Source organism: Oncorhynchus clarkii, chromosome 12 (assembly GCF_045791955.1).
Source record: "Oncorhynchus clarkii lewisi isolate Uvic-CL-2024 chromosome 12, UVic_Ocla_1.0, whole genome shotgun sequence".
Taxonomy (NCBI): domain Eukaryota; kingdom Metazoa; phylum Chordata; class Actinopteri; order Salmoniformes; family Salmonidae; genus Oncorhynchus; species Oncorhynchus clarkii.
Window position 1 is genome coordinate 81698201 of NC_092158.1, and position 104846 is coordinate 81803046.

The 104846-nt window shown below is 45.5% G+C and overlaps 1 protein-coding gene across 1 annotated transcript; it reads left to right on the top strand.

Annotated features, from left to right (window-relative positions):
* The first annotated feature begins 15244 nt into the window (after nucleotides 1–15244).
* LOC139422307 (voltage-dependent calcium channel gamma-2 subunit) lies at nucleotides 15245–88142 on the top strand. Its single transcript, XM_071173502.1, has 4 exons — nucleotides 15245–15470; nucleotides 66179–66262; nucleotides 84701–84841; nucleotides 87417–88142. The coding sequence occupies exons 1-4, from the start codon at nucleotides 15245–15247 to the stop codon at nucleotides 87947–87949; spliced, it is 984 nt and encodes a 327-aa protein (XP_071029603.1). The 3' UTR covers nucleotides 87950–88142.
* The last annotated feature ends 16704 nt before the right edge of the window (nucleotides 88143–104846 follow it).

The window sequence follows — 104846 nt, forward strand, 5'->3', positions numbered from 1 at the left end:
GCTCTCTGCGCTTTTAACGGACCTCTGAGACTATCACAGTGCAGGTGCATTTATACGGAGACTTGATTACCCACAGGTGGATTGTATTTATCATCATTAGTCATTTAGGTCAACATTGGATCATTCAGAGATCCTCACTGAACTTCTGGAGAGAGTTTGCTGCACTGAAAGTAAAGGGGCTGAATAATTTTGCACGCCCAATTTTTCAGTTTTTGATTTGTTAAAAAAGTTAGAAATATCCAATAAATGTCGTTCCACTTCGTGATTGTGTCCCACTTGTTGTTGATTCTTCACAAAAAAATACAGTTTTATATCTTTATGTTTGAAGCCTGAAATGTGGCAAAAGGTCGCAAAGTTCAAGGGGGCCGAATACTTTCGCAAGGCACTGTATCCCTCTAGTGGTGTGGGGGCTGTGCTTTGACAAAGTGGGTGGGGTTATATCCTTCCTGTTTGGCCCTGTCCGGGGGTGTCCTCGGATGGGGCCACAGTGTCTCCTGACCCCTCCTGTCTCAGCCTCCAGTATTTATGCTGCAGTAGTTTATGTGTCGGGGGGCTAGGGTCAGTTTGTTATATCTGGAGTACTTCTCCTGTCCTATTCAGTGTCCTGTGTGAATTTAAGTGTGCTTTCTCTAATTCTCTCTTTCTCTCTTTCTTTCTCTCTCTCGGAGGACCTGAGCCCTAGGACCATGCCCCAGGACTACCTGCCATGATGCTGTCCCCAGTCCACCTGGCCGTGCTGCTGCTCCAGTTTCAACTGTTCTGCCTTATTATTATTCGACCATGCTGGTCATTTATGAACATTTGAACATCTTGGCCATGTTCTGTTATAATCTCCACCCGGCACAGCCAGAAGAGGATTGGCCACCCCACATAGCCTGGTTCCCCTCTAGGTTTCTTCCTAGGTTTTGGCCTTTCTAGGGAGTTTTTCCTAGCCACCATGCTTCTACACCTGCATTGCTTGCTGTTTGGGGTTTTAGGCTTGGTTTCTGTACAGCACTTTGAGATATCAGCTGATGTACGAAGGGCTATATAAATACATTTGATTTGATTTGATTTGATTACAAATAAAAATAGATACCTTATTTACATAAGTGTTCAGACCCTTTGCTATGAGACTCGAAATTGAGTTCAGGTGCGTCCTGTTTCTATTGATCATCCTTGAGATGTTTCTACAACTTGATTGGAGTCCACCTGTGGTAAATTCAATTGATTAGACATTTGGAATGGCACACACCTGTTTATATAAGGTCCCACAGTTGGCAGTGCATGTCAGAGCAAAAACCAAGAAATGAGGTTGAAGAAATTGTCCGTAGAGCTCTGAGACAGGATTGTGTCGAGGCACAGATCTGGGGAAGGGTACCAAAACAGTTCTGCAGCATTGAAGGTCCCCAAGAACACAGTGGCCTCCATCAGTCTTTAAAAACAAATTATTTAACCTTCATTTAACTAGGGAAGTCAGTTAAGAACAAATTCTTATTTACAATTGGCCTACACCGGCCAAACCCGGACAACGCTGGGCCAATTTTGCACCACCCTATGGGACTCACAATCACAAGCAATCGGGGGAGAAGGACCTTGGTCAGGGAGGTGACCAAGAAGCCGAAGGTCACTCTGACAGAGCTCCAGAGTTCCTCTGTGGAGATGGGAGAACCTTCCAGAAGGACAGCCATCTCACTCCACCAATCAGGCCTTTATGGTAGAGTGGCCAGACGGAAGCCACTTCTCAGTAAAAGGCACATGACAGACTGCTTGGAGTTTGCCAAAATGCACCTAAAGGACTGTCAGACCATGAGAAACAAGATTCTCTGGTCTGATGACACCAAGATTGAACTTTTTGGCCTGAATTCCAAGTCACGTCTGGAGGAAACCTGGCACCATCCCTACAGTGAAGCATATTGGTGGCAGCATCATACTGTGGGGATGTTTTTCAGCAGCAGGAACTGGGAGACTAATCGGGATCAAGGAAAAGATGAACAGAGCAAAGTACAGAGAGATCCTTGATGAAAACCTGCTCCAGAGCACTCAGGACCTCAGACTGCAGCGAAGGTTCACCTTCCAACAGGACAACGACTATAAGTACACAGCCAAGACAACACAGGAGTGGCTTCGGGACAAGTCTCTGAATGTCCTTGAATGGCCCAGCCAGAGCCCGGACTTGAACCCGATCGAACATCTCTGGAGAGACCTGAAAATAGCTGTGCAGCGATGCTCCCCATCCAACCTGACAGAGCTTGAGAGGATATGCAGAGAAGAATGAGAGAAACTCCCCAAATACAGGTGTTCCAAGCTTGTAGCCTCATACCCAAGAAGACTCAAGGCTGTAATCGCTGCCAAAGGTGCGAGAGAATGGCCAAGCATTGAAGTGGCACAGGAGGGAGGGAGGAAAACAGTGGATAGCGAGAGGTGTGTGTGTGTGTGTGTGTGTGTGTGTGTGTGTGTGTGTGTGTGTGTGTGTGTGTGTGTGTGTGTGTGTGTGTGCGTGCGTGTGCGTGTGCGTGTGCGTGTTGAGGGTACGATCAGGCCCTTGCTGTGCCTGTATGTCTGTTAGAAACGGAACACAAGCAGAAATGAAATGGGAAAAGACAGATGATAAGTTCGAAGTGAGTAGCTGTCAGTTTGAGTCGCACACGTACCTGTGTGTCTGCCCCTGGGCACTGCAATAACATCCTCACTCAGTACAGCACTGTCTCTCCATAGCACAGCAGTAACAATAAGTGCCTTCAACAGCACCATGCACTGAACACATACTGCTCCAATGCTGAGATATTGAGTGTCATGTAGACTGGTCACACCACTCTGCCAGACAGAGTGCCTTGCAGAAAGCATGCACAGCCCTCATGTTTTTAGTTGCACAATTACATTGATGCACCATGTAGGCTATGTTTCTGATAGCACTGACGTTGTACATTGGGAAATCACATAAGGTTATGCCAGATAAAGAAACATGAAAAAAGATACAATGCTCCAGTGGGCATTCACAATTTTGTGCAAAATCCCCATACCTTTTATGAAACATTGGGTGACCAAGACAATGACCCAGTATTGAACCCTGATTGGATGCCATCCAGGCGGCCAGTGTGGATCACAACCGCAGAACACCAGTCAGGTGAAGAAGCTGAGGCGCTGCAGCAGAGAGAGACAGCCATGTCAGAACGCTCACTCAGCTCAGAACAGGCACCCGGGGATCAGAGAGGAACCGCTGCTGACGGAGCAGTGTCCTCAACATGCAACACAGCCGCAGAACACTGGAGAACAAAGCTACACAAAGACGCAGAAGACTGGGGATCACAACAGTGGAGAAGAACACAGGCTAACACAGGTCAACACCACAGAACACAGTGGAACAGGACAGAGAGGAAGCAAGGAACCAAGGAATAGAAGAACAGAGGAATACAGGAACAGAGGAGTAGAGGAATACAGTAACAGAGGAATAAAGGAATACAGGAACAGAGGAATAGAGGAACAGAGGAATACAGGATCAGAGGAATAGAGGAATAGAGGAACAGAGGAATAGAGGAATACAGGAACAGATGAAAAGAGGAATTGAGGAACAGAGGAAGAGGAACAGAGGAATAGAAGAATAGAGGAACAGAGGAATACAGGAACAGAGGAGTAGAGGAATACAGTAACAGAGGAATAAAGGAATACAGGAACAGCGGAATAGAGGAATAGAGGAACAGATGAATAGAGGAATACAGGAACAGAGGAATTTAGGAATACAGGAACAGAGGAATAGAGGAATAGAGGAACAGAGGAACACATGAATACAGGAACAGAGGAATACAGGAATACAGGAACAGATGAAAAGAGGAAGTCCAGAGAACTGGAATGCAAACAATTTTGTGGCGTAGGGACATGTTTCCACTGGCAGCCTGGTTGATAGGCTACTCTCAGTCTGAGAATGGGACTGCTGTGGAGACTGTGGTCTGTCAGTTGGTAACGATGAGAAACAATAAGTAGGTCCATGCCCCCACATCCACCTGGTGAAGAGAAGACTAGCACCCCCTGGTGAATGAGTCTAGCCAGCTGCCAGTCATCAGCTTTATCTAAAATAACTGTCAATGGCCACAATGAACACATTATGCTATCCATTTAGAGGGGAGGAAATTGTTGTATTTTTACACTGTCCTGTGAAACAGACTGGAAAATGAAAGCAAGGGATGACATTTGAGTGGGGTCAACAATGGGATGAGCTTGGTGGATTCATGCAGTTCGTCCAACACAACCATATCCATTGTGTACCCTGTTAATATATCTCTCTCATATATATCTCTCATCATCATTCAATACCTAGGTTTACCTGCACTGTATTCACATCCTACCATAACTTTGTCTGTACATTATACCTTAAAGCTATTTTATCGCCCCCAGAAACCTCCTTTTACTCTCTTTTTTTACGTTCTAGATGCCTTCCTCACCGCCTTATACGTTCTAGACGACCAATTCTCATAGATTTTAGCCGTACCCTTATCCTACTCCTCCTCTGTTCCTCTGGTGATGTAGAGGTGAATCCAGGCCCTGCAGTGCCTAGCTCCACTCCTATTCCTTAGGCGCTCTCTTTTGATGACTTCTGTAACCGTAATATCCTTGGTTTCATGCATGTTAACATTAGAAGCATCCTCCCTAAGTTTGTTTTATTCACACTCTGCCAACCCGGATGTTCTAGCCATGTCTGAATCCTGGCTTAGGAAGACCACCAAAAATTCTGAAATCTCCATCCCCAACTACAACATTTTCAGACAAGATAGAACGGTCAAAGGGTGCGGTGTTGCAATCTACTGCAAAGATAGCCTACAGAGTTCTGTCCTACTATCCAGGTCTGTACCCAAACAATTTGAGGTGAAGACCAAAGGGCAGCATGGTAAGTGTTCATCATATATTTATTAAACCGAGAACACTAAACAATATAACAAAGGAGAAATGAAACGAAACAGTTCTGAAAGGTGACATACACAAAACAGAAAATAATCACCCACAACTCAAGGGTGAAAACAGGCTGCCTAAGAATGGTTCTCAATCAGGGACAACGATAGACAGCTGCCTATGATTGAGAACCATACCAGGCCAAACACAGAAATACCAAATCATAGAAAAACGAACATAGACAACCCACCCAACTCACGCCTTGACCATACTAAAACAAAGACATAACAAAAGAACTAAGGTCAGAACGTAAAAGTACCCCCCCCCCCCAAAGGCGCGGACTCCGGCCGCAAAACCTGAACCTATAGGGGAGGGTCTGGGTGGGTGTCTGTCCGCGGTGGCGGCTCTGGCGCGGGACGTGGACCCCACTCTACCATAGTCTTTATCCGTCTCTTAACCCGCCTCCGTTTCCTCTTTAGAGCGGCAACCCTCGCCGCCGACCTCGGACTGGGGACCCTAGCAACGGGTCCCGAATGGGAGATTCCGGCAGCACCGGACAAGCGGGAGACTCCGGCAGCGCCGGTGTGAAGGGCAACTCCGACAGCGCTGGAGTGACGGACGGCTCTGGCAGCTCCTGACTGACGGGCGCCTCTGGCAGCTCCTGACTGACGGGTGGCTCTGGCAGCTCCTGACTGACGGGCGGCTCTGGCAGCTCCTGACAGATGGGCGGCTCTGGCAGCTCAGGACAGACGGGCGGCTCTGGCAGCTCAGGACAGACGGGCGGCTCAGGCAGCTCAGGACAGACGGGCGGCTCAGGCAGCTCAGGACAGACGGGTGGCTCTGGCAGCGCTGAACAGGAGGGAGACTCTGGCAGCTCAGGACAGACGGGCGACCATGGCAGCGCTGCGCAGGCAGGAGCACCTGTAGGGAGGAGACGGAGAGACAGCCTGATGCGGGGGGCTGCCACCGGAGGCGTGGTGCGTGGAGGAGGCACCGGATAGACCGGACCGTGGAGGCGCACTGGAGGTCTCGAGCACCGAGCCTGTACAACCCTACCTGGCTGGATGCTCCCCATAGCCAGGCCAGTGCGGCGAGGTAGAATAGACCGCACTAGGCTGTGCTGGCGAACCGGGGACACCATGAGCAGGACTGGTGCCATGTACCCCGGCCCGAGGTGACGCACTAGAGACCAGATGCGCTGAGCCGGCTTCATGGCACCTGGCTCGATGCCTACTCTAGCCCGGCCGATACGAGGCACTGCTATGTAGAGCACCGGGCTATGCCTGCGCACCGCGGACACTGTACGCCTCACAGCATAACACGGTGCCTAACCCGGGCCACCTCTCTCCACAGTAAGCACAGGGAGTTGGCGCAGGTCTCCTACCTGACTTAGCCACACTCCCCGTGTGCCCCCTCCCCAATACATTTTTGGGACTGCCTCTCGTCCCAACCGCGCTGCCGTGCTGCCTTCTCATACCACCGCCGCTCAGCTTTAGCTGCCTCCAGCTCTGCCTTGGGGCGACGATATTCCCCAGCCTGTGCCCAGGGTCCCTTGCCGTCCAAAATCTCCTCCCATGTCCAGGAGTCTTGCGATTTCGGGCGCTGCAAGTTACCACGCTGCTTGGTCCTTGGTTGGTAGGTGATTCTGTGACGCTCGTCGTTGGAATGAGGTGAGGACCAAAGAGCAGCGTGGTAAGTGTTCATCATATATTTATTAAACCGAGAACACTAAACAAAATAACAAGGAGAAACGAAACGAAACAGTTCTGAAAGGTGACATACACATACATTGTAACAGAAAATAATCACCCACAACTCAAGGGTGAAAACAGGCTGCCTAAGTATGGTTCTCAATCAGGGACAACGATAGACAGCTGCATCTGATTGAGAACCATACCAGGCCAAACACAGAAATACCAAATCATAGAAAAACTCACCCAACTCACACCCTGACCATATTAAAACAAAGACATAACAAAATAACTAAGGTCAGAACGTGACACCTGGTTCGGGTATCCTGGAAGGATATTGATCTCATCCCGTCAGTAGAGGATGCCTGGTAATTTTCTTTAAATGTCTTCCTCACCATCTTAAATAAGCATGCCCCATTCAAGAAATTTAGAACCAGGAACTTGGTTCTCTCCAGACCCGACTGCCCTTAACCAACACAAAAACATCCTATGGCGTTCTGCATTAGCATCGAACAGCCCCTGTGATATGCCGCTTTTCAGGGAAGCTAGAAACCAATATACACAGGCAGTTAGAGAAGCCAAGCAAGCAGAAATTTGCTTCCTGCAACACAAACTCAAAAAAGTTCTGGGACACTGTAAAGTCCATGGAGAATAAGAACACCTCCTCCCAGCTGCCCACTGCACGGAGGATAGGAAACACTGTCACCACCAATAAATCCACTATAATTGAGAATTTCAATAAGCATTTTTCTACGGCTGGCCATGCTTTCCACCTGGCTACCCCTACCCCGGTCAACAGCACTGCACCCCCCACAGCAACTCGCCCAAGCCTTCCCCATTTCTCCTTCTCCCAAATCCAGTCAGCTGATGTTCTGAAAGAGCTGCAAAATCTGGACTCATACAAATCAGCCGGGCTAGACAATCTAGACCCTTTCTTTCTAAAATTATCTGCCGAAATCTTTGCAACCCCTATTATTAGCCTGTTCAACCTCTCTTTCGTGTCGTCTGAGATTCCCAAAGATTAGAAAGCAGCTGCGGTCATCCCCCTCTTCAAAGGGGGGGGGAACACTCTTGACCCAAACTGCTACAGACCTACATCTATCCTACCCTGCCTTTCTAAGGTCTTCGAAAGCCAAGTAAACAAACAGATTACCGACCATTTCGAATCCCACCATACCTTCTCCGCTATGCAATCTGGCTTCAGAGCTGGTCATGGGTGCACCTCAGCCACACTCAAGGTCCTAAACGATATGTTAATAAGAAACAATACTGTGCAGCCATATTCATTGACCTGGCCAAGGCTTTCGACTCTGTCAATCACCACATCCTCATCGGCAGACTCGATAGCCTTGGTTTCTCAAATGATTGCCTCGCCTGGTTCACCAACTACTTCTCTGACAGAGTTCAGTGTGTCAAATCGGAGGGCCTGTTGTCCAGGCCTCTGGCAGTCTCTATGGGGTTGCCACAGGGTTCAATTCTTGGACTGACTCTCTTCTCTGTATACATCAATGTTGTCGCTCTTGCTGCTGGTGAGTCTCTCATCCACCTCTACGCAGACGCCACCATTCTGTATACTTCTGGCCCTTCTTTGGACACTGTGTCAACAACCCTCCAGACGAGCTTCAATGCCATACAACTCTCCTTCCGTGGCCTCCAATTGCTCTTAAATACAAGTAAAACTAAATGCATGCTCTTCAACCGATCGCTGCCTGCACCTGCCCACCCGTCCAACATCACTACTCTGGATGGTTGTGACTTAGAATATGTGGACAACTACAAATACCTAGGTGTCTGGTTAGACTGGAAACTCTCCTTCCAGACTCACATCAAACATCTCCAATCCAAAGTTAAATCTAGAATTGGCTTCCTATTTCGCAACAAAGCATCCTTCACTCATGCTGCCAAACATACCCTTGTAAAACTGACCATCCTACCGATCCTCGACTTCGGCAATGTCATTTACAAAATAGCCTCCAATACCCTACTCAATAAATTGGATGCAGTCTATAACAGTGCCATCCGTTTTGTCACCAAAGCCCCATATACTACCCACCACTGCGACCTGTATGCTCTCATTGGCTGGCCCTAGCTTCATACTCGTCGCCAAACCCACTGGCTCCAGGTCATCTACAAGACCCTGCTAGGTAAAGTCCCCCCTTATCTCTGCTCGCTCGGTACCATAGCAGCACCCACCTGTAGCACGCGCTCCAGCAAGTATATCTCTCTGGTCACCCCCAAAACCAATTCTTACTTTGGCCGCCTCTCCTTCCAGTTCTCTGCTGTCAATGACTGGAACGAACTACAAAAATCTCTGAAACTGGAAACACTTATCTCCCTCACTAGCTTTAAGCACAAGCTGTCAGAGCAGTTCACAGATTACTGCACCTGTACATAGCCCATCTATAATTTAGCCCAAACAACTACCTCTCCCCCTACTGTATTTATTTATTTTGCTCCTTTGCACCCCATTATTTCTATCTCTACTTTGCACATTCCTCCACTGCACTCCACTCCAGTGTTTACTTGCTATATTGTATTTACTTGGCCACCATGGCCTTTTTTTTGCCTTTACCTCCCTTATCACACCTAATTTGTTCACATTGTATATAGACTTATTTTTCTACTGTATTATTGACTGTATGTTTGTTTTACTCCATTTGTAACTCTGTGTTGTTGTATGTTTCAAACTGCTTTGCTTTATCTTGGCCAGGTCGCAATTGTAAATGAGAACTTGTTCTCAACTTGCCTACCTGGTGAAATAAAGGTGAAATAAAGGTGAAATAAATAAAAATAAATAAATAAAAAATATAGACTACAGAAGCACATGATGCACTGTACTGTTAGCCCCTATGGCAGCAGTGCAGCCCTGTCTCTGGGATCCCTTCCTCCCTGCCTCAGAGCAGAGCTGTAGAGACTAGAGAGATTGGCCCCAGAGACCAAATGGCTCCAGGGGAGAACCTCGCCCAGAGACTCTCACTTAACGGGGATCCCCTTCATTTAACAGGGATTGAGACTAGCGTTTAAAGGGCTGCTGCCTCCTTCAAAGTGGGCCAACACTTTTCTTCCCTCTCCTCCCTCTCCTCCATCTTTTTTTACTCCAGAGCACAATTTACTTAAAGCATTCCTTAAGCCAATGCTCCAGGGGTGCTTTACCAAGGCCCTGATTAGGCCGGACCTACTGAGTCCATTTGGGAGTTGTGTGGGTGCGGAACTGGGCTCCCTCTGATTGGTGCAGGCTCGCCTGCCAGGGGTAATTGTTTAATAAACGCGAGGGTGTCCCAAATCCTGGCCGCGGCGGTGAATCAGAGAGGTCTTTAGTCAGAGCACAAGGCCCCCCTCCCAGCTGGGTAGTGGTAGTGTGAGTGAGTGAGGGATCCAGATTGGATTAAGAGAGGGGAAGGGCAAGCAAAAGAAGACACAGAAAGACAGATGAAAAATACACACAAATATGAGGGTGAAATGAAGGTGCTGTTTATTGACTTAGGAAAAATTGCATTTTCCACAGGACTAGGGATTACAGAGACTAAGCATTTTTCATCTTGACCCAGATGAGGGGAATGGAGGAAGAAATAAGTAAAGGAGAGAGAGGACACAGTGAGCTGAGAAAAAAGTATGTGAGGTTTCCATTCAGAGCAAGACTCCGATGAAAATGTTTAATCTCAGTCGCACATTAAAGACCTACAGTGTGAGGGAGTGTTTCTCTGTTCAGAACTGATAAATGCTGAAGTAAGAGAAACACACATCACCTTGTCCAAACATGTCACGGAGACATTGGCCACAGCTCATAATCTAATGCTTGGGAAGAAGATGATGATGACTTTTCTTTTATGATGAAACTCCCAGCTATTCAACCTGCACAGACCAGATGACAGAGCCAGTGGTATGTGTGTGCCAGGGCCAGGTTTCTGCTCACCTTATAGGCTCAAGTGTTTATTTGATATCCAATGGAAGGGCTGTGTAGATCAGAGGTGGGTCCCATGGGTCTAATACATCAGGCTTATTAATGAGTGGGGCGCTAGGGACTGCCAATACAGTCAGTAACCAGGTTCAAAATGGCCTGCATTATAAAAACACTCAAATTAGGACGGATGACTATGGCCAGCAGGTTTTCGTGATCATATGGCTTGCCCAGGAAAGTCTCTTGGCCCAGTTAGGTTGTACCTAAAACTAGGCCCAGAGTTTTTCCAGATCATGTCGATCTTGTGTTGACATCTCACTCCAACTCTATGCAACAGTCGCTGTGTACCCAATACCCAGTTCCCAGTCCCCAGCTCCCAGTCCCCAGCTCCCAGTCCCCAGCTCCCAGTCCCCAGCTCCCAGCTCCCAGTCCCCAGCTCCCAGCTCCCAGTCCCCAGCTCCCACCTCCCAGCTCCCAGCTCCCAGTCCCAATCCATTGTTCATGCATCAGTTTATTTGCTCCATCGGTTTGTTGAGATCACAGAGTCCCTGGCCAAAACTAGCAGTGCTATTTGTTTGCTAATTGCTCGGTAAAGCCACTGCGACACAGGCTAATGGGCCCCCAGATCTGTGTACATGGCTGGGTTGGGTAAACATTAGAGATGAGTGATGGAGGGAGAAGCCTGCCATAGTTGAAGAGTTGGACTGAAGAATCACCAGGAAGATCGAATGAATGGGCATTATTGCGAGGAGCAAGAGTCGACACGACTCCACCCTAATGGAATGTTAGAAATATATCCATACGCAAACTATAGCCATACATTGCATGAGTTAATTGCACAAATGTATGGTAGGCCTATGGTTGGTTCTCTAAGGCAGTCCAGAGAGCACATATTAATACAACAATTATTGCATTGTTATGTCGAGATCACAACTTATTTATCTTCTGATCACGACATAACCAAAGTTGTTTTGTCGAGATCACAAGATAAACTCTATAAATATGAGTGGATGTATTGATGATAGATTGACAGCAGTGTCATAGTGGACCAAAGGCAGTAAAACTCTACAAAGATCTAAGATCTTTGATTAGAGCACAACTGTTGTCAGTATCCTATAGGCCGGGGCCTTCTTATCAAAGTTCCAGCAATATAAGACAAACTGAGGAATTACAAACTGTGCATGTTACAGTATGGAAAGGGGATACCTAGTCAGTAGGACAACTGAATGCATTCAACCGAAAATGGGTCTTCCGAATTCAACCCAACCCCTCTGAATCAGAGAGAGATGCAGGGGGCTGCCTTGATCAATGTCATCTGCACAGTGGTTTTTGGGGGTAAACTGCTTTTCTCAAGCGCAGAACAGCAGTTTTTTCCTACCTTGCCAGCTCGGGATTCAAACAATGTGACCTTTCAGTTACTGGCCCAACGCTCTTAACTGGTAGGCTACCTGCAGCCCGAAATGTGTCAGTGAGATAATTTTTATAACAGGTCCTTCAGTAACACAACATTTTGCCCACCATTTAAGGCTGAAATGAGAATGTTTGAGTATTTAGAAACCTCAACATGTGATTCACTTCATCTGTTTTACTAGTTGTATTTTTCTGTACTAGTTTTTAATGGTTGTTTGTGACTGTGTTTGGCTGCTATTGACAGGACAACCTCCCTGTTAAAACTGTTCAAGAAATTCAAATAAACTTTCATTGGTAGTCTGCAACCACAAACCTCAATGTTAACGTTTCTTGCTGTAAACACTCAACATTCAATTTAAAACAGTAGTGCAACATCACTTTTACATCTTTAAAATGGGGTTGTACTGGAGCCAAAACTGGAAGCAATATATAACAGCCAGACAAAATGCTATTTCTGCCTGGGTTAATCCCTTATCAATATAAAAATGGATGCATTGATCCACCCTTGGCTCTGCCTTAGCCATATTGTCAAGCTATCATCAATACATCCACTCCTATGTATAGAGTTCATCTCGTTAACTCGACAGAACAACGTTTGTTATGTAATGATCACTAAAAAATGACCTTGTGAACTCGACAAAACAACGTCTGATATTTCATGATCACAAGAAAATATCTTCACAATAGGAGGGAATATTTTTTTTATTCATATGTCCTCTCTGTATTTCCGTAGTTCTTTCTTTTGCTGTTGGAATGAAAAGCTCAATTGCAGTTACGGCACATGATAGCTAGGGGGAGACACGCTCCTGAACACTGAACGACGATTACGGCGCGCGGAGAGAGCTGTCCTTTCAGCACTTTGAGAGTGGACCACACATTCAAGAGCAGTGGCGGACAACCCGCGCACGTTTCTCTGGCTTCCTACTGCATAGTTCCCCATTCAGAGTTATTGCAGTAAAGGTGCATGGAGTAATTACATGTATAGGACCGAGAAAATATTTTGCTGGCAGTGGCAGGAGCTAATAAATCTGATTGCTTTGCAATTATAAATGACACTGTGATTGTTTGGATCAAAATAGCCAAGTCTGAAAACAGCCCAAAAGCGAGTCCAAAAGCGTCAAAATATGGAAATGTTATTTGGTAATTAAACAAATTATAATAGATGGAGAGAAACCAAAATCTGAGAAATTGGCACCCAAAATCCAATCCAAGCGAGCATGAAAAATAGTAGAGTCACGCAATTCAGGCTCAATCCAATAAATCATTTTGGGGGATTCTTTTAGGAACATTATGGGCACCATGAATAGACTATCATAAAAACCTGGGGTGGCGATAACCCAAAGCACGTCGGGGTTTATAATACTAATGCATTAATATAAAATACAGTCCTCCATAATCCTTCAACCAGTTCCAACTAACCCCACCCCCTCTTTTCACACACTCACACACAAACACACACACACATACACAAAACCAGCCCGAAACCCCCGCACCCCCTACTCACCCCACCCTCCACTCCAGAAATGGAATTAAAATCTTTAATAGGCTATCTTTCCAGCATCGGTGGACGAGCACTGTAGCCTACTAAAGCCAGAGTATAGCATCAGTCAATGTGGGAAGAAAATATACTCATAATCTTCAGCACTACAATCAGCATTCAAACACTGACATTAACCATCGTTTTAGAGGAGAAAAACTCAATTAAATGCATAGCGCTGACACTGACATCCAGAATATACAGACTCCAATTTGCACCCCTCTCAACGGCTCTGTGGATCTGTGCTGTTGGGTCGGCGTGGCGTGCTGTCGGTCTCTTCCTCCGGTTGTGTAATATTTTTCTAGCCCAGCTACACACTCCTACACCCTCAGAAGAAAAACTCTGCTGTCATCTGAACGAACAACGGAAGGAACAAGGATTGGAACATATACTGTCGTTTTTTGCTTTGATTTGCAACTGAGTTTTCTATCAGATTATTTTCGATTTACATGGCGCAAGGGCTATGCAAGTGGGAAGGTTCTGGTTCCGGTTCTGTGTGTGATACAACCGTGCATTTGGATATCCAAGTAACTACAGTATTAACAGTGGTACTAAAACGGATCAGTTCCAGCGGCATCCCCAACTCCTCTTTCCCCTCTTCCCGGCTCTATGTCGAGTAATGGTCGGTTTGCCTTGCTGGATGCACCCCGCTCTCTCCGGATGGTCGACTGCACCCTTTCCAACCGCAAATCCCCATTTTCAGCGGAAACCTTCAAAGAGCTAAGGGCTACATATGGAAACTGGGGATCAGAATTTTAGGAAAAAGGAAATCTAGCGCTTGTTTAATTTGTTTTCGACCCGATTGATCGGTTTCTTTACTAATTAATGAATGAATTAATTGGGCATGATTTCTTCATTCCATTGATGGTTGATATATCAAATTGATGCAATCCCTATAGTATTTTACTTTCTTATATAATATAGACCCCAGGGTTATTTTCATTTGTTTCCACTGGACTTAAATCGTCCATTTATTTACAATTGCTTTTCTTATTTTCCCTGTCCTTCATTTCCCGTCCCTGTTTCTCTCCTTGCTTTTCCATCTTGACTATAATAGCACTGACATAGTGTTATTCAAACATAACTAAACATAAAATATATACAAATTCAGCATTATATGCCAACAATAATTGTCATTAATTTCGCATCTAAGAGACGATTTGACTTGCCAGGCAGGATTGTTGTAAGCCTACCATTACTCTAACACCACCCCCACCCTCTTTTCTTCATCCATTTCAGCTCATATTCATTCAGTGCTGTCCATAGAATAGTACTTATCTTCAAAACCTTGCATATCAAGAAACACATTGCCAGCGATCTACATGTGTTGAATGCTACATTGTAAAGCACGAGACAAAAGCTAGTCTCAAAGCGTAATAGCCTACTGAATTTTGATTGACGCTATCCCCTTTTCAATTTATATTACAGTCTCTCTCTACCTATCACTTACGGTGATTGTATAATATACATAATATTATCTTTACATTAGTAGGTTTATGCTGCAACTGCCAGTGTAGGCTAGTTGTAGTCATAGGGATAACAGTTGACGCTATAGTCCATTTTAGAGGCCATTACCTTGTCCATAATTCTTATATTTGGGGTAACATTTAGTAAGAACCCATCTGGGGAGAGAGACACTGCGTCCTCCTCCCCAAACTACCCTAAAAGGAAACCCAATTTCTCTTAGTCAGTCCTCAACCAAACGCAACCATAAGGTTCCTACCGCATCCACCTCCTTCCCCCTCCTTTCGTTCAAATATATCCCATTTTTTTAGTTTGGTTTGGTCCCGTAAATTTTCAAATATTTATTTCCTATATATCAAGAGGAAAGGGGGTCCCCCTTTCATGGAATGCGGAAATATGGGTCTGTTTGACCGCGGAGTTCAGATGCTATTGACCACGGTCGGCGCATTTGCCGCCTTCAGTCTCATGACCATCGCGGTTGGCACGGACTACTGGCTGTACTCGCGCGGCACGTGCAAGTCAAAGTCGGTCAGCGATAACGAGACCAGCAAGAAGAACGAAGAGGTGATGACCCATTCGGGATTGTGGAGGACGTGTTGCTTAGAAGGTAATTGAGCCACATGCGTTTTGCAGTCACTTTATTTTCTCCATGTCAGTATGCCATAGTGAACCTTTTAACCTTTAGCTACATGTAGTAAAACCTATCCCACTCGTTGACGTTATAACTTGTATCCCTTCCTTTGCTTTTCTACTGACATATGCCATGTGGATCAGGTTTATCTTAAGCCCCATACAGTGTATCAAATACAGAATTGGGCCAATGAACTACTGTAAGAACCCTCCATTTCACACCTCTTAGGCCTATACACAATCCCCAAGCAACACCTTCAAAACATGACTTTTCTACATTCTTTGCCACCAGTCGATTGTATTGTTCAAAACAGCACCAAGTGACCATGCCATTCTTCAAACATTTCTAATTGTGAAAACATATGATAATGACCAGTGCACAAGAGCAACAGAGAGTCAGCCATTCCTGTCAAAGGTCTATTTCCATCCAGACCCCACATTTGACCTCGGTTTGATGGGGTACCTTAACAGTGCTTGTCATTTACCCTTTGACCTGGCAGTGCTTAGTATTTTCTGAGTTGTCAAACACAGTCACCTCTGAAGCGCAGGTTCAAGACCACCTCCCACGTCTTGACTTGACACACAGCGGGGTCTTGTTTCCTGTCATGCTCTGGCGGAGACGTCAGATGCTGACTTTGAGCGTAACCTTGTGAGGTTACGCAGCGTTACATCTTCTTAGCAGAGAGATTCACACAGGCCTCCTGTCTCTCTGCACACTCCTCTGTCATTTGATAAGCAGTAAGCAGTCAGTCTCAGGTCAGATCTCTGCTCTAACAGCCTGAGGTGAAGTCAGCCCCAGGAAGTGGTTGATGAAAATAATGTCAGTGCCACTCAACTGTAAAGATCTGATGATTTGAACTCTTCAAAATGTGTATGTTTGCACAGAATAAAGTTGTGTTTTTTGGCATGTTAAATTCACATTGGCAAAAATGTATAAAAAATTGGAAATTACAGTGATGTATTTTTATTTAGAGAGTTTCCTGGGCAATAAAAGTACTGTTGTATGTTAATTTATTCATCGACATTACTGGGTGATTTTGACCAAGGTAGGATGGCTGACGTTGGCCATATCTGTCAGGGCGGCTTAAGCATCTATCTTAAGGTTTGTTCAAGGACTGTCTGACACCCTGCAGCTACCCTTTCCAGGAGCTCTCTGCATCTGTTCTCCTGTGCTAGCCAGGACATACAGTGGGAGAGCCATTTTAGGTCACAATTTGACCCATCACTGGTTAACTACAGCTGTGGAGAGGTTTTCAAAGACTAGAGGTTTTTAACCTTGGTTGAAAATTCACACTTATCTGTGAAGGTGGAGAAAATCAGATGCTGTGATATGACTGGCCTTTGCCTTAGTCAGGCTGTTATGTAATTAACAGACAGTTGTTCATAGTCCAGACCTGACCAAAATCTCCTATACTTGGCACAAGGTGAATTACAATTACAAAGCCCATATGCCGCAGCTTCTCTTTTGTGGCAAGATAACAGCCACCCTCCTCTGAATTGGTGATCCAAATCGCAGGAAATGAACACTGATTTGTAATTTGTGATTCATGAATGGTCTCAGGCCTTGATGAGGGGAGGAAGCGGAGAACGGCACCATCGCATTTACACATCGAGGTCAGATTCATTTGAATACCAATCCAAACGACTTCCTGCTGTGGAAATTGGGCTTAAAAAAACGCAATCGGGTAAATTTATTCGTGGGTAATTAGCACAATTTATACCGAAATCTGTGATATTGAAAAATAGGAAGTAAACTGCAGAGCCGGATCCAGCTGCAGTGGAGTATAAGCAGCAGCTCAGCCACAAGAAGCTCCTGCTACAGACCAGGTGTGGTGCTGCTCTGTCTGCCATCTCAGGTGGATACTGTAACTACAGCATGAAGAGGTTCATGCCAATGCTGAAATCAAGTGGGTACTTTGTATGGAGAATCATCATCCTACACCTTGTGTCTCATATATCGGTAGCTGCCTTGTTGCGATGGATGATGATGCATCCTGTCTGTATCACAACTGACAATGCATACAGTGATTTGCTGTAGCCCAGCTCTGGCCCAATCATACAGCTCATGTTGTGTGCCCAGGTGGGCGAGGGGTTGTGTTTGTTTAATCAGCTCCTGGAGAGGAGAGCCACTGATCACAGAGGGGAATGCCCACACAACCATATACCATTCTACTGCTCACTCCAGTCACTGTAATACCATACATAGCCTCACCCATGAGAAAGTAACCATACAGGCTGAGTGTGAGTGTGAGTGTGAGTGTGTGCGTGCGTGCGTGCGCGTTTGAAGGTAGAGACACTTCTCACTGATCTCTCCTCCGGTGAACATTCAGGTATTTTTCCCTCTCCAGCACTGGAAAGAGAGTGGAGCACTTCGATGGTTCCATAAAATATGGTTTATATAGATTTTGTAGATTTACACTTGTTTTCAGTAGTTGCCTGTGCTATCAGTCGTACAATAGCATATGCCATTGCCAAAGCATGCAATTCATTTGTGAAATCTCACATTGCCCTTGGAGCTGGTTCATATGAATGTTGAGTCCCTTGATCTGTTGCAGTATTTGATTCAATTGTCCTGACATCAGAGAAACCAAAAGATGTGTGCTATCAGCAAAAATCCCTCCACAAGATTTGGCAACAATGTGCCCCTGGCTTACTATTTGGGCAAACAACATCTAACAGGAGTAACACAGTCCATTACGAGGAATGTCAAAGATTAGAGTTCAGCATACATCACAGTTCTATGCTTGCTTCACTCATTCACATCAAATGAGACGCAGTCATTTTAATATGTTTTGTATTGTAATGTGCACTGTATTATACAGTATATTGTATTATGTAGGTGGGTGGCCTTGTGAGAGCTTGAGGTAGAGGCAGGAGGTTATGTAGTACTATGTAGTGTTAAGTATGTTATTCACATTTACATGTTAGTCAGTTAGCAGACGCTCTTATCCACAGTGACTTACAGTACATATATGTTCATACATTTTCGTACGGGTCCCCAAGGAAATCGAACCCACAAACCATGCTCTACCAACAGGGGGATTATGTATATTATATTATGAATTTTAGGTATTTTATTTGTTGTTTTGTTTCCTGTTTGGACCCGAGGAAGAGTAATTAGGGATCCCAATACAATACGAAATACTAAATTCCTCTTCTATAGTGAGAAATACATTTCCAAGACTACATTTTAAACAGAGTTAAATCCTTTGGAGGCTCTATTGTAATAGTCATCCTAATAATACACTAGCACCCAGTTATACTAGCAATTATACTTGCAGTTAAACTATCAGTTATACTAGAAGTTATACTAGCTGTTATACTGGCAGTTATACTAGCTGTCATACTGTCAGTTATACTAGCTGTTATACTGTCAGTTATACTAGCTGTTATACTGGCAGTTATACTAGCAGTTATACTAGCAGTTATACTGGCAGTTATACTAGCAGTTATACTGGCAGTTATACTGGCAGTTATACTAGCAGTTATACTGGCAGTTATACTAGCAGTTATACTAGCAGTTATACTAGCAGTTATACTGGCAGCTATACTATCAGTTATACTACCAGTTATACTATCAGTTATACTAACAGTTATACTAGCAGTTATACTAGCAGTTATACTAGCAGTTATACTGGCAGTTATACTAGCAGTTATACTGGCAGTTATACTGGCAGTTATACTAGCAGTTATACTGGCAGTTATACTGGCAGTTATACTAGCAGTTATACTAGCAGTTATACTAGCAGTTATACTGGCAGTTATACTATCAGTTATACTACCAGTTATACTATCAGTTATACTACCAGTTATACTAGCAGTTATACTAGCAGTTATACTGGCAGTTATACTAGCTGTTATACTGGCAGTTATACTAGCAGTTATACTAGCAGTTATACTAGCTGTTATACAGGCAGTTATACTAGCAGTTATACTAGCAGTTATACTAGCAGTTATACTAGCAGTTATACTACCAGTTATACTGGCAGTTATACTACCAGTTATACTAGCAGTTATACAAACAGTTATACTAGCAGTTATACTAGCAGTTATACAAGCAGTTATACTAGCAGTTATACTAACAGTTATACTACCAGTTATACTACCAGTTATACTAGCAGGTATACTGGCAGGTATACTACCAGTTATACTATCAGTTATACTAACAGTTATACTAGCAGTTATACTAGCAGTTATACTAGCAGTTATACTGGCAGTTATACTAGCAGTTATACTGGCAGTTATACTGGCAGTTATACTAGCAGTTATACTGGCAGTTATACTGGCAGTTATACTAGCAGTTATACTAGCAGTTATACTAGCAGTTATACTGGCAGTTATACTATCAGTTATACTACCAGTTATACTATCAGTTATACTACCAGTTATACTAGCAGTTATACTAGCAGTTATACTGGCAGTTATACTAGCTGTTATACTGGCAGTTATACTAGCAGTTATACTAGCAGTTATACTAGCTGTTATACAGGCAGTTATACTAGCAGTTATACTAGCAGTTATACTAGCAGTTATACTAGCAGTTATACTAGCAGTTATACTGGCAGTTATACTACCAGTTATACTAGCAGTTATACAAACAGTTATACTAGCAGTTATACTAGCAGTTATACAAGCAGTTATACTAGCAGTTATACTAACAGTTATACTACCAGTTATACTACCAGTTATACTACCAATTATACTGGCAGTTATACTACCAGTTATACTAGCAGTTATACTGGCAGTTATACTACCAGTTATGTTAGCAGTTATACTAGCAGTTATACTGGCAGTTATACTAGCAGTTATACTAGCAGTTATACTAGCAGTTATACTGGCAGTTATACTGGCAGTTATACTACCAGTTATACTAGCAGTTATACTGGCAGTTATACTACCAGTTATGTTAGCAGTTATACTAGCTGTTATACTGGCAGTTATACTAGCAGTTATACTGGCAGTTATACTACCAGTTATGTTAGCAGTTATACTAGCAGTTATACTGGCAGTTATACTAGCAGTTATACTAGCAGTTATACTAGCAGTTATACTGGCAGTTATACTATCAGTTATACTGGCAGTTATACTACCAGTTATATTAGCAGTTATACTAGCAGTTATACTAGCAGTTATACTAGCAGTTATACTGGCAGTGATACTACCAGTTATACTGGCAGTTATACTACCAGTTATACTAGCAGTTATACTGGCAGTTATACTAGCAGTTATGTTAGCAGTTATACTAGCAGTTATACTGGCAGTTATACTAGCAGTTATACTGGCAGTTATACTATCAGTTATACTGGCAGTTATACTAGCAGTTATACTACCAGTTATACTGGCAGTTATACAAGCAGTTATACTAGCAGTTATACTAGCAGTTATACAAGCAGTTATACTAGCAGTTATACTAGCAGTTATACTGGCAGTTATACTAGCTGTTATACTGGCTGTTATACTAGCAGTTATACTGGCAGTTATACTAGCTGTTATACAGGCAGTTATACTATCAGTTATACTGGCTGGCAGGTATACTGGCAGTTATACTAGCAGCAATACTGGAAGTTATAGTAGCTGTTATACTGGCAGGTATACTGGCAGTTATACTACCAGTTATACTGGCAGTTATGCTAGCAGCAATACTGGAAGTTATAGTAGCTGTTATACTGGCAGTTATACTATCAGGTATACTGGCAGTTATACTACCAGGTATACTGGCAGTTATACTACCAGTTATACTACCAGTTATACTAGCAGGTATACTGGCAGATATACTAGCAGTTATACTAGCAGTTATACTAGCAGTTATACTGGCAGTTATACTAGCAGTTATACTGGCAGTTATACTAGCAGTTATACTAGCATTTATACTAGCTGTTATACAGGCAGTTATACTAGCAGTTATACTAGCAGTTATACTGGCAGTTATACTGTCAGTTATACTAGCTGTTATACTGGCAGTTATACTAGCAGTTATACTAGCAGTTATACTGGCAGTTATACTAGCAGTTATACTGGCAGTTATACTGGCAGTTATACTAGCAGTTATACTGGCAGTCATACTGGCAGTTATACTAGCAGTTATACTAGCAGTTATACTGGCAGTTATACTATCAGTTATACTACCAGTTATACTATCAGTTATACTACCAGTTATACTAGCAGTTATACTAGCAGTTATTCTGGCAGTTATACTAGCAGTTATACTGGCAGTTATACTAGCAGTTATACTAGCAGTTATACTAGCTGTTATACAGGCAGTTATACTAGCAGTTATACTGGCAGTTATACTACCAGTTATTCTAGTAGTTATACTAGCAGTTATACTAACAGTTATACTACCAGTTATACTACCAGTTATACTAGCAGGTATACTGGCAGGTATACTACCAGTTATACTACCAGTTATACTGGCAGTTATACTACCAGTTATACTAGCAGTTATACTGGCAGTTATACTACCAGTTATGTTAGCAGTTATACTGGCAGTTATACTAGCAGTTATACTAGCAGTTATACAAGCAGTTATACTAGCAGTTATACTAGCAGTTATACTGGCAGTTATACTAGCTGTTATACTGGCAGTTATACTAGCAGTTATACTGGCAGTTATACTAGCTGTTATACAGGCAGTTATACTATCAGTTATACTGGCTGGCAGGTATACTGGCAGTTATACTAGCAGCAATACTGGAAGTTATAGTAGCTGTTATACTGGCAGGTATACTGGCAGTTATACTACCAGTTATACTGGCAGTTATGCTAGCAGCAATACTGGAAGTTATAGTAGCTGTTATACTGGCAGTTATACTAGCAGGTATACTGGCAGTTATACTACCAGGTATACTAGCAGGTATACTAGCAGGTATACTGGCAGGTATACTAGCAGTTATACTAGCAGTTATACTGGCAGTTATACTACCAGTTATACTACCAGTTATACTGGCAGTTATACTAGCAGTTATACTGGCAGTTATACTACCAGTTATGCTAGCAGTTATACTGGCAGTTATACTAGCAGTTATACTAGCAGTTATACTAGCAGTTATACTGGCAGTTATTCTAGCAGTTATACTACCAGTTATACTAGCAGGTATACTGGCAGGTATACTACCAGTTATACTAGCAGTTATACTAGCAGTTATACTGGCAGTTATACTACCAGTTATACTAGCAGTTATACTAGCAGTTATACTACCAGTTATACTAGCAGTTATACTGGCAGTTATACTAGCAGTTATGCTAGCAGTTATACTGACAGTTATACTAGCAGTTATACTAGCAGTTATATTACCAGTTATACTGGCAGTTATACTGGCAGTTATACTACCGGTTATACTACCAGTTATACTACCATTTTTACTAGCAGTTATACTAGCAGTTATACTACCAGTTATACTGGCAATTATACTACCAGTTATACTAGCAGTCATACAAGCAGTTATACTAGCAGTTATACTAGCAGTTATACAAGCAGTTATACTAGCAGTTATACTAGCAGTTATACTGGCAGTTATACTAGCTGTTATACTGGCAGTTATACTAGCAGTTATACTGGCAGTTATACTAGCTGTTATACAAGCAGTTATACTATCAGTTATACTGGCAGTTATACTAGCAGCAATACTGGAAGTTATAGTAGCTGTTATACTGGCAGGTATACTAGCAGTTATACTGGCAGTTATACTAGCAGTTATACTAGCAGGTATACTGACAGGTATACTACCAGCTATACTAGCAGTTATACTGGCAGTTATACTACCAGTTATACTACCAGTTATACTAGCAGTTATACTGGCAGTTATACTACCAGTTATGCTAGCAGTTATACTGGCAGTTATACTAGCAGTTATACTAGCAGTTATATTACCAGTTATACTGGCAGTTATACTAGCAGTTATACTGGCAGTTATACTACCAGTTATACTAGCAGTTATACAAACAGTTATACTAGCAGTTATACTAGCAGTTATACAAGCAGTTATACTAGCAGTTATACTAGCAGTTATACTGGCAGTTATACTAGCTGTTATACTGGCAGTTATACTACCGGTTATACTACCAGTTATACTAGCAGTTATACTAGCAGTTATACTAGCAGTTATACTACCAGTTATACTGGCAGTTATACTACCAGTTATACTAGCAGTTATACAAACAGTTATACTAGCAGTTATACTAGCAGTTATACAAGCAGTTATACTAGCAGTTATACTAGCAGTTATACTGGCAGTTATACTAGCTGTTATACTGGCAGTTATACTAGCAGTTATACTAGCAGTTATACTGGCAGTTATACTAGCTGTTATACATGCAGTTATACTATCAGTTATACTGGCTGGCAGGTATACTGGCAGTTATACTAGCAGCAATACTGGAAGTTATAGTAGCTGTTATACTGGCAGGTATACTGGCAGTTATACTACCAGTTATACTGGCAGTTATACTAGCAGCAATACTGGAAGTTATAGTAGCTGTTATACTGGCAGTTATACTAGCAGGTATACTGGCAGTTATACTACCAGTTATACTGACAGTTATACTAGCAGTTATACTAGCAGGCATACTGGCAGTTATACTGGCAGTTATACTACCAGTTATACTGGCAGTATACTCGCAGTTTTACTAGGAGTTATACTAGCTGTTATACTAGCAGTTATACTGCCAGTTATACTAGCAGTTATACAAGCAGTTATACTAGCAGTTATACTGGCAGTTATACCGGCTGGCAGGAATACTGGCAGTTATACAAGCAGTTATACTGGCAGTTATACTAGCAGTTATACTGGCAGTTATACGAGCAGTTTTACTAGCATTTATACTGGCAGCTATACTGGCAGTTATACTGGCCTGTGCTTTGGAAGTCTGTGCAAACTAGTCTGTGTATTATTGTCATACTAAGGCAGAGCCATACAAAGGGGATGAGGTAATGGGATTTGTCTGGGTCTATGTTCTGTGTGTGTTAAGCATTCAGTAAACATGTGTGGTGCTAATGGATTGAGCCCCAGAGGGAGGGGGGAACACTGCTCCATTCTGTCTGGGCTGGGCGACTTCCTACCGGAGCATCCTCGTCGGTCGGCACGGCCGCCTCTCCTCACATCCAGGTATAGCACACCGCCACGCCTCGCTCCAAGCTAATCTGCCCCATTCATCTTCATTACAGCGCCCCCCTCTGCCTCGGCTATAGGAGGAGAAACGGAGGAAGGGAGGAGGACGGGGGGTGCGGGCAGGAGGTGCAAAAGAAGATGGGAAAATCCTTTGACAAAAGAGGGCTACTTTGGTGGCTGTGTTTCCCCACCTTTCCCCGTATCACCTGTTGTATGAGTGGTTTTCTTCAGTAAGACCAATAATTCACCCCCTGCCTCGGGGTTCACTGGCAGAGCCGTTTCCCATGAAGGACTATCAGCAATAGAGGGAATACATGTGCTTTCTTTGCTACCTCGATGCCGCTTGGAAGAGTAGTCCAATACTTTGTGATGCCATATGAATGAAAATATATGGGGGCCAGCTCTACTCTCTGCATGAAAAAAACTTGAAATCCACCCACTTAGTACCCTTTCCTGGTTTTTCAGTTGTGGAAATGGATGTAGGATGGTTGAGGAAATTAATGACCAAACTCCAGGACTTGTTTGTGCGGCCTCCCTCGGTTCCTTCCTGTCAATCACCTTGAGACTATACCCGTGTGTGTGTACAGGCACTGTATCTTATGGTTTTCTACATGAGTAAGCGGGTGTAGCGTTTTGAACAGGTGGGAGTAATCTACGAGTGTTTTCTTCATGTGTATGTGTGTTTGAGCCTGAGCACTTGTTTGTGTGTGTGTACACGTTTGTGTGTGTGTCTGTGTGTGTGTGGGTGTGCGTGTGAATGTTTACACCCGCGTGTGCGTACATGCATGTGTATATATCCGGTGTATATGTGTGTGTGTGTGTGTGTGTGTGTGTGTGTGTGTGTGTGTGTGTGTGTGTGTTTGTGTGTGTGTGTGTGTAAAAGAGAGACACAGAATGAGAGATAGTGCAGAGATTGTTGGGCTGGGCAGTGCCAGTGCTCCAGAGCAGGATTAGTCTCATAGTCCAATCAGATAAGGATTACACCGGCTGGCACAGGCCCACCCAGGCTAATGACCTGACCCTAAAGTGGCATTAGGCTGTATTATGACACAGCTCCACTGTACACCCAGCTGCATGAACAGGATAACATGCCCGCATATCCGCCATCAAGGAACCCAAGCATAGCCACGCACACCAGTGTACTGGATGGCCATATCAAGTTGAATACAGAGTACTATATCCGTGGCAATTCAGAGTGGTCTGGTCTTCAACCACTTGTTGAGATAGGTGCAATAGGGGTTCATGGACAATCCCTTCCTTAGAGTTTCATTGGACTGGCTATCCACACTCGGAGGGTTGTGGAATGACATCTGCCCCAGTCACATCCCTCCTCTCAGCTGCTATCTAAGTGACTGGGCTCTATTGCACTGTCACCTCTCCCAGAGCCCATAGATAGATGTGATTCATTTAGCTCTGACCTGTCTGCCGCTGTGGCTACAGTAGCTCTGCTCTGCTGGGACTGCAGACAGACACTACTGGTCTGGACTGTTTTATTGGTCTGTACACTGGTCCGTTCTATTGGCCACTAAGGCCTGATTATTACAGTACAGTCATTACTAGATGGGGCTGTGTGAGACTCAATCACCTTCATTACAGTAGTACAGTGTCTGTGGTGTCAGTCTGTCTGTCATTGTCCCACTGTGGAGATGGCCATGTACTGTAGTTCTACTCCTTTATAATGTACTGTCCATTGCCTTGGGGTTTCCTCTTATTGGAGAGAGAGTGAATAGTGGGAGTGATTATGGTTCAGTACAGTCTTATGTGCTGTTGCAGTGTTTTGGTCATGTGTAGGTCAATCACTAAGCCCCTCCTTTCTGATGTTATAACATGCTTTAGTACAGTGAATGCTATATCACTTTCCTATCGGGTTTTCTCATTCTCATTCTATGCTCCAGTATAGTGGAGGTGTGTAGTATGTAGGAGTCTCCATGCTATTCTGAATCTCACCTCCCCCACACTTAGCTAACTGTACCTGCCAGAGAAGGCCTCTCCTGGCTTGGCAGTGGTGTGAAGCGGCATAATCCTCATCTTCTTCTCCTCTATGTGCCCGTGTTTTGTGATGGGCTATGGAGGGGGAGATGCCATAGGAATTTGATTAGGGTATGATTAATGGCATTGATGGCTTTGATCGATGGGAGATGTGCTGTAAACTTTGGTAGCCCTGTCCCATAAAAGCCGTTGTCGTGTCTTTGGCTATGCCGGATTAAGTGATATGACATGCTATTCCATAAAATAATTTGACCTGATTGAGCTAATCATGTAAATGTAATTAACTAGAGAGTCGGGCACCACAAAATAATATTTATAGAGCTGTTATCTTCCGAATAAACTCTTAAAGACCTAGTAATATTTTACATCAGTAGCAGTCAATATTTATCGTCCTCTTAATTCACTGTAGAGTTTATGTCATCTGATCATTGATGAGAATGTCTCAGATGACAACCGAACTGACATCATATTCATTAAGTACCATATGTTCAATTGGTCGCATTACCAGAATATAGTTCATTTCCCCCCACCTTCTGATAACCTCAGTAGGGTAGAGAGAGGAAAAAGGGGGGAAGAGGTATTTATGACTGTCATAAACCTACCCCCCAGGCCAAAGTCATGACAACGCCCTCCTGCACGCCCACCTGCCTGCCCGCCTGCCTGCCCACCTGCCTGCCTGCCCACCTGCCTGCCCGCCTGCCTGCCCACCCACCTGCCGGCCCACCTACCTGCCTGCCCACCTGCCTGCCCACCTGCCTGCGCACCTACCTGCCTGCCTGCCCACCTGCCTGCCCACCTGCCTGCCCACTTGCCCACTCAGCATGTAGGAGTCCCCCTGCTCCACTAAACGAGAGGGCCAGTCGTAAATTAGAAAAAAAGGACACGTGTCAAAGAGAGGACGGCGTCCGGGTCACCACATGATAATTACATCAGTCCTCTCCAGTCACTGAAACTTGTGTGTGTGTGTGTGTGCGTGTGTGTGTGTGCGTATGTGTGTGGCTCTCGCCTTCATTTACACATGTTATTTTTAGCTGCAGTCAGTTGTGTTGAGGGGGAGTCTATCTTTATCCTGCATGGCCAGGGAACAAATCAGTAGTGCATATGGGCTGGGCAGCTGGGCCAGACATACCCTGGGCCAGTCATACCCTGGGACAGTCATACTCTGGGCCAGTCATACCCTGGGACAGTCATTATACCCTGGGACAGTCATCATATCCTGGGATAGTCATACCCTGTGTCAGTCATACCCTGTGCCAGTCACACCCTAGGCCAGTCATACCCTGTGCCAGTCACACCCTGGGCCAGTCACACCCTGGGCTAGTCTCTGTAACACTATTGAGTGGACAGGGGGCACTAGACTCTGGCTGCCAATATAGATGTTATTGTACCGATTACAGTTGACTGTTATAGTACACAAACTTGATGAAAATACATGTGATGCGCTGGCACCAGAAACAGTGAGATGAGACTGAAATAAATGAATGTATCCTGGCAGGATATTGCATGGTTACAGGCACAAATAAATAGTTCACTGCTCCTAACAACACAGTAGTCTCTTACCTTGGTTCCACATCAGCGGCCATTTCCTTAAGCAGTGGAAATCTCCTAAAGAGACCCAATAGTAAATAATAATTAACCTCAGATACAATCCATTCATTTTAAGGAGGTGAGATCCACTCCTTTTTCCTGCGATAGTGAGGAGAAACTACAGCAATCTGCCTTTTGATTAATTGGTGGTGTCCACAGCGCAGTTCATTTGCCATCTATTACACCGTATTTGCTTTGTGTCAGCGCGGAGCCCAAACACACTGCATCATCCCGGAGAGTGGGAGTGGGTAGAGTTCTGTCTGCTCCCCAACACCCTGCCATACTGTATGGGGTGTGAGGTGAGCCTGCACCTGCACCTGGATCCAGTAAGACCAAGGCCCCGGTCCTTCACGGGGTTACGACTCCAGCCCTAGCACAACAGGCTCTCAGTGTTGCTGTGGAGAGGAGAATGAGATATTCCCACCTCTGTAGAACCCTCTTAGCACCTAGTGGGAAAGGTGCTGACAGCTCCACTCCCTGCCTGGTCCAGGTATATTTACTGTAGATAGCGTAACTCCAGTTTCATATACTCTGCAATCAATGTGTTTTAGGTATAACAATACAATGGAGCTAGACAGAGTTGTAATATGAGATGTACAGAGTTTTGAGGGTATTGGATTTCTGCACAGCTAAAGAGTTGAGTCCTGACTGCAGGGCAGATAGAGTCATGATTTTGTTGTACTCACCTGAGCCCCTCATTTCTTTTTTCATTGTCTATCGACCCGGGTCAGAGAGAGTAATGTCACATTTTGACAACATTATTGACAAGTAACATTTGAGGTTGCAAAGGCAAATGGAAATGTTTCTCACAGCACACTGACTGAAGGTATTCTGTGCCTTACCTCCTTTAAGGGGATGTCGGTGGCCATGTTTGTATGGGGGCCTGCAGAGGCGATACTTAGCTCTGACTGTGTGTCAATCTCCAAAGACGGGACTGGCCACTGCATGTGTAAGACTGTGTGTGTGTGTGTGTGTGTGTGTGTGTGTGTGTGTGTGTGTGTGTGTGTGTGTGTGTGTGTGTGTGTGTGTGTGTGTGTGTGTGTGTGTGTGTGTGTTAGTGCATGTGTGTGCATGTGGGGCTGTTCAGATGGTCCTGTTAACTACACCCCAGTGAGTTTTTACTGTAGCCGACAGAGCTGGCAGACCCCACTGTCACAGCAAATGGTGCTGTTGGGAAAACAAACACTTGTAATGAGACTCTATCTGTCAAATGAGACCATCAGAAACTGCTCCAAGCTAAGAAAAAAAATGGAAGGTGGTGATGTCACCGGCTGACTTGTGTGGGAGTAATGATGTTGACAAGGTCAAAGGGAGACTGCTGAACATTTGATTATTGGTCAAAAAAAGATATATATATATTTATAGTTATGCAATCCAAATATTTATTTTTAAACAGATAAACATTATTAAAGCCATCCCATTTTAACATACACAAACTTTGTGTAAGTTACACTCAATGTTATTTCAGAATGAATCTTACCTGTGAACTGTAACTTTAGCAGTGACGGAGTGAGTCGGGGGTTAATCTGAAGGCTGATGATGGAATATGTTCTCTACAGGAAATGATGTAAACCTGGTGTCCAGGTATGGCTGACACTCGATTATTCATGTCTATGGAGGGATAATGTATGTGTTCTGACTCTGAAGCTCAGCCACAGCCTTAGCCAATGCTGACAACGCATCTGATTTTCCTGAAGATGAAAGACAATGCTACGATAATCTCCAGATCAGGTCGAAAGTGTCAAAATTAAGGTGCTACATACCGATGTAGCTGGGGATAAGGCTCTGCTAAATCACAGAGGAAGATGATGCAACACTTCCTGTCCAGCCCATCACGTTTAGCCCCTTCTGTCCCACTCCTTTGTGTGTGTGTGTGTGTGTGTGTGTGTGTGTGTGTGTGTGTGTGTGTGTGTGTGTGTGTGTGTGTGTGTGTGTGTATGCTCATTGCCTGTGTGCAGTAAGGAACAGTATGAATTTTTAATGGCGAGCAGCGTGGCTTTTCTTTGCTCTCTCAGATCGTTTTCCAGGACAGGAGTCTCTCATGAGTTCACAACAGCATGCACATGGACTGCTCCTGTGCCATAACACACGCATTCACAACCAGGGTCAGGAAGGAATTATTCTCTATCACAGCTAGTGTGCACACCTACTCTTACTGACACGCATACCTGACAAACACATGCATACAGAGAGGGAGAAATACAGCAGCCTGTGCTTGAACCAGCCTAAAGGTAACCACCATACCCCAGACCTGCTGGTCTCATGTTGCTGTAACCACCATACCCCAGACCTGCTGGTCTCATGGTGCTGTAACCACCATACCCCAGACCTGCTGGTCTCATGTTGCTGTAACCACCATACCCCAGACCTGCTGGTCTCATGGTGCTGTAACCACCATACCCCAGACCTGCTGGTCTCATGGTGCTGTAACCACCATACCCCAGACCTGCTGGTCTCATGTTGCTGTAACCACCATACCCCAGACCTGCTGGTCTCATGTTGCTGTAACCACCATACCCCAGACCTGCTGGTCTCATGGTGCTGTAACCACCATACCCCAGACCTGCTGGTCTCATGTTGCTGTAACCACCATACCCCAGACCTGCTGGTCTCATGGTGCTGTAACCACCATACCCCAGACCTGCTGGTCTCATGGTGCTGTAACCACCATACCCCAGACCTGCTGGTCTCATGTTGCTGTAACCACCATACCCCAGACCCGCTGGTCTCATGGTGCTGTAACCACCATACCCCAGACCTGCTGGTCTCATGGTGATGTAACCACCATACCCCAGACCTGCTGGTCTCATGGTGCTGTAACCACCATACCCCAGACCTGCTGGTCTCATGGGGTTGCACAAGTCAAAACTGAACATATTGTATCAAAATGAAGCTAAGTTGCGATGATGGGCTGTAAGGAGCCTGGCTTTTATATTTTGTTTCCCCTCAGTACGCCTCATACCACCTGTTGGAGAGCTCCGCGGCAGATGGCAGACCAAGGCTCAGAACACAACACTGTATTACTGTCGGCCTCAGTGTCTGCTACTGACAATGTCAGTATCACTTATACAATTGACTGAATATTTCACTGGCTCACTATATCTGTGTAGGAATGACATCCTATGGCAACCCTGTAACCAAGTTAGCCATTGTCATATGTGTCTACAGTGGAAAGGTGAGACTCTCACAAACACATACATGTTGGTTGTTTTGCTCTAGGACGCCCACAGGCCTCACAAGGCCCCCGGTATCGGTTGGAAACATTAATGGAAGAACAGTATACTGTATATGGAGACTGTTTGCTGCCAAAAATAAGGGGTTAAATATATGTAAAAAAAAAAATACAAAAATGATGGTCATTATATTTCTTATATCTCTCAGATAAAACAGACACTTCAGAACAAACTGCATTTAGATTTTTTGGGGGGGATTATCTGTTGTTCCATGTAGTGAATCTGTTATTCAATGCATTTGTATGGGCTAATAGCAGTAAGGCCAAATGACATTTTTTATCAAATACATTATTATATACTGTATATTGATTTTTCTATACTTCAAGGGGTCTTAAAATCAAATAGCTAAATGATCCTTGGTATGACCTTCTTAAAACAATTCCATATACAGTGCATTCGGGAAGTGTTCAGATCCCTTGGCTTTTTTCACATTTTGTTACGTTACAGCCTTTTTCTAAAATCTTGAAATTCCTCATCAATCTACACACAATACCCCATAATGACAAAGTGAGAACAGTTTTTTTTTTTTGGGGGGGGGCTATTTAGGCTATTTATAAAACAATTAAAACAGAAATACCTGATTTAAATAAGTATTCGGACCCTTTTCTATAAGACTCGAAATTGAGCTCAGGTGCATCCTGTTTCCATTGATCATCCTTGAGATGTTCCTACAACTTGATTGGAGTCCACCTGTGGTAAATTCAAATGATTGAACATGAATTGGAAAGGCACACATCTGTCTATATAAGGTCCCACAGTTGACAGTGCACGTCAGAGCAAAAACATAGCCATGAGGTCAAAGGAATTGTCCTTAGAGCTCCGTGACAGGATTGTGTCAAGGCACAGATCTGGGGAAGGGTACCAAAACATTTCTGCAGCATTGAACGTGCCCAAGAACACAGTGGCTTCCATCATTCTTAAATGGAAGAAGTTTGGAACCACCAAGACTCTTCCTAGAGCTGGCCGCCAGCCAAACTGAGCACTCTGGGCAGAAGGGCCTTGGTCAGGGATGTGACCTAGAGCCCGAAGGTCAGTCTGACAGAGCTCCAGAGTACCGCTGTGGAGATGGGAGAACCTTTCAGAAGGACAACCATCTCTACAGCACTCCACAAATCAGGCCTTTATGGTAGAGTGGCCAGACGGAAGCCACTCCTCAGTAAAAGGCACATGACAGCCCGCTTGGTGTTTGCCAAAAGGCACCTAGAGCACTCTCAGACCACGAGAAACAAGATTATCTGGTCTGATGAAACCAAGATTGAACTCTTTGGCCTGAATGCCATCCCTACTGTGAAGCATGGTGGTGGCAGCATCATGCTGTGGGGATGTTTTTCTGCGACAGGGACTGGGAGAGTAGTCAGGATCGAGTGAAAGAGAGATCCTTGATGAAAACCTGCTCCAGAGTGCTCAGGACCTCAGACTGGGGTGGAGGCTCACCTTCCAACAGGACAACGACCCTAAGCACACAGCCAATAGAACACAGGAGTGGCATCAGGACAAGTCTCGGAATGTCCTTAAGTGGCCCAGCCAGAGCCCGGACTTGAACCTGATCCAACATCTCTGGAGAGACCTGAAAATAGTTGTGCAGCAATGCTCCCCATCCAATTTGAAAGAGCTTGAGAGGATCTGCAGAGAAGAATGGGAGGAACTTCCCAAATACAGGTGTGCCAAGCTTGTAGCGTCATACCCAAGAAGACTCGAGGCTATAATTGCTGCCAAAGGTGCTTAAACAAAGTACTGAGTAAATGTCTGAATACTTATGTAAATGTGATATTTCTGTTTTTATATCATTTTTATTTGCGAACATTTGCCAAAAACCTGTTTTTTCTTTGTCATTATGATGTATTGTGTGTAGATTGATGAGAAAAAAAACTATAAAATAAATTTTAGAGCAAGGCTGTAACGTAACAAAATGTGGAAAAAGTCAAGGGGTCTGAATACTTTCCGAATGCACTGTAGCTTAGTGGATCCCTTAGACAGGGCTTAGACTTTATAGTGTTAACCCTAATTGCTCCAGGGTTGCCGTTGATAATGGCAGACCTTGGCTGTGACCCCACTCTCTGAGGGTGTCTCAGGTAGAGTTGGGATATGCCAAAAACACATTTCTAATTCACACATGTGAAGTGTGTGAAATAGGAAAAATATAAGCACCCACCAAATTATTATTATTACTATTATAATAAAATGTGCTTATACTATGTGAAGTGTTTTCACACACAGGAAGTGTTACCCAGAGGCCTAATTAAAACATTAATCAAGTAAATTAAGTAGAGATCACACACAGCCTTACCATTGCCCCCCGGGCCAAAGGCTGACCATTGCTAGACTACTTTTCTGCTCTAATGCTAATGCTAACCGCACACTGCTTGCTCTAGCCTTTTGCTAGCCTCGTTTCCTTATGTCTGTCTGATTTTGATCAATGTTGGTGCTAATGCTGTTTGCCCTCTGTGTTTCGAAGATAGGCGGTGTGTAACAAACTCTAGAGCTGGAGTCAGAAGCTTAGCCCATCATGTTGTGTGACTTGCTGCAGGGCGCCCATGTTTGTTCACAGTACAGAATAATTGCATTGGATCGCAAGGCTGCAGTGCTATGCTATCCGGATAGCTAGAGGCTAAAGGCTCCCGCATACTGGATTTGGTTTGCTCCTAGCAGAACTCGGCTAGGCGAAGTGAACGTCTGTAACTCGCGTACTCCCTTAAAAGACCTTCGCTTCAAAAACTAGAAAAAAATGGCAATGTTACTGTTTGTCCCCTTTGAGACGCTGTAGCATCAACAAAGCCAGTATACACGTCCTCAAAAAAGTCTGAATTAATCTAAGATAAACCAAGAAATCTGTAATTCCTTTTGACGTTTTTGCTGAGGTCTAAAGCCTTCTTTTTCTGCAGTCTGAACAGCTAAAAAGATAATGGAATCGGACATTTCAAGCCCCATTTCAAACCACCTTCATTGGTGGTTTAAAGTCAGATACAAATCTGATCCCCAGCCATGCAACTTGTGTCTGAATAGTCAAATCTGATCCCCAGCCATGCAACTTGTGTCTGAATAGTCAAATCTGATCCCCAGCCATGCAACTTGTGTCTGAATAGTCAAATCTGATCCCCAGCCATGCAACTTGTGTCTGAATAGTCAAATCTGATCCCCAGCCATGCAACTTGTGTCTGAATAGTCAAATCTGATCCCCAGCCATGCAACTTGTGTCTGAATAGTCAAATCTGATCCCCAGCCATGCAACTTGTGTCTGAATAGTCAAATCTGATCCCCAGCCATGCAACTTGTGTCTGAATAGTCAAATCTGATCCCCAGCCATGCAACTTGTGTCTGAATAGTCAAATCTGATCCCCAGCCATGCAACTTGTGTCTGAATAGTCAAATCTGATCCCCAGCCATGCAACTTGTGTCTGAATAGTCAAATCTGATCCCCAGCCATGCAACTTGTGTCTGAATAGTCAAATCTGATCCCCAGCCATGCAACTTGTGTCTGAATAGTCAAATCTGATCCCCAGCCATGCAACTTGTGTCTGAATAGTCAAATCTGATCCCCAGCCATGCAACTTGTGTCTGAATAGTCAAATCTGATCCCCAGCCATGCAACTTGTGTCTGAATAGTCAAATCTGATCCCCAGCCATGCAACTTGTGTCTGAATAGTCAAATCTGATCCCCAGCCATGCAACTTGTGTCTGAATAGTCAAATCTGATCCCCAGCCATGCAACTTGTGTCTGAATAGTCAAATCTGATCCCCAGCCATGCAACTTGTGTCTGAATAGTCAAATCTGATATATTTGCCCTCGCAGGGTTTTTAGACTGTTATTTGGCATATCTTGTTGCTTGCTAGCAACTCTGTTGACAGTTTTACAAGAACATGTGGTAGCTTACTAGCTTGTTAATTGTTTACTTGGCTCATCGCGCTCTAGCGACTCCTTGTGGCGGGGCGAACGCCTGCAGGCTGACCTCTGTTGTCAGTTGAACAGTGTTTCCTCCGACACATTGGTGCGGCTGTCTTCCGGGTTAAGCAGGGGATTGCTAACCTGTTATGGCTATCGATATCCCGATATCGCGATTGATATGACAACTACCAGTGAAAATAGAGGGCGCCAAATTCAAACCACAGAAATCTCATAATTACAATTCCTAAAACATACATGTGTCTTATATCATTTTAAAGCTATTCTCATTGTTAATCCCACCAAAGTGCCCGATTTCAAATAGGCTTTTCAGCGAAAGCACTACAAACGATTGTGTTAGGTCTCCACCAGCCATTTTCCGGCAAAATATAGCATTCACAAAAAGCATAAATAAAGATAAAATGAATCACTAACCTTGAATTATCTTCATCAGATGACACTCATATGCCTTCATGTTACACAATACATGAATGTTTTGTTTGATAAAGTTCAAATTTATATAAAAAAATCTGAGTTTACATTGGCTATTTAGATTCACTAGTTCCAAAAACATCAAGTGATTTTGCATAGCCACATCCTTTCAACAGAAATACTCATCATAAATGTAGATGATAATACAAGTTATACACATGGAATTATAGATATACCTCTCCTTAATGCAACCGCTGTGTCAGATTTCAAAAAAAGTTTACGGAAAAAGCAACCCATGCAATAATCTGAGACGGCACTCAGAACAGTAGCCAAATTAGCCTCCATGTTGGAGTCAACAGAAACCAGAAAATACGTGATAAATATTTCCTTACCTTTGATGAACTTCATCAGAATGCAGTCCTAGAAATCCCAGGTCCACAATAAATGCTTGATTTGTTCAAAAATGTCCGTTATTTATGTCCAATTAGCTACTTTGGTTAGCGCGTTTGGTAAACAATTCCAAAGTCACAAAGTGCGTCCACTATAACGTGACGAAATGTCCAAAAGTTCCGTAACAGTCAGTAGAAACATGTCAAACGATGTACTGAATCAATCTTTAGAATGTTGTTTACATATATCTTGATTAACGTTCCAACCGGAGAATTAGAATTACTTGAGATGAGCGGTGGAACGCAAGTCCTTCCCCTGTGAACGCGCCTGGTAAAAGCATGGTCCACTCATGGCTGTGGTGACTATTTCCTGTGTCAATCGATCCTCCTTCACATTAGAGTCATCAGACAAAGTTCTATTGACTGCTGACATCTAGTGGAAGGCGTAGGAAGTGAAAACTCATCCATATCTTGCTGTAATTTCAATGAGACCTTGGTTGAAAATCTGCCACCTCCAGAAAAAAAATAACAGGAAGTGGAATTTCTCAGCTTTTTGCCTGCTATAGGAGTTCTGTTATACTCACAGTTCTTCTATCCAATACTAATAATAATATGCAAATATTAGCAACTATGACTGAGGAGCAGGCCGTTTGATATGGGCACCTTTCATCCAAGCTACTCAATACTGCCCCTGCAGCCATAAAAAGTTAAGAAGCGTGGTTTGCATCATGCTCTAGCGACTTCTTGTGGTGGGCCCGGCGCCTGCAGGCTGACCTAGGTCGTCAGTTGAACGGTGTTTCCTCCGACACATTGGTGTGGATAGCTTCCGGGTTAGGCAGGTGGGTGTTAAGAAGCGCGGTTTGGCGGGTCATGTTTCAGGAGACACATGACTCGACCTTCGCCTCCCATGAGCGTTGGTGAGTTGCAGTGATGAGACAGATCAAAATTGGAGAGAAAAAGGGGGTGCATTTTTTAAAATAAATAAATACTGATTTGAGCATTAAGGCCTGCAGTGTGAACAACGCTTTAGTCGTGCAATCTAACTAAGATGTTTGGTGCAGTATGTCTCAAGTGAAAACATTTGCATGAAAACTAGTCATCTCTCGATGAATGACAACAAACACTTCCTTGAAGAATCCCCTTTGAGTAGTACTGTCGACCAATCACTGACGAAGCGGTGTAGACTTCAGTTACCAAATTTCGACTTGCCTCAACAACAAAAAATTGTGTGCATGAAAAACTGCCAAACACCAAAACAAAACAAAAATATCACAACATTTTGTCATAATATATGCACAAACTGTTTCGACTGGGATCAAGAGAACAGGTCATATGGCTCCTGCTTCCCTCTGCCAAGCTACATTTTGATGAGAAGACAGTGTCATGGGTTCATAGCAACACTGTCAGCGCAGAAAGAGGAACAGAGACACTGATAGGTGGAATGAAACACTGTATTACAGCCAATTAAGATATTATATTCCCCTGTAAAAGATTCATACGGACTTTTGGGGGATTCGGTTGAAGGCAAAGCGGCAAAAGAAAAGAGAAAGGTGGAGAGAAAGAGCAACAGCAAGAAAGACAGAGAGAGACAGGGAGTGATATATCAGAGAGCACTGATGTGTCCGAGAAGCTGCTGGTCTTGTATGTGTTTGGGGGCTCAAGGAGTGAGAAAGCAAACACAAATCCAGCGACATTTACATAGATGTAATAAAACAGGGAAATAGATTAATACCCTCCTCCACCCACCCCCCCATCTTGCCTGCCCTAACCCACCCTCCCTACTCCCCATCCCTCGCTCTCCCTTCCGCTGCAGCAGGGCAGAAGATGACATGTGGACACTCAGTGAATTGCCAATTGCCAGAGAGAGGAGAAAGGAGAGAGAGAGAGAGAGAGAGAGAGAGAGGGAGAGAGAGAGAGAGAGAGAGGAGGTGGTTTGACGCATCCAGACTGCAACCATTGGCTTTTTTTCCTACATTAAAGATCAGAAAAAAAGAACTGCAGAGAAGCACTACACTGAATACTGGATGTATTATTCTCTCTCTCACACACTCTCTCTGTCCCTCACTCTCTCTCTCACACACAAACACACACTCTTTCTCTGTCTTACACACACCCACATTTTTTTTCATTCTCTCTCAGCCTCTCTCACACGTGCTCTCACTCTCTCACTCTCTCCCACTCTCTCTCTCTCTCTCGCTCACATACTTTCAGCTCAGAAAGAGAAATCAATAGCCACAAATTAATCATTGTGCCTTAGGCAGTCCGTGAGATAGGGGGAGGGGATGAGCCAGGGAGAGAGAGTGTGTCATTTAGAGAATTGAGGGGTAGAGAATTGAGGGGTTTTTGGACCACACACACATACACATGTGAACAAACACACACACCCTTATGTCAGTGAATTTGACCATCAGGGTCCAGACTTGTCAAGGCTTAGTTAATAACAAGGTATTTCAATGAAACTGTCACACCCTGATCTGTTTCACCTGTCGTTGTGCTTGTCTGCACCCCCCTCCAGGTGTCACCCATCTTCCCCATTATACCCAGTGTATTTATACATTTGTTCTCTGTTTGTCTGTTGCCAGTTCGTCTTGTCAAGACTACCAGCGTGTTTTGCCATGCTTCTGGATTTCCTAGTCTCTGTTTTCTTTCTCCCGGTTCCGACCTGTTCTGCCTGCCCTGACACTGAGCCCACCTGCCTGACCATTCAGCCTGCCCTGACACTGAGCCCACCTACCTGACCATTCAGCCTGCCCTGACACTGAGCCCACCTGCCTGACCATTCAGCCTGCCCTGACACTGAGCCCACCTGCCTGACCATTCAGCCTGCCCTGACACTGAGCCCACCTGCCTGACCATTCAGCCTGCCCTGACACCTAGCCCACCTGCCTGACCATTCAGCCTGCCCTGACACTGAGCCCACCTGCCTGACCATTCAGCCTGCCCTGACACTGAGCCCACCTGCCTGACCATTCAGCCTGCCCTGACACTGAGCCCACCTGCCTGACCATTCAGCCTGCCCTGACACTGAGCCCACCTGCCTGACCATTCAGCCTGCCCTGACACTGAGCCCACCTGCCTGACCATTCAGCCTGCCCTGACACCTAGCCCACCTGCCTGACCATTCAGCCTGCCCTGACACTGAGCCCACCTGCCTGACCATTCAGCCTGCCCTGACACTGAGCCCACCTGCCTGACCATTCAGCCTGCCCTGACACCTAGCCCACCTGCCTGACCATTCAGCCTGCCCTGACACTGAGCCCACCTGCCTGACCATTCAGCCTGCCCTGACACTGAGCCCACCTGCCTGACCATTCAGCCTGCCCTGACACTGAGCCCACCTGTCTGACCATTCAGCCTGCCCTGACACTGAGCCCACCTGTCTGACCATTCAGCCTGCCCTGACACTGAGCCCACCTGCCTGACCATTCAGCCTGCCCTGACACTGAGCCCACCTGCCTGACCATTCAGCCTGCCCTGACACTGAGCCCACCTGCCTGACCATTCAGCCTGCCCTGACACCTAGCCCACCTGCCTGACCATTCAGCCTGCCCTGACCTCTAGCCTGCCTGCATCTCCTGTACCTTTCGGACTCTGATCTAGTTAATGAACTTCTGCCTGTCCTCGACCTGCCTAATGCCTGCCCCTTGTATTTTAATAAATATCAGAGACTCAAACCATCTGCATCATGTGTCTGCATCTGGGTCTCGCCCTGTGCCGTTATAGAAATATTAGAGGTAGCACACATTTTTGCTATTTGAATTAGCTACTGTATTCAGCTATTGCTGAAAACTGGTTAACAATTCAATGTCTATGTAGCTGCCTGAAAGCACGTATTCACCAAGACTCACCATTAGTTAAATATGTAGAGACGTACCTGAATTCACCTGATAGAATATCTATTTTTCATTTTAGCATGACTCTATAGTGCTCCATTTTTCCTCCTGCAAAGACTTTGTTATCTACGCTGAATAACCTTATCTTCCAAACTGCACAAGTGTTGCTGAGGAATGCAATTTTAAGGAGCAAGGGAATTTTGATGGAATTATTTAAATTCAATGAGACTTCGATTTAAATCTTGATTTTTTTGACGCCAGTGTATTAAGTACTTAGACACACTGGAATGTACTGCGCATAGACAGATACACTTGCCTGCATACAGGTAAGCATATGTCACCGCGTGTGCATGCAACCACACACACACACACACACAAACACACACACACACATGATCCTCTGACACTGATCTAAACAGCTGCTGGTGCAATACTGTACTTGGTCTTTTTCCAAAGTTCAAACAATAACAAAGCACCACCCCGCCACTTGTACTGGTAAACAACTGAGGAATGGGGCTTGAGAATCATAGCCACTCTCAAGCTGATAGACAGAGCTATGTGTAAGGGTTGTCATCGGTGGAAGAAGGTGAGGACCAAAGCGCAGCGTGCTAAGTGTTCATGATGTAATATTTAATGAAACGAACTGAACACTGAAATACAAAACAATAAAGTGAGCGAACGAAAACCGAAACAGTGCCGTGTGGACCAAACACTCACACGGAAAACAAACACCCACAAACCAACAGTGAAACCCAGGCTACCTAAGTATGATTCTCAATCAGAGACGACTAACGACACCTGCCTCTGATTGAGAACCATACTAGGCCGAACACAAAAACCAACATAGAAAAACAAACATAGACTGCCCACCCCAACTCACGCCCTGACCATACTAAAACAAAGAATAAAATAACAGAACTATGGTCAGAACGTGACACTATGGCTGCAAGACTGACCATCCAGCCATAACATATGTTCTGTAGCCATACAGTCATCAATGAATTCATCAATGAATCTGACATTCACTATAAAGTGCTTTGTTCACAGAATATCCACACGTTGTTTTCATCAGAAATGAAAAGGTTGGAAATGTGTTCACTGTTTCCGGGCAATCAGTAAATACTACTACACGAAAATGTACATGTCTTTAACAGTAGTATGCCTGCAACAGGCCCACTATAGGAAAGATCTAGGCAATGTGGGCTGCCTAATTTATAGGATGTTTTACAAGATTGCAGAGATGCAGAGAATGAAGTTGAGTTACTTCTAAGTAACTTTGGGTTCCTCCTAAATCATCTCTCTCCGACGTTGTGACCTTCCATTACAGAGCTTTGCTTTGGTGTGGACTGAGGCCTATGCATTCATATCAGTTGTGTTCCTCCACTGTATTCACTATTTCTAATGGGGATTGTGTTTCTGCTTGCTGAAGGAAAGTCTACAAGAATATGTATTGAATACATAGAATTGGATTGTGATGATACCAGTAGTGAATAAATCCTGCACAAGTGCTTAGTTTCCATTTTGTCCTTGATCAGGAATCATATTTGACGTGTATGAAACTGTTTGGTGTAACATACAGTAGATGAGAGTAGAGTCATTACTCATCATTCTGCACCTTTTGATTGCTGTGTTTACAATTTTGATCATCATGATTTAGTGACTGCAAAGAAAATCTATTGATACTACTGGGATTTAAAAACGAACGAATGTTTGGACTCAAAGATAAGTATGGTTGGGTTCATCTTTTTGCAAGCAGCTGTGTTCATTTGATGAATGTATTTGCATTTTGACGGTGTAATATAGTTTTGATGACTGTATTTACATTTTGGGAACGCATTTACTGCTTATCAAAAGGGCACAGACTGTGTTTTGAAAACAGACAACATAGTTCCAAAGAATCCTTGTAGGTGATTGAGAAAAACTATCATTTAACAGTCCAAAACTGTATGTAACAACCGCAGATTGCCCCTTTAATGCTTAAAAAACACAAAATGTATGTACAATAAGAAGAAAAACATAATTTCTGTACAATATTTAGTGCTTGGGTGACAGAGAAGTAACCTAGAACCATTTGGATATCTCCCTCAGCTACGTCCAAATCCAGGCTTTTCCGACAGGATTTTGGTCCAACGTAATCTTTTTTTCATAACATTTACCCTGCACATAGCCTAGTGACCTGGGGCGCACATAGCCTAGTGACCTGGGGTGCACATAGCCTAGTGACCTGGGGTGCACATAGCCTAGTGACCTGGGGTGCACATAGCCTAGTGACCTGGGGCGCACATAGCCTAGTGACCTGGGGTGCACATAGCCTAGTGACCTGGGGTGCACATAGCCTAGTGACCTGGGGCGCACATAGCCTAGTGACCTGGGGTGCACATAGCCTAGTGACCTGGGGTGCACATAGCCTAGTGACCTGGGGTGCACATAGCCTAGTGACCTGGGGTGCACATAGCCTAGTGACCTGGGGCGCACATAGCCTAGTGACCTGGGGTGCACATAGCCTAGTGACCTGGGGTGCACATAGCCTAGTGACCTGGGGCGCACATAGCCTAGTGACCTGGGGTGCACATAGCCTAGTGACCTGGGGCGCACATAGCCTAGTGACCTGGGGTGCACATAGCCTAGTGACCTGGGGCGCACATAGCCCCGTGACTTGGGGTGCACATAGCCTAGTGACCTGGGGTGCACATAGCCTAGTGACCTGGGGTGCACATAGCCTAGTGACCTGGGGTGCACATAGCCTAGTGACCTGGGGTGCACATAGCCTAGTGACCTGGGGTGCACATAGCCTAGTGACTTGGGGTGCACATAGCCTAGTGACCTGGGGTGCACATAGCCTAGTGACCTGGGGTGCACATAGCCTAGTGACCTGGGGTGCACATAGCCTAGTGACCTGGGGTGCACATAGCCTAGTGACCTGGGGTGCACATAGCCTAGTGACCTGTGGTACACATAGCCTAGTGACCTGGGGTGCACATAGCCTAGTGACCTGGGGTGCACATAGCCTAGTGACCTGGGGTGCACATAGCCTAGTGACCTGGGGTGCACATAGCCTAGTGACCTGGGGTGCACATAGCCTAGTGACTTGGGGTGCACATAGCCTAGTGACCTGGGGTGCACATAGCCTAGTTACCTGGGGTGCACATAGCCTAGTGACCTTGGGTGCACATAGCCTAGTGACCTGGGGTGCACATAGCCTAGTGACCTGGGGTGCACATAGCCTAGTTACCTGGGGTGCACATAGCCTAGTGACCTGGGGTGCACATAGCCTAGTGAATTGGGGTGCACATAGCCTAGTGACCTGGGGTGCACATAGCCTAGTGACCTGGGGTGCACATAGCCTAGTGACTTGGGGTTGGTGCTTGAAGCGGTGGTACTGTCTCCACCACCACAGTGTGTAGATGTGACAGGGGGTCTCACGTACAGAGAACACCTCTCAAGACATAACCCTTGAGAAATCTGCATGAAATTTCCCCAGCTAGACCTTAAGCCGGCGTCCAAAACGGGAGCGTGTTCCCCATCTGCCAGTTCTCACTCCACTCAAAACCACAAGTACTTATTTTGCCTGGGGAAATGCTTCGCTTCTCTCTCACTGTGTTGGTGGGAGTGATCTTTTACCAGACACTTCTGAGAGGGGGAGAAAGAGGGGAAGGGGAGAGGAATGGGGAGGTATAGAGGCCATTTGAGAGAGTGGGAAGGGGATTTAAGATTAAAAAGAGGGAAAGATTCATATCATATCTGTGCAGAAAGAGGAGAAAGCAGGAAAGAGAGACAGAAAGAGGAGAAAGCAGGAAAGAGAGACAGAAGGAGTGGGAGAGAGAAGAAGACCAACAGATGTATATGTTTATAATGCCTCATGCTTGTAACATGTATCTATTTGAGTCATATACATACAGTATGTGGATGGAGGTATATATATATATATGAGATATGATTTATGAGAGACATATGAGTGATGTATAGAAGACAACAGGTCTCAACAGTGATTCATTTAGCTTTGTGCTATTCTGAAAACAATGTGGCCTCCTCGCACGGGTAGCATACGTGCTTGCATACATGACTGTTTGTGTGTGTTTGTGTGTAATGCATGCGTGATGGATAGGGAGTAATTGCTCATGTTGAAGGTATGGCATACAGGCCTTTATTATACACAGTTAACAGTTTTCTTTCACCCTCTCAAGCTGTTGGCAGCCATCCATGTCTTTATGAGATCTCTTCAATACGATGTAATTGATGATGACTTATTAGTGAAGGAGAGAATACCAAACACCACCCCTCACGGACATGAAAGAGGCACTGCCTACTCGGTCTAGAATGTTACTTTTGTGAAAAAAGTAAACGTGCTGAAGCTAGTATTGGCCGATGGTTCTGCTATACAGAAATTATATGTTTTAGGAATAGATTCCTGATTCCTGCAAAATGCATCGTATTACAAATGTACTGTATTACACTGTATTACTGGTGTCATCACTCCCAGTGAAACCCCTATGAATCAGCGCATAAAGTGAAGTGCTTTCTCAGCCGTGTGGGTCCCAGTGTCACCCAATGATCTTTCTGGCAACCAACCTAAAGAGGTCTACAGTAACAGCATCAACAGCTACAACAAATCAACACTGTGTTCTGCACCATTAGCTCCGTCAGCTGAATGGCGTGGCTTGGCTTGGCCGGGCTTGGCTCTGTGTGCAGCGTGGGGATAACCGGATATGTCACTGGTGCTGTTGCTGGCAGAAGCCTAACTGAGGAGACGAGGCAAGTGGGAGAATGGAGGCTTCCTAGAGTATACTGGCAGACAAGACAAGTAGGCTCTGGAGAGTTGAGTCTGGAGCAAGATCTCGGTTCTCAACCCTGTCTAGCAGCACCTTGCAGTTGGATGGGAGAGTATTTGTGTGTGAATAGTGGTAATAGTTGGTGTTATTTTATTATTTTGTAGGTGTATAGGTTGAGTTAGGTACTGTGTGTGTGTGTGCGTGTGTGTGTATGTGTGTGTGTGTGTGTGTGCGTGTGCGTGTGTGTGTGTGTGTGTTGATTTATGTGTGTATGGGTGTATTTGGGTAGCATCCATCCCTGACAGCAGTGCTGAAATGTGTGAAGCAGGAGAGTGTACTGAACCCAGGAGTCCCAGCGCAGTGACTCACTCTACTGCTGTGTTCCTCTCCTGCACTGAGTCAATGGAGATGCTCATGGACACACACACACACACACACACACACGAATGGACACAGACACAAACATCACACACACATTACCGCGCACACACACACACACACACAAACACATCTTATGCAATTACAGAAATAAACATTCACATAGAAATGAACATAAACATAGCCCAAGTCCACATTGAGGACGACTTAATTAGCAAATCACACTCTGACATCAATCTGTATTTGTCCCACTCACATAGTGATGGCAGGCAGTGTGATCGTAGTGATGTCATCATCAGTTCAGTAATCAGGGGGATTCAGGGGGCAGGAAGTCTCCCATGATGACACACCAGTGGTGACTGCTGAGGGGAGGACGGCTCATAATATTGTCTGGAATGGAGTCAATGGAAAGGTATTCAACACATCAAACGTCAAAGGAATGGTTGATACCTTTCCATTGACTCCATTCCAGATGATATTATGAGCCGTCCTCCCCTCAGCAGCCACCATTGAAATACACTGAACCCACACTTCCTGCCTGCTTGACTTCCTGCTTTCTGTCTGTCTCACTCTTTTTCACTCTCAATCTCTTTCAATTATCTCCTCCTTCCTCTCCCCATCTCTCTCTCTCCCTCCCTCCCTTTCTTTCTTTCTTTCTTTCTCTCTCTCTCTCTCTCTCTCTCTCTCTCTCTCTCTCTCTCTCTCTCTTCCTCTCTCGCTCTCTCTCTCTCTCTCTCTCTCTCTCTCTCTCTCTGTCTTCCTCCCTTTATCTATCTCTCTTTCTCTCTCTTTCTCTCTCTCCCTCCCTCCCCCCTCCCTTTCTCTCTCCCTCCCTATCTCCCTCTCTCTTTCACTCTCTCCCTCTCTCTTTCACTCTCTCCCTCTCTCTTTCGCTCTCTCTCTCTCTTTAATCCTCCCTCTCTTTCTTTAACCCGTCCCTTCCATACTTCTCCCATCTTCACATACTTCTCCCATCTTCACCTCCCTCCCTCCCTCCCTCCCTCCCTCCCTCCCTCCCTCCCTCCCTCCCTCCCTCCCTCCCTCCCTCCCTCCCTCCCTCCCTCTCCCTCTCTCTCTCTCTCTCTCTCTCTCTCTCTCTCTCTCTCTCTTAATCCTCCCTCTTATTCTTTAACCCATCCCTTCCATACTTCTCCCATCTTCACATGCCCCCAGCTCTCTATCAGTCTCCCTCTCTCTCTCTTTCGCTTTCTCTCTCTGTGGGTCAGTGCTCATACAGTCATCTTTATAATCTAGTGAAACAGCTGCATCGACCGCCTTTGATTTGTGATCTTTTATAGTCTCTAGTAAAAGTAACCCCCCCGCCCAGATCTATCCTGAAGTGTTCACACTCTTATTAATGTTGGTTGGAAATCCAATTGATTTAGATAAAAGTACGGCACGTCCTAAGATCAATGGCCAGCTGTTTTAAGGGTGAATTGATGATGCTCAGCCACTGCCTCGCTGTGCTCACTGTGCAGATTTTACACCGATAGCATGAGCTCACTTCCACAGCGATAATGTAAATCATAGCAAAGGGTGGCAGAGGGGTCAAATCGCTTAGGTTTTCATGAGAGTATATGAGCCTCGGCCACAGCTTTATCACCTCTGTAGCACAGCGAACAATCTGCCTTGTAGATTGGGTTCTGTTACCAGCTGTTTATTAAATGAAATTGCCTTTGTGTGTTAACATGACTGGGCTGTGAACACCTTGGTTAATGTGCGTCTTGCAGAAAAAAGTCAAATACATTACAGGCTTTTTATCACTTTGTATGTGCTACATTTTCACAACTCTAAGCACAGAAATCTAAACAGATCATCAGCGTGGCTCATGTTTCACGACTCTAAGCACACAAATCTAAACAGATCATCAACGTGGCTCATGTTTCACAACTCTAAGCACACAAATCTAAACAGATCATCAGCGTGGCTCATGTTTCACAACTCTAAGCACAGAAATCTAAACAGATCATCAGCGTGGCTCATGTTTCACAACTCTAAGCACACAAATCTAACCAGATCATTAACGTGGCTCATGTTTCACAACTCTAAGCACACAAATCTAAACAGATCATCAGCGTGGCTCATGTTTCAAAACTCTAAGCACACAAATCTTAACAGATCATTAACGTGGCTCATGACTGAGTAGAACAAAAACTCACAAATCACTCGATCAGTTTGGATACATATTCAATCTGCATCTGCTTTTCACTTGACTTTTGACCTTCACATCACCCTGCTCCAAACAGATAACTACTGAGCTTATTTACACTACATGTTCAAAAGTATGTGGACACATGCTCGTCGAACATCTCATTCCAAAAGCATGGGCATTATTAGGAAGTTGGTCCCCCCTTTGCTGCTATAACATTCTCCACTCTTCTGGGAAGGCTTTCCACTAGATGTTGGAACATTGCTGCAGGGACCATTCAGCCACAAGAGCATAAGTGAGGTCCGGCACTGATGTTGGGCGATTAAGCCTGGCTCACAATCGGCTTTCCAATTCATCCCAAAGGTGTTCGATGGGGTTGAGGTCAGCGCTCTGTGCAGGACAGTCAAGTTCTTCCACACTGATCTCGGCAAACCATTTCTGTATGGACATCGCCTTGTGCACGGGGCCATTGCCATTCTGAAACAGGAAAGCACCTTCCCCAAACTGTTGCCACAAAGTTGGAAGCACAGAATCGTCTAGAATGTCATTGTATGCTGTAGCGTTAAGACTACCCTTCACTGGAACTAAGGGGCCTAGCCCAAACCATGAAAAACAGCCCCAGACCACTGCTTGGCCATGGAAACCCATTTGAATGAAGCTCCCGACAAGCAGTTATTGTGCCAACATTGCTTCCAGAGGCAGTTTGGAACTCGGTAGTGAGTGTTGCAACCGAGGACAGACCATTTTTACGCGCTATGCGTTTCAGCACTCAGCAGTCCTGTTCTGTGAGCTTGTGTGGCCTACCATTTCGCGGCTGAGCCGTTGTTACTCTGAGACGTTTCCACTTCACAGTAACAGCACTTACAGTTAACCAGGGCAGCTCTAGCAGGGCAGGAATTTTACGAACTGACTTGATGAAAATGTGGCATCCTATGACGGTGCCACATTGAAAATCACTGAGCTCTTCAGTAAGGCCGATTTACTGCCAATGTTTGTCTACGGAGATAGCAGAATCCAATCATTTGAAGGTGTGTCCACATACTTTTGTATATATAATGCATGTAGTTTGATACCTGCTGAACACTGTACATTTGTATATTTTTACCTCAGAAATGTGTCAATTTGAAATCAATTTATGTTGGAAGTTAAAACCAAATCTTATATGGATGTGGCTGTAACTACTACATCATCATTCTCCATCAGCCAGTGTGCTTGAAAAGGACAAAGTGGAAAGAGTCACTCTATGTGCTACATGTATTGGTAACCAAGCTTAATGTTCTCATGGTATTTCACAGAAAACTTAGATTTTACATGGATGGCTCAGGGGTGAAAGATGTGTGAAACCCCAATGAAAGCACAAGATTCTGAACATAAAATAGGGGCATTACAAGTGTTTAGTTTAGAGTTTTGTACTTAGAGTTTTGAAAATATACCACTTACACCTGAACAATAGGCCTAACTGATTGAAAAAAGTGAACAGTGTTGTGAGTAAATGTGTGTGTAGACGTGTGTGTGTTGTGTGTGCATGCGTCCGTGCGTACATGCACGTGTTACTTTAATGTGTGTGTACACTTAATTGTGTGTTTACACAATATGACATCCATGCTGGATAGAGGCATCACGCGGGATAAAGCGGTTGTCCAATGGGGAAGGCAGCACTGCTACTGTATAATGCTAATCAATTAGCCCTGCTAGGGACTTGGCCAGGTCTTAGCCTTCTAATGAGAGCAACACAGCCACTCACCTGCTGGCTTAACAAATAACTGGCTATAGCCAGATGACATCACAGCCCCAGAGATGCCCTCTGTGTGTGTGTGTGTGTGTGTGTGTGTGTGTGTGTGTGTGTGTGTGTGTGTGTGTGTGTGTGTGTGTGTGTGTGTGTGTGTGTGTGTGTGTGTGTGTGTGTGTGTGTGTGTGTGTGTGTCTGTGCTCTGACCACAATGATGACATCACTACGATCACACTGCCTGCCACCACAGGCAAATACAGATTGATGTCAGAGTGGGACAAATACAGATTGATGTCAGAGTGTGCTTTGCCAATTAAGTCGTCCTCAATGTGGACTTGGGCTATGTGAATGTTTATTTCTATGTGAATGTTTATTTCTATGTGAATGTTTATTTCTTCTCTGTGTGCTCCTGTGTAATTGCATATGAAGAGTGTGTGTGTGTGTGTGTGTGTGTGTGTGTGTGTGTGTGTGTGTGTGTGTGTGTGTGTGTGTGTGTGTGTGTGTGTGTGTGTGTGTGTGTGTGTGTGTGTGTGTGTGTGTGTGTGTGTGTGTGTGTGTGCTCTGACCACGATGCTGTGTGTATCTGAGTTCACAGACTATGCTCAATAGGGGCCAAATGTACACTTTTATTAAAACAGCCCCAAAAGGCTCTGACTGCATATGTGGATGTGGATACGCAGAACCGCCAGCTACTGCGGCCCATCATGACGAGTTCAGATTTTTTGTGGCCGCCATCCCCATCAAAGTTGTCCATCCCTGATATAGGCCCTGTGTGCATGTAGGTGTAATAATTTGCATTCTGTGTATCAGATGAGGGAGCTGAATGTATCACTGGTGCCCAAGTCACTTCTGGACCATTAACTCAGGGATTAGTCTGTGTGGGTATGGTTGAGCTTGGTTCCATGCTCCAAGCTTCAGCCTACTCATGCAGAGGGGAGTGTTTGGGTCCTGTGGCGGAGCAGGGAGGAGGGCCTAACGGCAGAACCTAGCCCAGACTCAGAGCTCCATATCCTGCCTGTTGACACAGAGACAGCAGGGATAGGGACAGAGGCAGACAGGGCCAAGGACAGAGAAAGAGACAGACAGGGACAGAGAAAGACAGGGACAGAGACAGCAGGGATAGGGACAGAGACAGACAGGGCCAAGGACAGAGAAAGAGACAGACAGGGACAGATACAGAGACAGACAGGGACAGAGACAGGGACAGAGATAGGGATAGGGACAGAGACAAAGACAAAGAGAAAGGGACTGAGACAGAGACAGGGACAGAGACAGACAGGGAAAGACAGGGACAGAGACAGAGAAAGACAGGGACAGAGACAGGGATAGGGACAGAGACAGAGACAAAGACAAATAGAAAGGGACCAAGACAGAGACAGGGACAGAGATAGAGACAGACAGAGACAGACAGGGCCAGGGACAGAGACAGAAACAGAAACAAAGACAGAGACAGGGACAGAGACAGGGATAGAGGCATTGTCATGCTGAAACAGGAAAAGGCCTTCCCCAAACTGTTGCCACAAAGTTGGAAGCTAAGAATATTCTAGAATGTCATTGAATGCTGTAGCGTTAAGATTTCCCTTCACTGGAACTAAGGGACCTAGCCCAAACCATGATAAACAGCCCCAGAGACAGATAGGGCCAGGGACATGGACAGAGACAGAGACAGAGACAGATAGGGCCAGGGACAGAGACAGAGACAGATAGGGCCAGGGACATGGACAGAGACAGATAGGGCCAGGGACATGGACAGAGACAGATAGGGCCAGGGACATGGACAGAGACAGATAGGGCCAGGGACATGGACAGAGACAGATAGGGCCAGGGACATGGACATGGACAGAGACAGATAGGGCCTGGGACATGGACAGAGACAGATAGGGCCAGGGACATTGACAGAGACAGATAGGACCAGGGACATGGACAGAGACAGATAGGGCCAGGGACATGGACAGAGACAGATAGGGCCAGGGACATGGACAGAGACAGATAGGGCCAGGGACATTGACAGAGACAGATAGGACCAGGGACATGGACAGAGACAGAGACAGATAGGGCCAGGGACATGGACAGAGACAGATAGGGCCAGGGACATGGACAGAGACAGAGACAGATAGGGCCAGGGACATGGACAGAGACAGAGACAGAGACAGAGAGACAGAGACAGGGATAGGGACTGAGACAGAGATAGACACAGGGATAGGGACTGAGATAGAGACATGGACCGATACAGAGACAGAGAGAGACAGAGACAGACAGAGACAGGGACAGAGACAGAGGGACCGATACAGAGATGGGAAAATAGACAGGGACATAGACAGGGACAGAGACAGAGACAGAGGAACATAGACAGGGACAGAGACAGGAACAGAGACAGGGACAGAGATAGGAACAGACAGGGACAGAGACTGAGAAAGGGACAGAGACAGAGACAGAGAGACAGACCCTTCACTCTTCTCTCTCGCCTCTATTTCTACCTCTCCCTCACCAGCTGTTTTTAGAACGCCCTACAGTCCCTGTTGACTGTGTGCTCCTCTTCCTCTGGAATCCCCTTTCTGTCTCTCTCTCTCTACAGTTCCTTCCTAACTCTGTACTATTGTGTTGAAGGTGAGAAATGAATCGGGGGCGACCTAAAAAAGTTTCCATCCTAACTGGGATACAAGTAGTTGTTGGATTTAGAATGTGTCTGTCTACAGAAGTGTAGACTATGATCGAGGAGTCTGCTTTAAAACAAGCTAGATAAAACCACATATAAAAACCGGGTTGATATGACATGCCCTATTTTGTCTGTACATTTGACTCAGAGGCAAATAGAACAGTAGAGCTCCATCCTATTTAGTCTAATATACATACTGGCTCAGATAGTACACTATATATACAAAAGTATGTGGACAACCCTTCAAATTAGTGGATTCTGCTATTTCAGCCTGTCGTGTCTTTGGCTATGCCGGATCAAGTGAGATGACATGCTATTCCAAAAAATAATTTATCCGTAAATAATATTACCTGATTGAGCTACTCATCTAAATGTAATTAACTAGAGAGTTTGGCACCACGAAAGAATATCTATAGAGCTGTTATCTTCTGAATAAACTCTTAAAGACCTAGTAATATTTTACATCAATAGCAGTCAATATTTATCGTCATCTTAATTCAGTCTCATCTGAAAGTTGTAAATTCTTAGTTATCTGCACGAACCCTGGCTATCAATTTGAATCAGCAATACAAAATTGGGTTTAATCATTTATTTACTAAATACCTAACTAATCACACAGAATTACACATACCCATAATTAAATCATAACTTGATTACAAATGACGTCATAAAGGAAAACGTCCCTAGTGGGTGGAACAGATATGACAGCTTGTTACACAAAAGAAAAGGGGCTGGGTTTGAGTGAAGGAGTGGGAAGACTGAAGAACAAAGGAAGAAGCTGTGCTATCGTAAATACAGTATCTTATGCATTCTAAATTCTAAATTCTCTCTCCCCTCTCTCTCCCTCTCTCCCCTCTCTCCCCCTCTCTACCTTCTCCCCTATCTCCCGTTCTCCCCTCCCTCTCTCTCTCTCTCTCTCTCTCTCTCGCTCTCTCTCTCTCTCTCTCTCTCCCCTTTCTCCTCTCTCTCCCCTCTCTCTCCCTCTCTCCCCTCTCTCCCCCTCTCTCCCCCTCTCTACCTTCTCCCCTATCTCCCGTTCTCCCCTCCCTCTCTCTCTCTCTCTCTCTCTCTCTCTCTCTCGCTCTCTCTCTCTCTCTCTCTCTCCTTCTCTCTTCCTCTCTCCCCTTTCTCCCCTTTCTCCCCTCCCTCTCCCTCTCTCTTCCTCTCTCCCCTTTCTACCCTCTCTCTCCCCTTTCTCCCATTTCTCTCCCCTCTCTCTCTCCCCTTTCTCCTCTCTCTCCCCTCTCTCTCCCTCTCTCCCCTCTCTCCCCCTCTCTCTCTCCCCTTTCTACTCTCTCTCCCCTCTCTCTCCCTCTCTCCCCCTCTCTGCCTTATCCCCTATCTCTCTCTCTCGCTCTCTCTCTCTCCCTCTCTCTTCCTCTCTCCCCTTTCTCCCCTTTCTCCCCTTCCCTCTCTCTTCCTCTCTCCCCTTTCTACCCTCTCTCTCCCCTTTCTCCCATTTCTCTCCCCTCTCTCACCTCTCTCTCTCCCCTTTCTACCCTCTCTCTCCCCTTTCTCCCATTTCTCTCCCCTCTCTCTCTCCCCTTTCTCCTCTCTCTCCCCTCTCTCTCCCTCTCTCCCCCTCTCTGCCTTCTCCCCTATCTCCCGTTCTCCCCTCCCTCTCCCTCTCCCTCTCCCTCTCTCTCTCTCTCTCTCTCTCTCTCCCTCTCTCTCTCTCTCTCTCTCTCTCTCTCTCTCCCCTTCTCCCCTCTCTCCCTCTCTCTTCCTCTCTCCCCATTCTCTCCCTCTCTCCTTCTCACCCCTCTCTCCCCTCTCTCTCCCTTTTTCTCCCTCTCTCTCCCTCTCTCCTCTCTGTCCCGTCTTTATCTCCATCTATTCCACCTCTTATTTACCTCTCATTACTTTGTGTCTGAGGTCACAGAGTGCCTCTAAAACCTTGTTTAGGGTTCTTGTGTTGGTGCTTCTCTGTGTTTGGCACTTTGGTTATACAGTATGTGGAAATGGCTTGTAGAAAATAGGGGCAGACACAAAAGAGTCGGAAAAGAGGGGAGAGAAAAACTTGATAGGTTGAGGAGACTATAAATAATTGTATTTGTATTTGTATTTTGTATTTATTATGGATCCCCATTCAGCTACTCTTCCTGGGGTCCAGCAAAATTAAGGCAGTTTATACCATTTAAAAAAAATTACAATAAAGTTTTTTTATCTGTTTTTTAAATCTAATTTTACTGTTTGCATGAGTTACTTGATGTGGAATAGAGTTCCATGTAGTCATGGCTCCTTTTAGTACTGTGTGCCTTCCAAAGTATGTTCTGGACTTGGGGACTGTGAAGAGACCTCTTGTGGCATGTCTTGTGGGGTATGCATGGGTGTCTGAGCTGTGTGCCAGTAGTTTAGACAGACAGCTCGATGCAACCAATATGTCAATACCTCTCATAAATACAAGTATCCCCCCTATATCCCCCTGTATCCCCCCTGTATCCTCCCATGTATCCCCCTATATACACCTGTATCCCCCCTATATACCCCTGTATCCCCCCATATACCCATATATACCCCTGTATCCCCCCTATATACCCCTATATACACCTGTATCCCCCCTATATACCCCTGTATCCCCCATATACCCATATATACCACTGTATCCCCCCTATATACCCCTGTATCCCCCTATATACCCTTATATACCCCTGTATCCCCTCTATATACCCCTATATACCCCTGTATCCCCCCTATATACCCCTATATACACCCGAACCCCCCCTATATACCCCTGTATCCCCCTATATACCCATATATACCCCTGTATCCAGCCTATATACCCCTATATACCCCTGTATCCCCCCTATATACCCCTATATACACCTGTATCCCCCCTATATACCCCTGTATCCCCCCTATATACACCTATATACCCCTGTATCCCCCCTATATACCCTTATATTCCCCTGTATCCCCCTATATACCCATATATACCCCTGTATCCCCCCTGTATCCCACCTTGTATCCCCCTGTATCCCCCCTATATACCCATATATCCCCCTGTATCCCCCCTATATACCCATGTTTACCCCTGTATCCCCCCTATATATCCCTGTATCCCCCCCTATATACCCCTGTGTCCCCCCTATATACCCATATATACCCCTGTACCCCCCTATATACCCATATATCTCCCTGTATCCCCCCTATATACCCTTATATACCCCTGCATCCCCCTATATACCTATATATCCCCCTGTATCCCCCCTGTATCCCACCTTGTATCCCCCTGTATCCCCCCTATATACACATATATCCCCTTGTATCCCCCCTGTATACCCATGTATACCCCTGTATCCCCCCTATATACCCCCTGTATCCCCCTTGTATCCCCCTTGTACCCCCCTACATCCCCTTGTATCCCCCTTGTATCCCCTGTATCCCATCTACACTACCTCCATCAACACATCATCACACAAGTAAACACTGAGACACAACCCGTCTTCAAGTCCCTACACGTTCCTCCATCTTCTACTGTACAGATAGTGTATAACTACTGTGTCTGTACATCATAAACACTTCCCATCCCACAGCTAAGGGCAGGAATCACAGATTCTGAAAGACAGTCTGTAGGAAAATATCTGCCTAAATGTATAGTCAGCGTTCTTCAAAGAGGATGATATGTAGATGTTTTGCAAAGAGAAGTCTGCCAGGATTGTCAAATCAGTCTGATCAATCCATCAAACATCAAGCAGTATTAGCACAGTAGAGAGAGCTATAGCTTATCCACAGCATACTGGCTTGTATTCCATTGCAGGTTAGCAGCTACAACAGTCAAATATGTATTTACAGTATGCTTTATCCAACACAATCATAATCATCCCCATGTCGCTCCCTTTCCTGTGTGTGTGTGTTTTGTGTTTGTTTGTGTGTGCGCGCTTGAATGCCTGTGTGTGCATGAGTGTATGTGCACGTATGTGTGCGTCTGTGTGACGCTGCACTAGGCTCCCACCTTAGCAGGGTCATTATGAAGATGAATAGCGTGATTATAAGGATGAATAGTGTGATTATAAGGATGAATACAGTGATTAGGCCTGTTGTCCTTGCTGCTGGGTGCTGGGGCTGCCTACACCTCATTAAGGAGGGGACGTAAGCGTGCCTACCACGCCCCGCACACATTAACCACCTTACCCAGTCATCCATAGGGTACACATCCATAGGGTATATATCCATAGGGTACACATCCACAGGGTACACATCCATAGGGTACATATCCATAGGGTACACATCCATAGGGTACATATCCATAGGGTACACAGCCATAGGGTACATATCCATAGGGTACACATGCATAGGGTACACATCCATAGGGTGTATATCCATAGGGTACACATCCATAGGGTACATATCCATAGGGTACACATCCAAAGGGTACACAGCCATAGGGTACATATCCATAGGGTACACATGCATAGGGTACACATCCATATGGTGTATATCCATAGGGTACACATCCATAGGGTACATATCCATAGGGTACACATCCAAAGGGTACACAGCCATAGGGTACACATCCATAGGGTACACATCCATAGAGTACACAGCCATAGGGTACATATCCATAGGGTACACATCCGTAGGGTACACACCCATAGGGTACACATCCATAGGGTACACAGCCATAGGGTACATATCCATAGGGTACACAGCCATAGGGTACATATCCATAGGGTACATATCCATAGCGTACACTTTAAAGACTTTTGAAAGACTAGCCCTTGGGTTTAAAGAGATCCTAATAAAATCGAAATCAAATTAAACTACGGTTTGGGGATGCCTCTGTCAGTGTGATACCAGGACAAGGTATGTCCTTAGTAGCTGTTTTGTATGTTTGCTGCTAAATAATACTACAGTGAGCTCCAAAAGTATTGGGACAGTGACATGTTTTGTTGTTGTTTTGGCTCTGTACTCCAGCACTTTGGACTTGAAATGATACATTGACTATGAGGTTAAAGTGCAGACTGTCAGCTTTAATCTGAGGGTATTGTTATCCATATTGGGTGAACTGTTTAGAAATTACAGCACTTTTTGTACATAGTCCCACCATTTTAGGGGACTAAAAGTAATGGGACAAATTCACTTACATGTGTATTAAAGTTGTCAGAAGTTTAGTATTTGGTCCAATATTCATAGCATGCAATGACTACATCAAGCTTAGTCTCTACAAATTAGTTGGATGCATTTCCTGTTTGTTTTGGTAGTGTTCCAGATTATTTTGTGCCCAATAGAAATTAATGGTTAATAATGTATTGTGTCATTTTGGAGTCACTTTTATTGTAAATAAGTGTAGAATATGTGTCTAAACACTTCTACATTAATGTGAATGCTACCATGGTTACGGATAATCCTGAATGAATCGTGAATAATGATATTTGTGAGTTTATAACTTTCTCAGTCATCATTATTTACAATTCATTCAGGATTATCTGTAACCATGGTAGCATCCACATTAATGTGTGGTAGCATCCAACACATCTGTAGAGTCACAAGCGTGATGTAGTCCAAAGTGCAGGAGAAGAAAGACAAAACTGTATATGTTATTGTAAGTTGTAAACAACTTGTAAACAACTTACAATAACATATACAGTGAGCTCCAAAAGTATTGGGATAGTGACACATTTTTGGTTGTTTTGTCTGTGTACTCCAGCAGTCTACAGACAATATTCCATATGTGTTCTTTCATAGTTTTGATGTCTTCACTTTTATTCTACAATGTAGAAAATAGTAAAAATAAAGAAAAACCCTTGAATGAGTAGCTGTGTCCAAACGTTTGACTGGTACTGTATATTATGTTAAACAAATCAAAATATATTTTATACTTTTGATTCTTCAAAGTAGCCACCCTTCGCCTTGATGATATGCTTTTCCAACAGTCCTGAAGGACTTCCTTCACTCTGCAGTCCAACTCATCCCAAACCATCTCAATTGGGTTGAGGTCAAGTGATTGTGGAGGCCAGGTCGTCTGATGCAGCACCATCACTCTCCTTCTTGGTCAAATAGCCCTTAGACAGCCTGGAGGTGTGTTGGGTCATTATCCTGTTGAAAAACAGTGATAGCCTCCCAGGTGGCGCAGTGGTCTAGGGCACTGCATCGCAGCACTAGCTGTGCCACCAGAGACTCTGGGTTCGCGCCCAGGCTCTGTCGCAGCCGGCCGCGACTGGGAAGTCCGTGGGGCGACGCACAATTAGCCTAGCGTCGTCCGGGTTAGGGAGGGTTTGGCCGGTAGGGATATCCTTGTCTCATCGCGCACCAGCGACTCCTGTGGCGGGCCGGGTGCAGTGCGCGCTAACCAAGGTCGCCAGGTGCACAGTGTTTCCTCCGATACATTGGTGTGGCTGGCTTCCGGGTTGGATGCGCGCTGTGTTAAGAAGCATTGTGGCTTGGTTGGGTTGTGTTTCGGAGGACGCATGACTTTCGACCTTCGTCTCTCCCGAGCCCGTACGGGAGTTGTAGCAATGAGACAAGATAGTAACTAATAATAATTCGATACTATGAGAAAAAGGGGGTAAAAAATAAATAAAAAATAAAATAAATAAAAACAAATGATAGTCCCACTAAGCTCAAACCAGATGGGATGGTGTATTGCTGAAGAATCCTGTGGTAGCCAGAGTCTCTGATGTGCCTTGAATTCTAAATAAATCACTGGCACTGTCACCAGCAAAGCACCCCCACACCATCACACCTCCTTCTCCATGCTTCACGGTGGGAGACACACATGCGGAGATCATCCGTTCACCTGCTCTGCGTCTCACAAAGACACAGTGGTTGGAACAAAAAAGCTCAAATTTAGACTCATCAGACCAAAGGACAAATTTCCACTGCCATTGCTCGTGTTTCCTGGCCAAAGCAAGTCTCTTCTTCTTATTGGTGTCCTTTAGTAATGGTTTCTTTGCAGCAATTCAACCATGAAGGCTTGATGTTGAGATGTGTCAGTTACTTGAACTCTGTGAAGCATTTATTTGGGCTGCAATTTCTGAGGCTGGTAGCTCTAATAAACTTATCCTCTGCAGCAAAGGTAACTCTGGGCCTTCTTTTCCTGTGGCGGTCCTCATGAGAGCCAGTTTCATCATAGTGCTTGATGGTTTTTTGTGACTCCACTTGAAGAAACTTTCAAAGTTCTTGAACTTTTCCGTATTGGCTGACTTTCATGTCTTAAAGTAACGATGGACTATCGTTTCTTTTTGCTTATTTGAGCTGTTATTGCCATAATATGGACTTGGTCTTTTACCAAATAGGGCTATTTTCTGTATACCCCGCCTACCTTGTCACAACACAACTGATTGGCTCAAATGCATTAAGAAAGAAAGAAATTCCACAAATTAACTTTAAACAAGACACACCTGTTAATTGAAATGCATTCCTCATGAAGCTGGTTGAGAGAAAGCCAAGAGTGTGCAAAGCTGTCATCAAGGTAACGGGTCGCTACTTTGAAGAATCTCAAGTATAAAATATTTTGATTTGTTAAACACTTTTTTGGTTACTACATGATTCCATATGTGTTATTTCATAGTTTGATGTTTTCACTATTATTCTACAATGTAGAAAATAGTAAAAATAAAGACAACCCCTTGACTGAGTAGGTGTGTCCAAACTTTTGCCTGGTACTGTATGGAACGTTGCTAACATGTAGAGGTTGATGCGCAGGGATAGCCGAATGCTATGTTATACTAATCTTGGTTGGCAACATAAAGGTGTAGGGCAGCTTAGTGAGTAGGTACACTGCATAAAGACAAGTGAGCAGTGGGTCAGTCCAGGGGTTAAACACATCACTAGATTGGCCCAAACATCAGCTCCACCCATGTGATCATCTTCAAGTGGGCCCCAGATAACTGTCTCCATGGCAACCCCCACACCAGGAATCTTTTATATTTTTTCACAGCGACTGGTTCTGATGTCCACATGACAACGGGGGGTAGAAGGGAGGGGGGTGGGGTGGAGGGGAGGGGGATGTGTGGGGGTGGCTGCTGCTGACGCACTAGGTGGCTGCCTACAAACTTTTCCAGAATTCCGCCCACCGACTCAGAAGTGAGCACACGGCTGAAATCAGCTGCGTTTCCTCTCTCTTTTTCTCTCTGTCTGTCTCTCAACCTCAAACAACGCCTCCTACTTGAACCAGGCCTGTTGACCCTCCCTTCTTCATCCAGCCACAGAACCTCATAGCACCTCCTCCATGGTTATGTCCCAGAACAACAAACTACTGCCTGTGTTTTGGGAGCTGTGGTGGTGACACTACTGTTAGGAGGTCAGTGTGTGTGGGCGGGCCCTCCTGTGTGTCTGTCTGTGGCTAGGGGTCTGGGGATTGGCCGGTTCTCTATGTTCTGTTCTGTTGTGTCCTAAGGGAATCTCTGGAGTCTTAGACACCACTGATGGATGACAGCAGCAGCAGCAGCAGTAGAGGGGGTGGTTAAGGAAGAGGAGGAATGCTTAGCTCTCTCACCTGTGTCCATACACACCCACACACACACACACACACACACACATTTACTCCCATATTGTCAAGGATGAGTGTTTTAGTCTTTCTTTAACAGGACTAAGCTGACAGTGTCAAGATCCTGTCTAGACATTGTTGTTTTTGTTTGGGCACAAGTGTCACATCCAAAATGTATTACACATGTAGTAGGGAGAGCATTTCCAGATGTCATATTAGTTGAGGAAGTTGAGGGGGGAGGTGGGAGGAGGTGGGAGGTGGGCCAGTTGGTAATTGAACACTCCCAATTATCTTGAATAATCCCTCAGTAATCTTTTCCTGTGAATGGAAATTGTGTGGAAAGAAAATGTGTTGGGAGTCAAAGATTATAATTATACATTTCTTCTGCCGTAATTTGGCCCATTGTATCTGGCGGCTCCCCGGGTTTTATGGGCCAGTGCTTATTTCTATCAGCCGGACGTTGGGAGAGAGAGCGAAAAAGAGAGAGAGGGGGAAAGAGAGTAAGAGAGAGGGGAGAGACAGAGAGAGAGAAAAAAGAGAGAGAGGGGGAAAGAGAGTAAGAGAGAGGGGAGAGACAGAGAGAGATAAAAGAGTGAGAGGGGGAAAGAGAGTAAGAGAGAGGGGAGAGACAGAGAGAGAGAAAAAAGAGAGAGAGGGGGAAAGAGAGTAAGAGAGAGGGGAGAGACAGAGAGAGAGAAAAAAGAGAGAGAGGGGGAAAGAGAGTAAGAGAGAGGGGAGAGACAGAGAGAGAGAAAAAGAGAGAGAGGGGGAAAGAGAGTAAGAGAGAGGGGAGAGACAGAGAGAGAGAAAAAAGAGTGCGAGAGTACGGTTTCCGTCCAAGTGGGGAAAGTCACAGCCGACTTAAACCGTCAAAAAATCCAAAGCACCGGGGCCAAGAATCCTCTCCTCAGTGAAAGCCAGAGAGAAAAATTTAACTTTTCTCACTCTAGCTTGAGCCCAGCAGGGGTTGTGTTTGTGGCTTCAATAGCATTGGAAAAAGTGCCTCTGTGTGATTCTTAAACAGTTAACCCCGACCTTGGAATGTATTGATTTCAATATGAGTATTTTTATTCAGAATGTTGATCCCAACATGACGGTCTTGCCAATAGAGTAGGACTCCCCAGAGCAGAGGCCAATTTACAAATCACAGCCTCATCACTGGAATCTCCCCATGAAGACACAACCTTGGAGACATACTATGCAGCCATCTCTAGGGAACAGAAAATGGGGGAACATCGACCGGAAAATCCAGGTGCTGAGCAGACCAGGAGCCTCTGTGGGATGGGCGATTGTAAATCTACACCCACCCACCAGCCCCACTCACTTGACCTTGTCCACCTCCCTCTTACCTTCTTCTGGATCTCAGTCTCATCCTGGTCTGCTCTAGTATTAAAGTGCTTTATGGTAGTGTGGGGCAGGGAGGACAGGAAAGGACCTAGGTGTTAGGCCATAGCTCATCCCCACAGTAGGGGTCATGGTGGCCAGTGGTCGTTAGGGTGATTGAGAAAGTCCAGCGCTGATCCCTAGTATGGAGCCAGTTGATGGGACCCAGTGGGTCGGTCCCATGGCCTGGCTCTGCTCTTAATGCTAACTGCTTTATAAATGATTAGCACAAGACTTATACACCCAGCTAGAAGGCTACCTATACTTACAATGCCTTGGTTGCTTTTTAACACCAAGCACTTTCAACAGGGCTGAGTATGTACTGACATGATGCTATTGTAGTACTACAGCTTGCTATAGTGAGCAACCCTCAGATAGAGGTAACATAGTGGATACTATGGCCTGTCTGTAAACGCTGAATGAAGATGTTGTGACCCACCTGTTGTGGGTCCCCTGCCAGATGGGCCTCCCCCTCTTCCCCCTACTCTCCCCCCTCCGCCCTCCTCCCTTCCTCCCCCTCTCCCCCCTCCACCCTCCTCCACCCTTCCTCCCCCTCCCCCTCCTCCCTCCCCCCCTCTCCTCCCTTCCTCCCCCTCTCCCCACTCCACCCTCCTCCACCCTTCCCTTCCCTCCCCTTCTCCCCCCTCTGCTCTCCTCCTCCCTTCTCTCCCCCTCTCCCCCTCCACCCTTCACCCTTCCCACGGTCACACACTTTTGTACGGGAGGTTTCTGAAAAATAATAATGTTAGTATAAAACATTTACCAGCGTGCTGAGTTGACATGTCTGACAAGAACATGACAGTTTGGAGCGGCTAAGTGTCACATAAGTCTTTCAGCGCACTAATTGAAGTGGTTCCCCCAATAGGCTACTCTCTGCAGCTGCATGAACAAGTGACACAACTGTGGACGGGACAGCCAGCTAACTATACCATTCTCCCACTCTGTGATGTCAGCTGTTTTTTTTATTTTTTTTATTTTTATTTGACCTTTATTTAACCAGGTAGGCCAGTTGAGAACAAATTTGCAACTGCGACCTGGCCAAGATAAAGCGTAACAATTCGACACACAACAACACAGAGTTACACATGGAATAAACAAAACATACAGTCAATAATACAGTAGAACAAAAGAAGACAAAATGTCTATGTATAGTGAGTGCAAATGAGGTAAGTTAAGGAAATAAATAGGCCATGGTGGCGAAGTAATTACAATATAGCAATTAAACACTGGAATGGTCGATCGGCAGAAGATGAATGTGCAGGTAGAGATACTGGGGTGCAAAGGAGCAAAATAAATAAATAAATAAATAAATACCAGTATGGGGATGAGGTAGGTAGATAGATTGGCTGTTTACAGATAGGCTATGTACAGGTGCAGTGATCTGTGAGCTGCTCTGACAGCTGGTGCTTAAAGCAAGTGAGGGAGATATGAGTCTCCAGCTTCAGAGATTTTTGCAATTCGTTCCAGTCATGGGCAGCAGAGACTTGGAAGGAAAGACGACCAAAGGAGGAATTGGCTTTGGGGGTGACCAGTGAGATATACCCGCTGGAGCGCGTGCTACGAGTGGGTGCTGCTATGGTGACCAGTGAGCTAAGGCGGGGCTTTACCTAGCAGAGACTTGTAGATAACCTGTAGCCAGTGGGTTTGGCGACGAGTATGAAGCGAGGGCCAACCAACGAGAGCGTACAGGTCGCAATGGTGGGTAGTGTTTGGGGCTTTGGTGACAAAGCAGATGGCACTGTGATAGACTGCATCCAGTTTGTTGAGTAGAGTGTTGGAGGCTATTTTATAGATGACATCACCGAAGTCGAGGATCGGTAGGATGGTCAGTTTTACGAGGGCATGTTTGGAGGCATGAGTGAAGGATGCTTTGTTGTGATACAGGAAGCCAATTCCAGATTAATTTTGGATTGGAGATGCTTAATGTGAGTCTGGAAGGAGAGTTTACAGTCTAACCAGACACCCAGGTATTTGTAGTTGTCCACGTTTTCTAAGTCAGAGCCGTCCAGAGTAGTGATGTTGGACGGGCGAGCAGGTGCGGGCAGCGATCGGTTGAAAAGCATGCATGAAAAGCTGTTGATAAGACAGACATGTGGTGCACTGTGGGTGGATGCTGTGTTCTCAATGTTATACGTTTTGTTCCGACAACTCCGTGGCGACTGTGCTGTGTAACTACATAAATGTATCCTTGTTGAAATGGATTTGAAATGAGAGTTCAGGATGTTCCTTATTTTTCTCCTTCACTGCTTCACTGCATTTGACCCACTTCTTGATAGATGTTATTTATTGTGGAGGCTCAGTGGCTGTACTGTGGTGTCAGTGGTGGTAAGAGTCGCACACTGAGTTTGATGTGCTTTTTAGGCCTATGAGTTTCGATCCAACAATGATGAAAGTGTGACAATGGAAGCAGATCTATCCCCCTGTCTTCTGGACTTCAACCTTCTCTCTGTTCATTGCCCTTCCTCTGCCTCTCCCTCTTTCCCATATATTCCTCCCTGTCTCTTGTTAATTGCCGCAGAGCTTGTTGATGGAAATCAATGAGTGCTTTTTGATTATGAGCCAGAGCTGGGGAAGGTGAGAGAGAAGTGGACACACACACACACCGTCAGCACTTTGGACTCTGTCCACCGAGGAAGGATTAGTGTGTTTCACACGGAGGTTCCCACACTCCTCTGCTGCGGCCCAAATCCAGGCCTCTGCCAACCGCTCGGTCAAAACTCAATGACATTGGAACAATCACAACAAACTCTCCTCTGATGAAACCTTAACTACCCTCAGACAGTTAACAGACAGTTACCTCTGTGGTATTAAACACTGTCTCCCCTCAGCCTTCTGTGAGCCCTACCACACACAGTGTGCACAGAAGGAAGAGCAGTGTTAAGTCTGTTTGATAGCTCTTCCTTCAGACACCAGTCGCTCTCATATCCGAGCGGTTCTCGCCGGGGGTCCATTCTCCGTACGTGGGGTCCATTCACAAAACCAGCGCCCCACACAGCCGCACCCGCAGCACCCATCCTGCCTTCCCGCCATCTTCACCTCGGCAACACCTGGCACCCGGCTAACAAACACCTGTTAACCTAATTAGACAGACACTGGAGGGAGAAGGAGATGAATAAGTTAATGAGACAGTAATCTGGCCCAATCACATGCTCCGGGGTCTGCTTCCTCCTCGTCTGTTTCCTCCTCGGCAGCAGGGGTGCAGTAATGACCTCTGTATTGGTTGATTCCTTCGCCGTGCGACCTTGAGTGACCCCATCACGGATGGACCTTCTGTGGTACCACAGCATGGAGGAATGGAGGGATGAAGGTATAGAGAAAAGTGGGAAGTGGGAAGAAGGACAGGCCAGGCCAGGCCAGGCCAGGATGCTTCCTGAAAGGGCAGAGCGAGTGACTTGGCAGCCTGGGCACTGAGGCGTCAGCCAAATGAATGAGCATTAGGAGATGAGGTTCCCATTGCACAGCAGTTGGAGCCGCTCCAGGTCTCACCAGCTGTGCCACTCTTGTTTACAAGCCGCCACCTGCTGCCGGAGAGGCCTCCATTCTGACTAGCAACCTCAGGCTCGCATGACCACCAAAGCCAGACCAGGGCATGTGCTGCCTGGCCTAGGGAAACCCAGTCCCTGGTGCTTATGAGAAGGGCAAAGCGCCCACTCCTCTGTGGAGTTTCATCCTCATGTTTCCTAACATCGCTGTGTGTTACATTTACATACATACATACATACATACAGGCAGGGGTGCAACTTTGGTTTTAGAAGTGAGTGGGACATATTATTATCCAGTCAGATAAAAAAACGTGACCGGGAGACCCATGGGGCGGCGCACAATTGGCCCAGCATCATCCGGGTTAGAGGAGGGTTTGGCTGGCAGGGATGTCCTTGTCCCATCGCGCTCTAGCGCCTCCTGTGGCAGGCATGCGCTGACACGGTCGCCAGGTGTACAGTGTTTCCTCCAACACATTGGTGTGGCTGGCTTCCGGCTTAAGTGGGCATTGTGTCAAGAAGCAGTTTTGCTTGGTTGGATCGGCTTGGTTGTATCGTGTTTCGGAGGACGCATGGCTCTCGACCTTCTCATCTCCCGAGTCCGTACGCGAGTTGCAGCGATGAGACAAGACTGTAACTACCAATTGGATACCATGAAATTGGGTAGAAAAATATTATGTTATATTATATATACAAAAAAAATCACAAAATAGCTAAGTTGGGTCGGAGCTTGCAAAACGGCAGCCATCTAGAACGGATGTAATGACTAAATGTCCAGGAGCCTATCACTCATTATATATTCATCTCTCTGCTGCCCACACAAACAAATCACTGGCCCATATGTTTCACACACCGGAACAGTATCCACATCCTCCTCCATTCCTCCGTGCTCCAGGTATCCCCAAAACACGCATCCATCCATCCCTCCCTCCCTTCATCACTTGACCTCCTCCCATGTCTCACCATCCCTTCCTTCCTGCAGGCGTACAATACCTTCACTTAAGTGCTGTGTTGCTACATAATAATTAATCTGTTCTATTCAAATCTTCCTGTGGATCTCACAAGCCCTTTCTTTATGGTGTTATGTTATGGTGGTATTTCCTTTATTTTGGCAGTTACCTGTACACTCATAACTACATGGGTTTGAACTGACTCGGGTCACTCTTTGTGTTGCCATGGCGTTTCTCTTGGTTCTATTATTATTTTTCCTCTGTGACTGCTTTTCTGACCCTGTGTGTTTTCTCTCTTGTTTCTCCTCCAGGGAACTTTAAAGGGATGTGTAAACAGATAGATCACTTTCCTGAGGACACGGACTATGAAGCGGACCCCTCTGAGTACTTCTTACGTGAGTCTCCTCTCTTTGGCGTTCACTTTTACAGTACAGAGGAACCAGTGAGCCTCAAGGGATAGTGTGGTCTGGGCATCCCATCTGCGCAATTGATACTGTATTGTAGTGAATAGTGTAAATACTACACAAATACTACACAAATGTACAACTGTGTACTTTCTAATCTTGTTAAGAGAGGGTCGTATTTAATATGAGGTAACCAATCAGGTGACAAGGTGGGACAGAAATCAGCCAGCAACGCCTCCTCTTACTTCCACTGACAACTTGTTCATATTTAATACCTGAGTCCACTTTCCCCACCCAGCCCCTGACAGTCAATACAGTGACAGTAGTTCTGGTGGGCCTGTGTGTTATTTGATATATCTCTAAACTGTATCCTGCTTTTAGTGAGTGCCTGTCTGTCTGGTCTGAACTCCTCCTCTCCTGGCTGTTTTTACTGCCTGCCATGTGTAACGTAACGTGCAGTATTACAGTCCACTGTGTACCCTGTAAACTCACCACATTGATTTGTGCTCTGTTTTCCTCACTGCTAGCAAGACAAATAATCCTAAAATTACATGATTTCTATGCCAACAGAAATTTTATTTGAATTCCATAATTTAGAATTTGTATTAGGGTATTGAATTTGAATGTAATATTTTTAATTTGTAATGCACAAACTTGTATTCCATGATTTGAAACTGAATTGAGTGAATATTGCATTCAGTTTTAAAATTAAATTTACATGTAATTGAATATTCAAATTCAATATTTATATATTCAGTTTCAATATGATAGATATTGCATTCATTGTCTGTGTATCAAGTTACCAAACTATCATTTCAAGTTTACAAAAGTTTTATATATGAAACTTCTCAGATGCGTTTAGATTAAGTTTTTAAGTTCATGTCTCTAAATTCAGATTCAAAACCAGAGACAACATCCTGATCCTTTGCCAGCCAGGAAAAGTAGAGGAGAACAGATAGATTGAAACGCTCACTGTGATTACAGTTTTTTACGATTGCTTACACACTAAAATGTAACTTTTCCCACAATTAGCAAAACCTTACACACAAGGAGCAAAACACAAGGCTAGATTTACACAACTGTAAGCACATTGTCAGCTTCACACTATTTGTAAAACATTACACACAGTGATTTGCAAAACACTAAACACACTTGTATACATCAGACACAGAAGTACAGTGGGGTAAAAAATAATTTAGTCAGCTACCAATTGTGCAAGTTCTCCCACTTAAAAAGATGAGAGAGGCCTGTAATTTTCATCATAGGTACACGTCAACTATGACAGACAAAATGAGGGAAAAAACATCCAGAAAATCACATTGTAGGATTTTTAATGAATTTATTTGCAAATTATGATGGAAAATAAGTATTTGGTCACCTTCAAACAAGCAAGATTTATGGCTCTCACAGGCCTGTAACTTCTTCTTTAAGAGGCTCCTCTGTCCTCCACTCGTTACCTGTATTAATGGCACCTGTTTGAACTTGTTATCAGTATAAAAGACACCTGTCTACAACCTCAAACAGTCACACTCCAAACTCCACTATGGCCAAGACCAAAGAGCTGTCAAAGGACACCAGAAACAAAATTGTAGACCTGCACCAGGCTGGGAAGACTGAATCTGCAATAGGTAAGCAGCTTGGTTTGAAGAAATCAACTGTGGGAGCAATTATTAGGAAATGGAAGACATACAAGACCACTGATAATCTCCCTCGATCTGGGGCTGCACGCAAGATCTCACCCCGTGGGGTCAAAATGATCACAAGAACGGTGAGCAAAAATCCCAGAACCACACGGGGGGACCTAGTGAATGACCTACAGAGAGCTGGGACCAAAGTAACAAGGCCTACCATCAGTAACACACTACGTCGCCAGGGACTCAAATCCTGCAGTGCCAGACGTGTCCCCCTGCTTAAGCCAGTACAGGCCCAGGCCCATCTGAAGTTTGCTAGAGAGCATTTGGATGATCCAGAAGAAGATTGGGAGAATGTCATATGGTCAGATGAAACCAAAATATAACTTTTTGGTAAAAACTCAACTCGTTGTGTTTGGAGGACAAAGAATGCTGAGTTGCATCCAAAGAACACCATACCTACTGTGAAGCATGGGGGTGGAAACATGATGCTTTGGGGCTGTTTTTCTGCAAAGGGACCAGGACGACTGATCCGTGTAAAGGAAATAATGAATGGGTCCATGTATCGTGAGATTTTGAGTGAAAACCTCCTTCCATCAGCAAGGGCATTGAAGATGAAACGTGGCTGGGTCTTTCAGCATGACAATGATCCCAAACACACCGCCCGGGCAACGAAGGACTGGCTTCGTAAGAAGCATTTCAAGGTCCTGGAGTGGCCTAGCCAGTCTCCAGATCTCAACCCCATAGAAAATCTTTGGAGGGAGTTGAAAGTCTGTGTTGCCCAGCAACAGCCCCAAAACATCACTGCTCTAGAGGAGATCTGCATGGAGGAATAGGCCAAAATACCAGCAACAGTGTGTGAAAACCTTGTGAAGACTTACAGAAAACGTTTGACCTCTGTCATTGCCAACAAAGGGTATATAACAAAGTATTGACATAAACTTTTGTTATTGACCAAAATACTTATTTTCCACCATAATTTGCAAATAAATTCATTAAAAATCCTCATTTTGTCTGTCATAGTTGAAGTGTACAAACACAGGTGCACAAACACATGATTGCTAAATTGTAGACACACCAATCAGGTTTAAGCACTATAAAAATGCAGCAGGTAGGTTCACCTGCCTTCAACCAAAATGGAAGGAGTCAGAAGAAGAGTGCGGGTGAGAGGAGAAGTACACAGAGAAGGAGGTAGAGGCAGAGGCCGAGCCAGAGGTCGAGGAAGACCTGAAGCAGGAGGAGAACGTGCACAAAGAAGAAGAGGACCAAACTTATCAAATGACATTCGTGCAACACTAGTGGACCATGTTGTGAACCACGGATTGACGCTGAGGGAGGCTGGACTGAGAGTTCAGCCAAATCTTAGCAGATATACAGTGGCATCTGTCATAAGGACTTTTCGACAGGAAAACAGGTAGAAGATCTGTCTACAGTTACAGTGATCAGCCGCTTATTGTCAGCACCATATCAGCACTTGTGATACCCCTTGACCCCTGTGACATTGTACAGTAAGTTACATGTATTATTCTCTACATAGGATTGAGGGTCGGGAACAACAAGGAGGAAGGGGGCCCATATTCACGCAAGAACAAGAGTGAGAGATAATAAACAGCATTATTGGCCAAAACCATATCAGGCTCAGAACTACAAGCCAACATTATCGGTGACCATGCCATTTTCAATAATGTCCATCAGGTCTCTCAGTCAACACTGGCAACCACCCTGAAAAGACATCAGGTTCAAATGAAACAACTTTATCGAGTGCCTTTTGAGCGGAATTCAGAGAGGGTTAAACGGCTGCGGCATGAGTATGTGTAGGTTTGTATTGTTCACTTTAGTACTGTGATGTTGCATACTGCACACATTACTTTTTTACATTGACGTTATACTAGACCTATCCTGAACTACACAATCTTGTCTTTCACTGTATTTCAGGGAGTTTTGCAGATGGATGCTGAGGAAATCCTGCATGAATTCATATATATTGATGAGGCAGGGTTCAACCTCACAAAAGCAAGTAGGCGAGGCAGAAATATCATTGGCCACAGGGCTATAATCAATGTCCCAGGGCAACGTGGGGGTAACATCACCCTTTGCGCTGCCATTTCACAGCATGGGGTTGTCCTCCGTCATACCAACATGGGCCCTTACAACACACCTCACATTCTCACATTTTTGGACCGATTGCACCACATCGTCACAGCAGGTAATGAAATGCACCAGATGCAATACACGGTCATCTGGGACAATCTGTCATTCCACCGCTCTGCTTTGGGCCAGAACTGGTTTCAACACCATCCACAGTTGACAGAACTATACCTTCCACCATACTCTCTGTTTCTAAACCCTATCGAAGAGTGTTCTCTGCATGGCGGTGGAAGGTTTACGATCTCCAGCCCCAGGCTCAGGTACCCCTCATTCAGGACATGGAGGGCGCCTATGACCAAGTCGACGCCTCAGCTGTTGGATTCGACATTCAAGACAGTTCTTCCCGCGTTGTCTTGCTAATGACGATATTGCTTGTGATGTTGAAATTATCTGGCCAGATCCAGCTAGGCGAAGAGATAATGTATAGTATGTTTACTGTAGTATTTTCTGTACAATATTGTCAGTTTTTTTCAGATTATTTTTTATGTTGTTATTTACTGTAATTGTAACCTGTACTGGATACAGTATTTTACGTTTGTCTGTTTGCTGATCTAACAGTGTTATGCACACTACTGTAGTAGCATGAAAACTGGGACATGTTTTGTTGTGATTCTCCATGTTGACATGTTGACTGATTTGGGTATATGGAGAGAAATGATGTTTTCCTCAGTCTGCAGCATTGGTCTTGTGTATAGTTGCACTTTCTCTGTGCACTTCATTTACAGCACTCTAATCACTGACAATTAGACTTGCTAAAAGTGTTTTAGGTTAGCAACAGCAGTGTGTAACTGGTTCAAAAAGATTGAAGTCATAAGAAATGTTTCGTATGGTAACAAAATATTATTTGTATGAAGTCGTGTATAGTTTTGACAAGTGTTCCATTTTGCAAATGATCTGAAGTGTTGTGCTACTATGGTGTAGGGTTGTGCTAATTGTGTGTAGTGTTTTGACAAACTGGGCCCTGTTTTCAAAATTGTGCTTAAACAATTGTAAAAAAAAACTGTAACAGAAGCTTCTGGTTTCTGAAGTCAATGTGGCATGTTGAATTTATTTTTTCCTATGAATTTGGCTCTAGCATTTGAAATGTTTTGGCTGAGCTCTTATGACCCCATTCCTGAAAGACTCTGGAACATGGTCATGCCTTCTGTTTCCCTCTATGATTGCAGGCCTTGTTAGAAGGGAGTGTCACAAGAACTGCAATTTGGCCCCAATAAGAACATACTGTAGTTGAATAGCCCTGAATAGTCCTATCCTTCAAAGGATAGGATCCCTATTTAATGTTTCTCTTGGGACTAACTGGGATCAAAACATGTCTCCTGCATCTCACAAGATTCCTGTGACTGTGACTTTGAAGTGTACAGTATTGAAAGTTTCAAACAAATGAGTTAAACTAACACTACCTCTGCATATTGACCTAGTACATTCAAAAAGTGCTGCAAGGTCCCCTCCTTTTTCCCCTGAACAGTTCTCTCAAAATATAGGAAAAGGAATTGATTAGCACACATTTCCATGTTACGAGCAGTGCCTCGGCCCCACGCCTGTTTAACAATGCTCCAGACATTTGACCCCTCCCTTCCCCCACCCAGTGATGCTCAGCTGAACTGGATTCAGGTTGTGTTCATCTCCTGGTCTCCATCAGAACAGACAGTAATTGAAGCCCACTCTGACAGAAGAGGAGAACGGAGCAGTGTGTGTTACTGCCAGTCCTGGAGATCAAGCCTAACCAATTAGGCTGTGTTTGACTTAACGCTCTGAGCGACTGTGCTCGTCCATATCTGCCGGAGAGGATGGTTATGATAACAGCTCTGGTAATGGTGCCCGAAGTCACTGGCCTTGACAGGGGCACAGGGGTGAGGTGACACTGCGGACCTCAGACCATGTACCCAAGTGTGTGTGTGTGTGTGCGTGTGTGCGTGCATGGCTGTGTGCGTGCGTGTTTGTGTGCTTTAACCGCTTCCTGCTCTGTGATTGGACGAGAGGGCCGCAGTGCTCCCAGTTGCTTGCCAATTAGGACACTCACATCCATAAATATTTCAGCCTCCTTCCTATATAGGTCAGGCCTCTATCACTCTCTCTCTCTTTCTCCCTCTCTCCCCGAACACCCGTCTGTGACTGGCATGTCTTTTTAGTCTGGAGTTGTACCTCTGTACTTTAGTGACAAAGTGAGCCCCTATTCAGGCCACTCAGTGTGTCTGTGTGTCTGCGTTATGTTTGCGTTACATTTGTGTGTTCTTTTATGTGAAGGTCGGGCAGGGTGAGGTCATGAGGGTACAGTAGGCCACATTGGGACTGGTTCAGAGAGAGGTGGATGTCATACTGTAGCTTTACTATCTCCGCTGCCTGTTTCGTCGTAGCCAGGATGATGTGGTCTGTGAAGGGAATTCGTTTATATACTTAGCCCATTTGACTTTAGTGGAGGACACACAGCTGGTATTTCCATAATGAGGTGTTGCACAGAGCATCTGGAGAGAGACCAAAGAGAGAGAGAGTATGCCAGCCACTTACAGGGTAGAACGAGAGGGGAAGGGTTATTACCTCAGGTAAAAACCCACAGGAAGTGACATCAGAGGGAGTTCACACTCAGACTGAGGGGACTCGTATATGATGTATGTAATCCTGTGATTCAGCACCTGCTAGCTCACAGTACACCAGCCTACACCAGTATTGGAAGTGAGCAAATCTGACATATGCAGAAGAAAGGCACAGAATGTTCTTGAATACGTACGTGCACCACCCCTCCCCCATACTTGAACACAGACAGACAGACACAGACACACACAGACACACACATAGCACACACAGACATCCCCAAACACACACACTGTAGTGACTGTGATTCCTCGGCTCTCCCCGTAGCCAGGCGGTTCACACATCCACACACGGTTATATAACCCAGCTGAGGCATACTAAAGCGCCAGTGGGTTTTTAGATCATGCCGTGTTCGAGCTCCCATCATCCACTACTGTACTGGGCGCTAAGCAGCAGAGAGAGAAAGAGAGAGAAGAGAGGAGTAAAAGAAAACACCCAGTTATGCAAGAAACGGTTGATGCAGGAGGAATTAGAACACCTAAATACATTACTGTGATAACCACACTTACACACAGAGAGAGATAAAGAGAGAGATACAGAAAGAGAGAGATACAGAGAGAGAGAGAGAGAGATACAGAAAGAGAGCAATACAGAGAGAGGGAGATACAGAAAGAGAGAGAGATCGATACAGAGAGAGAGATACAGAGAGAGAGATACAGAGAGAGAGAGATACAGAAAGAGAGAGAGATACAGAGAGAGAGATACAGAAAGAGAGAGATACAGAGAGAGAGATACAGAAAGAGAGCAAGAGAGATACAGAGAGAGAGAGATACAGAGAGAGAGAGAGATACAGAGAGAGAGAGAGAGATACAGAGAGAGAGAGAAAGTGAGAGAGAGAGAGATACAGAAAAAGAGAGAGAGTTACAGAGAGAGAGAGATACAGACGGAGCGATACAGACAAAGCGATACAGAGAGAGAGAGAGATACTGAGCGAGAGAGATACTGAGAGAGAGAGATATTGAGAGAGAGTGAGAGAGACAGAGACAGAGAGTCAGATTGAGTAGAAAATTGTAGTCTTGTTGTAGCTATAGTGGATGTTCTGCCAGTAGTGACAACGATGGCAGTCTGTGGTAAAGATGTCTCATGTTTGTGGATCCTAGCCAGGGTTCACTAGGGGTCAGAGTATGGTGTGATGAGCTACATAGTTAATACAGAGAGGGGGGCCGGATTCTGGCCTGATCTGTCCCAATAAAATCAATGGGTCTGGGGTAGGACACACACAGGGGGCTTGCATGTGTGGGACAGTGGGGACGATGGGGCGATGGGGGGTGTAGGCGACATTGGGGAGATCATTGGTTGTGGCCCAGCATGGGAGTTCCAGACCAGCTCCAGAGGGGGGATGGACAGCCGGTCGCTCGGCCCTGAGCCCTGGTGGGTCACACCGGTTCCACCTGAGGCCAGGACCATGAACCATGGTCACAGCCATTGGACCAGAGGGAGGGTCACACCACATGACCTCCACTGCCTCGGTAGAGGATAGTCATCAGGATAATGTGTGAATCATGAGTGACAGCCTTAAAGGGATTCTATTACAGACTATTATTACTTTGACTGTCCACTTGGATTTACTGTGTGGTGTTAGGTAGCTGGAGAGAGATGTCACAGTGTAGCTGTGTGACAGTGGTGGCCTAGGCGACAGATATGGAGTCCATCGATAGATACGTAAACACATACAGGCCCATAAAGGAAAAGGCAATCATTTTAGTGGCCTGGTGGAGCGAGCAAGTACCAGCGCTCTAACTACACATCTCATTAAGGCTGGAAATATGGAAGCCTCCTCTTATAAACTCAGAGGTGAGAGAATGTACAGTATCTCGTAAACAAAAGGACAGTAACACAGAGATTACACAACCGTTATTTGTGACTGCATATGGACACTTGTTAGCCTTCCTTCACACACACATTGACATATCCACATTGAATGCAGGGTTTCTCTGTACTGACCCATGTTAGTCTGTGCTGTGGTACTATGCTAACAGTGGCGTATCGTGACATAAACCACAGTATTACCAGTCTTATCCATATGTATTGGACCATCTCTCTGTGCTATCATGCTGTTGTACCAAGCTAATTTTAAATTGAGCTTCCTCTGCCCTGTGCTCTGGGCTACTAATCAGCTTTTCTGGCTACTAAGCTAGCTAACAGACAAAGCAAGGTTACTGTTCAGTTTGTTCAAACCTCTACCCTGTGTTAGTCTATGGGCTACTATGCTGTTTGTGTAAACGCTAAGGCTAAGATAAGCTAACACAGACAGCAGTGATTATGTAGGCTACTGTGTCAATGCTAAGCTAACAGAGAGGGAGTAGTGATTCTGGGCTGGTGGTGCTAAGCTAACCCAGAGCAGCTAGCTATGGCACAGTGCTGTCAGGCAGGCAGGCAGATGGGCAGGCCTGATCTATGGGGACATCAGCAGTGGAGTGGAGGGTAATTACAGTAATTGAAATGTGGTCTTTAATTGTCTGAGCAGTCCTGTCATGCGAAGGAACTTCAATGTGTCGGGTGGCCCAGATTCTTTTCCACCGTGCTCCAGTGACCAGTCTGTGTGTGGATGAGTGTGTGAGGGGTGTGTGTGGATAGGGATTTTGCTGTGTGATATGTTATGTTAGTATGACAGAGCGATATTCAGTGGGGGACTGCAGTGTCAGAGAGCATGCAGCCCACTTTAGGCCTATGTCGTACAGTACTATTCTGTGTAAGACAAAAATGGAGAAAAATCAACTTTGGTTGTGTGCATGTAGAGAGTGTACGTGTATAGTGGTTGTGTGCATATAGAGAGTGTTCGTGTATAGTGGCTGTGTGCATATAGAGAGTGTACGTGTATAGTGGTTGTGTGCATATAGAGAGTGTACGTGTATAGTGGCTGTGTGCATATAGAGAGTGTACGTGTATAGTGGCTGTGTGCATATAGAGAGTGTACGTGTATAGTGGCTGTGTGCATATAGAGAGTGTACGTGTATAGTGGCTGTGTGCAAATAGAGAGTGTACGTGTATAGTGGTTGTGTGCATATAGAGAGTGTACGTGTATAGTGGCTGTGTGCATATAGAGAGTGTACGTGTATAGTGGTTGTGTGCATATAGAGAGTGTACGTGTATAGTGGTTGTGTGCATATAGAGAGTGTACGTGTATAGTGGTTGTGTGCATATAGAGAGTGTACGTGTATAGTGGTTGTGTGCATATAGAGAGTGTACGTGTATAGTGGCTGTGTGCATATAGAGAGTGTACGTGTATAGTGGTTGTGTGCATATAGAGAGTGTACGTGTATAGTGGCTGTGTGTGGCTGTGTGCATATAGAGAGTGTACGTGTATAGTGGTTGTGTGCATATAGAGAGTGTACGTGTATAGTGGTTGTGTGCATATAGAGAGTGTACGTGTATAGGGGTTGTGTGTATATAGAGAGTGTTCGTGTATAGTGGCTGTGTGCATATAGAGAGTGTACGTGTATAGTGGCTGTGTGCATATAGAGAGTGTACGTGTATAGTGGCTGTGTGCATATAGAGAGTGTACGTGTATAGTGGCTGTGTGCATATAGAGAGTGTACGTGTATAGTGGTTGTGTGCATAAAGAGAGTGTACGTGTATAGTGGTTGTGTGCATATAGAGAGTGTTCGTGTATAGTGGCTGTGTGCATATAGAGAGTGTACGTGTATAGTGGCTGTGTGCATATAGAGAGTGTACGTGTATAGTGGTTGTGTGCATATAGAGAGTGTTCGTGTATAGTGGCTGTGTGCATATAGAGAGTGTACGTGTATAGTGGTTGTGTGCATGTAGAGAGTGTACGTGTATAGTGGCTGTGTGCATATAGAGAGTGTACGTGTATAGTTGCTGTGTGCATATAGAGAGTGTACGTGTATAGTGGTTGTGTGCATATAGAGAGTGTACGTGTATAGTGGTTGTGTGCATATAGAGAGTGTACGTGTATAGTGGCTGTGTGCATATAGAGAGTGTACATGTATAGTGGCTGTGTGCATATAGAGAGTGTACGTGTATAGTGGTTGTGTGCATATAGAGAGTGTACGTGTATAGTGGTTGTGTGCATATAGAGAGTGTACATGTATAGTGGTTGTGTGCATATAGAGAGTGTACGTGTATAGTGGTTGTGTGCATATAGAAAGTGTACGTGTATAGTGGCTGTGTGCATATAGAGAGTGTACGTGTATAGTGGCTGTGTGCATATAGAGAGTGTACGTGTATAGTGGCTGTGTGCATATAGAGAGTGTACGTGTATAGTGGCTGTGTGCATATAGAGAGTGTACGTGTATAGTGGTTGTGTGCATATAGAGAGTGTACGTGTATAGTGGTTGTGTGCATATAGAGAGTGTACGTGTATAGTGGTTGTGTGCATATAGAGAGTGTACGTGTATAGTGGTTGTGTGCATATAGAGAGTGTACGTGTATAGTGGCTGTGTGCATATAGAGAGTGTACGTGTATAGTGGCTGTGTGCATATAGAGAGTGTACGTGTATAGTGGCTGTGTGCATATAGAGAGTGTACGTGTATAGTGGTTGTGTGCATGTAGAGAGTGTACGTGTATAGTGGCTGTGTGCATATAGAGAGTGTACGTGTATAGTGGCTGTGTGCATATAGAGAGTGTACGTGTATGGTGGTTGTGTGCATATAGAGAGTGTACGTGTATAGTGGTTGTGTGCATATAGAGAGTGTACGTGTATAGTGGTTGTGTGCATATAGAGAGTGTACGTGTATAGTGGCTGTGTGCATATAGAGAGTGTACGTGTATAGTGGCTGTGTGCATATAGAGAGTGTACGTGTATAGTGGTTGTGTGCATATAGCATAGCCAGTGGGTTTGGCGACGAGTATGAAGCGAGGGCCAGCCAACAAGAACGTACAGGTCACATGATAACTTTGTGTGCATATGTGTGTCACGGGCGGCTGGTGGCACGGTAATTTGGAAGGACAGGAGGATAGTAATGGCTGGAACGGCGTAAATGGAATGGTATTAAACACAGCAAACACGCTGTTTCCATGTGTTTGATACCATTCCATTTCAGGCATTAATATGAGCCATCCTCCCCTCACCTCCTGCAGGAGGCTTCTTGGTTGAGGCTGAGTATTGAGGAGGAGGAGGGCGAGGTTGGATTAATAAGTGTTTTTAGTTTTAAATCAATGTGCCTGGGAGCTGAGGCACCTGATTAGCATGACCCTGTCCTGCACATCAGCACATTCAGTGCTGGGGGAGGCTGATTAAGAGCCAATGCTAATTTCCTCTCACAATGCTGTCAATGAGAGAGAAGAGAGAAGAGAAGAAGGTTCAAAGAGATGCCTTTGTCAAGAGAACTCTGCATATTCATTGGTGTATGTACGTGTGTGTGTGTGTGTGTGTGTGTGTGTGTGTGTGTGTGTGTGTGTGTGTGTGTGTGTGTGTGTGTGTGTGTGTGTGTGTGTGTGTGTGTGTGTGTGTGCGTGTGTGTGTGTGTGTGTGTGTGTGTGTGTGCGTTCATGCATACGTGCGTTTTTTTGTGTGTATACAACATACTATTTGGTTTATATGCTGAAGCCATAAACTGGCAGTGTACTGGTAAATGGACATGATGTTAAGTGTGAATATGTGTTATGTGGCGTTAACGCAATAGAGTGATCCCTGGCTGTGAGTCACTGTGAGTCACTCTGGAGCTGTGTTGGGTAGTGTTGGTAGGGGAGAATGTGGTAAGCTGGCTGTGAGTCACTGTGAGTCACTCTGGAGCTGTGTTGGGTAGTGTTGGTAGGGGAGAGTGGGGTAAGTTGAGCCACCATTGTCACCATACACAAAATGTCTCATTTGACCAAATATTTAGGAAGAGGTCATCATTTCATGGAGTATGTGAAGGAAAAAAACACATGGAAAAAGTGGTAAGCAAGTTCGGTCAAAAAAACAGATTTTCACCAAGTCAAATACATTTATTGTGTTAGGGGTTTGTAGCTGTGTGGGCTAATATAGTCATGTTGGCCTTGGGGTAAGTTGAGCCAATGGTAAATTGAGCAAATGGAAGTGTTTTCTTTCCAGGCATAATGCAAGGAATTATGGCTTGGATATGAAGTAGGGCCTATGTTAAACATGTTTGTTAGGCGTTCAGCCTGTCTTAAAAGATTCTTTAAATGATTCAAATACAAAACAGTGATTGTGGTCATGTTGAATTGTGTTTGAGAAATAAAGATAGACCTGATTTTAAAAAGCTTGTGGTAATATTTCATTCAGTACAGACATTTGTAGCAGCTAAATTTACCCCAAGTTTTGTTTTCACTACTGTAAAGTTTACATGAATTCTAATTATTTCTAGGGATACGCAACATCCTGAAATATATGTAGATATCTTTATTAGAATGAATACTATATTTCCCTTGATGGAGAGATGCTGAATGTAAACAAAAGCTCACCTTACCCCCCTCTCCCCTACTACTTCATTATGAGGTGATTAGATACTGTAAAGACACTGATGTGTTATATATGTGTACAATAGTCTGCGTGAAGTCCTGTGTAAGAACAGGGTGAGTCAGTGTTCAGGACTGCCACTGCCCAGGTGCCAGCCTAAACTGTAGTTGTGCCAATCAATACAGAGCACACCAGCTCTGTATCTCTGCGGGCAGCCTGGCACGCACACTGGTACGCACACTGGCACGCACACTGGCACTCACAGACAGGCGGCAAAGCGGGCAGGGCAGCTCTAACAAGCCACTATCAGTCATCACTACATCCATCCCAGGCAGGACTGTTTTCTGTCTGTCTAATGAGGCAGGATGGAGGGTGTGTGGTAGTGGAGCTGATAAAGGACAGGATAGCATAGGGCTGCTGTGTGTCACTACTTTAATAACCAGCCTGACGGGTAACGCTTTGGGCTTAGCGAGAACACAGGGAGGGGACGAGGTGAGGAGGCAGAGATGCCTCTCCCCAAATAGATCCCAGGCAACCCACACAGACAGAAGTGGGCCCTGGCGAGGCTCTTTGTGATAGTGACCTCGACCCAAATCAAAACGGTGACCTGACTGATAATCACAGGGTTCCAGAGCGCATTCTCGATTAGCGCTCCGCCTTTCATGTGCCGCGTCGCCAAGAGGGACTTCGGAAACACAAGAGGTCGCCGCTGTCTCTGGCTATCAGCAGAGAGGTCAACGCTTTCATTTAGACAGGGTCATTGTTTTCCAGCTTGATAGATTTCTGAGACACAAGAGACTCCCCAAAGCCACCTCCCAGGACAGGGTCCATAGTCCACCTCCCAGCAGCCCAAAGTCAGAATAATGTCCTACTCAGATAATGGGATATTACTGTACCTGCCGCAGTAGGATAACTAATCACAGGACACTTAGTCGGCATACGGTGTGCTGTTGGTTCATAGATTATGTTGAGCTGTTACAGTGAGTGTTACAGTGAGTGTTACAGTGAGTGTACTGTTTGTGTTTCATTACACCTGGGAAGTTTAGGGAAAGCTTATCAGAAGTTATGCTCTGAATTGAGCTGTTCAAACACAACTGCTGTTTCTCAATCCGAAACCATCTACTCTCACTCACACAAATCTTTCTACTGTCCACTAAAGCCCACTGTTAGCCACACATCACACTGGCATGACTGTGGAGAGGAACCTTCACTAAATGTGATAATCAATCCTATACTCAGCTGGAGAACACGGTCTGTCTGTCCAGGTGTCAGGTTATCTGCCATGTTAAAACACACCCCTCCAGGCAGGAGCCAAACCCCTGACAGACGCTTACAAGAACCAAAGAAGATGTGAAACTTCCTATATTTGGCAACACTGAGGTATTTTTCACTGGGTGGAGGTAGCAGCACTCACTGCCTTGGGGCATAGTTATCTCTCCGTCTCCCTCCGAGAATTTCCATCTCCAGCCCTCACTCATGCCCTCACTGGAACGAAGGAACAGGAGCCATCATAGAAACGCCTGTCTGAATTGCATACATCCACTAAGCGAACACTTCACCCACATATTCAACATTATAGTAAAATAGAGTGAGTTCTGGCGTAAGAAATCTGCAGGGACCCCAGCCTTTCTTCGTTTTGGAGGTAGAGCGTGCTCAGCCAAACCCAGGGGCACTTGGCGCAGTAAACGGCAGCCTGAACCGAGGGAAGGCACAGCATGCTGGGAGGTTACTGTGAAGGTCAGTGCACTTTGGAGTGCGCTGCTAAGCATGGTGGGTAATATAAAGAGAATACATAGGCACTCTGGGCTGACTGATACCATTCTCTTGCCCTTGAAAAGCACCCCATCAAAAGTCTATACTATAGTTGCTTTCAAGAGTTCCCCCTGCGGTCATAACCTAGGGAGTTCTGCCTGGGAGTCCAGCTGCTTCTCAGTCCAGTAAGTGATTCTTAAATCTTTGACTCAAAGCCCATTAAATGTAGCAATGCATTTAATAAAGAATGACATTCGTTTTTTAACAAGGCCCAAATGATAGCTGAACATACCAAAGAGCTAAATTATTCAACTCAGCCTAATGTGCAGTTTTTTTTACGCAACCTGGCAAACTTACCCAGCAACCACTGAGCTGACTCTTCTCTCTCTCTATCTCTCTTTCTCACTTCATCTCTCTCTCTCTCTCTCTCTCTCTCTCTCGCTCTCTCTCTCTCTCTCTCTCTCTCTCTCTCTCTCTCTCTCTCTCACTATCTCTCTCTCTCTCTCTCTCTCTCTCTCCCTCTCTCTCTCTCACTCTCTCTCTGAGCTTTCCTTCACATTGGCGTCACCTTGAGAGCTGCAGTATTAAAAACTCTCTCTGTCAACAATCAATACAATTTGTCTGGCCCTTTATCCCTCTTTTGTCAGTGAAAATGAAGCTGATGGATGAGAAAGAGCCCCTCTGCCCTCTCCCAGGTAATGTAGAGTGACTGGCCAATTTAATATCTCCAGGGTTAACGTGAGCCGGATTGGAGGGATGGAGGGAGGAGGGGGAGGTGTGAGAAGGGGGACAAAAGAGCAGGGTCAACTCCCAGGACAACTTCATATTTAATCACCACACCACCTGTAACTCTACACCCCACTACTCCCTCTGCTCCAAGGACAGGGAGAGGAGGAGGATGAAGGGATGGAGAGAGAGAAAGAAGGGGAAAGGGAGAGAGAGCGGGAGAGGGTAAGAGAGGGAGAGAGAGAGAGAGAGCGAGAGAGAGAGAGGGAGAGGGTAAGAGAGGGAGAGAGAGAGAGAGGGAGAGAGAGAGAGAGAGAGGGAGAGGGTAAGAGAAGGAGAGAGAGTGTGAGAGAGAGAGAGAGAGAGAGAGAGAGAGATGAAGAAAGAGATACAGCACTTCAACTAATAATGGCATAAAACACAAATTACACTTCCTACGAGTAATACATAACTCCACAACCACATACAGTATCAATACAGTCTTGATGAACATCCATCCTCAGTAGGCCTTCTCAGTCTCTCCTGTCTCCAGTCTTACTGTAGTTACTGTTGTGGGCCCAGTGGAGGGTGAGTGAGTGATGGTGACCCAGCCAGCCGTGGCCACCACTTGGCCCAGTCCTCCTCAGCTGTCGGCCTGCTGCTGCTACTGCCATCTCCCAGGGTGCCTGTGGGCTCACCGTGGTTCTCCTCTCCCCTACCGTGCATGGATTTGATTGGAGGCTGTGTGATGTGTGATGTGGCGCGTTAGGGCATGGGGGAAGGATAAGAGGGGAAGGGAGGGAGGCGGGCAGCAAGTAGGCAGGGAAGGCAGTTGGGCCGCCAGGAGCCCTGGGTCCCCGCGGAGGTGCAGGCGGCAGAGTTCAGCGCGCAGCCACCCAGCCCTGGCGACTGTGTCAGCATTTTGGGGAGAAGCTGGGGAAAGTGCTGAGGTGGCAGCCGCGCGGAGAGGCAAGGTGAAGTAGTGAAAAACTGGTGGAAAAAATGTGACCAGCCTGATGAAAGTTTAAGTACGCAAGTTAAACAGGAGAGAGAGAATATGAGGAGAGGGAGGATGGGGGAGTGAGAGAGGAGGGAGGCATAAGGAAGAAGGAAGGAAGGATGGGCACGGGTGACCTGAGGAGGTTGAAGTATTGACCTCAGCACCACATTCAGTCTCACTTGTGAGTTCCATCCTCAACACCTTAAGAGCATTAAGTACCTCACCCTTCAGTTCTAGCTCTGTCATCAGTACCTCAACCCTTCAGTTCTAGCTCTGTCATCAGTACCTCAACCCTTCAGTTCTTGCCCTGTCATTAGTACCTCAACCCTTCAGTTCTAGCTCTGTCATCAGTACCTCAACCCTTCAGTTCTAGCTCTGTCATCAGTACCTCAACCCTTCAGTTATAGCTCTGTCATCAGTACCTCAACCCTTCAGTACTTGCCCTGTCATCAGTACCTCAACCCTTCAGTTATAGCTCTGTCATCAGTACCTCAACCCTTCAGTTATAGCACTGTCATCAGTACCTCAACCCTTCAGTTCTTGCCCTGTCATCAGTACCTCAACCCTTCAGTTATAGCTCTGTCATCAGTACCTCAACCCTTCAGTTATAGCCCTGTCATCAGTACCTCAACCCTTCAGTTCTAGCTCTGTCATCAGTACCTCAACCCTTCAGTTCTAGCTCTGTCATCAATACCTCAACCCTTCAGTTCTAGCTCTGTCATCAGTACCTCAACCCTTCAGTTATAGATCTGTCATCAGTACCTCAACCCTTCAGTACTTTCCCTGTCATCAGTACCTCAACCCTTCAGTTATAGCTCTGTCATCAGTACCTCAACCCTTCAGTTATAGCTCTGTCATCAGTACCTCAACCCTTCAGTTATAGCCCTGTCATCAGTACCTCAACCCTTCAGTTCTAGCTCTGTCATCAGTACCTCAACCCTTCAGTTCTAGCTCTGTCATCAATACCTCAACCCTTCAGTTCTAGCTCTGTCATCAGTACCTCAACCCTTCAGTTATAGATCTGTCATCAGTACCTCAACCCTTCAGTTATATTCCTGTCATCAGTACCTCAACCCTTCAGTTCTTTCCCTGTAATCAGTACCTCAACCCTTCAGTTATAGCTCTGTCATCAGTACCTCAACCCTTCAGTTATAGCCCTGTCATCAGTACCTCAACCCTTCAGTTCTTGCCCTGTCATCAGTACCTCAAAGCTTCAGTTCTTGCCCTGTCATCAGTACCTCAACCCTTCAGTTATAGCTCTGTCATCAGTACCTCAATCCTTCAGTTCTTCCCCTGTCATCTGTACCTCAACCCTTCAGTTATAGCTCTGTCATCAGTACCTCAACCCTTCAGTTACAGCCCTGTCATCAGTACCTCAAACCTTCAGTTCTTGCTCTGGCATCCATACCAGTATCAGCCAAGGACATGAGCTTGGTTTGAAGAGCTTCGCCCCCCCATCACCCAACAGGCTAGGCCCCTGTAACGATCCTCTTCCTGTGAATGACTGGACCAAGGCGCAGCGTGAGACGTGTTCATGATCTTTTATTAAAATCAGAACACTAGAAGAAAAAATAACAAAGAGGAAAATGAACAGTTCTGTAAGGAAACTAACAATACAGAAAACAACTACCCACAAAACCCATGTGGGCAAGAGCTACCTAAGTATGGTTCCCAATCGGAGACAACGATAGACAGCTGTCCCTATTGAGAACCATACCCGGCCAAAAACAAAGAAATACAAAAACATAGAAAAAATAATATAGAATGCCCACCCTAGTCACTCTCTATGGCCAGGGTGTGACAGCCCCTGGAGCTCTGGTGGAGTTCATGTCATTTGCACTACATGATATGGCGTAATGCAACGCTCCAATCTGGGAAGCTGTGTGTGCTAACTGAGTGTTGTGTTGTGTGTAGTTAGGTGGCGTGATTACATGAAGTTGGGTAACAGAGGCTCACTGAGGGGATACACTCACTGGCTGGTGTTGATCAAGACTTTCACAGCGCTGATGGAGTGTTGATTATGATGTGGCTCAGATAGGGAGCTGATGTTGGGAGTCTAATTTACATTCTCTCTTCTCTCTCCCTCATTTTTCACTGTTCCCCACTCTTATTCTTCCTCACCTATCTCTCTCTCTATATTTACCATTTTATTTAACCTATCTCTCTCTTCTTCTCTATCCCTATATAACCCCCCCCTCTCTTTTATTTTCCTCTTCTCCTGTCCTCTATCTGTTCTCAGGTGCGGTGCGAGCTTCCAGCATCTTCCCCATCCTCAGTGTCATCCTGCTCTTCATGGGAGGCCTGTGTATAGCTGCCAGCGAGTTCTACAAGTCACGCCACAACATCATCCTCAGCGCAGGGATCTTCTTTGTGTCTGCAGGTGAGTCTAGAGAGGAAGAGAGAGAGGGGAAGAAAGAGGGGAAGGGAGAAAGGAAGAGAGAGAGGAAAAGAGAGAAGAAGAAAAAGAGGAAGGGAGAGAGGAAGAAAGAGGGGAAGGGAGAAAGGAAGAGAGAGAAGAAGAGAGAGAGGAAGAGAAAGAGGAAGAGAGAGAGGAAGAAAAAGAGGAAGAGATAGAGAGGAAGAAAGAGGGGAAGAGAGAGGAAGAGAGAGTGGAAGAAAGAAAGAAAGAGAGAGGAAAAGAGAGGAAGAGAGAGAAGAAGAAAGAGAGGAAGAGAGGAAGAGAGAGAGGAAGAAAGAGGGGAAGAGAGGAAGAGATAGAGAGGAAGAAAGAGGGGAAGGGAGAAATGAAGAGAGAGAGGAATAGAGAGGGGAAGGGAGAAAGGAAGAGAGAGAGGAAGAGAGAGAGGGAGAGAGAGCAGAAAAGAGAAGGGAAGAGAGAGATGAAGAGAAAGAGGAAGAGAGAGAGGAAGAAAGAGTGGCAGATAGAGAGGAAGAGAGAGTGGAAGAAAGAAAGGAAGAGAAAGAGGCAGAGAGAGAGGGAGAGAGAGTGGAAGAAAGAAAGGAAGAGAAAGAGGCAAAGAGAGAGGGAGAGAGAGTGGAAGAAAGAAAGGAAGAGAAAGAGGCAGAGAGAGAGGGAGAGAGAGTGGAAGAAAGAAAGGAAGAGAAAGAGGCAGAGAGAGAGGGAGAGAGAGTGGAAGAAAGAAAGGAAGAGAAAGAGGCAGAGAGAGAGGGAGAGAGAGTGGAAGAAAGAAAGGAAGAGAAAGAGGCAGAGAGAGAGGGAGAGAGAGTGGAAGAAAGAAAGGAAGAGAAAGAGGCAGAGAGAGAGGGAGAGAGAGTGGAAGAAAGAAAGGAAGAGAAAGAGGCAGAGAGAGAGGGAGAGAGAGTGGAAGAAAGAAAGGAAGAGAAAGAGGCAGAGAGAGAGGGGGAGAGAGTGGAAGAAAGAAAGGAAGAGAAAGAGTCAGAGAGAGAGGGAGAGAGAGTGGAATAAAGAAAGGAAGAGAGAGAGGGAGAGAGAGTGGAAGAAAGAAAGGAAGAGAAAGAGGCAGAGAGAGAGGGAGAGAGAGTGGAAGAAAGAGGGGAAGGGAGAAAGGCAGAGAGAGAGGGAGAGAGAGTGGAAGAAAGAGGGGAAGGGAGAAAGGCAGAGAGAGAGGGAGAGAGAGTGGAAGAAAGAAATGCAAAGTGTACACAAATGTTTTCAGTCACTACTTTTTAGTCACTAAAATGCAATGTTATTGTGGTTCACTTATATAGAACAGTTGTACAGATGGATGTAAGTCCAGCAAAGAAGAGACTGTTGACTAATCCAGCTAAGGTGCAGTGCACAAGCAGTCTCTCTCTCTCTGCTGGTCATCCCCAGTACTGCAACTCCTCAGTCAGCTCTCAGCCTCCACTCAGCAGCAGCCACAAGACACGCACTCCATTCTTCCCGCTTTATCCACTTATTTTCTCCTGATCTGGGTGCTGGGCTAGAAGCTACCCATTGGGATTCAACTCTATAAATATGGTGTCCCTGACATACTTTCCCAATGATCCATCATCCCAGCTCTACTAAGTCACACACTTCTCTCTCTCCGTGACTAAACTCTACAGTTAAAGTAGATATATATACACTGAGTGTACAAAACATTAGACCTAAACATCAGAACTGCCTCAATTTGATGGGGCATGGACTTTACAAGATGTCAAAAGTGCCCTACAGGAATTCTGGCCCATGTTGGCTCCAGTGAGTCCCACAGTTATGTCATGTTGGCTGGTCCCTTGGGTGATGGACCATTCTTGATACACACAGGAAACTGTTGAGTGTGAAAAACCCAGCAGCGCTGTAGCTCTTGAAACACTCAAACCGGTGAGCCTGGCACCTACTACTGTACCCCATTCAAAGGTACTTAAGTATTTTGTCTTTCCCATTCACCCTCTGCATGGCACACATACACAATCCATGTCTAAACTGTCTCAAGGCTTAAAAATACTTCTTTAAACTGACTCCTCTCCTTCATCTACACTGATTGAAGTGGATTTAACAAGTGACATCAATAAGGGATCATTGCTTTCACCTGGATTCACCTGGTCAGTCTATGTCATGGAAAGAGAAGGTGTTCCTAATGTTTTGTACACTCAGTGTATATGAGTATATGATTATTATCCCTATCATAGGATGTGATCCCTATGTGAATCAGATGAATGATCATGTTATGTGCTGTCCCAACTGATCTGACTCAGGATCTCAGTCACTATAAGGGCAGAGTCTCTGGCTTGGGACATATTTCTGGTTCGTATTCAGTCATATTTCTTGACAGTGAGAAGTACAGTATGTATGTACATTATCCTTTGGTGAGTCCGTGGTACTTGTCTGAAAAGGTTTGTCTTGGTAATGGCATATTCACTGTGGTGGATAGATGCACTCAGACTACTGCGTATGTGGTATGCCCAGAGAAGGTAAATGTCCTGTCTTAACCGATTGCATAATTCCTGCTCTCTCATCTCGCCCCTCCAACTTCCCCCCCCCCCCCCCCCCCCCCCCCCCCCCCCCCCCCCCCCCCCCCCCCCCCCCTCAGGCCTGAGCAACATCATCGGGATCATCGTGTACATATCAGCCAACGCAGGGGACCCCTCTAAGAGTGACTCGAAGAAGAACAGCTACTCCTACGGCTGGTCCTTCTACTTCGGCGCCCTGTCCTTCATAATGGCCGAGATGGTGGGCGTCCTGGCAGCCCACATGTTCATCGACCGCCATCGGCAGCTCCGGGCAGGGGCCAGGGCTGCCGACTACCTCCAGGCCTCGGCCATCACACGCATCCCATCCTACCGTTACCGCTACCGACGCCGCTCGCGCTCCTCCTCCCGGTCCACAGACCCCTCGCACTCCCGCGACACCTCACCTGTGGGCCTCAAGGGCTTCAGCGCGCTACCCTCTACAGAGATCTCCATGTACACGCTGCCCCGGGATACCCTGAAGGCCGGGGGCACGCCGACCGCCACCTACAACTCGGAGAGGGACCATACCTTCCTGCAGGTCCACAACTGTATTCAGAAGGAAAAAGACTCGGCCAACACCAACACAGCCAACCGCCGCACCACACCAGTATGAGGGAGCCCTGAGAGCAGAGCCCGGGGGAGCGAAGGCAGGGAGGCCCCCACCCAGGTCTCTAATATACCATAGGCCAGGATGAGTTTCCATCTTCATAGAGATTGATGATTTTATTTCATTCAACTGCATGATTTTCCCATCTACCATTGTTGAGAGAGTCTAAAGAGGTTTGTTGAGTTCCTTTGGAGTAAATGGTTGTACTGGGAGAATGGGGCAGATTGTCCTTAGAGACTGAGTCATTTTAATGGGTGGGGATGGGTGATGAGGGTGGAGCACTTAAAGGGAGGGTTTTGATTTAAATTTGATTCATGATTTCATAACCTTTTGGTTTTGACAGTTTGGCTCCACAGTTTTGGTGGTGCAACATGCTGCTGTACTTTCCCATCATACCACCTGCCATATGCCTCTGATTCGTTGTCATATTTATTAATTGATTTATTTTCTGTATTAAAACTGTGAATTTTTGCAGCTTGGGGTTCAGTAAGAATTAGCCCAGTCTGTAAACTCTAACAAAGGTACTATATGTGTGTTACATTTATAAATAAATGATTAAGTTAATAATCAAGAGATACAGACTTTACTGAAGCAAAAAAACTAACAAGTAAACTAAACTAAGTGCTGTTGGTAACACGAGAAAAGACTCTTTTAGGATCTGCTGGAAGGATGACAGAGCCAGAGAGAATGTGCTGTAGGTACACTACACTACGGAGCTGCAGAGACATGGTGAGGGACAGACGCACACAACCAACAGTAGAAAAGTAGAGATTATTTTAATAGAACCTTCTCGCCTTTTTCTGAGTCCCTGTTCGCTTCCTTTTTGGGTTGGGGGGGTCGTCATGGGAGTGTTGAACCCCTCAAGAGAAGCCACCAACAACAACAAGAGGGGTCAAAGTTCAAACCAAGAAAAAAAGACTCCAAACACGACTTCTCGAAGAAAAAGGAAGGAGGAGAGGGGGAGGAAAAGAAGAGGACGCCAAATACAAAAAGAAATACTTGCGTAAAAGGCAAGCAACAAGATAAATATGAAATAGTACAAGAGAAGCTGAATCAAATTTTCTGAAATTAAATGCATGCTATAAAATTACAGCAAATCTGCTCTCGAGAAACTTACGTTTTAAAGGATAATGATAATTAGAAGGGGGAAAAAGTGATGACGCTAACGTTGAAACTAGTCATGTTTCATGAGTATTTTCTCTCTTATGTTTTTTTATTTACTTCATTTTATCTTATGCTTTTGTGAAAGAAACCAAACAATCGACATTGAACATTTAAATGGTTTGGTTTAATTCTTTATATATATATATATATATATGTATGTATTTTATTTTTCAAATTCACACAGCCTTAGTCATTTCTTTGTTTCTTTTGATTTTCAATGTGTTGTTCAAATTGAAAATGAAATCTTTAAAGGTGCCAAAACCGAATGATCCTTTACTTGGATGCATCAAGTCCTGATGAATAAAATACCATCCTAGGGAGAACAAATCAGCCTGTTTCACTGTGTCTCTAACCTACTGTATCCTTACACTTAACACCCTTGTTCTATGTTTCTGATACCCTCTCACACTGTCTCTCTGTGTGTCTCTACTCTCTACCATGTACTAACACTTGTGTTAACAAGCATGTTTCTGTCTTCAGGCTACAGAATGGGAGAAACCATGATTGTAAAGATAAAACAGCACATAGGACACATCACCGCGTGGTGTCTTTCTAGGACATGACATTCCTGGAAAAGGAACACAGGTTTGCAATAAAACCAGGACTCTGTAGGTGGAGCTATCCATGTAGAAATGATATACGACACCTTTCTACACGACCGCCCTAAAAGCATCACTTTCAGGACCTGATGCACCCCTTTTTCTCTGCAATGAGGTGAGAGCGTGTGTGTGTGTGTGTGTGTGTGTGTGTGTGTGTGTGTGTGTGTGTGTGTGTGTGCAAGCATGAACGTGTGTGTGTGTTTATGCGAGCACACGTGAGTGTGTGAGGCAGACACGTAATGTCAGGGTCTGAGGCTGTGGCAACATTGGCTGTGTTTGTGTATTTTTAATTTGGAGGGAGCAATAGAGTGATCTCTCTGTCCAGGATGACTCATAAAGAGGGAGGAATATAGTGGTCTCTCTGTCCAGCATGGCTCATGAAGAGGGAGTAATATAGTGGTCTCTCTGTCCAGCATGACTCATGAAGAGGGAGTAATATAGTGGTCTCTCTATCCAGCATGGCTCATGAAGAGGGAGTAATATAGTGGTCTCTCTGTCCAGCATGGCTCATGAAGAGAGAGTAATATAGTGGTCTCTCTGTCCAGCATGACTCATGAAGAGGGAGTAATATAGTGGTCTCTCTATCCAGCATGACTCATGAAGAGGGAGTAATATAGTGGTCTCTGTCCAGCATGGCTCATGAAGAGAGAGTAATATAGTGGTCTCTGTCCAGCATGGCTCATGAAGAGGGAGTAATATAGTGGTCTCTGTCCAGCATGGCTCATGAAGAGAGAGTAATATAGTGGTCTCTGTCCAGCATGGCTCATGAAGAGGGAGTAATATAGTGGTCTCTGTCCAGCATGGCTCATGAAGAGAGAGTAATATAGTGGTCTCTGTCCAGCATGGCTCATGAAGAGGGAGCAATAGAGTGATCTCTCTGTCCAGCATGGCTCATGAAGAGGGAGTCTTAGAGTGGTCTCTGTCCAGCATGGCTCATGAAGAGGGAGTAATATAGTGGTCTCTCTGTCCAGCATGACTCATGAAGAGAGAGCAATAGAGTGGTCTCTCTGTCCGGCATGGATCATGAAGAGGGAGTAATATAGTGGTCTCTCTATCCAGCATGGCTCATGAAGAGGGAGCAATATAGTGGTCTCTTTGTCCAGCATGACTCATGAAGAGGGATGTATATAGTGGTCTCTCTGTCCAGCATGGCTCATGAAGAGGGAGTAATATAGTGGTCTCTCTATCCAGCATGACTCATGAAGAGGGAGTAAAATAGTGGTCTATCTGTCCAGCATGGCTCATGAAGAGGGAGCAATAGAGTGATCTCTCTGTCCAGCATGGCTCATGAAGAGGGAGCAATAGAGTGATCTCTCTGTCCAGCATGACTCATGAAGAGGGAGCAATAGAGTGATCTCACTGTCCAGCATGACTCATGAAGAGGGAGCAATAGAGTGGTCTCTCTGTCCGGCATGGCTCATGAAGAGGGAGTAATATAGTGGTCTCTCTGTCCAGCATGGCTCATGAAGAGGGAGTAATATAGTGGTCTCTCTATCCAGCATGACTCATGAAGAGGGAGTAATATAGTGGTCTCTCTGTCCAGCATGGCTCATGAAGAGGGAGTAATATAGTGGTCTCTGTCCAGCATGGCTCATGAAGAGGGAGTAATATAGTGGTCTCTGTCCAGCATGGCTCATGAAGAGGGAGTAATATAGTGGTCTCTCTGTCCAGCATGGCTCATGAAGAGGGAGTAATATAGTGGTCTCTCTATCCAGCATGACTCATGAAGAGGGAGTAATATAGTGGTCTCTCTGTCCAGCATGGCTCATGAAGAGGGAGTAATATAGTGGTCTCTGTCCAGCATGGCTCATGAAGAGGGAGTAATATAGTGGTCTCTGTCCAGCATGGCTCATGAAGAGGGAGTAATATAGTGGTCTCTCTATCCAGCATGGCTCACAAAGAGGGAGCAATAGAGTGGTCTCTCTGTCCAGGATGACTCATGAAGAGGGAGCAATAGAGTGGTCTCTCTGTCCAGCATGGCTCATGAAGAGGGAGTAATATAGTGGTCTCTCTGTCCAGCATGACTCATGAAGAGGGAGTAAAATAGTGGTCTCTCTGTCCAGCATGGCTCATGAAGAGGGAGCAATAGAGTGAACTCTCTGTCCAGCATGGCTGATGAAGAGGGAGCAATAGAGTGATCTCTCTGTCCAGCATGACTCATGAAGAGGGAGCAATAGAGTGATCTCACTGTCCAGCATGACTCATGAAGAGGGAGCAATAGAGTGGTCTCTCTGTCCAGCATGACTCATGAAGAGGGAGTAATATAGTGGTCTCTCTGTCCAGCATGGCTCATGAAGAGGGAGTAAGATAGTGGTCTCTCTATCCAGCATGACTCATGAAGAGGGAGTAATATAGTGGTCTCTCTGTCCAGCATGGCTCATGAAGAGGGAGTAATATAGTGGTCTCTGTCCAGCATGGCTCATGAAGAGGGAGTAATATAGTGGTCTCTCTGTCCAGCATGGCTCATGAAGAGGGAGTAATATAGTTGTCTCTGTCCAGCATGGCTCATGAAGAGGGAGTAATATAGTGGTCTCTCTATCCAGCATGGCTCACGAAGAGGGAGCAATAGAGTGGTCTCTCTTCCCAGGATGACTCATGAAGAGGGAGCAATAGAGTGGTCTCTCTGTCCAGCATGGCTCATGAAGAGGGAGTAATATAGTGGTCTCTCTGTCCAGCATGGCTCATGAAGAGGGAGTAATATAGTGGTCTCTGTCCAGCATGGCTCATGAAGAGGGAGTAATATAGTGGTCTCTGTCCAGCATGGCTCATGAAGAGGGAGTAATATAGTGGTCTCTGTCCAGCATGGCTCATGAAGAGGGAGTAATATAGTGGTCTCTGTCCAGCATGGCTCATGAAGAGGGAGTAATATAGTGGTCTCTGTCCAGCATGGCTTATGAAGAGGGAGTAATATAGTGGTCTCTATCCAGCATGGCTCATGAAGAGGGAGTAATATAGTGGTCTCTGTCCAGCATGGCTCATGAATAGGGAGTAATATAGTGGTCTCTATCCAGCATGGCTCATGAAGAGGGAGTAATATAGTGGTCTCTGTCCAGCATGGCTCATGAAGAGGGAGTAATATAGTGGTCTCTCTATCCAGCATGGCTCACGAAGAGGGAGCAATAGAGTGGTCTCTCTGTCCAGGATGACTCATGAAGAGGGAGCAATAGAGTGGTCTCTCTGTCCAGCATGGCTCATGAAGAGGGAGTAATATAGTGGTCTCTGTCCAGCATGACTCATGAAGAGAGAGCAATAGAGTGGTCTCTTTGTCCAGCATGACTCATGAAGAGGGATGTATATAGTGGTCTCTCTGTCCAGCATGGCTCATGAAGAGGGAGTAATATAGTGGTCTCTCTATCCAGCATGACTCATGAAGAGGGAGTAAAATAGTGGTCTATCTGTCCAGCATGGCTCATGAAGAGGGAGCAATAGAGTGATCTCTCTGTCCAGCATGGCTCATGAAGAGGGAGCAATAGAGTGATCTCTCTGTCCAGCATGACTCATGAAGAGGGAGCAATAGAGTGATCTCACTGTCCAGCATGACTCATGAAGAGGGAGCAATAGAGTGGTCTCTCTGTCCGGCATGGCTCATGAAGAGGGAGTAATATAGTGGTCTCTCTGTCCAGCATGGCTCATGAAGAGGGAGTAATATAGTGGTCTCTCTATCCAGCATGACTCATGAAGAGGGAGTAATATAGTGGTCTCTCTGTCCAGCATGGCTCATGAAGAGGGAGTAATATAGTGGTCTCTGTCCAGCATGGCTCATGAAGAGGGAGTAATATAGTGGTCTCTGTCCAGCATGGCTCATGAAGAGGGAGTAATATAGTGGTCTCTCTATCCAGCATGGCTCACAAAGAGGGAGCAATAGAGTGGTCTCTCTGTCCAGGATGACTCATGAAGAGGGAGCAATAGAGTGGTCTCTCTGTCCAGCATGGCTCATGAAGAGGGAGTAATATAGTGGTCTCTCTGTCCAGCATGACTCATGAAGAGGGAGTAAAATAGTGGTCTCTCTGTCCAGCATGGCTCATGAAGAGGGAGCAATAGAGTGAACTCTCTGTCCAGCATGGCTGATGAAGAGGGAGCAATAGAGTGATCTCTCTGTCCAGCATGACTCATGAAGAGGGAGCAATAGAGTGATCTCACTGTCCAGCATGACTCATGAAGAGGGAGCAATAGAGTGGTCTCTCTGTCCAGCATGACTCATGAAGAGGGAGTAATATAGTGGTCTCTCTGTCCAGCATGGCTCATGAAGAGGGAGTAAGATAGTGGTCTCTCTATCCAGCATGACTCATGAAGAGGGAGTAATATAGTGGTCTCTCTGTCCAGCATGGCTCATGAAGAGGGAGTAATATAGTGGTCTCTGTCCAGCATGGCTCATGAAGAGGGAGTAATATAGTGGTCTCTCTGTCCAGCATGGCTCATGAAGAGGGAGTAATATAGTGGTCTCTGTCCAGCATGGCTCATGAAGAGGGAGTAATATAGTGGTCTCTCTATCCAGCATGGCTCACGAAGAGGGAGCAATAGAGTGGTCTCTCTGTCCAGGATGACTCATGAAGAGGGAGCAATAGAGTGGTCTCTCTGTCCAGCATGGCTCATGAAGAGGGAGGAATATAGTGGTCTCTCTGTCCAGCATGGCTCATGAAGAGGGAGTAATATAGTGGTCTCTGTCCAGCATGGCTCATGAAGAGGGAGTAATATAGTGGTCTCTGTCCAGCATGGCTCATGAAGAGGGAGTAATATAGTGGTCTCTGTCCAGCATGGCTCATGAAGAGGGAGTAATATAGTGGTCTCTGTCCAGCATGGCTCATGAAGAGGGAGTAATATAGTGGTCTCTGTCCAGCATGGCTTATGAAGAGGGAGTAATATAGTGGTCTCTGTCCAGCATGACTCATGAAGAGAGAGCAATAGAGTGGTCTCTATCCAGCATGGCTCATGAAGAGGGAGTAATATAGTGGTCTCTGTCCGGCATGGCTCATGAAGAGGGAGTAATATAGTGGTCTCTATCCAGCATGGCTCATGAAGAGGGAGTAATATAGTGGTCTCTGTCCAGCATGGCTCATGAATAGGGAGTAATATAGTGGTCTCTATCCAGCATGGCTCATGAAGAGGGAGTAATATAGTGGTCTCTGTCCAGCATGGCTCATGAAGAGGGAGTAATATAGTGGTCTCTCTATCCAGCATGGCTCACGAAGAGGGAGCAATAGAGTGGTCTCTCTGTCCAGGATGACTCATGAAGAGGGAGCAATAGAGTGGTCTCTCTGTCCATTATGGCTCATGAAGAGGGAGTAATATAGTGGTCTCTGTCCAGCATGACTCATGAAGAGAGAGCAATAGAGTGGTCTCTTTGTCCAGCATGACTCATGAAGAGGGATGTATATAGTGGTCTCTCTGTCCAGCATGGCTCATGAAGAGGGAGTAATATAGTGGTCTCTCTATCCAGCATGACTCATGAAGAGGGAGTAAAATAGTGGTCTATCTGTCCAGCATGGCTCATGAAGAGGGAGTAATATAGTGGTCTCTCTATCCAGCATGGCTCACGAAGAGGGAGCAATAGAGTGGTCTCTCTGTCCAGGATGACTCATGAAGAGGGAGCAATAGAGTGGTCTCTCTGTCCAGCATGGCTCATGAAGAGGGAGGAATATAGTGGTCTCTCTGTCCAGCATGGCTCATGAAGAGGGAGTAATATAGTGGTCTCTGTCCAGCATGGCTCATGAAGAGGGAGTAATATAGTGGTCTCTGTCCAGCATGGCTCATGAAGAGGGAGTAATATAGTGGTCTCTGTCCAGCATGGCTCATGAAGAGGGAGTAATATAGTGGTCTCTGTCCAGCATGGCTCATGAAGAGGGAGTAATATAGTGGTCTCTGTCCAGCATGGCTTATGAAGAGGGAGTAATATAGTGGTCTCTGTCCAGCATGACTCATGAAGAGAGAGCAATAGAGTGGTCTCTATCCAGCATGGCTCATGAAGAGGGAGTAATATAGTGGTCTCTGTCCGGCATGGCTCATGAAGAGGGAGTAATATAGTGGTCTCTATCCAGCATGGCTCATGAAGAGGGAGTAATATAGTGGTCTCTGTCCAGCATGGCTCATGAATAGGGAGTAATATAGTGGTCTCTATCCAGCATGGCTCATGAAGAGGGAGTAATATAGTGGTCTCTGTCCAGCATGGCTCATGAAGAGGGAGTAATATAGTGGTCTCTCTATCCAGCATGGCTCACGAAGAGGGAGCAATAGAGTGGTCTCTCTGTCCAGGATGACTCATGAAGAGGGAGCAATAGAGTGGTCTCTCTGTCCATTATGGCTCATGAAGAGGGAGTAATATAGTGGTCTCTGTCCAGCATGACTCATGAAGAGAGAGCAATAGAGTGGTCTCTTTGTCCAGCATGACTCATGAAGAGGGATGTATATAGTGGTCTCTCTGTCCAGCATGGCTCATGAAGAGGGAGTAATATAGTGGTCTCTCTATCCAGCATGACTCATGAAGAGGGAGTAAAATAGTGGTCTATCTGTCCAGCATGGCTCATGAAGAGGGAGCAATAGAGTGATCTCTCTGTCCAGCATGGCTCATGAAGAGGGAGCAATAGAGTGATCTCACTGTCCAGCATGACTCATGAAGAGGGAGCAATAGAGTGGTCTCTCTGTCCGGCATGGCTCATGAAGAGGGAGTAATATAGTGGTCTCTGTCCAGCATGGCTCATGAAGAGGGAGTAATATAGTGGTCTCTGTCCAGCATGGCTCATGAAGAGGGAGTAATATAGTGGTCTCTCTATCCAGCATGGCTCACGAAGAGGGAGCAATAGAGTGGTCTCTCTGTCCAGGATGACTCATGAAGAGGGAGCAATAGAGTGGTCTCTCTGTCCAGCATGGCTCATGAAGAGGGAGTAATATAGTGGTCTCTGTCCAGCATGACTCATGAAGAGGGAGTAAAATAGTGGTCTCTCTGTCCAGCATGGCTCATGAAGAGGGAGCAATAGAGTGAACTCTCTGTCCAGCATGGCTGATGAAGAGGGAGCAATAGAGTGATCTCTCTGTCCAGCATGACTCATGAAGAGGGAGCAATAGAGTGATCTCACTGTCCAGCATGACTCATGAAGAGGGAGCAATAGAGTGGTCTCTCTGTCCAGCATGACTCATGAAGAGGGAGTAATATAGTGGTCTCTCTGTCCAGCATGGCTCATGAAGAGGGAGTAAGATAGTGGTCTCTCTATCCAGCATGACTCATGAAGAGGGAGTAATATAGTGGTCTCTCTGTCCAGCATGGCTCATGAAGAGGGAGTAATATAGTGGTCTCTGTCCAGCATGGCTCATGAAGAGGGAGTAATATAGTGGTCTCTCTGTCCAGCATGGCTCATGAAGAGGGAGTAATATAGTGGTCTCTGTCCAGCATGGCTCATGAAGAGGGAGTAATATAGTGGTCTCTCTATCCAGCATGGCTCACGAAGAGGGAGCAATAGAGTGGTCTCTCTGTCCAGGATGACTCATGAAGAGGGAGCAATAGAGTGGTCTCTCTGTCCAGCATGGCTCATGAAGAGGGAGGAATATAGTGGTCTCTCTGTCCAGCATGGCTCATGAAGAGGGAGTAATATAGTGGTCTCTGTCCAGCATGGCTCATGAAGAGGGAGTAATATAGTGGTCTCTGTCCAGCATGGCTCATGAAGAGGGAGTAATATAGTGGTCTCTGTCCAGCATGGCTCATGAAGAGGGAGTAATATAGTGGTCTCTGTCCAGCATGGCTCATGAAGAGGGAGTAATATAGTGGTCTCTGTCCAGCATGGCTTATGAAGAGGGAGTAATATAGTGGTCTCTGTCCAGCATGACTCATGAAGAGAGAGCAATAGAGTGGTCTCTATCCAGCATGGCTCATGAAGAGGGAGTAATATAGTGGTCTCTGTCCGGCATGGCTCATGAAGAGGGAGTAATATAGTGGTCTCTATCCAGCATGGCTCATGAAGAGGGAGTAATATAGTGGTCTCTGTCCAGCATGGCTCATGAATAGGGAGTAATATAGTGGTCTCTATCCAGCATGGCTCATGAAGAGGGAGTAATATAGTGGTCTCTGTCCAGCATGGCTCATGAAGAGGGAGTAATATAGTGGTCTCTCTATCCAGCATGGCTCACGAAGAGGGAGAAATAGAGTGGTCTCTCTGTCCAGGATGACTCATGAAGAGGGAGCAATAGAGTGGTCTCTCTGTCCATTATGGCTCATGAAGAGGGAGTAATATAGTGGTCTCTGTCCAGCATGACTCATGAAGAGAGAGCAATAGAGTGGTCTCTTTGTCCAGCATGACTCATGAAGAGGGATGTATATAGTGGTCTCTCTGTCCAGCATGGCTCATGAAGAGGGAGTAATATAGTGGTCTCTCTATCCAGCATGACTCATGAAGAGGGAGTAAAATAGTGGTCTATCTGTCCAGCATGGCTCATGAAGAGGGAGCAATAGAGTGATCTCTCTGTCCAGCATGGCTCATGAAGAGGGAGCAATAGAGTGATCTCACTGTCCAGCATGACTCATGAAGAGGGAGCAATAGAGTGGTCTCTCTGTCCGGCATGGCTCATGAAGAGGGAGTAATATAGTGGTCTCTGTCCAGCATGGCTCATGAAGAGGGAGTTATATAGTGGTCTCTGTCCAGCATGGCTCATGAAGAGGGAGTAATATAGTGGTCTCTCTATCCAGCATGGCTCACGAAGAGGGAGCAATAGAGTGGTCTCTCTGTCCAGGATGACTCATGAAGAGGGAGCAATAGAGTGGTCTCTCTGTCCAGCATGGCTCATGAAGAGGGAGTAATATAGTGGTCTCTCTGTCCAGCATGACTCATGAAGAGGGAGTAAAATAGTGGTCTCTCTGTCCAGCATGGCTCATGAAGAGGGAGCAATAGAGTGAACTCTCTGTCCAGCATGGCTCATGAAGAGGGAGCAATAGAGTGATCTCTCTGTCCAGCATGACTCATGAAGAGGGAGCAATAGAGTGATCTCACTGTCCAGCATGACTCATGAAGAGGGAGCAATAGAGTGGTCTCTCTGTCCAGCATGACTCATGAAGAGGGAGTAATATAGTGGTCTCTCTGTCCAGCATGGCTCATGAAGAGGGAGTAAGATAGTGGTCTCTCTATCCAGCATGACTCATGAAGAGGGAGTAATATAGTGGTCTCTCTGTCCAGCATGGCTCATGAAGAGGGAGTAATATAGTGGTCTCTGTCCAGCATGGCTCATGAAGAGGGAGTAATATAGTGGTCCCTGTCCAGCATGGCTCATGAAGAGGGAGTAATATAGTGGTCTCTCTATCCAGCATGGCTCACGAAGAGGGAGCAATAGAGTGGTCTCCCTGTCCAGGATGACTCATGAAGAGGGAGCAATAGAGTGGTCTCTCTGTCCAGCATGGCTCATGAAGAGAGAGTAATATAGTGGTCTCTCTGTCCAGCATGGCTCATGAAGAGGGAGTAATATAGTGGTCTCTGTCCAGCATGGCTCATGAAGAGGGAGTAATATAGTGGTCTCTCTGTCTAGCATGGCTCATAAAGAGGGAGGAATATAGTGGTCTCTCTGTCCAGCATGGCTCATGAAGAGGGAGAAATATAGTGGTCTCTCTATCCAGCATGACTCATGAAGAGGGAGTAATATAGTGGTCTCTGTCCAGCATGGCTCATGAAGAGGGAGTAATATAGTGGTCTCTGTCCAGCATGGCTCATGAAGAGGGAGTAATATAATGGTCTTTGTCCAGCATGGCTCATGAAGAGGGAGTAATATAGTGGTCTCTGTCCAGCATGGCTCATGAAGAGGGAGTAATATAGTGGTCTCTGTCCAGCATGGCTCATAAAGAGGGAGGAATATAGTGGTCTCTCTGTCCAGCATGGCTCATGAAGAGGGAGTAATATAGTGGTCTCTGTCCAGCATGACTCATGAAGAGGGAGTAAAATAGTGGTCTCTGTCCAGCATGGCTCATGAAGAGAGAGTAATATAGTGGTCTCTGTCCAGCATGGCTCATGAAGAGGGAGTAATATAGTGGTCTCTGTCCAGCATGGCTCATGAAGAGGGAGTAATATAGTGGTCTCTGTCCAGCATGGCTCATGAAGAGGGAGTAATATAGTGGTCTCTGTCCAGCATGGCTCATGAAGAGGGAGCAATAGAGTGATCTCTCTGTCCAGCATGGCCCATTAAGAGGGAGTAATATAGTGGTCTCTCTGTCCAGCATGACTCATGAAGAGAGAGCAATAGAGTGGTCTCTCTGTCCGGCATGGATCATGAAGAGGGAGTAATATAGTGGTCTCTCTATCCAGCATGGCTCATGAAGAGGGAGCAATATAGTGGTCTCTTTGTCCAGCATGACTCATGAAGAGGGATATATATAGTGGTCTCTCTTTCCAGCATGGCTCATGAAGAGGGAGTAATATAGTGGTCTCTCTATCCAGCATGACTCATGAAGAGGGAGTAAAATAGTGGTCTATCTGTCCAGCATGGCTCATGAAGAGGGAGCAATAGAGTGATCTCTCTGTCCAGCATGGCTCATGAAGAGGGAGCAATAGAGTGATCTCTCTGTCCAGCATGACTCATGAAGAGGGAGCAATAGAGTGATCTCACTGTCCAGCATTACTCATGAAGAGGGAGCAATAGAGTGGTCTCTCTGTCCGGCATGGCTCATGAAGAGGGAGTAATATAGTGGTCTCTCTGTCCAGCATGGCTCATGAAGAGGGAGTAATATAGTGGTCTCTCTATCCAGCATGACTCATGAAGAGGGAGTAATATAGTGGTCCCTCTGTCCAGCATGGCTCATGAAGAGGGAGTAATATAGTGGTCTCTGTCCAGCATGGCTCATGAAGAGGGAGTAATATAGTGGTCTCTGTCCAGCATGGCTCATGAAGAGGGAGTAATATAGTGGTCTCTCTATCCAGCATGGCTCACGAAGAGGGAGCAATAGAGTGGTCTCTCTGTCCAGGATGACTCATGAAGAGGGAGCAATAGAGTGGTCTCTCTGTCCAGCATGGCTCATGAAGAGGGAGTAATATAGTGGTCTCTCTGTCCAGCATGACTCATGAAGAGGGAGTAAAATAGTGGTCTCTCTGTCCAGCATGGCTCATGAAGAGGGAGCAATAGAGTGAACTCTGTCCAGCATGGCTCATGAAGAGGGAGTAATATAGTGGTCTCTGTCCAGCATGGCTCATGAAGAGGGAGTAATATAGTGGTCTCTGTCCAGCATGGCTCATGAAGAGGGAGTAATATAGTGGTCTCTCTATCCAGCATGGCTCATGAAGAGGGAGTAATATAGTGGTCTCTCTATCCAGCATGACTCATGAAGAGGGAGTAAAATAGTGGTCTATCTGTCCAGCATGGCTCATGAAGAGGGAGCAATAGAGTGATCTCTCTGTCCAGCATGGCTCATGAAGAGGGAGCAATAGAGTGATCTCTCTGTCCAGCATGACTCATGAAGAGGGAGCAATAGAGTGATCTCACTGTCCAGCATGACTCATGAAGAGGGAGCAATAGAGTGGTCTCTCTGTCCGGCAAGGCTCATGAAGAGGGAGTAATATAGTGGTCTCTCTATCCAGCATGACTCATGAAGAGGGAGTAATATAGTGGTCTCTCTGTCCAGCATGGCTCATGAAGAGGGAGTAATATAGTGGTCTCTGTCCAGCATGGCTCATGAAGAGGGAGTAATATAGTGGTCTCTGTCCAGCATGGCTCATGAAGAGGGAGTAATATAGTGGTCTCTCTATCCAGCATGGCTCACGAAGAGGGAGCAATAGAGTGGTCTCTCTGTCCAGGATGACTCATGAAGAGGGAGCAATAGAGTGGTCTCTCTGTCCAGCATGGCTCATGAAGAGAGAGTGATATAGTGGTCTCTCTGTCCAGCATGACTCATGAAGAGGGAGTAAAATAGTGGTCTCTCTGTCAAGCATGGATAAAGAGGGAGCAATAGAGTGAACTCTCTGTCCAGCATGGCTCATGAAGAGGGAGCAATAGAGTGGTCTATCTGTCCAGCATGGCTCATGAAGAGGGAGCAATAGAGTGAACTCTCTGTCCAGTATGGCTCATGAAGAGGGAGTAATATAGTGGTCTCTCTATCCAGCATGACTCATGAAGAGGGAGTAATATAGTGGTCTCTCTATCCAGCATGACTAATGAAGAGGGAGTAATATAGTGGTCTCTCTGTCCAGCATGGCTCATGAAGAGGGAGTAATATAGTGGTCTCTCTATCCAGCATGACTCATGAAGAGGGAGTAATATAGTGGTCTCTCTGTCCAGCATGGCTCATGAAGAGGGAGTAATATAGTGGTCTCTGTCCAGCATGGCTCATGAAGAAGGAGTAATATAGTGGTCTCTGTCCAGCATGGCTCATGAAGAGGGAGTAATATAGTGGTCTCTCTATCCAGCATGGCTCACGAAGAGGGAGCAATAGAGTGGTCTCTCTGTCCAGGATGACTCATGAAGAGGGAGCAATAGAGTGGTCTCTCTGTCCAGCATGGCTCATGAAGAGGGAGTAATATAGTGGTCTCTCTGTCCAGCATGTCTCATGAAGAGGGAGTAAAATAGTGGTCTCTCTGTCCAGCATGGCTCATGAAGAGAGAGCAATAGAGTGGTCTATCTGTCCAGTATGGCTCATGAAGAGGGAGCAATAGAGTGGTCTCTCTGTCCAGCATGGCTCATGAAGAGGGAGTAATATAGTGGTCTCTATCCAGCATGGCTCATGATGAGGGAGTAATATAGTGGTCTCTCTATCCAGCATGACTCATGAAGAGGGAGTAATATAGTGGTCTCTCTGTCCAGCATGGCTCATGAAGAGGGAGTAATATAGTGGTCTCTGTCCAGCATGGCTCGTGAAGAGGGAGTAATATAGTGGTCTCTGTCCAGCATGGCTCCTGAAGAGGAAGTAATATAGTGGTATCTGTCCAGCATGGCTCATGAAGAGGGAGTAATATAATGGTCTCTCTGTCCAGCATGGCTCATGAAGAGGGAGTAATATAGTGGTCTCTGTCCAGCATGGCTCATGAAGAGGTAGTAATATAGTGGTCTCTCTGTCCAGCATGGCTCATGAAGAGGGAGTAATATAGTGGTCTCTCTATCCAGCATGACTCATGAAGAGGGAGTAATATAGTGGTCTCTGTCCAGCATGGCTCATGAAGAGGGAGCAATATAGTGGTCTCTCTGTCCAGCATGGCTCATAATGAGGGAGGAATATAGTGGTCTCTCTATCCAGCATGACTCATGAAGAGGGACTAATATAGTGGTCTCTCTGTCCAGCATGGCTCATGAAGAGGGAGTAATATAGTGGTCTCTGTCCAGCATGGCTCATGAAGAGGGAGTAATATAGTGGTCTCTGTCCAGCGTGGCTCATGAAGAGGGAGTAATATAGTGGTCTCTCTATCCAGCATGGCTCACGAAGAGGGAGCAATAGAGTGGTCTCTCTGTCCAGGATGACTCATGGAGAGGGAGCAATAGAGTGGTCTCTCTGTCCAGCATGGCTCATGAAGAGAGAGTAATATAGTGGTCTCTCTGTCCAGCATGGCTCATGAAGAGGGAGTAATATAGTGGTCTCTGTCCAGCATGGCTCATGAAGAGGGAGTAATATAATGGTCTCTCTGTCCAGCATGGCTCATGAAGAGGGAGTAATATAGTGGTCTCTCTGTCCAGCATGGCTCATAAAGAGGGAGGAATATAGTGGTCTCTCTGTCCAGCATGGCTCATGAAGAGGGAGTAATATAGTGGTCTCTGTCCAGCATGGCTCATGAAGAGGGAGTAATATAGTGGTCTCTGTCCAGCATGGCTCATGAAGAGGGAGTAATATAGTGGTCTCTGTCCAGCATGGCTCATGAAGAGGGAGTAATATAGTGGTCTCTGTCCAGCATGGCTCATGAATAGGGAGCAATAGAGTGATCTCTCTGTCCAGCATGGCTCATGAAGAGGGAGTCTTAGAGTGGTCTCTGTCCAGCATGGCTCATGAAGAGGGAGTAATATATTGGTCTCTCTGTCCAGCATGACTCATGAAGAGAGAGCAATAGAGTGGTCTCTCTGTCCGGCATGGATCATGAAGAGGGAGCAATATAGTGGTCTCTTTGTCCAGCATGACTCATGAAGAGGGATATATATAGTCGTCTCTCTGTCCAGCATGGCTCATGAAGAGGGAGTAATATAGTGGTCTCTCTATCCAGCATGACTCATGAAGAGGGAGTAAAATAGTGGTCTATCTGTCCAGCATGGCTCATGAAGAGGGAGCAATAGAGTGATCTCTCTGTCCAGCATGGCTCATGAAGAGGGAGCAATAGAGTGATCTCTCTGTCCAGCATGACTCATGAAGAGGGAGCAATAGAGTGATCTCACTGTCCAGCATGACTCATGAAGAGGGAGCAATAGAGTGGTCTCTCTGTCCGGCATGGCTCATGAAGAGGGAGTAATATAGTGGTCTCTCTGTCCAGCATGGCTCATGAAGAGGGAGTAATATAGTGGTCTCTCTATCCAGCATGACTCATGAAGAGGGAGTAATATAGTGGTCTCTCTGTCCAGCATGGCTCATGAAGAGGGAGTAATATAGTGGTCTCTGTCCAGCATGGCTCATGAAGAGGGAGTAATATAGTGGTCTCTGTCCAGCATGGCTCATGAAGAGGGAGTAATATAGTGGTCTCTCTATCCAGCATGGATCACGAACAGGGAGCAATAGAGTGGTCTCTCTGTCCAGGATGACTCATGAAGAGGGAGCAATAGAGTGGTCTCTCTGTCCAGCATGGCTCATGAAGAGGGAGTAATATAGTGGTCTCTCTGTCCAGCATTACTCATGAAGAGGGAGTAAAATAGTGGTCTCTCTGTCCAGCATGGCTCATGAAGAGGGAGCAATAGAGTAAACTCTCTGTCCATCATGGCTCATGAAGAGGGAGCAATAGAGTGGTCTATCTGTCCAGCATGGCTCATGAAGAGGGAGCAATAGAGTGAACTCTCTGTCCAGTATGGCTCATGAAGAGGGAGTAATATAGTGGTCTCTCTGTCCAGCATGGCTCATGAAGAGGGAGTAATATAGTGGTCTCTGTCCAGCATGGCTCATGAAGAGGGAGTAATAGAGTGGTCTCTCTGTCCAGGATGACTCATGAAGAGGGAGCAATAGAGTGGTCTCTCTGTCCAGCATGGCTCATGAAGAGAGAGTGATATAGTGGTCTCTCTGT

Excerpts from the sequence above, each read along its gene's own strand:
- LOC139422307 (XM_071173502.1), top strand. The coding sequence starts at position 15,245 with ATGGAATGCGGAAATATGGGTCTGTTTGACCGCGGAGTTCAGATGCTA. Across the intron at positions 66,263-84,700 it reads CCCCTCTGAGTACTTCTTAC|GTGCGGTGCGAGCTTCCAGC; the intron begins GTGAGTCTCCTC and ends ATCTGTTCTCAG. Across the intron at positions 84,842-87,416 it reads GATCTTCTTTGTGTCTGCAG|GCCTGAGCAACATCATCGGG; the intron begins GTGAGTCTAGAG and ends CCCCCCCCTCAG.